This window comes from Monodon monoceros, unplaced genomic scaffold (assembly GCF_005190385.1).
Source record: "Monodon monoceros isolate NGI ecotype Baffin Bay Population unplaced genomic scaffold, NGI_Narwhal_1 Super_Scaffold_7, whole genome shotgun sequence".
Lineage (NCBI taxonomy): Eukaryota > Metazoa > Chordata > Mammalia > Artiodactyla > Monodontidae > Monodon > Monodon monoceros.
Window position 1 is genome coordinate 13,871,022 of NW_021703784.1, and position 141,595 is coordinate 14,012,616.

At 42.1% G+C, this 141,595-nt stretch overlaps 7 protein-coding genes across 13 annotated transcripts in view; 3 read left to right on the plus strand and 4 right to left on the minus strand.

Moving 5' to 3' along the window:
- Positions 1–1,500: 1,500 nt before the first annotated feature.
- ATP5MG (ATP synthase membrane subunit g) lies at positions 1,501–9,021 on the minus strand. The gene is made up of 3 exons (XM_029209570.1): positions 8,904–9,021; positions 2,978–3,138; positions 1,501–1,689 (listed from the first exon to the last, which is right to left on the minus strand). The coding sequence occupies exons 1-3, from the start codon at positions 8,953–8,955 to the stop codon at positions 1,591–1,593; spliced, it is 312 nt and encodes a 103-aa protein (XP_029065403.1). The 5' UTR covers positions 8,956–9,021; the 3' UTR covers positions 1,501–1,590.
- Positions 9,022–10,861: 1,840 nt separating this feature from the next.
- Positions 10,862–46,067, minus strand: UBE4A (ubiquitination factor E4A). Of its 2 annotated transcripts, none has more exons than XM_029208224.1 (20): positions 41,645–41,812; positions 40,727–40,888; positions 35,386–35,559; positions 34,667–34,779; positions 33,307–33,459; positions 32,495–32,654; positions 32,050–32,252; positions 31,656–31,847; positions 30,385–30,718; positions 29,191–29,311; positions 27,176–27,480; positions 25,739–25,871; positions 24,529–24,716; positions 22,901–23,001; positions 22,673–22,786; positions 20,953–21,127; positions 17,136–17,316; positions 16,547–16,694; positions 15,294–15,451; positions 10,862–13,914 (listed from the first exon to the last, which is right to left on the minus strand). In XM_029208224.1, the coding sequence occupies exons 2-20, from the start codon at positions 40,845–40,847 to the stop codon at positions 13,785–13,787; spliced, it is 3,204 nt and encodes a 1,067-aa protein (XP_029064057.1). In that variant the 5' UTR covers positions 40,848–40,888; positions 41,645–41,812; the 3' UTR covers positions 10,862–13,784. The 2 variants fall into 2 exon arrangements, with proteins under 2 accessions (XP_029064057.1, XP_029064056.1); XM_029208223.1 differs by lacking the exon at positions 41,645–41,812 and adding an exon at positions 45,778–46,067 and having other exon boundaries at positions 13,715–13,914.
- A 2,293-nt stretch (positions 46,068–48,360) lies between these two features.
- Positions 48,361–57,554, minus strand: CD3G (CD3g molecule). Of its 2 annotated transcripts, XM_029209689.1 has the most exons (7): positions 57,418–57,554; positions 54,195–54,218; positions 53,501–53,716; positions 52,564–52,695; positions 51,867–51,910; positions 51,033–51,116; positions 48,361–49,295 (listed from the first exon to the last, which is right to left on the minus strand). In XM_029209689.1, exons 1-6 carry the CDS (start codon positions 57,470–57,472, stop codon positions 51,051–51,053), a joined length of 537 nt encoding a protein of 178 aa, XP_029065522.1. In that variant the 5' UTR covers positions 57,473–57,554; the 3' UTR covers positions 48,361–49,295; positions 51,033–51,050. The 2 variants fall into 2 exon arrangements, with proteins under 2 accessions (XP_029065522.1, XP_029065521.1); XM_029209688.1 differs by lacking the exons at positions 48,361–49,295; positions 51,033–51,116 and having other exon boundaries at positions 51,492–51,910.
- Positions 57,555–59,232: 1,678 nt separating this feature from the next.
- On the plus strand, positions 59,233–63,496 carry CD3D (CD3d molecule). 2 transcript variants are annotated; one of them, XM_029209456.1, is made up of 5 exons: positions 59,233–59,403; positions 61,039–61,257; positions 61,711–61,842; positions 62,126–62,169; positions 62,391–63,496. In XM_029209456.1, exons 1-5 carry the CDS (start codon positions 59,349–59,351, stop codon positions 62,454–62,456), a joined length of 516 nt encoding a protein of 171 aa, XP_029065289.1. In that variant the 5' UTR covers positions 59,233–59,348; the 3' UTR covers positions 62,457–63,496. The 2 variants fall into 2 exon arrangements, with proteins under 2 accessions (XP_029065289.1, XP_029065290.1); XM_029209457.1 differs by lacking the exon at positions 61,039–61,257 and having other exon boundaries at positions 59,237–59,403.
- Positions 63,497–68,661: 5,165 nt separating this feature from the next.
- On the minus strand, positions 68,662–79,475 carry CD3E (CD3e molecule). The gene is made up of 9 exons (XM_029209006.1): positions 79,405–79,475; positions 79,184–79,292; positions 76,639–76,659; positions 75,102–75,116; positions 72,365–72,394; positions 71,729–71,935; positions 70,730–70,897; positions 70,152–70,198; positions 68,662–69,320 (listed from the first exon to the last, which is right to left on the minus strand). Exons 2-9 carry the CDS (start codon positions 79,230–79,232, stop codon positions 69,264–69,266), a joined length of 594 nt encoding a protein of 197 aa, XP_029064839.1. The 5' UTR covers positions 79,233–79,292; positions 79,405–79,475; the 3' UTR covers positions 68,662–69,263.
- A 38,387-nt stretch (positions 79,476–117,862) lies between these two features.
- MPZL2 (myelin protein zero like 2) lies at positions 117,863–130,791 on the plus strand. Of its 2 annotated transcripts, XM_029208708.1 has the most exons (6): positions 117,868–118,155; positions 119,136–119,302; positions 119,569–119,779; positions 122,551–122,698; positions 125,946–126,021; positions 128,256–130,791. In XM_029208708.1, the coding sequence occupies exons 1-5, from the start codon at positions 118,098–118,100 to the stop codon at positions 126,007–126,009; spliced, it is 648 nt and encodes a 215-aa protein (XP_029064541.1). In that variant the 5' UTR covers positions 117,868–118,097; the 3' UTR covers positions 126,010–126,021; positions 128,256–130,791. The 2 variants fall into 2 exon arrangements, with proteins under 2 accessions (XP_029064542.1, XP_029064541.1); XM_029208709.1 differs by lacking the exon at positions 125,946–126,021 and having other exon boundaries at positions 117,863–118,155.
- Positions 130,792–130,951: 160 nt separating this feature from the next.
- MPZL3 (myelin protein zero like 3) overlaps positions 130,952–141,595 on the plus strand; it is a 26,482-nt gene continuing 15,838 nt past the window's right edge. For 2 of the 3 annotated variants that reach the window (XR_003791505.1, XM_029208706.1), the window contains exons 1-2: positions 130,952–131,324; positions 141,511–141,595. The exon at positions 141,511–141,595 is cut by the window's right edge and continues 82 nt beyond it. Coding sequence is in view for 2 of the 3 variants with exons in the window: in XM_029208706.1 (XP_029064539.1) it covers positions 131,252–131,324; positions 141,511–141,595 (158 nt within the window). In the remaining variant the exon portion in view is untranslated. Of the gene's footprint in view, positions 131,325–139,479; positions 139,504–141,510 lie in introns of those variants that run through there. The other variant, XM_029208707.1, reaches the window with a different exon arrangement.

Consider the following 141,595-nt stretch of genomic DNA (forward strand, 5'->3'; position numbering starts at 1 on the left):
AAAAGTAACAGGCCTGCAGAAGTCAAGTGGCCGCTTCACAGTCCACTGCTATTTTCACCAAGGAAATTCTGTACATACACTATTAGCCACCCTACACCAGAGGTGTGCCATATGGCAAAGGAGGAGGAAGTAGCAGTGGAATGAGTAGTAAACATTTATTTTGAGGACTTTCTGGTGTGACCATGTAGTTAAAATAAAATCACATTACATATCATGAATCAACTTGGCCTCTGTAGGTTCTTACTAGTGCTAGCTGATCTCGTACCTTTAAATTTTTAAAAAATTAATTGCACTGCTCACTCACATATGCAATAGAAAAATTCATGAAAATCACCATTATTGTAGTAGTGTCTTTTCTGTCTGTTGCTATGCATATTTTAAGTTACTGAATGCCTTCTGAAAAGAGGTAGTTTCAGTTTTGACCACCTGCAGTTAAGTTAGGCATTACTTCACAGTTCAGAGAGTAGCAGTCTCTCCTTGGTGAGTTCTTGCCTATCACAAAGAAAAGCTGTGCCCTTTATTGGCTAAAGCAGCAGTGTTCAAAACCAGTTGGTAAATTTGGGATTGACTGGATAAAGGTTCAATACTATTAAAGGATTAATACTATATTGTGAGCCATGATGCTTTTCCAATATGCAATCATCTTTTGCTTATCATCAGCTGGTATTCCATGTTGTGCAGTGGCTGCAAAGAGAGTTACAACAGATTTAGAAACATACCAACGAGACATTCATAGATGGTAAGAACCCCAGGAAAGGCCAATGAATGATTAAGTCGCTCCCAAATCCCCAATAAAGTGGCTCAAGATGACAGACTGATACCAATCACTTGTATTTATTTCAGGACATAATATATTATTTTGACCCATGGACGATACTAAACTATAATCCTGTTAAATATCTATAGGATATTTTATTTTTGTAAAGGTAGGTCTTAAAAAAAAAAGACAGATTAATAACATATCAAAATTAAATTGAAAACATAGGTCATTGCTTTCATTCTCTGTCCTAGTGTTAAAGATGTTACAAAGACACACAGAATATCACCCAGCTGGTCTCTTTTGGGGAAGCTATATTCAAATTGACAAAAAGTACCCCTACATTTACAGACACAGCTGTTGTCAAAGGGGTCTTTCTCTGATTTTAGCAAAGAAAAACAGTCCAAATTGTATTCTTTATGCTAGGTGATTTAACTAGTATATACCATGTTTGGCACATGGTATTATTTTTCTCCTACTGGAACAAGTTCTTGTTTTCTCAAAGCCTTTCCCCAACTTTTCTAAAATTAAGCTTAAATATCATTTATTTCAAGACTTCAAAGTAAAATGCTATCCTCATATATACATGTACCAGGTTGGTATATTCATATCTATCCTTTCCAATTGCAGGCTAAGCAAAGACATGCATTTAGAGCTGTATTAATGTATTAAAGCAAAAGACAACCCAACTTAATATCAAGAGAAGTTGTGACCTTCCATGTAGTGCTTGACAGAGAAAACACTGATTCTGACACATTGTCTTATTTTATTCAAATAGCAGTCTGCTCACACATGGTCCAAGAACACCCAAATAATAAAGCAAAGACTGGTCTTCAAACATTATAGCCAATGATGCCACGCTTGCCTATGATCTCGCCAACATAAAACCACATCCACACCTCAGTGGCCACCAAACCATTCAGTAGAGCTTCCTGAAAAAAGAAGCACAAATTTTAATGTACATTTTTTTCTTATATATTTAAAACTATTCTTTTCCAGGATTAAGTGACAGAGAATATAAGGATGCTATTCAAATTAAAGGGGAGTTTTAGTCAAAGTCAAGAATTACTGATGTTAACTTTAACTGCTGAGAACCCTTGAACTTTCAATTATGTAAGGTAAGTAGGCCAGAGCTTATAAATTCTTTCAAAGCATTCTTTAAAGACCTGAACTGACTTAACCCTTTCATTATTAGTTTATGAGACACTTTATGAGCCCTAAAACAACCCACATCCTGGAAATAGCTGCCACATTTAGACAGGGCATTCATATGAAAGGATGGCTATAGGAAGGCAAGTCTCTGAACAGACATTTCTGTCTGGCCAAAGAAAATCTGTTGAAAGTTGAAGGGCTCTATCATTCCCTTTAGACATAACTTTTATTCATTTATTATTTGGTTTAATTCTTTCCAAGTATTCAGTAACTAGTTTCACAGATCAATGTTTTATTGCCCTAAAGAGAAAAAGTACACACACACAGTTCCAGAAAATAGCGGTTCACACAAGCACAAATATGGATCTTGAAACTCCAGTTGAAAAAAACACCTTTCCACAACAAAACTGGGCCTTTTCCTTTTAGCACCTGGAAGTGAATTTGTTCCAATTCTTTTTTCTTTTTTTTTTTTTGGATGTGCTGAGCGGCATGTGGGATCTTAGTTCCCTGACCAGGGACAGAGCCTGTGCCCCCTGCACTGGAAGCACAGAGGAGTCTTAACCACTGGACCACCAGGGAAGTCCTCAAGTTCCAATTCTTTAGAATTCTTAAGTCTTTAGATTTTATCTCCACCCTTCACATCATATTATATGCTTCTAGGTTTTGGTATTTTTACCCTCCATGACTGTGATATAGACCAAGAGAGCTTTTGGCCAAATCGGGGATAGTTTTAGGACCACAGACAAACAAAGTACAGAGTCAGCAAAGCAAGCCATTCTATTTAGTACACTAAACAAATAGGAAAGGAAAAAAAAAGCTGCCCGGTAAAAATGATCACTTCTTTGTTATAAGATTAATAGGAAACTAAGACATAAAATAGCCCAATTATTTCAACCCAGATGACAAAATTACAAAGTATCTTTCCCCACAGTCAAAAAAGAGATTATCTCTCATTATGTTGGTTTCAGCCTCACTGAAAAATACATATATTAATCAAAACAATCAGAAAAATCCCAAGGGGAGACATTTTCTTTTATGCACATACGTTTTCATTTAGCCCATAGTTACCTTAACTGTAAGCTGTTTGAAGCTACCAGTTTGAGCACTATTGATAATTTTTTTCAACCTCTGAATAGCTGTAGGGATCTCAGCAGGGGTTGGAGGAACCAGCTCAACCTTGGCATAGTGCCAAAATGTGGCCAATCGAGGCTTCGAGTAAGTCACAGCAGCTGGAAAACAAAACAAAAAACCAGGATGAACTCACTAGAGACCGAAAGAAGCAGATGTGTGGGCTGGACACAAATATTTATTCATGCATCACATTCATTCAATGCTTGTACCAAATGTGCACCCGGTGTGAAAAGTCAAAGCTGCTCCCTGGAAACCAGAGGCTTTTAAAGATGCAGAACACCTGTGTCACAGGGCAGTTCAATCAGGCAGGAAGCTATAAGCACATTCAATTATGCCAGGACTTCACTAGTGGCCAGTACCAGAGTACTAGTACTTCATTTATGAATGGCAAATCTAGTTAACTATAAAGTTACCAGAAATTGTGTTCAAAAACAAGAAAACAGCAGCAATGTAATCACATTGTCTTGTAGAGACCAAAAAATTTGGAGGGAAGAGGTGCAGAAGGGGAGGGAAGGAGCCCTGTAGAATGGCATCCTTAAGATTAAAACTTGTCACTATATTGGCCACAAATCCAGATAGAATTATACCAATTAGCACCCATTTTTGGTATCCTCATCAATATGTGCTGGATTAACAAAAGCACAGCTACTCCTCCTTCAAAATACCACAAATAATAAAAATAAAGCCTACATGTATTGTTAAGAGCAGCCAAAACTTAACTGTTATTAAGCTGAAATTCCTCAAGGTATTTACTATTTCAGGAAAAAAAATTTTTAACGACCAGGGTAGATGTGACACTATGGTAGTGATTTCAGCAAAAGAAAAGGTATTTTATATAAAAAATTACAAGACAGCATGACAAAAACAGCACAAATACATGAACATCCATAAAGTGTCTACTGCTTAAAGATAGATAACCCAAAGCTCCTGGTACTTTCCCTATTATTAACTGCCTGTATTTAGGTATTTCACTACTCTTAAAGTTACTATCTCTATCATCCTCTGGCTTACGGCCATGGGTAAATCTTTAAGGGGACCCAAAGCTCTAACAGATAGTTCTAAATAGAACTGCCAACGCCTGTAAGACGGTGCCATCAAAGAGAACAAACTCTTGTTTAACAGTCAACAGTCTTTAAAATTATCTTCAACATACAGATATGTTATTCTTTATAAACAAACAAATCAGTACAATGTACACAAACACTGTACTTTAGCTGGTAAATTTGTTTCTCAGGGAGTTTAGGTTAAAAAGTTTGAAACTGCTTTACATGTATACGAGGGATGAACAAAATATAAGTAAATGAATGGTGGATGATGGGAGCCAGGTTTCTCACTGTAAGAGAGGGAAGTTATAGATGTGGAAGAAAAGAACAAACCTTGTGGTACTGGATTAGAGTTGGAGACATTCATTATGAACCCATGTTTAGTTTTATATACAGATTGATCAATAAGAAACAACTATAGCTGACCTTTGAACTGCACAGGTCCACTTATATGTGGATGTTTTTCAATAAATATGTACTATGGTACTTCACGATCTGAGGTTGGTTGAATGCATGGACGTGGAACTGTGGATATGGAGGGCCAACTGTAAAGTTATATTTGGATTTTCAACTGCATGGGGGTCAGCGTCCTTAATCCCCACATTGTCCAATGGTCGTGTGTGTGTGTGTGTGTGTGTACACACACCCATGGGTGAATATACAGATGGTCCCCAATTTTTTTTTTTTTTTGGCAGTGCGCGCGCCTCTCACTGTTGTGGCCTCTCCCGTTGCGGAGCACAGGCTCCGGACGCGCAGGCTCAGCGGCCATGGCTCACGGGTCCAGCCGCTCCGCGGCATGTGGGATCTTCCCGGACCAGGGCACGAACCCACGTCCCCTGCATCAGCAGGCAGACTCTCAACCACTGCACCACCAGGGAAGCCCCATGGTCCCCAATTTTTGATGGCTCAACTTATAATTTTTCAACTTTACAGTGTGAAAGTGACATACATTCAATAAAAATGATACTTTGATCTTTTTCCAGGCTAGCGATAGTGGGTACCATACTTTTTTGTAATGCTGGGCAGTGCCAGCAAGCTGCAGTTGGTCTATCATGTGATATGAGGGTAAACAACCAACACACAACCATTCTGTTTTTCACTTTCAGTACAGTACTCAATAAATTACGTGAGATATTCAACACTGTTTTCTAAAATAGGCTTTGTGGTAGGTGATTCTGCCCAACCGTAGGCTAATGTAAGTATTCTGAGCACGATTAAGGTAGGCTAGGCTAAGTTATGATGTTGGTAGGTTAGGTGTAATAAATGCATTTTCGACTTACAATATTCTCAACTTGTGATAGGTTTACTGGTACGTAATTTTATTCTAAGTAGAGGAATACCTATACGCACACACCTCCTTGTCCACTGCGAGGGCCTAGAGGCAATGACATTCTAGTACAACAGTCTCCCCATATCTGATTTTGCTTTCCATAGTTTCAGTTACCTGCAGTCAACCACTGTCCGAAAATATTAAATGGAAAATTCCAGAATAAACAATCCGTAAGTTTTAAATTGTGTGCCTTTCTGAGTAGTGTGATGAAATTTCGTGCTGCCCCTGTTCCATCCTAATGCTGTGTCACAATGCCTCCATCATCTGCCCCGCCGTGCCCTATCGTGTAGGCATTATAACATCTCACTCATCAGAAGGGTGAGTACAGCACAGTAAGATATTCTGAGAGAGCCCCCCTCACATAACTATTACTGCAGTATTTTAATTGTTCTGTTCTATTATTGTTGTTAATCTTTTACTGTGCCTATTTTTTTTTTTTTGCGGTACGCGGGCCTCTCACTGTTGTGGCCTCTCCCGTTCCGGAGCACAGGCTCCGGACGCGCAGGCTCAGCGGCCATGGCTCACGGGCCCAGCCGCTGCACGGCACGTGGGATCTTCCCGGACCGGGGCACGAACCCGGGTCCCCTGCATCGGCAGGCGGATTCTCAACCACTGCGCCACCAGGGAAGCCCACTGTGCCTAATCTATAGATTAAACTTTATCATAGGTATGTATGTATAGGAAAAAAACAGCATATATAGGATTCAGTACTATCTGTGGTTTCAGGCATCCACTGGAGGTCTTGGAACTTACGTTCCATGAATAAGGGGTGACTAGCATAGTCTAGTGGCAAGGAACATATCCAGTACCTAGATCTTAGTTTCAAAATACAACTGTCCAATAAAAGGAAGTAGGGTTCCTTGGAGAAATGGCTAATTCTAAGGCTGGGGCAGAGGATACGTAAGATGAATCTGAAGAATTCCCTGGCGGTCCAGTGGTTAGGACTCAGCGTTTTCGCTGCCGGGGCCCGGGTTCAATCCCTGGTCAGGGAACTAAGATCCTGCAAGCCATGTGGCATGGCAGGGGAAGAAAAAAAAAAAAGTCTGAAGAATCTTGTAGTACCAGAAAGTAAAGGGGAATGTCAAAGGGACAGAGGTGCCAAAGTGACAGTTCTCAATGACCAAAGCTGGAACAATGTGAGCAACAAAATAACATACTACTGTACTACTGGAGGTACAAAGTTTGAAATGAATGTACGTGAGTCCATACAATAAATGACTGAATAAAAAAATGGGGTTAGAAGAGACAAATCTTTCTCACAGAAGAATTCTATTTAAATATATGTAAATATTCCCTCTTACAGGAGATAGAATCCTGCCCCTGCCTCCCCCAATTTAGTTACTTGCTTCTAAAGAATACAGTATGGAAAGGAAAAAACAGTAACTTTAGGAGAAACCTAGTGAAACTACCTTAACCAAGTGATGAAAGCTAACTTCACTAGTGATGTTATATGGATATCACTTACATCATGATATGCGATTAGGGGACTTCACTTTTGTGGTATTCTTTCTCAAAATCCATAGCTCCTGGCGGTCCAGTGGTTAAGACCCTGCACTTGCACTGCAGGGGGCACGGGTTCAAACCCGCATGCCGCGAGGTGCGGCCAAAGAAAAAAAAAAGAAAAAAACAACAACAACAGCCCCATAGCTCCAGACTAATCATGACAAAGACACCAGACAAATCCAAAATGGGGAACATCTAAAGGATACCTAGACAGATACCTACACAGACATCTTGAGACTGTCAAGGTCATGAAAGGTAAGGAAAGGTTGGGAAACTGTCACACAGGAGACTAGAGAGATAGACAACTCATTGCACTGTGGTACCCTGGATTGGTTCCTGGAACAGACAGAGATTAACTCAAAAAGCTGGTGAAATCCAAATAAAGTCTCAAGTTTAGTTAATAGGAAAAAAAACAAAAACCAAAAAAAACCCCCAGACTCTATGACCTTTCCGGGGAAGTTTGATGAATTAAAATTACTTATTTCTGTAAGTGTCTTTGTCCTCCAGGAGAATTAACAGATACAGTTAGCAATATTTTAGATATTTAACATTAACATTTAATACACTGAGTTAAGCTATGAAGCAAAATACAGCTCCATTTTAACATTCTGGCCCCAGTTGAGTTCTCCTTTCTGAGTACTTCTGGAAGAATAACAACCTGTATCTTTTAATTATTCATAGTAACAGAGGAAATGGTTGATATATTTCATAATTATTTTCACATTACTTTTCTTTTTGTAAATTATCATTAAAATTAGTTTGCAATTCCCCAAGATGCACCACCGAAAAGATGTGAAAGCCCTGGTAGGAGAAAAAAAATCCACCTGAAATTTTAAAAAATTTGCCTCAAATCATCCACAAAGTCCAAATAATCAAGCCACTATTCCTTCTCCTTGCATATGTAAAAATGTAGAGCTTTATCTTAGTCAAGTTGTAAACTTAAGTTCTTTGGTAAAGTGTGTAAACTTATAATAGTAGTGGACTGTGGGGTTCTGTAGGAGAAGAGGATCAAGTATTTAAAGTATGTGACACTGTCAGGCATTCAGTAACTCATTGTTCGACTGCTGATGGAGAAAAGGGAGGAGACAACGAAGAAAATTTGAGCGAAAGCCGTTCAGAGATCTGCGCTTCAACCACTTACTAGAATATAGCACATCTAGCGAAGAAGCTTCCGTCTACTTAACTGATCTCACTATGGGGATAAAATGAATAGCTTGCTACAGGAGACAAATGAAATATTTACTGACATAAGATTACTACCCTGGGCTATGACTACTCAGGGTTGTTTTGAAACACAGCGTTCTACCAGTAAGGATATATCCAGCTTTTTCGAACAGAAAATCCCCACGAACGCTAACCTATGGTAATAAACATTGCTGCTTACCAATATCCCTTCCTATGCTTACCGGGGCAGGAATATTCGTTCGTAAAGCTCAATTTCACCTAAAAATTCCCTTAGACTAAAGGCGAAGTATCTCAGGATCTGGCCAGGACAAAATACAAAGGCAACGTTCCAAAGATCACCCATCCTTAAAAATTCTGCAGACTTCCACATACTCCACTGAGAAGCAGACAAGCTGATGCGGCCGCATTTCTGTGCTTTCATGTACCTCTGCCTGCCGTCTCCCACGCTCTCCTAGCGGAGCCATCCCCTCTCTATTCCTCCTCCTGGAGGTCGAAGGGCGTCATGGCGGCGGCTGCTGGGCAACCCCGGCTGCCCACACACTCCCTCCGCTCGCTGTTGCGGTCAGAATTCAGAATCTCTAGGTTGTAGACAGAACTCAAACCGCAGGCCTGGCCAGCGAAAAGCTAGAGAAGAGCCGCCAATCCGCCTCCTGCCCACCCCCCCAGCCTCCACGTTCAGGCCGTGCCCGCCGCGGCTCCCGCCGGCCGCTCGGGTGACCGCCTCCCGCGTCCTCCCCTCGGGCCCTCGGAGGCCTCTCCGCCCGCCCGGCTACCCGCGTAGGCGGGCTGATGCCGCGCTCACCGCTGACCAGCGCCGGGGCCTTCTCCGCGAGGTTACGGACAAACTGGGCCATGGTTCTAGGACGGAAAGCCCGTCGCGCCGACCGGCCGGCTGAATGTCACCCTCCCGGAAGGACCTGCCGCAGGACCCCGTTCCGCTTCCAAGGTCAGGCCTCCCCTTTCCGCGCCGGTCCAAGATATTTAGGTGTCCTAGTATTTTTCCGGAATTCAGTGGGCCAATTCATTTTCTTCAGTCACAGATGAGAAAGTGGGTACGAGAAGATGAGGCCAGAGATCACGTAAAAAACAACGGAATTCCGCAGAGAAACAGGCATTTCTTGGGGCAGCCGCTCAGGGAAGTCCGAAAGGCCGGCGCGAGAGGGATGGCGCATGCGCCCTGCGGCGGCGCAGACCTCCCCTTTTTTTTTGCGCAGGGTGATTTTGCAGCTTTTCAGAGAGAACGAGGCAAGTTAGGGCTGGAAGGCACCGCTGCGACTTTTCTAGGCCAACATGATCGCCTTACAAAGGCAGAGAGGGTGGGTCCTAGGCCAAACACGGACAGTTAGGTGTAATCCTGGTCTCCCCCGCATCCTGTATTAGGATTGGAATCCAATTCCCCTAATTCCCTAACCAGCCGCAAGGAACTATGGGGATATGAGGAACAAAATCACATTTACTGAGGGCCTTCAGTCTGTCAGGCATTTTGGAATTTAAAGAAAGCCTGTGTGTTAGGTAGTGTGCCCATTTAAGACTGGCATTGGTAAATGGCCACAGTAGCTAGTGAGTGGCAGAGTTGGGATCTGATGAGGTTGCAATGTAAACAGAGAAGAGGCATTAGTATCGGATTGGGCGTGCTGCTGATCTGGGAAGACTTCCTAGAGAAGGAGATCCTTGGGTTGATGCGTAACAGAACAGCTGTGTCCTACGGAGTTGAACTTTATAGTTAATATGACTGGAAGGAAAGATGTACGTAGGGATGTGGCATTTGATGAGAAAAACAATAAGTAATGGACCCGGGGAAGCCTGAGTAGAAGTAAAACTCTGATTGATGGAATGGTTAGAGGTGGAATGAAAAATTAGGAGTGATATCAAGGAGTCAATAACAGCGCTTCAGTGAAGGAGCGATTCAGTTGCCTGATACTCCAGAGAAGTAAAATTAAGGATGAGGAAGTTAATGTAGCAATGTAGAAACATTAGCTAGAGCAGTTTCAATTAGGATAGAAGCCAGAGTGAAGAAATATGGCTATAAAGGAAGACCAGCCAGAAAACCAAATGTGAGATACGAAACTCAAGGGGAAGACTGAAGATCGAGAAGCGGGATTGACAAGATTCCTGATGAGGCTGGAAATAAGGTTGGAGGGATTAGCCTTGAAACTGTGGGGCCTTTACCACAGATGCGATGATGGAAGAGAAGTTTGAAAGTGGAAATTCTGAAATCTATGAAGTAGAAGGCAAGGTCATCTCAGTGTGAGGGTTAAGTGGGAGGGTGGGAGAAAACCTAAGGAAAGAAGTTAAAGTTTGGAATAGCTGTTGTAGTTAAGGACACACAGAAGGGTTGTTGGTCACACCACTCTAAAGTTTGTGTCATTTTTCTCCAACAGTAGCCTGTAGCTGGGATATTGGAGCAGAGGGAAATGGTTGGGTTAATCTGGGCTGAGGTTTTACATAGCAGAGGTGCAGAAACAAGGGGCAAGAAAGGGGAACTTGATAGTGAATGATTAAAATGAAAGACCTGGGGTTTAGGCCAGATGAAGAAAAGTGAAGCCAAAAGTGAACTGCTTAGGAAGAAACATGCCCTGAGACTCATCTGAAGATAACTCCAGGGTCCAAAAGCCTGGTAAGGCAGGTTAGGTCAGCCAGACCACACATTTGATACGACCTTTAAAAAAAAAGTAAAGTTCAGAGCCCTCTAAGTTTTCAGAGGGATTTCTGGAACTGCCACTAGCTTTTGATACTGTAATAAAGCAGTGATAACAAAGGTTAAGTCAGATGTTCATTTATTAAATACAAGCTTTGAACAAACACCCCCAGGCAAGTATGACAAGAAGTAACCTTCCTGGAATGTTCCAAAATACAGTTACGTTGATCAAGTTTTATTTCAATCAAACTTTTTGTCGTTTTGTTCTTCATTTTGTTTCTAGGTTCTTTTTCTTTTCCAAGCAGTTAGCACATGTGCATTATTTCCTCACATGACATCAACAGTGCAGCATCAGCCTCTGGCTTGTAAAGGCACCCAGTAGACTTATGCTCTGTGCAATGGCTGCTTAGTAACCAGCATCAAATAAAGTAAAGAAGCTTTTGTAGAGTGTGATACCAAATAGCAACTGGCACCTTCACCTGCACCATTAAAAAACCTTTGACATTTCTTTCAGTTTTCACATATCCATTAAAAACTATATTAAAAACAAACAAACCCAGATTGCTTGATAAAACCTACTTAATTTTCCAAGTTTAGTATTACCTTCTTAGTAAGCAATACTAGAGCTGATTAGAGTCTTCACTTTCCTATCAAACGCTAGCAAAGCCAACACATAAAACTAGGTATGTCAGAAAGTCTGCTCTGATAGATTTAGAGCTTGCTGAGTTCCAGAAAACACAAGCCCTCTTTAAGCTTCTGAGTGCACATATGCACCATGTTGTACCACGATCATAATTTTTTAGTCGCATTTTTGGGATGTCTTAAATTACTTCAAGGAAAGGAAAAAGGCACAGAGGACACTTGGTTTCCTTACCAATAGTGGCCTTAAGCTACGCACTTGCCTTTGTGATGAGTTTATAGATATTCAGCAGCATTAATGGTGCCACAGCCATTCATAAAAAGTTTCAGGAAAAGAGATTTTTAAAAAACAAAAACAAAAAACCTTGCCAGAAAAGGCTTACAATCTGAAGACTTAATACAGAAGTAGAATACAGACACAGATACAAGAGGCAGCATAGAGGTTGTTAACTAGAAAGCTGCTGGGAACAGCTGCCTTCTGAGGTTTTGTGCCCGTTTTTTCCTCCAATTTTCTCCTATAAAACTCTGGTCTTTTCCCCACTTCTTTTAAAAATGAAAATATCCTTCTACATTGGGTTTGGAAGATAAATGCAAATAAATTGAAGCTTATTTTATACAGTTCATTCTCAGAGAAGTAAAGGAGGATAATAAATATGAAAAGAAGCTCATTTTAAGAAAATAAACAAATCCTGTCAACCCATGCCTTAAAGACCCAGGGAGCATACTGAATTACTATCTTACATTCTGGCATTTGCGAGAGTCCTAGACTGCCTTTTTCATTTATAAGCACAGCAATAGGCAACATCTACTTTATATCTAGTGTGGGATGCCCTCTGACTTGAGGGTTTCCAGCTGATACCATCAAAAACACATCAAGGACTGCTTATAACAACTTGTGTTGGATTACCATAAAACTACCATCTTATTTGAAAGAGGTCGTGGTTAACAATAATATCCTCTAAATGAAGCAATGACCCCTGTTTCTAGATCATACCACTTTTCTTGTTAGTTATATTTTTGGGCTTAGAGGGACAGTGATGTAGACAGTCCATAGGGGAATGTGCCTCACTCAGCATGTTAAGCTGCACAACTGAGTAGGGAACTCAAGCTCAACCTGTAAAAGTGGGGCCCATCCATCTACTAACTACATAGGCCTAAGTGGGTATTTAAAATGGTTTGTGGACAAGGTTGTGCTCAAATTCCTGCTCTGTTAATTGATGACCTAAGGCTGAGTTAGAAGCAGCTCTTAGAAGTCAGGTCATAAGCCCAAACAAACGTTAACTATATACATTTTACAGTCTCAGAATTTTGTCTAGAATAAGTGTTAGTAAACATGGCCACACACTGCATACATCTTACCATGGAAGAGACAATATAAAGTGGTACTCTGTTTACACTAGACCAATATAAAAATGTACATGGTGTGTGTATGTAGGTGTGTGTGTATATATATATATATATATATATATATATATATATATATATATATATACACTGAGATATACTGCTGATATTAGTGTCTTAAAATGACATCTTTCATAGTTACAATATTTGTTGCCTAACTTTTCTACTCAAGCCTAGTCCTTGATTTCCAGCAGATGAAAAGGGCCCAACAGCCTTCTTTTTTCACCTCAGAATTTTCTGAATAAAGTGTCAAAACTGCAAATTTGTTCTACCAATCCTCCTAAAAATATTATAGGGCTAAATTTTCTGTGGTAATGACAACTCCATGGGGGAGTGTTTGGCCTCCAAGGTGTCTCTGAGTTACAATGTAACACAAAACTAAGAGCTACCAACTGAAGTTGCATAAGATTCCTTTTTTCATGTCATCTTTCATCTTATTCAAAAATCTACTCAAACATCAAGGTATCTGCTTTTATACAAAATGTTATTCTGTAACATTGCAGAGCTGTAACAAGGAAAAGGGCTGAAGTCTGGGTCATAAAGTCTAGTAAATACCTTGATAACACAGGACTTTCTGATATCAGCTGTCAATACGTGACATCATATACTTAAAAGCAGTGCTCACCAAAGATGTCTGAGCAGTTCTTGGAAGAGAAATAGTAGGGTGGCAGGAGGTTTTAGCAGTTGAAGTTAATGTAATTTAAGGTAAGAAAAGGAAGAAGAAAGAACAGGAAGAGATATAACAAAGGGTAAAAATTAGTGATGATTTCCAAACGTGGTGATGCTATAAGTATAATTTCCTGCAAGCCAGGAGCACTGTAAAGTTCTTAGGAATTTTAATTATCATAATTTGAGAAAGAACAGTTCTCTAATTTAGTAAAGGGTGAAGAAAAAAAAAGAAAGCAAGAAAAAGGAAAGGAACAGAACCAGAAAGAGAGAAACCACAAACAACTGTTTATCTACACTCTGGGGTTGGTTTTTGGTTTGTTTAGGTCACAGTATTTATTCAAGTTGCTCCTTTTGTTGTTGTTTCCTCTCTGCAAGCCACCGTTGGATTTTTTCTTTTAGTTCTGTGTTTGGCCGGATCTGGTCCATGGTGAGGGGACTACGGTTAAAGGGATCTGTTTGGTCACTGAGACAAAGAGAAAAAGAGAAATGGGGTTATTTCCGTAAGTTCTAACATCTTCAGCCAAAAAGAGAATACCTAGGCATCCCACCTTGAGACTGAAGCTAGAGTGTATTATGATTCTGAATCAAGTGCTGACTTGAGGTTAGAAAGAATGGGATGACAGAGAGTGATTTGGGAGGTTTTTTTGTTGGTTTTTTTTTTGCAGATTTTTTAGCTACTTTGTCTCTCCGCTTAACAAACTTTATCTCAACATTGCTCTTCAGATGGTATATGATTCCATTTCCCCAAGACAGAGACCCTATAACAATCATGTCGGCATAAAGAGCTGTTTGTAGTTTTAGTGACAGACTCTTGAAACAGTATAAGGTGTTAGGGGATAAAGCTTTGTAGGCTGACACTCGATTTAGCTAGCTGATTGCTCTTCAAGTAAATGCAGATTATGGCTTCCTCATAGGTAAGATGATATACCTTCTCTCTGTATTCTCAAGCCACGATAAAAATATAAACTCTCACTGACACTTTGGAAAAAACATACTACCCAGCACAGCATCATGCATATAGCGAGTGCTTAATACCAAATACCATCAAGTAGAACATCCTTTTTTCCAATATTTAAAAAACATTATTTCCCTAGATCTGGGTCAACTTATATAACTTCATTTTAAATAGGCAGAGTCTCTCAGTACCCATTTCTTTCTAACGCTGCACTTAGAGTAGGCAGGCTGGGGAAAACTTGCAGTCACCATGGCTGAGTCCAACAGATGCAGCACAATGTGGGTAAACCCATACGATGAGTGTAAAACCTGAATTTTTTTTTTCAATCTGTCTTTTATATTTTTACAACTAAAGTAAAATTAAAACAATTTCAAGTCAACTTATACTCCAGGTTGACTTTTTCTTTTTTTTTTTTTTTGCGGTACGCGGGCCTCTCACAGTCGTGGCCTCTCCCGTTGAGGAGCACAGGCTCTGGACGCGCAGGCTCAGCGGCCATGGCTCACGGGCCCAGCCGCCTCGCGGCATGTGGGATCTTCCCGGACCGGGGCACGAACCCGTGTCCCCTGCATCGGCAGGCAGACTCTCAACCACTACGCCACCAGGGAAGCCCAAGGTTGACATATTTTATAATTGATAGAAATTATTTCCTTGAGGAAGGAAGAGGTAAAGTTAGCTCCAGCATTTCTCAACAGGTGTCTTGTTTTGGATGTTGAAATCCTTAACAATCAAGTGATACACTTCTACCAAAATGCCTCCTCAACACAATACGTTAATAAATCAACAACGTGGAGTACCTATTAGGTGCACAGTACTGTACTGGGAGAAAAAGATGATAGCAGACAAATGTACACCTGTACTCTTGAGGCTGCTTTCGGGGGCTGGCTTACCTGAGCAAATGTCTGGCAATGGTGGATCTATCCACAGTGACTCTGGAAGACGGCAGCACCACAGGGTCAGACATCAGTGTGCTCATGATGGGATCCAGAAACTCATCACAGGCATCTGCATAGGTCTCCTCTTCCTGTTGCTGGAGGTCTGCTAGAGACTGAGCACAAATACCGGGCAGTTACGGGGAAATCACACAAGCAGCTGAACTCAAAATGCTCAATGACTATACCTTAATCTTCAAGGGTTATTGTTAGTAACCCTTTATGGCGACAGTAACAATTCTCAGCTTTATGTTCTAAACAAGCCAATATGGATACTATAGGAGCAAATTTAACATTCAGCCCCAACTCTGAATCTTCAGTTTGGCTCAGCTGCTAGCAACCATGACCAGAAATGGATCTAAATGTTAACAGGGAAAAAAACCACACCACGCTCAACATCCATCCTTCTGACAACAACCCGGCTGTAAGGGGTGGGGGTTGGAGGGGGTTATCAGTTGTATAATTACAGAGTTACCCATGCAGTCTGTGTATGAAAAGCAGTTTCCGGTTTTAGGTACAAACAGGTATGGGAATTTAAAAGTGGCTTCAACATCTGCTTGAACTTTAGTTCCTCAGCGATCCATCTGCCTAAGCTCTAGGCAAAGATGAAGCCCAATTCAATAAATAAGTAACTCAATGAAGGGAAGACTGCTGTCAATTAGGAAGGTTTTCCATTAGACTCCGTGCCATAATTTTTCCTTCTTCATAAATGCAAATGAAGCTGCTCCAACGAAAGGGATTAGCTGAGTACAATACAGTATTTTAATCTTTAAAATGTATGGCCATTCCTATATAAGCCAACTACCAACTACAAATAGAGAGAACAGAGAAAAATCAATAAAAATCAATGACTAAAAGCTACTAATCTTGAATTGTATTCTAAAAAGTTCTGTATAAATATCGTAGATTTTCAAGTCTATTGGTAACACTGTACAGAGAAGTTTTCATAAAAACAGCCTATTAAAAATCTGTAAATTCTTTTCAGTAGAAGCTTCTTAAATTATTTTTCTGTTCTCACCCTCATATTGAAAAGAGTAGTACTATTAAAGAATATGGTAGTTTTAGCTATTGACTAATCAGGAAGAATCAGCTATTTATATTTTCTCAACCCAATACTCTTTTCCCCCCTCAAATTGGGTAAAAAAGCAGAACGGCTGAATTGACATAGTTTTTATTGAACATGTTAATAAGCAAATTATCCTCCTCCTTACCTTGATTCTCTCTGCTAAGTTGCTGAAAGCCACAATCATATTCCCAGGCTTATTTATTTTCTTCAGGACTCGGACTGTCTGTGCAAAGAGAGTTGGGGAATAGGAACGTCCATCCTTGGGCACAGTGGCACAGAAATTCTCCTCATCCCTAGAAGGTCAGCATCAGAAAGAAACTGAGCATCAGAGGATAGGTCAAAGAGGGCAAAAACGGATGGGTTGAGGAACAAAGTTCCCCATCACTTATATACCATGAATGTTCTTTTGATATAGAATGATTTCTTCTAATTTTTAGGAAGGAAGTCTTATCAAGTATCCCATGACCTTAAAAATATACTGCTTTTCCAAACAATGGATCAGTAAAGTTTATCTTTGCACAGATCAAGGCAGAATGTTGGAAATTCCAAATAACGTCCCACAGGTCGTACAAAATCTCATTATTTAAAACTATAGAAGACTCCTTCATCAGCCAACTAGAAACAAACCATTTCCTTTCTATTTCCACATAATTACCAGCTAGTCATTCCATTGTCAAAACCCCCAGTTAAAACATGAGCAAGGCCTCTGGCCTGCCCAATTAAATCTCAGGTACCCAAGATTTAAGTAGATGGTGCAGATATCTGAAACGAGCTGCTGGGGTTTGAAGTCAAATTCACTGAAGTCCTTGACTTTTAAGGCCCCCATCTTGGGGCCAACCAGGTGCTGCAGGAAGTAGTTCAGCATGGAGATGATGCGCTCAGCCAGGAAAGGATGCACAAAGAGGGATTTGATCTCTGGAAAAAAAGCCAAAGTCTGTGAAAACTCAATCCATTAGCAATCTTCAACTTACAATGTCTTAGAGTTTTACTTGGAGACCTCTGGGGACTGCTATTTTTTAAAATACATTTTCATTGCATTTTCTAATATTAGAAAATATTAGACAAGGAACAGCAAACAAACAAAATATAAAAACTACTACTCAGATGTAAACACTGTTAACATTTTGCTAATATATCCTTCTAGTTTTCCTGTCCTTATTTACATACATATACATTTATAAAACAAAATGATTATCATGTTGTATATATTCTGTAACTTACTTTTTTCATTAATGATATCGTAAATACCTTACCATTTCAGTAAATATAGGTTCCTGTGCTGTTCAACATGGTAGCCACTGGCCACATGTGACTATTTAATTAAAATTAAGTAAAAAATTCAGTTTTTCAGATACACTACCCACATTTCAAGTGTTCAATGGCCACATGTGGCTAGTATCTATAGTATTGGACAGTTCAGATTTATAGAACATTTCCATCACATAAAGTTCTATAGGATGGTGACGATTCATACCTTTTTTTTTTTTTTTTTTTGCGGTACGCGGGCCTCTCACTGTTGTGGCCTCTCCCGTTGCGGAGCACAGGCTCCGGACGCGCAGGCTCAGCGCCCATGGCTCACGGGCCCAGCCGCTCCACGGCATGTAGGATCCTCCTGGACCGGGGCACGAACCCGTGTCCCCTGCATCAGCAGGCGGACTCTCAACCACTGTGCCACCAGGGAAGCCCTCATACCCTTTTTAATGGCCACATAGTTTTCTAATGTGTGACTGCACCATGAGTTATTTATTTACTTTATCTTTATTGCTGGACATTACTATTGTTTTCAATTTTTTCTTATTATAAGCATTTCACTAACTGATGAACTTCACTGTGTACATATCTTGTAGACATTACTCCTTCCAACAAATTTGTAGGTCACGGCATGAATGAATGAATGAATAAATAAATAAATACCAAGTGCAACAAGCCAAGTAGTATAAGGCTTACTTAGTACTGCTGGCTCTTAATTTTTCAATTTTAGTCATTATCTGTTGACTCTACTACTGATGAGAGTTTAGCTCTCATTGCTGTCCCTCTTCCCCAAATACAAATTCCCCTAATATATAAACAAATCTTTGGTGAAATAATTTAGACTTTGTCATTAAGATTATATAAATATCATATACAGCAGAGCCACATGGTATTCTAATGATTATATATATAAAGTAATATATACTTTTTATTTTTATTTATTTTTAAAATAATATACATTTTAATTAAAAATTTTTTTTTAATTTATTACTATTTTTGGCTGCATGGGTCTTTGTTGCTGCACACGGGCTTTCTCTAGTTGCAGCAAGCAGGGGCTTCTCTTCGTTGTGATGCACGGGCTTCTTATTGCAGTGGCTTCTCTTGCTGCGGAGCATGGGCTCTACGTGTGCGGGCTTCAGTAGTTGTGGCACGTGAGCTCAGTAGTTGTGGCTCGCGGGCTCTACAGCGCCGGCTTAGTAGTTGCGGTGCACGGGCTTAGCTGCTCCACAGCATGTGGGATCTTCCCGGACCGGGGCACGAACCCATGTCCCCTGCATTGGCAGCCAGACTCTCAACCACTATGCCACCAGGGAAGCCCCTATACTTTTTTTTTTTTTGCGGTACGTGGGCCTCTCACTGTTGTGGCCTCTCCCGTTGCGGAGCACAGGCTCTGGACGTGCAGGCTCAGTGGCCATGGCTCACGGGCTTAGCTGCTCCGTGGCATGTGGGATCTTCCCGGACCGGGGCACGAACCCACATCCCCTGCATCGGCAGGCGGACTCTCAACCACTGTGCCACCAGGGAAGCCCCTATATATACTTTTTAATACTTTTTTTTCCCGCTTATTTTCAGAGTACCTATCATTAAATCTTTCTAAACTCTCCACCAGAAATGTAAAACTCTCAAAAATAGTTTTTGGAGATGTTCTTTCTGGAAGCTTCCATTCCTCACTCCAATCTGGACTCCTTGTTTTATAGGCCTATGGTGTGGTGGTCATACAAGCTACCTCTATCATCAGCCTGGGAACTTCCTTTGCATCTCTCTTACAGGATTCCACTTTCCTCCTTCATTTTGATGGAGTATATTTATCCTTTTGTACCTTCTCAAAAAAGGGTACACCGGAAGTAAATCTGATACCTTCACGTCTGAAGATGTCCTTACATTTTACCCTCAAACAGGGTAAAGTGGTTTGGTGGGCAATAAGATTCTAGGCTGAAAAGATATTTTCCATCAGGACTGTGTTCCAGCTTCAAACGTCAGTGCTGTGAAATTCAAAGATGTTTAAACCATTGTACATGACCTGATTTTTCTCTGGAAACTTTTAGGTACCCTGATTTTCTGAAATGCCGCAATGATATACCTTAGTGTGGGGGTTTAAAAATTCCCTGCACTGGGTACTTGGTGGCTCCTTTTAATTTAGACTTAGTTTTGGGGAATTTGGGGGGTATTATTTCTTTGATAACGTCCTTTCATTTTTCTCTTTTGACACTTCCTAGATTGATCCTTTATTTTCTTGTTTCCTCTTCTAATTTCCATCTCTTTTTCTGTTCTACTTTCATGGAAGAGTTCCTTGAATTTATCTTCTAACCCTTCTGCTGACTTTTCAAAATTTCTGAAGTTATATTTTCAATATCCAAGAGCTCCTTCTTGTTCTTCGCATAATCCCTTGTGTTGCCTCTTTGTTTCTGTTTTATGTATGCTGTATCTTCTCTCATACCTGAGATTATAAAGATATTTTAAAGCAGCAGTCCCCAACCTTTTTGGCACTAGGGACCAGTTTCGTGTAAGACAATTTTTCCACGGACCGGGGGTGGGGGTGGGGTGATGGTTCAGGCGGTAATGCGAGTGATGGGGAGCAATGGGGAGCAGCAGATGACGCTTCGCTCACTCGCCCGCCGCTCACCTCCTGCTGTGCGGCCCTGTTCCTAACAGGCTGTGGACCGATACTGGTCCGCGGCCTGGGGGTTGGGGACCCCTGTTTTAAAGAGTTTTCATCTATTATCTGTGTTTCACATTAGAGGATTTCCTCAAATGTCTGGTGATCCTTGGTTGTCATTTCATATATAATCAATATAAAAATTATTAATAAAAGGTTTTACTTTGTTTTTAAATACCAAGTCTTGCAGTGTGTATTTTCTACTTATATCACATCTCAATTCCGACTAGCCAAAGTTTAAATGCTTGAGAGCCACATGTGGCGAGTGACTACTGAACTGGACAGTGCAGCTCTAGAGGGAGTAGAGATAAATATCTCTGTTTGATCTACCACATTTAACCAGAGCTCAAGAATATTTTTTTCAGGTAACACAAACACCCCCAGCTATACTGATATGGGTAAGTTGTGTCCTCAAGAAAAATGACACTAACTTATGCTTTCTGGCAGCCGTGTGAGGATGACCATTTCCTCATTCCCATGTCAACAATGGACAACATCATTCTTTTTGAAGCTTTTCTAGTGATTCACTTCCTCTCAGACTGTGGAGGAGGATACTGTCACCAGAGTCTCAGTGGGCTGATCCCTCAAATGAAGCAGATCTTAACCACTGCATGTTTTGGGAAAGCAGTGTGTTGTATCCTTACCTGATGTCAGAAAGGCAAGGGTACCAATTGTTTCATTGGACATGATGTTATGGAAACGTGCCAGCTGTCCAAACATCTGTAGGCCAGCCTCCTTCTCTCGGCGGGCGTCTGGAGTCAGACTGTCCCATTCACCTCGGTCCTTCTCAATTTGTTGAATTTTTATCTTGCTCAAATACTACAGAAACCAGAGGTGGAAGGTATCAGGGAACAAAGTGTATTGAAGGGAAGATGATATTTAAGAGGTCCTATTTAAAATCTAGTCTACTAAGCTGGGAAAACCACAGATTACCTAAGAGACATGAGGCTTTATTTCTCAGCACAGGGCTGAAGTTTAAAAAGAAATCGTGGGGAGACTTCCCTGGTGGTCCAGTGGCTAAGACTCCACGCTCCCAAAGCAGGGGACGTGGGTTCGATCCCTGGTCGGGGAACTAAGAATCCTGCATGCCGCAAGGCACAGACTTAAAAAAAAAAAAAAAAAAGAAAAAGACGAAAAAAAGATAAAAAAGAAATTGTGGGAAAAATTGTTTCAGCCTGGGTAGACTTATGGGTAATTCCCCTGGAAATATTATAGTCTATGAAATAGAAACGAGGATAAATAGTATATGAAATATTGGTAAAAGCCAACAGGCTACAGGGAAAAAAAAGATGAAAGATGAAAAAAAACCCACCCCCCAAAACTGCTTATCAAAAAACAAAGCTCTATCAAATATGCAAAATGTCTGGAAGGAGAACCATAAATATTTAAAACCCTCTACCTCTCACCATTCTTGCTGTTGTAGCAAGCATGTTAAACTTACAGTCCCATGAAAACGCTGTCTGTGTCATTCTGTCACATAGCTGTTCCTTAGAAACGTCTGTTTATTACAGGACTTGTTTTCTAAGGCAACAGATCTAAAATCTTCAAGTATGGGATTATGAACAAAGCAGGAACATTTGCTCACAAATTAAATACAAGTTACTGGGAGATTGCTAATCAATACGAGGAGTGTGTGGGTTATCCAACAGGCTACCCTCATGATTTACCTGCTTTGTCTCCCTTTGGGTCACTGCCCTATCTTACACCTGTCGCAGATAAGGGAAGTTTTTATAGGAGCAATAAGCAGCTCCACAAGGGAGGGTTAAGCTGAAGGAACTGAGAGACCCCCAGGTGTATACTTTGTAAAACTCATGTTTCAGATATAGCTAAAGATTTGGGAGGCAGTGGACAGATGAAGAGTACTGATGACTTGGGAGTCTTTATGTGAAAAAATAACCCAAACCAGAGATTTTTTTCCAAATAGTGGTATAAAAGTCAGAATCTTTTAGGAAAGAGGGCTAAGAATCATTGCCTTGGTCAGTCACTGTTACTGATGTCTTGGGATGGAAGAAAGCTGAAAGTCACTAACTGAACGAAGATCCTCTGATTTCTTTCTGTAGTGCTAGACTGATTAGTTCTGCCAGTGTACCTTAGTTTGGCCTTTCACACTTTCTTTTCCACTGTCTGCCAGAATATCATCCTAGCTCATAAGGCCCTTGGTCTTGGTCTCTAATGGAACAATACCTATCAAACTCTACAAGGGCAAGGTTGGTGGTACATTACTACTCGCAAATTTTTGGTGTCCAAGACTGGTACTAGGGGACTGCTAGCATAAGGATTGTTCTATTATGACTAAGAGGTAAAAAGTATGTATGATGGTATAAGGGCAGTTAAATCTGTTTTTTTTTTTTTTTTTTTTTTTACCTGTATGGCTTCATCCAAAAGGAAGATGGCATCGTTCATTAGCAGGTTAAGAAAGCGGAGGAAAAGTGGGGGATTCATGGCTTCTAAATTCTTAGAGGCATAGTCAGCCAAATCCTGTAAGTCCCAGCCCAAAAAAAAAACATTTTAGTAATGAATCACAACCCATTGGGGCTTATGTGGAGCAAAACTCAGATAACTCAATTTTGGTTTCACCAAAAACATTCTCACCTTAATGCTCTCTCGATAGGTATCTGTTCCCCACATGTACCTGAGGATGGGATACATGGGGCGGCGGTAATTAAACTTCTGCTCAAACTGATGGGGGTCTCCTGGAGTAAGGCAAGAGCAAAACATCAACAAAGGTGGTGCTATCAGAGAAAAGGCAAGAGCTTATGTTTATGTGTAGCCATTTTATAAAAATTCTGAATGTGTCAAGGCTACCGGCAAGGCCTGCCGCGGGAGTTTATGAAGGCCTAGAGTCATAATCAAGTGTTTGCTTATCTCCTTACCGACAGAACAAGAGGGGGACATATAAACGATATAGTACTCAGAAAAGGACAAGGACTGAGCTGCAAAATAAAAGCCAAGGGAAACAAATGCTTCCACATCCAAACGTAGATTACTTATCAGACTTTGAATGAGGCCTCTGAGCTGGCCATTGTGGCAGTGCCAGCCACATGCAGGATGGGCTACTAAAAGTCATCCCCACATTCTTCATGGATAACATCCCAACTGTGTGGCCAACTGGTTCTTGATTACTCTGAAAAATCAGGCCAGGAGCTAAAAATCTGAGGCTTATACTGCTTTTGACATGCCAGAGGTACCACCAGAGCTCTACAGGTTGGGTCATATAATAAAGGAGGGGCATGGGATTTGGAGTCAGGAGACTTAGGTTTTCCTTCTGGCTCCACTTAATGCAAGTCTCTTACTCTTTCTCAACTCCCACTTCCTCAGAAAATAAAACAGGAATTATAATACGCCCTCTAATATTACAACCAAAGGGTCATAGTGGCTGTATAATGAGATAACTGCAATGATTTATTGTGCAACTTCTTATATGTTATAAAGATTTACATACACTGCCTCAACCATCACTTCAACCCCTTTTACAAATGAGGAAACTAAGTCTCAGAGGTAAGCAAGTAACAAAGTCAAAATTCAAATATGGAAAAACAGTCAGTAAAGTGTTAAATGTCTCTTTAATGTTAATTGTATTTATCACTGGCTGGTAGGACATCCCCTTTAAAAGGGGTCTTAAGTAACTGATTTGCATATCTTGTTTACTGGTTGAGAGGGGGCACTGTTTACTCAGACATAGCATCTCAGGGTTACAGCTCAAAAGGGCATGAGAGAAAGGGAATGTTGCCTGCTGTTATTCTTAATCTAACAATTAAACTGTACAAGGGTTAGACTGTCTGGATAAGACAAAAGAATATCTCAATCAGCACACTGTCTCATTATCCACCATTCTGTAATTTTGAGGCAGAGAAAAATAAAGACCTGGGGTTTTAACTGGACAGCCTAATTTATTTGAATATGATTCTATCAAAAATTATAGTAAAGTTGTTAACAGTATGCGTTTTTCTTTTTTAAGGTGAGAGAGACCTGATTCTACCACTTAATTGTATGACATAAACAAATAATTTAATCTTTTTGAGCATCCATGTCTTCATAGGTAAATGGGGATAATAGAGTAAAACTTTCCAGATGGTGACATATTAAGGAAACAATGTGAAAAAAGCACTTAGTGTCAAGGGTAGCACACGGTAGGTATTCAATAAATAATGACTTATGATTATTTTCCTGACATTTAAAAACTGATCAGCGATCAGTTTCTTGGTTCTAGACTGCTTTACCTGTAAACTCAATGTCCACAAAGACCTTGATTAGAGCTTCTGCAAGGTGGGATGCATAGGGAAAGTTGCAGAACACACGTTTCCGGTGGAACACACTGGATACCAAGGGATTTGGGGTCTGATCCATGTGGGGCATCACTGCTTCCAACACCTCAGCGAGTTTGGCCCTTAGGTGGGGATTCTTCATCCTATGAATAGGGCAGAAAGCAAACTGAGCAGGCAGAAAATTTAACTCCCAAATTTATAACTATTCTCTCCATACGAGGAGTCAAAACATCATATATCATCTGTACAGAGAGTTACAGGAGAAAACACGACTCCGCAGTTTTAAGTCGGTCAATTTCTGGGGGATATGCAGAGTGTACCATTCAGCTCTTTAAGATCACAGATTATCAATTACGAGGATGAGTACTTAAGTTTCTATTTAATGCTCTGCCATTCTGTTTACTTCTCTATAACAATGCACGACTTACTATTCTCTGACAGCTTCATCTGGGATAAACTTGCCTTTCCAAGCTTTGTGAGGCTAAGGGCCAGGATATAATTATTCCACGTTACTTATAATGCATACCATGTGTGCCTGATACTTGTTGACTTACGATTTTTCATTAGGTCTGCTCAGTTCAGTGAAGGACTGGCTTCTACCTATGTCTCACTGACACGGCTCAGGGGATTGTGGATCTCTTCTTTGTGCAGCAAATTCTCACTTACATACATACTGTTTCCTTTGGCCTACCACCAAAAAATCAGAGAAGCAACTCTACAGGTCAATGAGCACCTTCCTTTGGGAAGGAGGACTAGAAGCTATGAATGCTAAGACTTGAGATCAGAGAGCATTTACCCAAGTTTACTGCTCATCCAACTTAGAATTTTAAGAGCAAACTTTGTTATCATACATTAGGAGATCATTAGCACCTGGCAAGGTCTCTGGCATTAAGGTAACTATTTTAACCAGGGACTAGCAGTGAAATTCCCATCAGGTACCTTATATGCAGGTTCAAATTCTCTGTGGGCAAAGTCCTTTGTTTATTATGCCTCTCAAGTGTGGGATTTTGGGCTACCCATAAGGATAGTCAGGTGATTCATTAATGTTAACACAACTTCTGAAGGCAACCCCTTATGATTCAGGCTCGTTTATTTCTTGGTTTAGAAGTCTTCTGAATGTTTTGCAGCTCTAAACTGTGACAGAGCCACGCTTTCAGCACTTCACCTTTCTATGCTTCCAGTGAAAATGGTGATAAAATGAAGGACATGTTCCAGGGAATCTGCTGATGTCTCCAAGATGTCATCGGCAAAGCGGCGGAGAAAAATGAGGAAATCACCCAAGTTATCTGCAAAAAATTCTGAGAAAGAAAATATTCACTGGAATTAGCCAAACATCTGACTCTTCGTATTATGCAATATTTAAATTCCTCCCTTTTACTCTACTTAGTGAAGGTTAAAAAAACCCCAAATGTCTTGTAGGTACTAGAAATGATGATAAATTAATATAGAATCTCCTTTGAATGTAAGTCAATTTTTATTTTTATCCAAGTAAACAGAATAGTAGAGACATAAAATGTTAACACACCAGTGCAGTTTAAGAAAGTATACTGATAGACATATACTTCCACACTCAAGGTTAACTGTGTGTTAAAATAACCCTTTAGATGAAAAAGAATCTTGAATAGAAATGAATACATTAGATGACTACGGTATTCACTCTCTGGGGTCCTCCACTGGTCTTTGCCTTCTAGTATTTATGCCCTTGTATATCTCCTCCTACACTATTCCAGGGTAGAAGACACACTATGGGGCACATAGAAGTGATGGCATGTCATTTCCATAATTAGGTTATAGAAGCCTACAGCTTCCATTTTGGTTCCCTGCTCTGAGGGAAGCCACCTGCCATACCATTAGCAGTACTAAGGAGAGTCCTGTGTGGCCTGGAAAAGAAGCCAGCAAGCAACTGAGGTTTGCCACAACCACACGACTAGGCTTGTAAGCAGATCCTCCAGCTCTGATCGAGTCTTCAGATTCCCATGGCACTGGTGGACAGTCTGGCTGCAACCTCACGAAGGACCAGAGTCGGAACCATGCAGCTAAGCTACTCCTGGATCACTGACCCATGGAAACTGTGTGTGATAAGTCTGTTGTGTTAAGTTGCTATGTTTCGGGGTAATTTGTGACTCAGCAATAGATGACCAGTACAGTGATCAAGAACATGTAACTTGATTTTGACGGACAGTTTCTGCCGGCCCCTCACCAACATACATACATACACAATCTCACTTCTCGGTTAACCAAGAGGAGATGATTTTATTTTTCTAAAGAATAACACAGGGGGGTGGGTTAGACAAATAAATTTATAAGTTGAATGACAAACAACAGTAATGATAGAAACTAACAGCTCTGAAAACCCTGACTGCACTTCGTCCTTTGAAGACTATTTTCTTATCTGCACAGCAGTGGCGACACAATGCTGAGGAACAAGCTATCAGTTCCCCCAGGCTTCAGCCAACAGACATTACCTACAAGTTTGAGTTGTTTCTCCAAAAACAGCTGAATGATAACTAAGGAAGGATATTTTGAGGATTAAACTTCCAACGTGACCCAGTTAAACTTAGATGGCTATAAATAGGAAGCTCCCAAGGGAGAGCCTGCTTACCTGGCACGTAAGCCAAAGAACTGTAGCCATCTGGCAAAGGAAAAGTTAGCTCTATCGGCTGTGAGCCTTCATTGCCTATGGCCAGTTGAACTAGAAGAACAGCCATGGACACCTGCAAATTTAGGCAGTTTTGCAGCATTTGCGGCTCAGTCATGGCAGTCTTAGTAGAAAGATAGATGGTCATCAGTCGTTCAAACTGCTCACGGAGGTTGTCAGCAGCCGGGCTAGAACTTTGCTGAGCATCCCGCCAGGCTACCTGCAGCCGATGCAGATTTTGGTTGATTTTTACCATCTGATCATGCAACCTGCCCCCAGGAAAGCAGAAAAGACTGGGTCAGGAGGCTCATATAGGGACAGTTGAGTACAGACCATTTTTTTTTTTTATTTTAACATCTTTATTGGAGTATAATTGCTTTACAATGTTAATTTCTGCTGTATAGCAAAGTGAATCAGCTATACGTATACATATATCCCCATATCCCCTCCCTCTTGCACCTCCCTCCCAACCTCCCTTACAGACCATTTTTGAAAACCAAATCCTCACTTATTTATTCTATTATTCCCTTTTAGGATGTAGGGAGCTGCAGTTGTGATGACACAGAAGGCAATCACAAAAGTTATTGACAGGACATAGGTGGGGGCATAGCACCGGGAAAATGTTACCAAGTATTCAAGAATTGAATCTAATTACACAGATTAGTTGTCTTCGGCTGAAATGCACCATCCATAGAATGGCTCGGTTGAGCAGGGTGTAGATTGGGCTTTTATTATGTACAATATATAACGATCAGGCAAAGTACAAGAAGCTCAGCAGGGTAGTTTGACACCACACAAGTGCAATGATTGTACCTGGATGTGGTTATATGGACAGTCTTTCCATGGTTAGTAGAGAACTAAAGCTGGTGAGAAAGGAGTCTGGATTACTAATGACCACATATCAACCAGTAGCCACCTATGATGCAGCCTAAGAGCAGCTTCCAGTCCTCTGATGCTCAATATAAAATTAAATGATTCTTCAAAAAGGGTCAGCTAAATGTTCTCTAATGAAAGGAAGACCCATAATTCAATGTTATAGATGGTTGTGTCTATGTGTACAGTCCAAAGTCATTCTCGGCCTTGTGGATAACGTCTAGGGTTAGCTAGCCAATACTGGGAAACTAGATGACGTTCATTTTTGTGTTTAAATCTAGGTGGTTGAACAGGTTAAACACATGCTAAATGTCTCACTTAAAATGTCAATGATAGGGATAGAAAATGTCTCTAATAAAGATATAATTTCATTTTTCCAAAAATCTGCTGAGTTTTGAAAAATGCTGCATCAGTTTAAGTATCCTGAAAAGGCATTAAAAACTGCTGTCCTCAATATACCTTCCTATAGACTGTGAGTAGCTATTTTCTCCCCTTATTTATACTTGTCACAGTCAGCTAAATCAGAGGGAAAAAAAAATCATAGAATGACATACGGTTAGCCAGAACCAGACAATTTTTGGAAGTCATACACTTTAGCTCTCAGATCTTTACACTTCCAGAATCCTCCTTATCTTTGATACATAGATTTTTATGTCCCTACTGATCTTATTGAAATACCTTATAAACATTTAATTTTGTCAATTTTGTCTCTATACCATAGAATAAAGCTTTCTCTTTTTTCATCAGGAGTAATAAGTAATGAAAATTCAAGAGCAGAATGTGAAATGTTAAATGAAAACAATTCCACTTTAGCAGAGATGACAAAAGGAAGATAGTGATTTAAAAATTTGCAAGTTTAGAGAAAAATACTAGTGTATCTTTAATTTTAAAAAGTTTAACAGGTCAAAAATTAAAAATAAATTCAGGTTATATGGATAAAGCCACTTCATGTAGACACAAATAAATGCATATAATGCCCTTTTCCTACTAGATCCTAATGTCAGCCTTCAGAATAAAGTGAGATTGTTATCTGTAAGACGCACTTTCAACCTTCTGGTTATCAACACAACCAAGCAGTTCTTTCCTAATGACATCAGAGGAGTTACCTGTGAAATCCCAAGTACAAGGTGTACTCTGTCAGGACAAGGTTTTCTGTTACAAGGTTGTAGTTCTGGGGAAACTTTGGCTCCTGCACAGCTGGGATCAAACAGGTTTCTTTGTCCAAACCTCAAAGAAATTAAAAGGAAGAGTAAATGGCTTGCCAGAGACATCTATCTTGGCTCCAGTGTCCCCTTATTCTAGTTCAACTTCCATCCTATTAGTGAATTAAGTAATATCTTCTTAAAAACACATCTTCTCACATTCCTACTGTCTTCTCTAAAAATGTAATTTGGCTTCTCAGTCTATAGAAATGCAGTTAAATCTCTTTAGCTTGATCATGAAATCACCAACAATTAAAAGGAATGATAGCACTGTAGATTCTTCCGGGGATAGATAATAGATCATTTGTATCTATTCTGTGATTTTCTGTATTTAAGATTATTTGCTTTTGAGCATGTTACTTTTATAATTAGAAGAGTTATACAACTGGGAGGAAATACATTAAGATTGAGTGATTCGTTTTGAGTGGTAGAATTAAGAGTGATTTATCTTCTTCTTTTTTTCACTTCTCTGTATTATTTGAGTTTTCCCTAATATTCTTCCTCCCTAGGCTAATATTTCCTGCCAATTCCCATACCCCTTCCCCCATCTACCCCTTGTTCCAGCCACATTGAGCTTCTCACTGTTCCTTAGTTAAGACATTTCACAGCTGTGTACCTTCATACTTGTTTTTCCCTCTACATAAAGGGCCTCCTTTTCTCCTTTGCTTGATAATCCCAACTCATTTTTCAGGACTCAGCTACGAAGACCTCCAGCTTCTGTAGAATTAATCATTTACTCCCTCCTCTGTGCTCCTGTAGATTAGCCCTAGACCATATTATGATGATCTGTTAACATATCTGCCTTCCTGTGGAGACTCTGAGTTCAAAAAGGACAGGGAATGTACTTTATTCATTTTCATAATGAATGAATGAATAAGCGAATATCCAAGTCTGCCAAATTCAGAGAGAAGGTCTCATTAAAGGACAACATCTAAAAAATAAGTTTTAAAAAGCTTGCCTTTTTAAAACTCATAATAGCTTTTCTTTTTGCCTCATCTTCCTTGAGAAAGAGGGACCTCTGTGAAAAAGGATATAGAAGTGAATGGCTTAGATGTTACGCACACACTGTTTTGAGAAGACCAGCTCCCCCTTCCTTACCTCTCATGTGTACATTTTTAATTTTTCGTTCTTCATCATTCAACTCCTTCAGGGCACAGTAAGTGGGATTAAAGGTGAGGAGCCGAGAGGATCTGGGTTTGCAAAATGGCTGGCATAACTTCAGGAGAGCAGCACCCAAATTCAGAAAGAAGGCATCCGAGGCATACATTTGGAAGAAGATTTCTGGCATCTGATTGGCCCAAATCTTGGTGCGGCCTGCATTTGCATGCAAACAGTTTCCAAGCCAGGACAAGATACAGTGTTTGGTTTCTGGAGAGAGCTGGAGTAAGTTCTTCAACATCTGGTAGATCTTTTCATGGAACCGAGCCATGAACTGTTTAACCAGAAAACACAACCACAGAACATTCCAGTTTCACAATCCTAATATTTGTTACTCTCAAATCTTAGCCACTGGCAATTTCCAAAAATACAGGAATCCTAACCTTCTCCCTCACTCTCCCTGTGCCTTACGCCACCATTTCTGATTAAAAAAAAAAATTTTTTTTTTCTGGGAACTTTTAAGAGATTTCCTGATGAGCCGCCAAACTGCAGGTAGCATTTACATAGCTTTAGAGTAGGGGATGGTAAACTTTTTCTGCAGAGGGCCAGATGATAAATATTTTTGGCTTTGCATGCCATATGGTCTCTGTAGCAACTATTCAACTCTACCACTGTGGCATGAAATCAAGCCATGAACAATATATATACACATGGGCATGGCTGGGTTCAATAAAACTATTTAAAAAAACGGGCGGCAGGCTGGATTTGGCCACTGGTATAATTTGCCAACCCCTGCTTTAGAAAGTTGTGATGATGGGAGATTTAAACTGCCCCCAATTCAACCATTTATTGTCATATGTTGGCCAGACTTCTACCATAATTTATGCTAAGCCCAAAAAGAGAGGACATAAGTAGAAGGAGGAAAAGGAAAATAATTTGGCTTTTAAGCTGGAGTTCAGTCAGAAGATTTTAGGAGCTAAAGTTATAAGAAATAGCTTGGTGAGAAAAATGAGGATTGAGAGCAGGTAGCTCTGCTACAGCACAGGGCAAAGAAGAGCAGCAGCTCACTCTTAAACCACACAAAGGTTTGTGCTCTGCTCTTAGCGCCTGCTAAAAAGAGGGCCATTTCCATACATGATTATGGTAGACAGCCAACCAGATTGATCTGCTTTCCCAAAGAGGCTCAAGCAGCCTTATCTGCATCTGCTTTCTGAGGAAACGATACTTAATCTAAGACCAGGGGGCCGGGATACACCGGTAAACAGCTCCACCTGGTGAATGTTGGCCTCTTGTACTTTGATCTCCTGGGGACTGGAACGAGATGGATTCAGGAAGTAGCCATGATTTTCTACTACACCCGGAGTCTTTAATAAGCAGGAGATATTCAGGATTACTCCCAGCAAGGTCTTCTGGTACATCTGCCCATTACTAGGATCCTTGGGCTGAATGTATTCTACAAAAACCTGTAGGAAAAGACAAGCCTAGTTATTTGTCTGTATGATGAGATAAATGATGGGATGAGAGGGCCTCAAAGAGTTAAGATTATACAACAACCAATGTATCTTTCTCTTATTCCATAGGTAATATTACACTGCCCTCAGGATAGGGAAGCATAGAGTATTAAGCTTCCAACTCAACTGAATATATATGAGCTTTCAGACCTACCTTTGCCATATCCTTTTGCCTAGTGAAATACAGAAGAATGTCCAGATATGCGTACAACAGGATCTGGCAGAGTTCTAGATCTTTTATTCGGCCCAATAAAATATCAAACACTGGAATCATGACTTCTGGAAATGTTCGAACTTCCTCATCCAGTATCAAGGCTTCGATGACCTCATCCAGAAACTCAGCTACACCTTCAAAATCTGACAGAAGACAAGAGAGAGAGGAGGCCTTAAGAATTTTTAGACGCCTCTACACACAGCTCTTTACTCTTCTGGTACTTTTGATAATTCTATTGGTATTCAACCTCAAAGGTCAAGGTGTGAGCTCTCTTCCTTAATTTACGCTGGAACCATAGTGGCTCTGAGGCTTTCTAATGCAATTAGAGGAATGTTACACTTGGAAATCAAATGCAGAAGCTCATAGATGTTGCTTATGTACTCACGGCCTCCTAGGATGGCTTCCAACATCAAATCTACCAGTTGCTCGTGGATGTTTTGGTCAACATAGATCTCAGGGGTGAGGAGAACTGTTCGGGTATTGGACACAGTAAGGTTCCTGCACTGCACTGCAAAGGGTAGCAGGTTCTCTGGAACTTTGGTAATCTGGAAACAGCAATGAAGAGAGGGAAGAGTCTAGCTCTGTGACCTGGCACAAGGACAGATATAGCAAATAGAAGGGAAAAGACATTGTGTCCCAAAACAGTAGTGCTTTCCTGTGGATGCTTGAAAAGCCATGAGAGTTCATTCTTTGGTTTAGGGAATCACCTAACTGTTAGAAATTCTAATGCTGGAAGTGATCAAGCTTAATCTACTCTGTTATATATACCTTAGTGGAGATGAATTTATCAGACCTTTTTTTAATAAGGGTGTGATATATTAAGACGTTTGTAGAGGGAATAATAGGAGGCACTTGTTAATTGAGGAAAGGGGTAGACCCCAAGCCACAGAAAGGAGAGACTAAAACTTTAGAAGATAAACTAACAGTGCCTCTGATATCCAGTTCCAGATATAATATGATGTATATAAATTGATATAATAGACACTGATCTTGGGACTTCCCTGGTGGTCCAGTGGTTAAGACTCTGTGCTTCCACTGCAGGGGGTGTGGGTTCAATCCTTGGTTGGGGAAGATCCCGCATGCTGCACAGCACAGCCAAAAAAAAAAAAAAAAAGACATTGGTCCAACTCTCTGGCTTATGTGTTAAAGTCATACCCAAGAGGACAATAGAGTACTCAATACGGATTATTCTTTTACCTCTTCCTTGGCTCTTTGGAAACAGGAATAAAGGTAACAAAAAATGTGCCTCTCCCCTGCATCTCGATCAGCAGAGAGATTCAACGTTGTAGAAGAGGTCATGTTAATCAAGTGGTTGCCTGGATCTTGAAGTAATAAGCGAGTGAAGACGGCCTATTAAGAAAGACAAATAAACAAAAATACTAAATCATTGCAAAGTTAATTTATTTTTAAATTTTTTTGATGTATTTTTTATTGAAGTATAGTTGATTTACAATGTTGTGTTAGTTTCAAGTGTTCAGCAAAGTGATTCAGTTACACACACATATATAGCTATTCTTTTTCAGATTCTTTTCCATTATAGGTTATTATAAGACATTGAATATAGTTCCCTGTGCTATATAGTTGGTCCCTGTTGTTTATCTATTTTATATGTAGCAGTGTGTATCTCTTAATCCCAAACTCCTAGTTTATCTCCCCTGACCACGGCAAAGTTTATTTTAGAACATTAAGATAAAAAAGATAATTTTGACACAGGTTATTATAAGAATCACAGAACGTAGAACAAACGGGGAAAAAAGGGCTCAGTGTACCATTACTTTAGAAAATATTACGTATACAAATTTAATTGTTTATGTAGTTATCCTAAAGCAAGCTTAAGTGTCTAGCATAGCCCCTAGCACAGAGTAAGCATTAAAAGAATATTTGTTGAATGGTGTGGAGAATTGGAGATTAAACTCATATGTGAAATCTACTACTCTGCATCATTGCTGACCTCACTCAGACTTATATAAACACAGTTTAAATGTACTGGGTTGGCCAAAAAGTTCGTTTGGGTTTTCCCACACCACTGTACAGAAAAACCCGAATAAACGTTTTGGCCAACCCAATTATGAAGTTAAACTACAAGTTGTCAAGTCTTCCCTATCAAACTTTTATTCCTTTAATGTTAATTAGGCGCCTGCAAGGTAAAATGCATTGTTTTGATTTTGGAAAAGATATAAAAAAAGAGATGGACCTTGGCCTTGATAAATATTAGTGTCTACGGGAGAGAGAAGACAGGTTCATAAAGAAGCCAAGACATGAGACAGAAAGAGACAATTCCCATAAGAGATGCATGGAGATTACTGCCAGAGCCCAGAGGAGAAAATAACTCCTACTTGGCAAAACTTTGTAAACAGGATGGCATTTTAACTAGGTCTTAAAGGATGGGTAGATTTGGACATGGGACCATGGTAGATGAGAAGATTCCAAAAGAGGAACACCACAAACAATGTAAGAGATGGAGCTAAGCAAAGCCATGGTTGGAGAAAGGTGAGCAGAGTTCAGCTGCAAGGCTAATTTTTCCTGAAGCCACATGTAAGGAATGTAAGAATGGTACCTGCTCTACGTTGTTCATATCAAGCCAGTCTTGATCTTCCAGGTCTACTGCCATTTCTTCCAAATACACACAACGGCTGGGGATGCCATTCCCACTTTTCAGGCTTGGGTCACCTGGCAAATGGTTTTAATCTGGTAAGTTAAGGATAATGCTTCTGTCTTATACAGACAACTGATCTTGATGGCATTTCTCTTGAACCCCAAGTTTGACTCAGGTAATATCAGAATGATCTTGCCACACAGAGCAGTATCTAAAGATTTAAATCATTTTTACCCCTCGAAGAGTATCTGCTTTGTTATAAACCTAACACCATGACATTTAAAGAGTAAATCCCAGACATCAGCACTAATTCTGGGGTTTAACTACAGATAGGGCACAGAGGGGAAACACTATCTGACCCTTCTTGGGGCTTTCATCTAAATGTTTAGGTCACCTCTGCGAAGAAAATGGATTTAGCTACCATTCCCATTTCCCTTTTAAGGTAGTAAAGGCAGTAGCTACATGGCCCAGTCAGTATCAAAACAGAAATGAAAGTTGTAGCTGTGTCAAAATTCTGCTTTAGGTCACATTAAAAGCTTCCTTGAAATATAAACCCTTTGTTCCAGGGAGTATGATGGGCTTGTTTAGCCATCAGATACAATAAGTTTCTAGGAGCAAGTCCCTAGCCCAAGCAGGAAGGGCAGAGTAATAAATACACTAGCTGCAAAGATGTAACTCACTGTTGTCCAGAGTGATGAGGAAGATCCTTTGGATCATGTGATTGATGTTGAGTTGCTCACATATTTCCTGCTGTGAACGGAATGAGCGGCTAATCTCAGCCACAGAGTAATCAAATTCATCCAGGCTCTCTGACACACTATTATCTGAGTCATCTGGGCTGGCTGGGAGTTCATCTGCCAGAAGATGTAAGTTGTTAACAGTTACAATGCTCTCTTTAAGAGAAAACCAAATACACATGATAAATGTAACCAAGAGGAGGATAATTTGGGATGTTAAACAAGTTAACTATCTAATTAGTGAACATCTCAAATCAGGCAACATCTTTTTTTTTTAAATTAAGGTATCATTGACATATTAGTTTCAGGTGCACAACATAATGATTCGATATTTATATATATATATATATATATTGTTATTGTTATATAACAATATATATAGAATATATATAATATATATATTATATATTGTCATTGTTATATGATCACCACAATAAATCTAGTTAACGTCTGTCACCATACATAGCTACAAATTTTTTTCTTGTGATAAGAATTATTACGATCGACTTTCTTAACAACTTTGAAATACACAATACAGTACTGTTAACTACAGTCACCATGCTGTTCATTGCATCCCCATGGATTCTTTATTTTATAACTGGAAATTTGTACCTTTTGAAACCTTTCACCTATTTTGTCCATCCCCCCCACCCCCTGCCTCTGGCAACCACCAATCTATTCTCTGTATCAGCTTGTTTTTTGTTTTTTTTTAAAAATATTCCACATAAGTGAGATCATATGGTATTCGTCTTTCTGACTTATATCCCTCAGCATAACGCCCTCAAGGTCCAACCACTGTCCACCTGTTGTTGCAAATGGCAATATTTCTTTTTTATTTATGGCTGAATAATATTCGTGTGTGTGTGCATGTATGTGCGTGCCTGTGTGTAATTACATCGTTTTCTTTATTCATCCGTTGATGGACATTTAGGATGTTTTCACATCTTGGTTATTGTATACTGATGCAATGAACATGGGGGTGCATATATCTTCTTGAATTAGTGTTTTTGTTTTCTTTGGATAAATACCCAGAAGTGGAATTGCTGAATCATATGGTAGTTCTATATTTATTTTTTTTAGGAATCTCCATTCTAGTTTCCATAGTGCCTGCACCAATTTACAATCCCAGCAACAGTGCACAAGAATTCCCTTTTCTCCACATCCTTGCCAACACTTGTTATTTCTTGTCTTTTTGATAATAGCCATTCTAAGAGGTGTGAGGTGGTTTTGATTTACATTTCCCCAATTAGTGATGGGGTTTTTTTCATAGATTAGGGCACCTTTTAATGTACCTGTTGGCCATCTGTATGTTGTCTTTGGAAAAATGTTTATTCAGATCCTGTGCCCATTTTTAAATTGGACTGTTTATATTTTTTGCTATTGAGTTATATCAGGAAACATTTTAAATACAGAATTCTGAAATCCCTGGCTATAAAATCTACCACATTTTAAAAACCAAAAGTTTTATTCTTTGTACTCATAATTAATTGTATTCCAAAATGCCAATAGTAGCAACACTATCTTCCCTACAGAATCCTAGTGGGCAAAGAATTACCCAATAGATCAGTATGCCTTTAATTATATTAAATATGGCTTGGGGCTTCCCTGGTGGTGCAGTGGTTAAGAATCCACCTGCCAATGCAGGGGACATGGATTCAAGCCCTGGTCTGGGAAGATCCCACGTGCTGCGAAGCAACTAAGTCCGTGCGCCACAACTACTGAGCCTGCGCTCTACAGCCCACAAGCCACAACTAATGAGCCCGTGTGCCACAGCTACTGAAGCCTGTGCGCCTAGAGCCCGTGCTCTACAACAAGAGAAGCCACCGTGATGAGAAGCCCACGCACTGCAATGAAGAGTAGTCCCCGCTCACTGCAACTAAAGAAAGACTGCGCACAGCAATGAAGAAGACCCAACGCAGCCAAAAAAACAAAAAACAAAACTTCATAGACTAAAAACTATCCTAATTGTTCTTTTAATGAGCATTTCTCTAATTATTAGTGAGACTGGATTTATTTTTTTTTGGCTGCATTGGGTCTTGTTGCTGCATGCAGGCTTTTCTCTAGTTGAGGCGAGCGGGGGCTACTCTTCGTTGCGGTGCACAGGCTTCTCACTGTGGTGGCTTCTCCTGTTGTGGAGCACAGGCTCTAGGCGCATGGGCTTTAGTAGCTGTGGCTCAAGGGCTCTAGAGCGCAGGCTCAGTAGTTGTGGCACACAGGCTTAGTTGCTCTGCAGCATGTGGGATCTTCCCAGACAAGGGCTCGAACCCGTGTCCCCTGCATTGGCAGGCCGGTTCTTAACCACTGTACCACCTGAGAAACCCGAGACTGGATTTTTAAAGTAACTTGATTATCATATATAAATCATTTCTAACTTATTTTTGGTTGTACTGTGTGGCATGGCATGCGGGATCTTAGTTCCCCAACCAGGCATTGAACCCATGCCCCCTGCACTGGGAGCATGTGGAGTCTTAACCACTGGACCACTAGGGAAGTCCCTGTTCCTAACTTTTGTTGTTTTTCCAATGAGTTACTTTTTTCTTATTGATTGTATCCTTTTATTTTTTACAAAGCAACTTACAAGAGCTTCTCAGAATGGCACTCATGTTAAAGGGGTATATAAGTAGGTTGTTCATTAAGAGCTACACACAAGTCTGCATCTGCTTTTCTCCTCTACTGACAAAACAGTTAACTCTAAAAGTCCAGGCAAAACTCGCAGAAGCAAGAGTTGTGGGACTTCCCTGGTGGTCCAGTGGTTAAGAATCTGCCTTCGAGGGGCTTCCCTGGTGGCGCAGTGGTTGAGAATCTGCCTGCCAATGAAGGGGACACAGGTTCGAACCCTGGTCCGGGAAGATCCCACATGCCGTGGAGAACTAAGCCCGTGAGCCACAACTACTGAGCCTGTGCTCTAGAGTCCGTGAGCCACAACTACTGAGCCCACGTGCTGCAACTACTGAAGCTCAAGGGCCTAGAGCCCATGCTCCACAACAAGGGAAGCCACTGCAATGAGAAGCCTGCGCACCACAATGAAGAGTAGCCCCCGCTTGCCACAACTAGAGAAAGACTGTGCGCAGCAACAGAGACCCAACGCAGCCAAAAATAAATAAATAAAATAAATTTAAATTTATTTAAAAAAAAAAAAAAAGAATCCTCCTTTGAATGCAGGGGACACTGGTTCGATCCCTGTTCAGGGAACTAAGATCCCACATGCTACGGGGCAACTAAGCCCGTGCTCTAGAGCCTGTGCCCCACAACTAGAGAGCCTGTGTGCCGCAACTACTGAGGCCTGTGCACTCTGGAGCCTGTGTACCACAACTAGAGAGAAGCCCTCACACTGCAATGAAGATCCTGTATGCTGCAACTAAGACCCGATGCAGCCAAATAAATTATTTTTAAAAAATAATAATAAATAAAAAATAAAATATCTTAAAAACAAAAAGAAGCACGAGTTGCTTCACTGTGGTGACTTTTGTAAAAGTGAAGCTCAATAAAGGAGGCCAAAGGTTTTGGTAGAGTACTAACTGCTGGTGGAAAACAGGTTAGATCAGGTGGCCTGACAAATTCACTGTAAACAAAGATGATGAGGTGCCAAAATAGTAACAGAAGGGCATGCACCTGATTTGTCCCCACTGCTTGGTGGCTGCAATGCTCCCAACCCTAGCCAGCCTTATGTCTGTTTATAGCCAGAAGGATGAGCGTTCTGTCACTCTATTCCTATACCACTCTATTCCCTTTTGAATTCCAAGAGTAATGGGTGCTGATTAGCAAAATTTCCCTCAACCACATACTTAAAAACTTTATTTTCTCATTTCCTATTTTTCCAACTCCTCACTCTCCATTCTCTCCTACAATCTCTTAATCCAAGGTTTCCCATTCTCATCCTGTATTTTAGAAATCTGGGAAAGTTTTCAGAGATGGAGACTCAGAGCTGCCTATTTCTATCACATTAAAAAAGTCAGCATTACATGTATTTCTCCCTTGTTTCATCCATCACTTTGTCTATTACTCATGTGTCTTCCCCTGACCTCCTTTTTCTTTTTCTTCTTTTTTAAAAAATTTATTTTTGTCTGTGTTGGGTCTTCGTTGCTGTGCGTGGGCTTTCTCTACCTGTGGTGAGCAGGGGCTACTCTTGGTTGTGGTGCGTGGGCTTCTCATCGCGGTGGCGTCTCTTGTTGCAGAGCATGGGCTCTAGGCGTGCAGTTTTCAGTAGTTGCAGCACGCAGGCTCAGTAGTTGTGGCTCACAGACTCCAGAGCACAGGCTCAGTAGTTGTGGTGCATGGGCTTAGTTGTTCCGCGACATGTGGGATCTTCCTGGACCAGGGCTTGAACCTGTGTCCCCTGCATTGGCAGGCAGATTCTTAACCACTGTGCCACCAGGGAAGTCCCCTGACCTCCTTTTTATCCAATCCTAATCAAAGAGTAAGGCCACAACTTAGCTACATATCTGAATACTTCTGAAATAAACAAAATAAAGGGAAAATATAAACATTTCTCCTTTCCTAAAAACAATAACACTGTTATTCTTTTTGGAGGAAGGAGAAGGGGAGCAATTTCTGGCTTGTAAGATTGTGAATACCCTCAGAAGACTAATATATTTGAGAAACAGCATCCTACTTCTTCTAGTCCATATGTTACCTTATAGGAGGGAGGTAGACTTGATGTTAATTTTGGTCCCAGATGAGGAAAATCATTTTTCTGATTAATAAGATATTATCCTAATTTTTTTCACATTAAGGTTAAGGATCAGATTTTCCTAGATGTCTGTTCTGAAAGCAGTAAGTTATGAAAGTTGGCCACTCTATGGAGTGAAAGAAGCGTTCTGCTTGAGATAGACTCTGAAGCACTTGGCTTAAGAACAAATCTCATTTATTTCTCTACAGGCCAAAAAGCTTTTATAATTCTTCCTTCAACAAATCTGCTTTCTACAGCTGCATGTGACTTGGTTTCCACACCTTCGCCTATAACCTCAGTTTCCTATGTTAAAACAAATTAGTATCCTGGTTAAGTATCTTTCACTAGGTGATGTTTAAAATAAAAGAGCTTCACAGCTTTGGGATCCTGACTGGCATCTGTTACTCTGGAACCACCTGTCATCTGGTCTCTTCTTTATGCAGGAGATAGGACAGGGAGAAGAACCCAAAACAAAACAAACAATAAATATGAACAAAAAAAACCCTTCTGCCCTAAACTTAAATTCTAGTTGCAATTAAGGACCCAAAGAATACTTAAGTTGGGAAGACCCCATTCTAGGTCATCTCACCTGCTGCTACTGGCTCGTCCACTTACCAGATTGCTGCTTCAGCTGCTCTTTTTGGATTGCTGCAAACTGCTTGGCATCAGCCAGGGAGCCAAAAAGAGCAGCAAAGGGGTTACTTGAGATGTTGTTGTTATTCTCCTGGTCTGTCATTTCACTTTAAAGTATCCTCCATCCAGACCTAGGGGGAGGGGCTATAGAAAGGACAGGTATTAGACGCCAAAGGGCAGATAACACAACAGTTATAATATTATCATAGTTGTTTCTTCTCTCATTTCTTGAATACATTTTAAAAGGGTTTGGGTAAGACTTGCCAACTCCTATTCCAAGATTCAAGACAATTTTTGGCGAAATGGTTAAAAACCTACCAACTGGACAAGTTGACTTGATTTGGGGGTGGCTAAAACCAAAAAGCTTAAAAAATGTTCAGCTGGAATGCATTTATCTATTGACATGTTTCTATTTACTATACCTTTAAAAAATAGATTAAATAGAAAGAATTATTGAAGTCAAAGAGGAAACTCAGCTACTAATTGTAACAACAATGTGGCACTTAAAAATAATATGACAAAAACTATGGATCTCCCATAAATCCCTAGGCTGGTCGACTAGTTCTCATTCACCACGAGCATAAGGTGGTGCTTGCACAGGCTTCTGTGACTTAAGAGTTGGAGCTGGGAATTCCTCAGCTACACAGAAACTAAATGTAAGTCTGTATGTCAGATGTGGAATTGCAAACCAGGACAGGAATCAGATTAGCAGCATATCGTGGGTTTTAAATCTATATTAAGCAATCTATCTCTACTTCTAGGCTTATGACTACTGATATTTTTTCCTCTAAAAACTAAATGGTCTTTGCTTAATTCTATATTTAACTTTCCCTACTTATCTGACTTTACAATACTGAAGAAACACAAATTCCTAATGTATAATATGAAATAGATATATACCTCAAAGGTATCTAAAGGAGCTGACTGAGCCTGCATTTGCACTCTTCTGATTACATTTCCTCATCCAAGCGCCAAGGGGACTCCGTGGCACAACGGGATGAGCAGAGTTCCCTGAAAGGCTTTCTCCCCTTTCTGAAATTTTAAGGCCAAAGCACAGACATACAGCCCTGAAAAGGGTGAGAAGAGACAAAGGGTATGAATATTCTGTTTACAAGGATACTGAACTGCTACAAGGACAGAGGCCTTAGAAGGAGTTGGGGTCAGGAACACAAATGTGGGAGAAAAAAAGAACGTTCGGTCTACCTTTAATTAATTGAGTTAAGACTCCTTACAGAATCCTATTAACAAAAGCTAATGCAAGTCAGAAAAGTTACCCTTATTTTTTGGAGGAAGAGAGACTATCACTTTTTGACACTTCTGAGGCATCTCTACCAGTTGCTTCATGCTCCTCTGTTGTGCTTTCTGCATAAGAGCTAATGGCTACTGAGCTGTAATGACTCAGGCAGACAGTCTAATCTCGTCTCAGCATGGTGCTGGGCTTTACTGCTTCAAGGAACTGAACTGTTAGATGTTGCTCTATGATTTTACTTTCTACTATGTATAGTTTAGTTGAGCTTAATAATGCAGAAAAGAAAGACAGCATATTTAGTGCTGGAATTAACAATCCTTGAGCGGTCTTTCCTCCCATTTAAACATTGCATAAGCTTAATGATTACCCCTAATTCATGTAGAGGCACCAAGAATTGTGTCACTGTTAGCTGACCACCACCCTACCTCTATTCTGAGGTACCCAGAGGAATGCAAAAAGTGTAGTGAGTTCTAGTTATTTTTCTGTCTGCAAAATATCAACCTCTTTCTTCAACATGACACCCACATTTTTCTTTTGGGGATCCAACCCATTCCTGGTCCATGTGTACAGAAGGGGATGACCTTACCCATTAGCTCTAGAAATGGGCATATGAATCTGGCCTGGCCCAGAAGAATACAGTATTCTCTGCCCAAAGTGACTGATGCAGGAGTAGGCACAAGACGCTAGCAAGGCCTAACAGAATCAATGAACACCAGCTACAGGCCTTTGGCTAAATCTACAGAAAAGGGGACTCTTTTTTCCTGCTTGGGTTGTTAGGCTAGTAAGATAGGAAACTGGAGTTGCCATCTTTCTACCATCTAGAGAAGGCCTAGCCTAAAACTAAGCCAACATGTAGGAAGAGAGATGTGAGACGGAAAGAGTCTTCTCAGTTATAAAAACGCCAGTCGATTTCCCTACATTGTGGAAGCCAATACAACTGAAAAGAGTGCAGATTAGTACAAAGGAAATGCATCACCTGTACCATCAATGCAGAAAGGAAGTGAGGTGAAAGCTGAGAATCAGAACATAGGACACAGGCTCTTAAGACTACCAAGAGAGATAAAGAGGATTTATCATCACAAACGGCATTATTTCCTCCTTTCAATAATATACTGTTGCAGTATATAAAGCTAGCTTCCCACTACGTTTTACCTATATTAACAGGATTTATAACTTTCTACACTGTATTCCTAACGTAGATCTTCTATCTTACTAGAAGGTAAGCAATTTGAACACAGGTTCATATCTGATTATTTTTTTCTTCTGTACCTGGCATAGTCCGTAATCACAAAATCCCAAACAAATATGTACTGAATGATTCAATCTTACATGTAATTACTCCTGACCTTCTTGTAATCAATAGCAGCACCCATAATCCTACTTCAAGGTAAGGGTTTTACTGTTTGTCCTGGGTTGCAGTGGAAGGTCAAACTATTGGGCCAGACACTTGTGGCTCTTTGATATCTCAGAACGTGTAGAATAGAGAATGGAAATAAATCTCTGTTGTCATCTATGCTGTCTTTTTGAAAAACAAAAAGGGCTTTGCCGACCTCACTAAGCTCAACTTTCTCATATGTACTTAAAATCTATTTGAAGTAATAGTGCAAAAACTATTTTCATAGAAAAATAGCTAACACTGTGCAACCAGGAAAATTTTACAGGAAAAAGGAGGACTGATCACTTGATGGGAACCTTTGTGGAGATGTCAGTTTAGATTTGTTCAATGATCACACAAATGTAAAAAGAGTACCCACTCCAAAAGAAAGGTCTGATAAAATGGAACCTTGAGATTTTGTTTAGTATTCAATGTCATCAGGAATTTATAATCTCCTACTTTCAACTGCCATACAAAGATAAAGTACTATCCTGTTGTCAGCCTTTGGCAAATAACCAATCAATATAACCACCAATCCTCAGATGTTTTTGGATTTGATTTTTAAAAGACGTCCTCTTTATTTATTTATTTACTTTTGGCTGCACGGCTTGCAGGATCTTAGTTCCTCGACCAGCGATTGAACCTGAGCCCTCTGCAGTGAAAGCACCGTGGTCCTAACCACTGGACCGCCAGGGAATTCCCCAAATATGTCCCCTTTAAAAACACGTTTGCCTCTTTTTTTTTTTTTTGCGGTACGCGGACCTCTCACTGCCGTGGCCTCTTCCGCCGCGGAGCACAGGCTCCGGACGCGCAGGCTCAGTGGCCATGGCTCATGGGCCCAGCCACTCTGCGGCATGTGGGATCTTCCCGGACCGGGGCATGAACCCGTGTCCCCTGCATCGGCAGGCGGACTCTCAACCACTGCGCCACCAGGGAAGCCCCATGTTTCCCTCCTATACGTATGCTGCAAGACTCTACATTTATAAATGCTGTCTGTCTCCAGTCCTACAAAATCCTCTCACCCTCCCCTGATTCACTCTTTTGTTTATAAAGAGTACTGCTAATCCCTTAAGGGGCACTGTCAGCTTTTAAAGAGGTGAGCACATAAACGTTTTAACATCAGATTTGGTATTCCTTTTAAACAGAAATACTTGGAATACTTCACAAAACTAGGATTGTCAAAATCAAGCTTTAGGGTTTCCCTGGTGGCGCAGTGGTTGAGAATCTGCCTGTCAATGCAGGGGACATGGGTTCGAGCCCTGGTCTGGGAGGATCCCACATGTCACGGAGCAACTAAGCCCGTGCGCTTCAACTACTGAGTTTGTATTCTAGAGCCCGTGAGCCACAACTACTGAGCCCGTGCACCTAGAGCCCGTGCTCCACAACAGGGGAGGCCACTGCAATGAGAGGCCCGCGCACTGCAGCGAAGAGTAGCCACCACTCGCCACAACTAGAGGAAGCCCACGTGCAGCAACGAGGACCCAATGCAGCCCAAAATGAAATAAATAAATCTATTTAAAAATCAAGCTTTATTAAATTATACTCCATAAGGTCTCTTTCCTGGTGAGTAATACATAGATCAAACCAAAAAAAGGAATTTAAAAAATGTTTTCATTGTTACACGTTCAGGCCTTTGTTGTGGCAACAGATCCTTCCAACACATCAGCAAGCTAGAAGGATCTCATCAAGTCGCAAAGCACACAGCATTCCTTCCTGGGCCCCATTTTATCTCAGGACGGCTCCCATGTGAGACCAAAACAGATCAAGGCAGTGAGACTAAACATATCCTTGTTCTGGGAGTGAAAAACTGAATCCAAAGAGAAGACCCATCAAGTATAAGCTCCTGAGCTCTGGTTACTCAATTTTAGAAATGTCTTCTAAACCCAACTGCTGTGGGAGCAAGAAACAGAGTGCCAGGAGAGTTTTGAGTGGTGAACTGATCACTTGCCTTTAGAAATATCAACACCTTGCCATACGGATTCGACTGGTTTGACTACTGCGACTCGTGCTTAATTTTCTCTTCTTTTGCACCTAGCTATTTGTTGTCTACTCTTTATATTTTGTCCCTCCAGGTTCCATAAGGGATTCGCGGCACAGAGGGAGACCCACCCACTCGGGGCACGTTCTAGAGAAAGAAAACCAAAGATAATGCAAGGCCAGGATTCGGCCTCTTCCAGGAGGGAAATGGCAAAGAGGGGCAGAGATGCCAGTAGCTGGAGCACTGTAAGGGGTTCCCAAAGCAGACAGGGTCGAAGTTCATGAAGGAGAGAGACAGTGTTTAGGAAAGCACAGGAGAAGGCATTTGGAGGAGGTAAGAGTGCAGACGTTTGGACTGGCATTCGACTAGGAGAAAAAAAATCCCATTGGAGACTCAACGATCCCCTCCCCTCCAGCTATATCCTCTCTTACCAGAGCCTGAGGGCCAGCAGCGACGAGACGACAGAATCTCAGCGGCCGAAGGGTTCCCACTTCCGACTCAGCACGGCAACCGGAGCTAACGTCATGACAAGGCGCCGGGCCTTGTGGAATCTCATCTGGGCGCCGGAAGCTGGGTGTGTCGCCCTGCTCTGGAAGCGGGCGCGCAAACATCCCCACTGCGCATGCGCTAACTGGCTTGGGCGGGGCGGAAGTGGCCGGAAGTGGATTTGGGGTTGGATTGGGGGCGGGTCAGGTTGAGTTGGGAGCGGATTGTCGTGGAGCTCAATGGCGTATGCGGCTCTCGGAAACCCATGTATCAGCAGCACGTATGACTTGGTGAACCCTGGCCTCTGTGGACTTACGCTGATTGTCCCACCGATCTTAGGCCTTTTTGAAACAGCTTCTGTAACTCTTCATAGATAATTATTATCTATGAAGCAATAACAGTAGCATTAACAATAACTGAAACTTGTGAACTGTTATTAGGTACCCGGAAATGTGTTAAGCTTTGCTTTGATTGGAGTGCAGTTTTCTTATTTGTAAAGTGAAGACGAGTACATCCTAAAGGTTACTTTGAGGTACACAAAGGCAAAGGAAGCAGCATACTTTTCAAGCATGCAAGTGAAAAGACAATTCATAGAGTGACAGAAAAAATTTGTAACTCACATATCTGATAAAAAGTTAATATCCAGTTATATAAAAAGCCTATAACTCAACAACAAAAAACCTAAACAACTTGATTAAAGAATGGACAATGGGCTTAAATAAGCATTTCTCTATAGAAGATATACAAATGGCCAATAAGCACATGAAAAGAAGCTCAATGTCACTAATCATTAGGGAAGTGCAAATTAAGACCACAGTGAAATACCACCTCATACCCATTAGGAAGGTGATTATGAAAAAAATAGAAGATAAGTCTTGGTGAGGATGTGGAGAGATAGGAACCCTTGTGCATTGCTCATGGGAATGTAAAACAGTGGAGCACTTTGGGAAAACAGTTTGGTGGTTCCTCAAAAAGTTAAACGGAATTATCATATGATGCAGCAATTCCACTTCTGGGTAAATACTCCGAAGAATTGAAAGCAGGGACTCAAACAGATACTTGTGCACCACTGTTCATAGCAGTATCGTTTGTAATAGGTGAAAGGTGGAAACAACCCAGAATGTCTATTGACGGGTAAATGGACAAACAAAATGTGGCATATACATACACATCATTATTAAGCCTTAAAAAGGAAGGAAATTTTGATACTTGCTATGAACCCTGAAAACATTATGCCAAGTGAAATAAGCCAGACACAAAAGGACAAATATTGTATGACTTCACTTATATGTGGTACCCAGAGTAGGCAAATTCAGAGACAGAAAGTAAAAAAGAGGTTACCAGGGGTGGGGTGAGGGAGGAATGGGGAGTTATTGTTTAATGGGTAAAGTGTTTCTTCAGGATAATAAAAAATTCTGAAAATGAGAGTGGTGATGGTTGCACAACACTGTGAATGTACTTAATGCCACAGAATAGTATACTGTAACACACACAGACACACACCAAATGTTGAGCAATCTTAGAGCGCCTATCATGTTCCAGCATTGTTCTAGCTCCTGAAGCTACAGTAGTAGAAAAAAAATACAACTTTTCCTGGAGCTTACAATCTGGTGAGAGTGGAGTGGTAATGTAGCATTTAAAATTAATGTGCACAAGGTGGATTATTCAATAAATACTTCCAGAATAAGTGGGTAGCTATGGATTTAAACGTTAGTCAATATATTAGACCTTTACACTAAAATTAATTCAAGGTGGATCAAAGATTTAAATATATAAAGTGAAACCAGGAAAATGCTATAGGAATTAATGGGAGAAGTTTTGTAAAAGAATAATCTAAGCCATAAAAGAACAGTGAATTCTACTACAGTCAAATATTTGTAAAATGTGTATAGAAAACCAACCATAAGTAAAGTCAAAATCTAAATAACAACACTGGAAAAATATTTGCAACTAATGCCACAAACAAAAGATCTATTTTCCCAAATATGTAAAGGGTTGTTGCAAGTCAATAAGAAGAAGATCAGGGGCTTCCCTGGTGGCGCAGTGGTTAAGAATCTGCCTGCCAATGCAGGGGACCTGGGTTCAATCCCTGGTCTGGGAAGATCCCACATGCCACGGAGCAACTAAGTCCGTGTGCCACAACTACTGAGACTGTGCACCACAACTACTGAAGCCCGTGCACCCTAGAGCCTGTGCGCTACAATTACTGAGTCCACTCGCCACAACTACTGAAGCCCGCACGCTCTAGGGCCCGCATGCTGCAACTACTGAAGCCCGTGCACCTAGAGTCTGTGCTCCGCAACAAGAGAAGCCACTGCAATGAGAAACACGTGCACCGCAACGAAGACCCAACGCAGTAAATAAATAAATAAATAAATAAATAAATAACACTAAGAGAAGGGGTTATATTCTAAACGCCAAGAGCAACAGTAAAAAAAAAATATATATCAAAGGATATGAGCCTGTATTTCATGAGAAGGAAAAACAAATGTTAGGAAAATGCAGATTAAAATTAAGCTGAGATGCCATTTTTAACTTATCAGATTGGCAAAGTTCAAAAAATTTAATAGTACACTGTTAGATTGTGTATGGAACAGTAGACACTCTTGTTAGGATTATGTATTGGTCCAACCTCAATGAAGTGCAATTTGGCAATATTTAATTAAATTACAGGTGCAAATACATTACGGTCCTACAATTCCATTTATTTGTATTTGTTACAAATAGTCTTAATGTTCAAAATGACATTTATTGTTAGAAATAAAACTGTAAAAACAAGACATATGAGAAATCTTTGTGACCTTGGGTTTGGCAAGGATTTCTTAGACATGACACCAAAAGCACAATCCATTTCAAAAAATGGATAAAACAGACTTCAGCAAAATTAAAAACTCTTGCACTTCAAAAGACACCACTAAGAAAATGGAAAGACAAGTCACAGACTGGTAGATATATTTGCAAATCATGTAGCTGATTAAAAGACTTGTATTCAAAAATATATAAGAACTTTTACAGTTCAATAGTAAGAAGAAAAACAACTCAATTAAAAAAAAGAGCTTTGAACACACGCTTCACTAAAGATATGATAAGAATAGCTAATGAGCACATGAAAAGATGTTCAACATCGTTAGTCGTTAGGGAATGCAAATTAAAGCCACAATAAGACACTATTTTACATCTACTAGAATGGCTATACTAAAAAAGATAGTAACAAATATTTGTGAAGATGTGGAGAAACAGGAACCTCATTCATCCATTGCTGGTGGGAATGTAAAATGGAACCGCCAGTTTGGCAAACTGGCAGTTTCTTAAAATGTTATACATAAATTTACCATACAACCCAGCAATTCTTCACTCCTGGATATCAACCCAGACAAATGAAGACATACGTCTACACGAAGACTTGTATGAGAATGTCCAGAACAGCATATTGTATGACTCCATTTATCCAGAAAAGGCAAATCTAAAGAGATAGAAAAGAGATTAGTGATTGCCTGGCACTGAGGGTGAGAACAAGGAGTGACTGCAAAGAGCACAAGAGATCTTAAGAGACTGATGGAAATATTCTAAATCTGGATTATGGTGATGGTTGTACAACTGGGTAAATTTGCTAAAAATTACCGAGAACAGGTGAAATCACTTAAAATGAGTGAATTATATGTAAATTATACCTCAATACAATTTTAAAAAATGACATTTATACAGTCATTGTGGCATTGTAAGAGCAAAAGAACAAACTTAAATTTCCATCAATAGAGGACTGGTTAAATAAATTATAGGGGATCTGTACAAAGTGGCTGCATAAAAAAAAGAGCTCCTTTATATATTGGTATGAAGTAATCTTCAGGTTTTATTAGGTGAGAAGTGCAAGATGTATAGTATGATAACATTTGTGTGAAAAATAGGGCAAGGAAGAATAATGTGTACTTAAGAGTTTGCTTGGGGACCTCCCTGGTGGCACAGTGGTTAAGAATCTGCCTGCCAATGCAGGGGACATGGGTTCCATCCCTGGTCCGGGAAGATTCCACATGCCGCGGAACAACTAAGCCCGTGTGCCACAACTGCTGAGCCCATGTGCCACAACTACTGAAGCCCGTGCGCCTAGAGCCCATGCTCCACAACAAGAGAAGCTACTGCAGTGAGAAGCCAGCGCACTGCAGTGAAGAGTAGCCCCCACTTGCTGCAACTAGAGAAAGCCCACGCGCAGCAATGAAGACCCAACGCAGCTAAAACCAAACCAAACAAAAAATCACGATGCATTTATCATCCATAAAAAAAAAGAATTTGCTTATGTATGCCTAGAATACCTCCGATATATAATACTTTAAATATCTTGTAAAGCTATGTAAGAAACTAGTATTATTGTTTGCCTCTGTAGAAGGTAACTGGGTAGCTGGAGATGGAGGTGGAGGGCGACCTTTCACTGCATATTAGAACCATGTGAATTATGACTTATAAAGAAAGTAAATAAAAATGCAAACTTAAAAAAATGGTATTCAAATAAAGGAGGTTATTTGACCTTTTCGTTTTTCTTTTACAGAAAAATTACTTCCAATAGATGGCGCTCCTGAAACACCATACAAGTTTTACTTTACTTTTTTTTTTTTTTTTTTTGAGGAAAAACCCGAATTTGCTCTGATGGCCTTTCTTCTCCATTTGTCACCTTTGGGAATCTTGAGTCTAGATTTAGGGTTGAAAATCTCTACTAGGATTGCTCCAAAATGTATTGCTCTGTTTCTGAGAACTGGATAGAAGGGAAAACACCTGGATTAAAAAAGAAAAATTGCAACTGGTTCAGAAAACCAAATAATGCTTGGGCCCTGTTTTCCTGACTGAAATTTCTGGTTGATTGAATTAGAACTTCTGATTGATTGCTTGGGTGATTAGAAGGTTAATATAGGTTCAGTGATTCTTAACTAAGGGCGACTTTGCATCCCGTGGGGATACTTGCAATATCTGGAGATATTTTTGTTGTCACAGCTGGGGAGTACTACTGGCATCTGGTGGACAGAGGTGAGGGATGCTGCTAAAAATCCTACAATGCACAGGAGAGTCATCCCCCTCCCCCCAAGGAATTATCAATCAATCCTCCCTACCCCCCATCCTTATAGCTGCTTGGGGAAAGGAGATAAACTTGGCAGTAGTTGGGAAGGCAGGTAGTGCAAAGGCACTTTCTTAGAATTGGTGTAGAGAGACACACCTACTCTGAGTTCTGGGCTCAATTCTTCCTCAAATGGTTTCCTTGAAGGTGGCTGTATTGGTCATCTTCCCGTTCCTTAAGGGGCTAAAAAGGATAGTACAGTCATAATCATTTTCCATCATCCTCTATGAATTAATTTGATGCATATTTATTTTCTAATTAAAAAAATTTTTAGCTTTCACTCTAAATGTCTTTATTTTTTTCACCTTTCTTCATATATATATACTTAAAAATTTTTTTATTGGAGTATAGTTGATTTACAATGTTGTGTTAGTTTCAGGTATACAGCAAAGTGAATCTATTATACATATACATATATCCACTCTTTTTTAAAAAAAACTTTTTTTAAGATTCTTTTCCCATATAGATCATTACAGAGTATTGAGTAGAATTCCCTGTGCTATACAGCAGGTTCTTATTAGTTATCTACTTTATATATAGTAGTGTGTATATGTCAATCCCAATCTTCCTATTTATCCCTCCCTGCCCTTACCCCCTGGTAACCATAAGTCTGTTTTCTATTGATGCATACTTATTGAGTGCTTTTTATGTTCAAGGCTTTGGAGTGGGGTTTCTTCATGGTCCTGGGGGTGGGAGAGGACAAGAATGGAGGCTCTGTATCTAGTTTCTCTGTGTGTTCTTCAACTTTTTGTCACTAGACCCTGACCTCAGTCTCCCTCAACCCTTCTCTTTATTTCGTCCATTCTACCCAAAGGGATAACGATGCCATCGTCTGGTATGTCCTAAGCAGTTTCTTCCAAATAACTTGCCCCCCCATTCCAAAATTTTACCACTACTAGCTAGCAATGTCTCTTTCACTTCACATTCCCTTACCTGATAGAGCTGGTCATTGGACAACAGTGTCTGCTTGTCTGAAGCTGCACAAAAAATAAACAAAATGTACACATACACAAGATAGAATAAATAATATACTGGGATATATTCACCCAATGGAGTACTGAATAGCAATAAGAATTAGTGAAATACATCTACATATAACACTATGGATAGATGTCACAAGCATACTGTTGAGTAAAAGAAGCCACACACAAGAGTACTTACTGTATGAGTCTATTTACGTAAGCAACAAAAACAGGCAAAATGAATCAATGTTGTTAGAAGTCAGGATAGTGGTCGCTTTTGGGACTAAGTGGAGGCTGGAAGTGACCACAAGTGTTAATTCTCTTTCTTAAACTGGGTGCTGGATTCATATGTGTGTTTGCTTTGTTAGAAAAGTTTTTTGAGCTGTGTGTATGTGATTCATGAACTTTTCTGTATGTAGGTTTTACTTCAAGAAAGAGTTTTTTAAAAAGCACAGAGGACAAATCAGAGAGAGTTGGATCTTGAGATAGGCAAATATGCTGTGAAAACACCAAGTGTCCTTTTCTCCTGCCTACAGAACCAGAGCCCCACCCAGTCATGCTCATCAGTGACACGTGCCAACCCAGTCTTTTCCATTGGTTCTATTTTGGTAGGAAGAAGGCTAAGGGTCCCAGGTGGTCTCACCTCTCAGCTAAGAGCATTCTTTTACCTCTTGACTGGCGAACTCCTTCCTGTCCAGCAATGTAGTAGACCCCAACAGCAAGGAGGAAAATGCTAACGATTTCAGCGAAGATAAAGCCAGACACAGTGGCTAAATTCAGCTCAATGCAGTTCTGACACACTGTGGGGAAAGGGAACGATAAGCCTCCTTCGAGGTGTGAAAGTTGTTCTGGAATTTTTTCTCCTGAGATAATACCTCTGTCTAGGGCAGAAGACTGTTCTCTCTGTGGGTGGTATGGCAAGGGAATTGCCTGGGAAGATCCTTGGGCTGAGAACTCAATGCTTTTTGATGTTCCTCTGTCTCCCAGGAGTCCTGGGGGAGCCCATGTAGTATTACTCCCAGCAAATATTGAAATATAAGGAAGACCAGATCCCATTCTCCATGCTCAACTGCCTTCTACATTCCTGTTACTTACCTTGTAGTCTCCCCTGTCTCCCTTACCTGCCCTAACTCACTTTATATAAACTGCTGACTGCTCCAATCTGTGGGGCCTACCCAAAAGTGAGTCAGGCTTTACAACACAGGCTATGCTTTTTCAAGAATTTGGGGGAACTGCTTTGTTAAATTCAAAAAGAAGTAAGTTGAGGGACTTCCCTGGTGGTCCAGTGGTTAAGTCTCCATGCTCCCAATTCAGGGGGCCAGAGTTTGATCCCTGGTCAGGGAATTAGATCCTGCATGCTGCAACTAAAAGATGCTACATGCCGCAACTAAAGATCCCCCATGCCTCAATGAAAATCCCGCGTGCCGCAACTAAGACCCGGCGCAGCCAAATAAATAAATTAAAAAAAAAATTATGTTGAGATTAAGAAAACTGGCTCTTACTTCACTGTTTAGCATCTATTTCCACACTCACCCCAGACAAGAAGCTCACCAGAACAGCAAGTACTGTTTAATTTCACACAAGCAAACCAAAGGGGATACGTACTTCTATAATATACTTGGAGTGGTTTTGAACGGCTCTTTGATCCTTGACACCAATATATCCCTCGAGGGTCCTTGGCACTACTTCCAAGATTCCAAGTCTTTTTACTTGTGTTTACAGGACTTATTTCCACCTCATCTTTAAACCATCTGATAACTTTTTCATTCATGTCACAAGTCAGACGTACTGAACCATCTTCTTGATTGTCATCCACTTTTACTGAAAAAGGAAATGTCTGTTAAGATCTTGCCTCTGAAATTCTCCCTGTCCCAGGGCATCAGGAGAAGACCATGACAGTACTGCTTCTTAAGCTTTAATGTGCACATGAATCACATGGGGTCTAGTTAGAATTTCAGGTTTTATTCAATAGTTCTGGAGAGGGACTGAGATTCTGCATTTCTAACATGCTCCCAGGTGATGCCAATGCTGTTGATTCATAGGTTGTGCTTTGAGTAGTGCCTAGCTGCTAGGGTCCTCTTTCTCCTCCAAGAACCAGAAAACTAATTGTTTAGCTACAGGAAAGCTGCCAGGGAGGTCAAGGCTGGCCACTGATTTGGTTGACACTGGAGAGGTTTGCTGTCTATCCTTCATCATCCCATCCCTTCTTCACTTTCTCCTATAGGACTACGGTTGTGGGAAGCCATATTTCCATGAATTTCCTCAGAGGCTGATGGTAGAAAGAAGCCATTTCCCCTACCTTCATTCAACTGTGCCATAGTACCTGTAGAGACAGAAGAGAGACAGAGGATCAGCTGGGCATGAAGTCATTCAGAGCCCCTGATGTATCATTTCCATGGTCATTTGAGGCCAACATGGAGAGCAAGAGCCTAATTCATGCGAGTGACAGTATCTATACCTATTTCTTTGGATTGTTGCCTAAATCACCAAACCGAATTTAGGGTGGCGTATAGCAAAGAGTTTGTCTGGTCTCTCTCCTGGGTTGCTGGGAGGGAGTTTCTCAACCCGTGGAATTTCATGAATGACAGGATTGCCTTTGTGATTCTTCGTGGGCCCTTGGATCACACATGAGTTTATGCTAATGAGATGACTCAGGATGGGACCCGTCAAGACCAAACATGTGATTGGAGAATTGGGGCTTTGAGCTCTAGGAGGGGGAGGAGGACTGGAGATTGAGTTCAGTCACACGACCAATGATTCAATCAATCATGCCTATGTAATGAAACCCCAATAAAAACTCATTCATACTTCCTAGTTGGTGAATATATCAATGTGCCAGGAGGGTGATCTATTTTAATTCCTGAAGGAGAGGGCATGGAAGCTCTGTGTTCAGGACCCTCCCAGACCTCACCCTATGTGTCTCTTCATTTGGATAGATCTGATTTTATTTTTTGTAAGAAAACTAGTAGTAAGGATAGGGGTTTCCAGAGTTCTGTGAGTTGTTCTAGCAAATTCTGAGGGGGTTCTTGGGAACCCTCCAGATTTGTAGGCAGTTCGTTAGAAGTGTGGGTAGTCTGAGGATCCCTGAATTTGTGCCTAGCTTTTAAAGTGAGGGCAGTCGTTTTGGGGACTGAGCCCTTAACCTTTGAGGTCTGACACTAACTCTGGACGGTTAGCATTGCAGAACTGTATTGCAGTATCCGTAAGGGTATTGCCTGTACAGTGTGGAATGCTCTTCTCCTTTAGCAGCTAAAGCCCTGGCAAAGACTGGGTGTGCACTAGCTAAAGCCTTTTAGAGCTGAGTTACTTCTAAAACCTTCACCCTTGGTGATCCAGTTTTTGTGGAAACCCTGAATGTCCCCAAAGAGTTAGCTATTAAATAGCCCTCAAATCTGTCTCAAAACTCAGAGCAGTAGAGTTGCATGGTAGACATACTATAGAGAAACAACACTGGAGTTCAGTTCAATTGGATTTAATCCAAACGCTTACCACTATTATGTGTCTGAGTAACGAGTGTGGAAGAAAAGGGTGGTGATACAAATAACTAGTTGCAGCTTCTGAAGAGTTTACAATGAAGTGGGAAAAAAATAATCACAAATGTAATAAATGTAATAGTACTTATAAATTATCATTTAGTATTTGTATAAATGCATATGGAAAGGGGTAGAAACTATTGATTTTGACCAAGGGTGAGGGGACAGGGAAAGCTTGACAGAGAAGATGGCATTTGGTTCTGCCTTGAAGAATGAGTGAGAATTCACCAGACAAAGAGTTTCCAGGTAGAAAGAATAGCTGAACAAAGATACAGACTTGGAAAAGGACAAAAGAGGCAGTTTGGCTAGAGGTAGAGTTTGTTATGGGGAGAGATGGGGGCATAGATCAAAGTGTGATGCAAACAGTTGGAAGGAGTCAACAGTCTTAGAACTTCATATAGGGGTGAACTGTTTATGAATAGTTCACCCAGCACAGTGCCTGGAACGTGGTAGGAACTTTATATATTTCGAATGAATGTATGAGTGAATAAATGGGTAAATGAAGATAAAGAAAAGCAAGACAAAGAGTTAAGCAGATTTCTAACTAGCTCTTCTCCCCATCCACCTGATCACCATGGGAGGAAAAAAGAGTCCCCTCATTCTAACTCTGATTCAAAACTCTCCATATCTCCTCCCTCTTGCGTCTCCCTCCCACCCTCCCTATCCCACCCCTCTAGGTGGTCCCCAAAGCACCGAGCTGATATCCCTGTGCTATGTGGCTGCTTCCCACTAGCGATCTATTTTACATTTGGTAGTATGTATACAGACTTAAACTTTTGAATATATTCTTTTTTTTTTTTAATGTTTTATTTATTTAATTTTGGATCTGTTGGGTCTTCGTTGCTGCGCATGGGCTTTCTCTAGTTGCGTCGAGCGGGGGCCACTCTTTGTTGAGGTGTGCGGGCTTCTCATTGCAGTGGCTTCTCTTGTTGGGGAGCACGGGCTCTAGGCACGTGGGCCTCAGTAGTTGTGGCATATGGATTCAGTAGTTGTGGCACGCGGGCTTAGTTACTCCGCGGCATATGGGATCTTCCCGGAGCAGGGATCGAACCCGTGTCCCCTGCATTGGCAGGCAGGCTCCCAACCACTGCGCCACCAGGGAAGCCCCTGAATATATTCTTATATCAGTGGACGTCTCTTTAGCATTTCATACTCATGGTGATTTTCTCCTTCTGGAAGCTCTCTACTCCCTTGGTTTCTATGGAATAGCACTCATCCGATTATTTCAGCTCTTGGATCATTCCCTTATCTCTTTACTGACATGTTTGTTCTCTAACTATTCCTTAAAGGTGGTATCCTCACAGTTCTATCCTCAGCCTCCTCTTCCTCACATCTCTCATACTTCTTGCTTGATTTCAACGACTTTCAATGTGGAGAGGATCACCTCTAGTCCAGATTCCAGGCATCGGCCCAGTTCATCCACTTCCTATTGTATTTCCAACTGAATATTCGTTCAGGCAACCTATATTGAACCTTACACTCAATCTGGCAACGTTGAAACTTATCTCTTCAATTAGACTATGAGCTAATTGGAGCAGAAGGTTTTTATTCACCTTTATACCCTTCTAGCCTAACACGTAATAGGATCTCGCACGTATTTGTTGACCAGCTGACCAACAGAGTGAGTGAATGCTTCATAGGTCTACTCCTAACCCCAGCTCTGAGTTAAGGAACACATACCTTTTCTCTTCAGATTCCTGGCCTGTGCCCTTTGGGCTACATTCAAACCTAAGATGGTGGCATCGGGGTTCTCTCTCAAGCCAGTAAAGTCATCTGTTTTGACTTCTTAGGAGACAAGGACTCCATCTCTCCCATGGAACACGGCTTCTCTTTAGCAGAGAGCAGTGAGAAGCTTCATTTTTGCCCTTCCTTCTCTGAACTTTAGGATTACAACTTGAGGTTAGGAGATCCAAATATTCTTGCCCCCCTGTTATGGCTTCTTCCCTTGAGCCCTTCTCCAGACTGTCAGACCCCCTAGCGGGCCCTTACCTTGAAGAAGAGTGACAGCCAGGATGAGGCCGGCCAGACGCTTCCCCTGCTCCATAGCAGCCTCTGTTCTTCTCCCGCAGAAGCACTGAGCAGCCCCTAGCAGCCAGCCAGCCAGCCTGTGCTAGCGCATAGCCTGGCTCCGCCCAGCATCCTTAAGGCTGGGGCCCCTGTGAGAAGGCAAGAACCCGGAGCCTCCACCCTCTGCTTCAAGTGTGGGCGGTGGGTGGGGGCAGGGCTCAGGAGGGCGGCAGGTGCAGATACCTCTGGCTTTTCAGTTAAGGAGAGGAGCGTGGGTGGTGGAGGGGAGGGAGCGTGAGGGAGTGCTGGATTCCCATCTCAGAGACTCAGCTTGTACGGAAAGCCACCTTGGGTGCTGGGCAGGAGGTGGCCTGGGCCGCTTTCTTTTTATGAGGGGGAAGATAAACGTTTCTGCCACCACTTGTTACTTGGATCTCGGCCAGCTGTTGCCTGTTGCTAGCTGTTGTTGTTAGAACTAGTGAATTTAGGTGGGAACTCTTAGGTGCTTGGGGCTGGAACTCTGAACAGAAAGCCACCTCAGTCCAGGGATTTTTTTTCACTGCTCTCTTGAGATGATATCATCAAAGTGGTTCCTGCCTGGAAAGGAATAGGTAGGACAATTCCACCAAGACAGACCATACATTTCCAAGGACTAGGGTCAGCTGTGTTTCCAGGATCTCAGGCCCCTCAGCCGGTCAGCCAGTGAATTGAGAAAAATGTACAGAGCTCTCATCACGTGCCACGCACAGGCCAGGTGCTGGTGATACAGAAGTGAGCAAGACACGTACGCTCTCTACCCTCGGGTAAATTACAGTCTAACTGCGACAGTGTAGACAGTTTGGGCTTTCCATAGCCCAGAGGAAAAAAGTCCATTTGTCTCCTGGGGAGACTCAACTGTGCTGTGAATTAATCATACTGTCATTAATAACTCTCTCTCTTATTGAGAACATATGAAGTGTCAGGTACCATGGAAACATTCCATTCGAGCTCTTCTCATGGTACTGAGGGAATCAGGCTCTGAAGAATTCTGTGACTGGCTCAAACCCAGCAGGTAGGCAGTATTGGAGCTAGGATGTAAATCTCTCATTAGGGGGCTCCCAAAGCTCAAACTCCCACTGGTAAGAAGCTACTTAGGGGCTTCCCTGGTGGCGCAGTGGTTGAGAGTCCGCCTGCCGATGCAGGGGACGTGGATTCGTGCCCCTGTCTGGGAGGATCCCACATGGCGCGGAGCGGCTGGGCCCGTGAGCCATGGCCGCTGAGCCTGTGCGTCCGGAGCCTGTGCTCCGCAACGGGAGAGGCCACAGCAGTGAGAGGCCCGCGTACTGCAAAAAAAAAAAAAAAAAAGAAGAAGAAGAAAAAAAAAAGAATCTACTTAGTGTGGTGTCCCAGGCGGCCCAAGGAGGACCTCGGGTAGGGTCCCAAGAAAGACCAGGAAAGGGAGGAACCTAGCTGATATGGCTTCTGGGATGGGGTTCACAGCTTGTCTCAAGGGTTTTGAGAGGTGGCAGTTTTTAGGTGGTGAGTAAATGTAGTGATGTTGCTGACAGGAACTCAGAATTTCTTGTTTTTCATCAGTGACTCAAGAAAGGACACCCTGAATCTCCTTTTACTTCCTAGAAGTCCAGGCAACCTTTTCCATATCCTCTGCTTCCCCCTTCTACCCCTCCCCCACCCTCCATGCTCTGAGAAAGAGCGATTTGCACCTCCTTCCTTCCTACCCCACCCCCAGCCTACCTCTACCCTGGCAGCCTCCCATCGCCAACAGCAGAGAGCAGAGAAATAGGCGTCTTCTAGTGCCTCCACCACGCTTTACTTTTTCCGGGTACGCATGAGTCAGTTGGGGGAAGGCAGCTTTCACCTTGGCTGATAGTTCTGTGACTTGGGTCTGTCTTCTGGATGAATTCTGCTGGAAGATGGAACACAGAAGTTTTCTGTCTGGCCTGATACTGGCTGCCCTTCTCTCCCAAGGTAAGGCTTCTCTGGGTGGATGGGGGCATCTTGGAGAAGGGACCTAAGAGCGACATTACCACCTGGAATGTGGTCCACTCGAAAGTCCTTCTCAATGCTAGCTTCAATTCACCAGGCAGCGTTGTCAAGGAGGGCCATGTTGGGACGTAGCACAGGGTGTGGGAAGCACAGGCTCTTGGCTTTGACTGAATCCAGCTAGGGGTGCATCTTTGCCTTGAATGTCTCTCTGAAGACCTTAGGCCAGAGATCTGTAGGAAGTGTTGCAGTATCTGTGTGCCTTAGCCTAGGGCTGGTAATGGGAGCACTGTTCCTTCTAGGGCAGAGAGCCTTTGGGATCCAGGACTCTTGGTCATTTGGCCATCATGATGTCACCACCTGGGGCCATGGCCCAGCACTCAGGGGAATGCTTTAAGAGAAAAGTGAAATTGAGGCTGAGCAGGAGGGAGGGCAGATTTGGGGTAGTAGAATGACCCACTCATCCACGTTTGTCTGGTTTTAAAACTGATACTCTCATGTCCCAGGTATTCTCTCAATCCCAGGCAAACTGGGATGAATGGTTACCCTAGTAGTCAGCTTCTTTGGGACATCCAGGATTTCCATTGGAAACGGATCCCCAAGGAATACATGACTCTGTGATGTGGAGCATCTGATGTACATGTATCTCCCTGAGAATACATGCATTTTCTCCTGACCTGCTACAGAGGCACGAGAAATGGCTCTTCGGGGGGTTTTCTAGAGGATGCTCTTCTATCCAAATTGGTTACTGACCATGAATCTCAGGAAGAATGTAGATTCCACTTTTTCCTGGGATTAGAGATATAGATTCCAGTGCCTCTGTGGGCTGTGGAGATGCTCTCAGTCACAGCAGTTCAGTGGATCTAGAAAGGTGCTGTTCGTACCTCCAACCCTTAAACTCCCCACAAGACTTGACCTGTGTGGAGCCCCAAGAACAGATTCAATAAAAATTTTTTTTCCTGTCCCTCTCCTCCTAAGCAAGGGTGGAACAACTAAAAATCTTTACATGGGATTTGCCCTAGGTCCCCTTTTGGACCACTGGGATGGTAATTCATATTAACTTCTCTCCTACCCCCAGCCATCATTGGCCATAGGAAAGGCTTTAGTAGTACCATTCCCTTGGTAGTGGTTGGGGCAAGGGTGGGGCGAGGGGGCAGAAGATGAGAAGTTGACGTGGGAGTGTTGCAGGTGGCTGGGAAGTAGAATCAGAAGGTTTCTTGGAGAAAAAAATGTAGACATCTCCAATCGAGGACCATTCTTCTGCCTTTCCATATCTGTTGGGTGTTTTAGCAGTCTGGGCTCCCCTCCTACTTCTAATCAGTGGTCTGAACACATTTCCAGGAAGGTTCTTGGATCGACCCAATTCCATGTTTTCCTCTTTTGCTCCATGTCCATCAGGGCCTGTCCTCTGTTTGGATTGTGTCCTCCTGTCCTTCTTGGTCCCCGCAGTTTGTGGGGAGCCTATTGAAGCACTTCTCTTGTGACTTCTGTATCTCTCACTAGAAACCATGAACTATTCTAGACTTGGAAAGTGGTCCTTCTTAAGTATGAGCCTCAGCAGAACAAGCAGTCTGGTGCAGACCAAAGAGCTGGCTCCAATCATGGTATTTTTTCCCTTAGTGAGCCCCTTAAGTATCTCTGTGGAGGAACTTGAGGACAGAGTGTTTTTGAGATGCAATGCCAGTATCATGTGGCTAGAAGGAACAGTAGGACAACTGGCCTTAGGCAATAAAACTATGGACTTGGGAAGACGCAACCTGGACCCACGAGGAGTGTATGTGTGCAATGAGGCAGATGGACAAACCAGCAGAACAACTACTCTGCAAGTATACTATCGAAGTATGTGCTTCCAAGACCCTTTGGGTTGGAATGGATGGGGCCTCTGGATATGAGAACTTTCTAGGTGTAGGGAGCTCTGGTGTACCATTCTGTGCTCTCAACAAACTGGGTTGCTCTCGTAATGGTATGAGCCAGATTTTGGAGCCCTGAGTGGGAAATAGCTTAATGGCAAAAGAACAATAGGGACCTTGTGACCCAAGCAGTAGGGGCTTGGTTGGGAGAGTGGTTGGCCTACTGCCTTGTTTAAGTTCCTACAAAGCTGAGACAACTTCTTGGCTCTCCTCAGGGATTTCTTGGGTTGAAGGTTAGAAGTAGATGTATCAAGGCTCTCAGCAGGACTTTTTCCAAGTTTGGGTCTTGGCATGAGAGATCCTGGGGCTGACCTAAGAGGCAGAGATGGTTCCCTGATCTTGAAGACCCTCCACCTCTCCTTCGGCCTCCCTTCCCCCACAGTGTGCCAGAACTGTGTGGAGCTGGACTCAGCCACCCTGGCAGGCATCGTCATCACTGACATCATTGCCACTGTGCTCCTTGCTTTGGGTGTCTACTGCTTTGCTGGACACGAGACTGGAAGGCTCTCCAGGGGTAAGTGGAAGGGACAGAACATGTGTGTGTTGTGGCTGTGAATGTGGGCATGAGTGTGTACCTGCTAAGGAATGGGGCTGGAGGTGGGTTGTGTCTCATCTGGGAGTCACTATTGCAATCTCCTAAGGACTCCTACAACTGGTTGCTGACAGAACTTAGGTGCCCATATAGCTCATGCAGACTTCCAAGGGTGTGACCAGCTGAAGTCCCCCTGCAGCATTCATGGGGTCTCACTGTCCCATCTCCTAGGCCCTTGTTGACTCTCTTTCCCTGGTTCTTCTAGTTGCTGACACTCAAGTTTTGTTGGGGAATGACCAGCTCTATCAGGTGAGCCCTGAGGGGAAAAAGATGAGAATGGGGGGAGGAGTGAGTGGGGATGGAGAGCCTGATACTAGGTTTAATGTGTATGTGTGTGAAGGTCCTAGTGGGGAATCCATCACTGGGGGGTCTGGAATGGCCAGGAATGAGCTCTCATCTTTGGGGTCTGCTGGGGTTCTCCCTGGGACAGTTCTGGCACTGCCTCACTGTTTCTCCTTCTCATCTCTTAGCCCCTTCGAGATTGGAATGATGCTCAGTACAGCCGTCTTGGTGAGAACTGGGCTCGGAACAAGTGAACCTGAGGCTGGTGGCTTCTAGGCTCATTGGTTATCGACTGGACCTTCTCTCCTTGCTCAGCCAAGAAAGCTGTCCTCCTTCACTCAGCAGGCGCCTGGACTTTTGAAGGCTCCTGGACAAGGCATGGGAGTGGCCCTGACCTGACTGGGCCCTTGCCCTCCCTGCCCATCTGTGTCCTTCTTTCATCACTTCCCTCCTCTGCCCCACATGGACCGTGTGATGGGCCGTCTCCCACCATATCTTGACCCACTGGTGTTTCTGTCCTGGTGGGCTCCCTGGGTGCAGGATCGGCCCCAGCACACTCTCTTGGCTCCAGTCCCCTATTACAACCCTTCTACGGCTTTGATTTCCTCACCACAGTGGAGGGCGGGCTGCTGTGTTTAGGGACGCAGCCACTCAGAAGTTTCCATGACATCATGAGCGGAGGTGGCAGAGACATCAAAGGCCCTGAGGACCACTTCTTATCAAGGCTCCGAGAGTGTGTATGACAAAGTCCCATTTCTGCTAAGGGGCTGGCCTTGGCTTTATGACTCCTGTGGAGTGGTAGCCACTACCTACAAGGAGGTCTCAGCCAAGGCCCCTTCAGTACCCTTTTCCCCTGTATAGAAGGTACCATTCTATTTTCTTTCCTCAGAACCTGTCCCTGCCCCACCCCTGCCTTCTGCATAGTAAACTGGCATCAGAAACTCTTCATCAATTAAAACATACTATCCTTCTCCACACACTTGGAAAGCTGGAGTCTGAGACTGGGTGGGGAATTAGGATATTTTCAATAGATGGCATCTTTAGCCATTGGGTTAGTGGTGGTTCTGAAACTTCGGGATTTATTTTAAAAATACACACTTGGGTCCCACTTGGGGACACTCTTGGGTCCCCAGGTGATTCTGAAGCAGCCTCAATTCAGAGAATCTCTGGTTTAGAGGAAGAATTGAGGCCACTTACTCTTTTGTGTCCTTTACGCCCATGCCTGTCTACCATGTGTGGGAACCCCTCTTTTTTTTCTCTGCATAAGAGTAATTCAATAAACTTCAGAACAGTTTAATGAGAGATGGGCGTTTTTTTTTAAAAGATTTTTTTGATGTGAACCATTTTTAAAGTCTTTATTGAATTTGTTATAATATTGCTTCTGTTTCATGTTTTGGTTTTTTGGCTGCGAGGCATGTGGGGTCTTACCTCCCCGACCAGGGATCGAACCCACACCCCCTGCATTGGAAGGCAAAGTTTTAACCACTGGACCACCAGGAAAGTCCCCAAGAGTGGGAGTTTCTTAGACCAGGGTTCCCAAAGGAGAAAATTATTAGCAACCACATAGCCAGAGGTCTGGATGATTCTGCCCACTATCTCCTCAAGATACACACAGACCCTAACTTTGTTAGAGACAGAATGAACTTCCAATTTACACATGCTTCATTCATGGTTATGATTCATTCCTACCCTTTATACCCTACTGCTGCAGTCCTCCTAGCCCTAGATCCAATTTTCACACTGGATCCCTCCACCTTGGGCAACTCTTCCACGGCTTGCATTGCAGCAATACTTGTGTCCTTCCCATGCCCTGCACACTTCCTTTGACCCTGTGCTCCTCATATACCCTTATGTCCCCCTCTACAGCTCACCAGTTCTCAAAATTCACTGCACATTGGAATCTCCTGGGGAGCTTTCAAAGTACTGATGCCTGGGTGACACCCCTAGAGATGCTGGTTATACTGGGTTGGAACATCAGGACTTTTCAAACTGCCTAAGCTGATTCTAGTGTGAAGCCAAGGATGAGAAACACTGACCTTCACCTGAGCCCTTCTAGAAACTTGGGTCCCTTCAGCTCTCTTTTCTTTTGTGCTTTTAAAACACAGCTTTACTGAAGTAAACTGACATGAATAAACTGCATATATTTAACGTGTAAAATTTGATAAGTTTTGGCATATGTATACACTTGTGAAACATCACCAAGATTGATAAGTATGAACTTACCCAATACCCTGGACAGTTTCCTTGTGCCCCTTTGCATGCAATCTTTTCCTTATCCTCTCATCCTCTAGGCAACCACTGATCGGCTTTCTGTCATTATAGATTAGTTTCCATTTATCTAGAGTTTTAAATAAGTGAAATAATATAATATGTACCCTTTTCTGGTCTGGCTCCTTACACTCAGCATAATTATTTTGAGATTCATCCATCTCTTTGCATCTATGAATAGTTCATTCCTTTCTAATGTTCCGTAGTACTCCATTGTATGGATATACCACAAGTTGTTTATCCATTCACCCCTTGATTGTCTTTTGAGTGTTTCCTGGTTTTGACTATTACAAATTAAGTTGCTATGAACATTCATACATAAATCATTATACAAGTCATACACTAATATACAAGAACATACACTCTTATCTCTATTGGATAAATACTCAGGAGTGGAATGGCTGGGATACAACTTTTAAAGAAAGTAGTCTGGCTATTCTAGGTTCTTTGCAGTCCCATATGAATTGCCTTCTCAGTTACTACAAAATGCCTGCTGAGATTTTGATCAGAATTGCATTGAATTTATAGGTCAGTTTGGAGAGAACTGACATCCTAATGATATTGAGTCTTCCGGTCCTTGAACATGTCTTTTGTCAGATTTATCCCCAGGTGCTTTACTGTATTTTTGATGATATTGTTTATGTTATTTAAAATTTTTTGATTTCCAGTAGTTCCTTGAAATTGTATAGGAATACAATTACTTTTTGTATATTGATCTTCTATCCTGAAAACTTCCTAAACCCATTTATTAATTCTGGTAGCTTTTTTTTTGTAGATCCCATTGGATACTCCATTTATTTGATCATGTTGTTTGTGAATAAAGACAGTTTTTTATTTCCAGCTTTTCCATTTCCAATCTGGATCTGTTTTACTTCTGTTTCTTGGCTCATTGCACTACTAGAAGCTCCAGTACAATGTTGAGTAGAAGTGGAGAGAGGACAGCCTTGCCTTATTTGTGTTTTTTTTGTTTGTTTTTAAGTTTTGGGTCCATTCTAAATATTTATTTATTTGGCTGTGCCAGCTCTTAGTTGCAGCACGTGGGATCTTTAGTTGCGGCATGTGAACTCTTAGTTGCGGCATGTGGGATCTAGTTCCCTGACCAGGGATTGAACCCAGGTCCCCTGCACTGGGAGCGTGGAGTCTTAACCACTGGACCGCCAGGGAGGTCCTGCCTTATTAGTGATCTTAGGGGGAAAGCATTGTTTTTCATCATTAAATATGATGTAGGCTGTACGTTTTTCTTAGATGCCCTCTAACAGGTTGAGGTCATTCCCTTCTCTGTCCAGTTTGCTGAGAATTTTAAACAAAAATAGTTGTTGAGGATTGTCAAGTGCTTCTTCTGTATCCATTGAGATGATTATATGGTTTTACTTTTTTTGTCTGTTAATATGGTAAATTACATTGATGGCATGATCTGTTAACCCAATCCTGCATTCCTGAAAAAAACTGTACTTGGTCATTATGTATTTTTTTTGTGTGTGTATATTATTAGATTAAATTTGCTAAAGTTCTGTGAAGCTTATTTTTTTTTTTTTTGGCTGTGTTGGGTCTTCGTTGCTGTGCACGGGCTTTCTCTAGTTGCGGCGAGCGGGGGCCACTCTTCGTTGCGGTGCGCGGGCTTCTCATTGCGGTGGCTTCTCTTGTTGCGGAGCATGGGTTCTAGGCACACAGGCTCAGTAGTTGTGGCTCGCGGGTTCTGGAGCGCAGGCTCAGTAGTTGTGGTGCACGGGCTTAGTTGCTCCGCGGCATGTGGGATCTTCCACGACCAGGGCTCGAACCCGTGTCCCCTGCATTGGCAGGCGGATTCTTAACCACTGCGCCACCAGGGGAGCCCGTGAGGCATTTTTGCGTCTATTCATATGGGATATTGGTCTGCAGCTTTCTTTTCTTGTAATGTCTTTGTCTGGTTTTTTGATATCAGGGTATGTTAGTCAGGGTTCTTCAGGGCAACAGAGTTGCAGTTGATGTTGCATGTTGAGCCCAAAGGAAGGTCTGGAGACAGAGAGAGCGCCCTCTTCCTCAGACGACCTCAGTCTGCTTTTTCTTAAGGCCTTCACTGATTCGATGAAGCTCTCCCATGTTATAGAAGGTAATCTGCTTTACTCAAAGTCGACTGATACAAATGTTAATCTCAGCTAAAGAGTACCTTCACAACACAATGAGATGCGTTTGACCAAATATCTGGGTACTGTGGCTCAGCCAATCTGACACATAATATTAAGCATTGCGCGTGATAAGTTTGGTCTTCATAGAATGAGTTGGAAGTATTCTCTCTTCAATTTTCTGAAAGGGTTTGTATAGAATTGGCATTATTTCTTCCTTAAATGTTTGATAGATTTCACCAAGGAAGCCATCTTGGTCTAGAGTTTTCTTTGTGGAAAGGTTTTCAACTCTGAATTCAGTTTATTTAATAGCTAAAGGGCTATTTTGGTTACCTAGTTCATCTTCAGTGAGTGGAGTGCCTTCTCCTTTGACTTCAAATTCTCTCCATCCTTCCCTTCAGGGCCCAGATCAAGTCTCTCCTCCTCCATGGAGCTTTTGCCCACAACCTCAGCTCTCCCAGTTCCTCCTGGGAACACTGACAACACCGTCTATAGCACTTCTATGCTTACTCACATTGGTTCTGTCGCTGTTTAACTTTTTGCATACTTGACCACTCATATAATTATAAGCTCCTTGAAGACAGGAGGAACTGTTTGTATCCTTTTGGTACTTAGCACAGTGCTGGTCTGTCACACGAGTGATTAGAAAAGCACTCATGGAAGGAATACCTCAGCAATTCCATACAGAGTTTTTAAGTCAGGAAAATGGAGGGCATTTCTAATGATCACAGTCAGCACTGGGTAGCTGTTCAGAGCATTGGAGTTGGACAGCCTTGGCGGCTAATTCCAGCTCTGTCCCTGACTAACTGTGCACCTTGAGTGAATGACTTCACCTCTTTGAGCCCCCTATTCTCATCTGTAAAATAAGGACATCTACCTTGTCGGTCGGTCGTCATAGGATGAAATGAGATAACGCTTGTATAGTGCTAAACACAATTTCTAGAGCAGAGTAAATGCTTCCTAAGTGTTAGCTATTATTGCTTTCATTACGCCGAGCCATACCTCCCTTGCCTGAGCAGCATCAAATATACCTGGGGCAGAACTGCCACCCCTGGGCCAGCCTGCTGATCATCAACTAGTGATGGTCAACGTCACAGAGAGTCCTTTTGAGCCTGAGTGCTGAGTGCTTACAGGGAGAGAAGCAGCTTCAGCAGGGGCCAACAAGTAGAAACTGTAACCACAAGACCCAGGCTGAGTGTGTCCAGTATGTGGAGGCTGCTGACCACAAAGGGCTTTTGTGAGTCGTGGTCACACTCTTAAATAGTCCTGGGGTCAGCAGAGAGGTTTCTGAGTGCAGAGAGGGAGCAAGGAGAGCCCACTGGTTTGAGCTGGGCTGAGAGGTCCTCAGTGCTCTGGCGTCTTCTCTCTGCAAGCTGAGTGTGTGCCCTGGGAGAGTGGAAAGAAACCCTCCCACAGCATCAGTCTCTGCTGCGCTGCACCCGTGTCCCTCGCTCAGAGTGCAGCCCACATCCTGGCCGCTAAACCACAGCCCGCCTCGGGCTGCAGGCTGCTGCCTCTCACAGTGGAGGGAGAGGGGCCTGCCCGGCAGCACCTCCTCTCCTCCCCTCCCCTCCCCTCCCCAGCCCCAGCTCCGCGGAGGCGCTTCCTTTTCGAGGCAGCGAGGAAATATGTGTCCGCTGCCTCCCCTTCACTTCCTCTCTTCTGCCTGCTGCCTTCAGCTACCTTTTAAGGCCTCTGTTTCTGTCTCACCCATTTTCTGAGCTGACCACTCCATCAGGGACCCATCAGGCACTCTCTGCCATCCTTGATGTTTTTCTCCAAAAGACGTTAGGCAAACGATCATTTTTCTTTCTCTTTCTTTCTCTCTCTCTCCTTTCTTTCTTTTCCTTCCTTCCTCCTTCCCTCCCTCCCTCCCTCCCTTTCACTCGCTCTCTCTCTTTTGATTTATTCCCTGATGCCCTTTCCAAAGAGAGCTTCAGGTAATGTCTGCTTCAGCTGTGAAAACAGGTAGTACTGGCATTTGGGGTCATAGCTAGGAATATAGTCAGAGGAAGGGAGGACCTGTGTTGTCTTAGGAAACGAGGCAGCCTCTGAGGGCCTCCCAGAAAAGAGGGACAGCAACTCTTTCAGCCAAATACACTTTATTTCTTTTCTCTCTCAGCTGAAAAGGCGCCTAGCACATTCATGGAGCTGCAAATGACCGTCTAGGGGCCTGCTGTGGAGACAGGGAGGGAAGGGGCACAGGACTAGCTCTGGGCCAGGGTCTGTGAACAGGGCAGGACCTCTGCCAGCATTTACCCAGTCCATTCCCACAGAGGGTCACCAAAGAGAGAGCTAGAAATAGGGAAATGTAGATGGAATAGTTAGGGATGGGGCAACTTCTATGCAGGAGGAGGAGGGAGCCAAAGGGAGAAGTAACAGCCATCAGGGCAGGAAGGAATGGGGGTGTGTGAAGAACAGAAATAAATATCCTGATAAGAGGGCAGGCGGGGTGCGAGGGGTGAGTAGTGATGATGTTTCAAAGGATAATGAGGCAGCAATATCCTTGGATGGGGGCCAGCAGAGAAGGCAGGAAGGAGGTCGCTGGGGACAAGGCTGAGCGTGTGAGCTCCCCACAAGGCAGAGGAACAGTTCTCCTGTGTGGTCCAAGGTTTGCCCAGGGAACAGGGAGTAGCAGGCCTGGAGAGGAGCCAGACCTGGGTCAGTGGGAGACAGTGTCTTCAGGAGCTGTCAGATGCCTCTCTGATTTAGGCCAGCATACAGGTCCCGCTGGCCTTTCCGGATGGGCTAGGGGTGGAATAGAGAGGGGGTGGTCAGCAGGGTGGGAGGAGGTCACTCCTGAGAAAGAAGGGCCTCTGAAGAAACTTAGACCAGGGGTCAGGAGGCAGGCTCAACTGGTAAGAGATTTGATCTGGTCACCTCCTGTGAGCCTCAGTTTTCCCATCTCAAAAATGGGAAACTAAAGACTCAACTCTCAGGCCTTTTCTCAGAATTAAATGAAGTCACTCGTGCGAAAGTGAACAGCACGCTCTTGACTGGTGCTCAATAAATATTTGTTGAGTTTGTCCAGGTGTGATATTCAAAATATTTAACAATTGGTAGTGCACATACACCGAGCAATCAGAACAATCCTGGTGGTTCTCTGCTATGCCAGGCAGTAACTCTTCAGTTGCCCAATCTAGAGGTGGTCCAGTGGGGAGGGACTGTGATGTCTGGCAGTGTGTGTGCTGGGGATGGAGGATGGAGGAAGCTTGGGGCTATTCACCAGTGAAATATTTTCATGTTCCAACAACTGGTAGGTGCATGCCGGTGGAACATCAGCCATGAGTTTATCATGTTAGAGTCTGGGTGCACGGTATTCCCCATGGCTGTCGCCCAGCTAATGAATAAGCCAGAGGAATAGGGGCAGCACCTCACCCCTACCACCCGTGGTTGTGGAAGCCCTGCAGCCTTTGAGATGGCCCCGTTCTACCATGATGGATGCAGAGGCGGGCACATGGTGGGTTGTCCTGGAGCCCTGAGGGAGGGGATTTGAAGTATCTGATGGGCCAGATGGACAGTCCCACCTGTCCCCTTCTCTCCTAGAAAGACCCCTCACCCCACTTTATCCCTTGTTACCTCATAGTCTGGGTTGGGTACAGGTGGTGGCCTCTCCCTGTTTTGTCCTGCAGAGGAGGGAAGGGAAAAGGATTCATTTCCATGAGGAAACACCAATCTTGTGAGAATGAGACCCAGATCAAGGAGGGCAAACTCCCGTCTACTTCTTTTTTCTATTTCAGCTGCCCTTTCTCTTTGCTTTCTTTCATCCCATCTCTAATGACCCCACACTGTCCTTATCATTTGTGACCTCAGCTAAAGGTCCTTCCACTGTTTCTTTTCCCACAGGTTGGAGTCGGGAGGGCAAGGAAAAGGCAGGAACTAATGTCCCAAAGTCTCCACAAAGATTGAGGGGTGGAGTCTGATTACTCCAGAACACTGACAGGCACTTGAAGAAGCCCATCCTGGTAGTAAACGTTTTTGCATTTTTCAAGGGTGGAGAGGACAGGAGTGATCTGAAATGGGACACTCTGTGTCAAGATCTTGGCCACACTGTGAATGTTCCAGAGAAGCTGTCTTGACCTAGCCCTGGACTTGCCAGCCCATCCTGGCCTGGGCTGGGCATCCCCCCTTGGCGGGAATCTCCTCCATGGTCTTACCCCTGGGCCTGCTGCCAGCACCCGCTCCTCTCGTCACAGGCACGGTCCTGGCCTTTCTGCTCTTGCTGCAGTAATACACCAGCAGCAGCAAGCCCAAAGTGACACAGATGTCCACTACGATGATTGTGGCCACCACCCTCAGATCCGCCTCCACGCAGTTCTCACACACTGTGGGGTGGGGAGTGTGGAGAGAAGAAGAGAAATCACCCAGAAAGGAAGACACAGGACACTGGAGATGAGGAAGGCAAAAATGAAGGTCGTTCTGCCTTTAATACTCACATGCCTGCCATGGTCAGACACCCCCTGCCCCCTTTCAACACGTTTATAACAACAAGCAAACTGTGGTGTTCATGGGTAGAGGCTCTGCAGTCAGACAGTCCTGGGGTCAAGTCCCAGCCATGCTACTCACTAGCTGTGAAAGCTGTGGAATGTGTGTTCAACCCACAAAACCTCTGTTTCCTCATCTATAAAATGGGAGTAAGACAGCACTCAACCCATATGGTGGTTAAGAGGATTGTGTGAAAAGCCCTGGCAAGTATTTGGTATAGTGCTTAAAACTTAATAAGCTCTCAATGATTGTTAGCTCTCATTATTGCTTCTTAATATGCCTTAGTTTATGACACTTTAGTAGAGTGGCTTTGAGTCCTTTTTGTAAATCCTGGAGAATTCCTCTCTGGATAAAGCATCAGATAAACTAATATTGGTGTCCCGTAATTCTGGACATGATATAATGCAAAGGACCCAATCTTGTCTCTTGGGACATTGTAGTTTTAGATCTAGAGCTGACTGAGGTTACCCAGACAGCCCCATATTGGTGTTTAATCTATATTTCAGAAAACACTGATGCTGTGCGGCCCCAGACAGTCCCGGATTGAGTGTCGCAGAAGCACAAAGATGCCAGGGGACTGTGAGTTGGGTTAGGGGAAATGTTGAGAATGCCCTTTTGAAATGGTCCTCCCTAAAGGGTCTAATAGTGCTTGCTCTGAAGATCTATATTACCTCTTGCTTTCAGGTAGAGCTTACGCTTCTCGTCCTTTGAGCAGGTATAATAACCGCTGTTCTCTATTTCTGAAAAATCCTTCAGTAACAGTGGCTTGTCAAAATGGGGCACTGGTTTATCATCTTTTTTCCAAGTTATTTCCTCAGGTACAGTATCCTCAGGGCATGTCAGCTCTACACTCTTTCCAGAGATGGAGACTTTATATGCTGGGGAATTGGAGAAAAGAGAAGGGAAATTAAAGGGAGAACCCAGTAAGATTTAAGGCAAATTAGTAGCAGAAGAACCAACCAAATGCAGAAAGTCCTCTGACATCCTAGATCTTAGATTTTCTTGTCAAAAGGGAACTCTGCTGGCTAGGGGGTATGAAAGAGGAGATATGTAGGAGAAGGGGCCCTAGAGAACCTTTTGAAGATGACTTCAGAGTTTAGGCATGGACATGGGGACTTGGAAGGGGAGGAGGGAAGTAAAGAAAATCTATAGCAGTCCTTATTTGTAATGTTTCTAAAATGGGAATTAGAAATATGAGGTTGGGAGGACCTCAGTTCCTGGGGTTAATCTCTCTCAATCAATTCCTTCTTCCCAACCACGGACTTGCATCATCAGATAGGGCAGATATAAAAGACTGATAAACTTACTTTTCAGTGTTTGTGTTTGTGTAACTTCATCTGAAAATGAAAAAAGGAAGGAATGGTAAGAAAATAACCTTGGTTTAAGTTTAAATTGTAGGTGAAAAATTTCAAGTGGAACTAGATACTATCCCCAAGAATTCCCAAAGAGGGCCTGTTCTTTAGGGAGCTCCAAGTCTTGAAGGTGAGGTATGTACTTGTCCTATGAGATATGCTCATAGACACAACTCAGATACATCAAACTGAGAATATACCAGCATGTGCTTCTAGATTTAGATCCACTAGAGCTCAGTCTTAAAATCCTCAAGCTGAAAAATTCCAGTCATCTTCAAGCTTATTCTCTTGCATTAGCAAGAACCATATTCCAGATAGATATGAAAGGGTCTTCTCAGAGATAAAGACCTTCATATGTTTGAATCACTGATCCTTGGGCTTCCGTGTTTTTCGTTATTCAGAAGTTCTTACTTATAACTAACAGAAACCCTCATAGTAGAGATCAAATATCTTTCTTCTTATTCCATGCCACTTTTCTGTTATTGCCCTTAAGTTATGTGAAGCACTATGCACATTTTAAGGAAATAGTTCTTCTAATAAAATGTGACTTTATTTTAAATTATATCTGAGTGCAATCAACTCTCAATTATTTTTGTTAGAACTATTGGTGTGGACAACTGAAATCCACTAGTATAATTTGGAGATCCAGCCAAATTCCCCACAGTAGGCAATTTTGCCCTGGGAAGTGGGCTGGGGAGCACCCTCATTTCCTGGAAAACTTGTGGCTGGGACACTGGGTGGCACTAGGCTATGCTTGAGCCTGTATATGACAGCTGGAAGGGTGGAGAGTGGTGCTCAGAGACAGCCCTCTCTCTGTTGGGGGCGTTCTGCTACAGTGTGCTATTGGGGACAGAGCACTAGGCTGAGTCAGTAGCGCTGTGTTTGACTCCAAGATCTGCTTTAGGCTGTGTGACCAAGGGAAAATCATTTAACTTCTCAGAGCTTCAGTTTCTTCATCTGGGAAATGGAGATAAAACATCCACTTCGCAGGGTATTCGTGAGAATTAAATGGATTAGGAAGGTGAAAATGGATGGTGCATAGCAGATGCTCAAGAAAAGTGTTAGTTACTTTCTTCCTTTCCTTCTGGGGGTCCTGCTAATGGAGAGCAGAACAGAGTTCTGCCCCAGTTGCTCAGTCAGCCCTCCCGCTGAGATCATACAGAATATAAACAAGTCATTCTCCAGGTGTATCTATCTGTTAATAATTGCGAGTTGAGTATAATGACAATAGTCTATAATATTTTGATTTGGGAATAATTTTTCAGCACTGATATTTCTTAGAAATATTAAACTAGAAATCATAAATAAAATAATTTAGAAGTAAATAGAAGTTTCACTCTGATTGGTGTGTTTGTTTGGAAAAGCAATGTAAAGGAAATTGCTCACAACTCCTTTTGGCACAAATGCAGTAGTAGAGCTCAGACCAACACATTCTCATACAAGGGCCTAGATGTCTACGCTCACAAAAATGTTGTACACATTCATAATGATTAAAAAAATGAGCTTCAGCATCAGCTAAATCTGCATTTATATTTCTCTCTCTGATTGGACTATATATTTATTTTCTAAGCCTTGGTTTTCTTACCTGTAGAATAGGGATGTTAGGAGAATTATATGAGGAAATTCAGGTAAAATATTAAGGGCGATACATAGAACACACATGCTCAATAAACTTTAATGCATATTAATTAGCCTGCATACTTCCCATATAATGATAGCTAAAATCCACCCCCTGCTTTCTATACGTCAGATAATGTTCTAAGTAAATTACTCATTCAGTCCTCATAACAACCCTATCACCTAGGTATCATTATTATTTCCATTTTGCATGTAATGATGCTATGGCACAGAGAAGTTAACTAAATTATTCAAAGACACTCAGCAAATAAGAAGTTGAGCCAGGATTCAGATATGACTGTCTAGATTCAGAGTTAGACTCTTAACCACACACTACATGGCCTTCTCCTCTGCCTGAGATATTCTTCCTTAAAATATAAGCTCACCTTTTAAAATTCAGCTCAAGAATCACCTCCTCTGGGGAGCTTTCCCCAACCATCCTCTGTAGAGTTGACCACTCTTCTCTTTATATTTTATTCTGTATCTACCCATAACATGCAAAAGACTATATTATCAATTATTTGTCTTTCAAATAAGACCATCAGCTTTTTTTTGATTTTTTTTACGACATACCACCTGTCTTGAGGGATCTTAGTTCCCCAACCAGGGATCGAAACTGGGCCCTCTGCAGTGAAAGCGTGCAGTCCTAACCACTGGACTGCCAGGGAATTCCCAAGATCATCAGCTTCTTGAGGGGAAGGAACTAGTGATGCATTCACGTGTATGATCATTTATTCATTCAAAAAATATTCATTGAGCACCTACTATGTGCCAGGCACTGGGCCAGGTAAATAAGACGCCATCTCTGCTTTCAATGAATTCATGATTTACACAAAAACTTGTGGTGGCTCCAACACCCACATGTGTATTCTTTCCTGAATGGTTGCTCAGGGATACACATCACGCTCAGCTATAATCAGACCTGACAGCAACAAACATAGGCACATATCATTGAAAGATAATTGTATTTTCCCTCTAATAGTTCTGGTTCTTAGTATTTATTACTATGATTGTCTTCTATGACCATTCTGTTCCACATTTGAAAGGATGTCGTACAGAGTGAAAATCCTCTTACCAGTTTCTTCAAAATCTGAAAAAGAAATGATAAGAAACTATTAGCAATACTCCTATCAGCTACTAAGATCAGACCCTGCTGCCATGGGTTAGGACTCTTCCCTCAACCTTTAGAAACAATGGATACGTTTGGTAGTGTATATATGTCCATGCCACTCTCTCACTTTGTTACAACTTACCCTTCCCCCTCCCCATATCCTCAAGTCCGTTCTCTAGTAGGTCTGTATCTTTATTCCCATCTTACCCCTAGGTTCTTCATGACTTTTTTTTTTTTTCTTAGATTCCATATATATGTGTTAGCTAGTGGGAAGCAGCCGCATAGCACAGGGAGATCAGCTAGGTTGTTTGTGACCAGCTAGAGGGGTGGGATAGGGAGGGTTGGAGGGAGGGAGACGCAAGAGGGAGGAGATATGGGAACATATGTATATGTATAACTGATTCACCTTGTTATAAAGCAGAAACTAACACCCCATTGTAAAGCAATTATACTCCAATAAAGATGTTAAAAAAAAAAAAGAAAACGATGGATATTCAAATTCCCCATGGCTGTATACGAAAAGCTGTTTAGGATCCTACATTAAACAACTGGTAACTAATTATAAAAAAGGGTTCTAAGTAATCATTTTGAATATAATATATATATTTGGTATATAAATATAAAAAATATATTTATGAAATCATTACATTGTACGCCTTAAACTCACCCCATGTTATATGTCAACTATGTTCCAATAAAGCTGGGGAAAGAAGAAGATCTGTATTGGGCATCAATTAAATGATAAACAAAATCAACCCTAAATGGCCAGTAACATGTGGAAGAGGTGAGTTATTCTGAAGCATATCAGTGCTTTTGACATATCCCATCTGTCAATAATGTAACATTAACACATTCTCCATGATATATTAAAAAGAGTATCCAAAGGACACTACAAATTAGGCAGTGTAATGCAATGGAATGGAGACTGGCCCAGTGGCTGCCTTTAAACACAAAACTGGTTCACTCAATTTGGAGGAGCTGACTGAATAGAAAGCCTTCCAATATTGGGACATTCTTGACTCTCTGCAATGACTGAGAAAGTAAGTCCAGGGCAGGCACACTCACATGCGTGTGCACACATGAACACATATGCACATACATTCAAAGTATTTGGACATGTAATTCTGAAAGTGTACTCCAATGCTGCCCCCGAGGCTTTTTCAGTGCATCTCCATGCAGGCATTCAAGCCACAAACCCTCTACAAAAATCTCCCATCAAATACAAAATGCAAACAAATGAAAATTGTTTGCATTTTTTTTAGTTATCTCAATTTTTTTCTTTTGAATAGTTAAGACTCATTATTTCCTATGATCTCTGTTTCATTCCTCTTCTTGGCTAGAACTCTCTCTAGACTTATGAAGAAAAGGCAAAGGAGACGATGATAGAAACCTCTTTTATTGGTATCTGTGGGAGCTCTGTGGGAGGTCTAGTGAAAACTCCACTCATAAATACAAAACACACTGGGCTGATTTCATAACAAGGAAAGAAAGCATATCTCACCTTCTTCCGCCCAAGCACCAACTAGAAAATAAATAAGAAAAAAAGAGTTAGTAAATGTTGTGAGCGCCTGAGATTCCAAGCAGAAAAAGTTCTATGGCCTAGTCTGCCCATTTCTGAAGATCTAAGGTCCTTTCCACCCACTGCTGGATCACAGTTATTCCTATACCCCAGATACGTGACAAAGACTGCTGCGTACTGATCACGGGTTCCTGGTCAATTCGGGATGAAACAGAAGAAGAAAGCATGAACACACAACATTAAACATGAGCACACAACACTTGGGAAACAGAAGTTAGAAAATGTTGAGGGTACATCTGGGGAGATTGGAGAAACAGCAAAAGAAGTGTGCAGCCCAGCCACAATTTTGAAAAGAAATCTCTGACTGTGGAAGAAAAACAAGCTCTGGGTTAGGTACAAAGACGGAGATTCTTGTTCCATCTCTGACTCCTGCTTGTCTGATGGTTCGGTTTTTCAATTTGTTTCCTACTTGAGAAAGAGATGGAAATATTTGAAACCAATTATTCATCAACTAGAGCCTGTGCATTGAAGAGTCCCATCATATTTCCACTGGGCCCTCCAGAGTCCCCGCATTTAACAGTAATTTGGATTCTTTATAAAAATCAGTTTCCCTGACATTGCCTTAAAGTTTTTGTTTTTTTAAAAAAATTAACTAATTTTATTTTTGGCTGCATTGGGTCTTCGTTGCTGTGCGTGGGAGTGCTCTAGTTGCGGTGAGCGGGGGCTACCCTCCGTTGCGGTGGGTGGGCTTCTCACTGCGGTGCCTTCTCTTGTTGCGGAGCACGGGCTCTAGGTAAGCGGGCTTCAGTAGTTGTGGCACGCAGGCTCAGTAGTTGTGGCTCGCGGGCTCTAGAGTACAGGCTCAGTAGTTGTGGCACACGGGCTTAGTTGCTCCTCTGAATGTGGGATCCTCCCAGACCAGGGATCGAACCCATGTCCCCTGCATTGGCAGGCGGATTCTTTTCTTTTCTTTTCTTTTCTTTTTTTTTGCGGTATGCGGGCCTCTCACTGTTGTGGCCTCTCCCGTTGCATAGCACAGGCTCCGGACGCGCAGGCTCAGCGGCCATGGCTCACGGGCCCAGCCGCTCCGCGGCATGTGGGATCTTCCCATACCGGGGCACGAACCCGTGTCCCCTGCATCGGCAGGCAGACTCTCAACCACTGCGCCACCAGGGAAGCCCTGCAGGCAGATTCTTAACCACTGCACCACCAGGGATGTCCTGCCTTAAAGTTTTATGTGTACCTCTTTTATCAACAGCCTCTATATTGGGTGAGACACCCCTCCCAACTGCCTCCTGCCCGCACCTGCCTAACCAGAGCAGACTGGGCACATTCTCATGATGCCAAATCTCTAGAGGTGCTTGGGTCTTTGGTATTCTCTCTCTCTCTCTCTCTCCCTCTGCAGAGCATAGTTTATACTATAGGCCTCTAAGCCAATTCCTTGAAGGAGTCACACTCTGCCCCTTGACACTCCAAATGTGTTTCCTGGATCAGTAGCAGACGAATAAGCCAGAGAGCTTATTAGAAAGGCAGAATCGCAGTCCCACTCCAGACCCACTGAAGCAGAAGTTGCAATTTAACAAGATCCCCCCGTGATTTGTGTGCACATTGAAGCTTGAGAAACCCAAGATGAAGCAGGAAGTAGAGAAGCCATGGCTGTAGCTCTGAGATGGGAGCCCCAGCTGTGATAGCAGTTTCTAGGTCTCTGAAATAAAACCCTTGTGAGCTGTCTGGCCTCATGTCGTGCTGTCATTAAGAGCACAGGCCCGTAGGCAGTCCTGAATTCCCAGATCAGCTTCAGCACTTACTAACTGTGTGGTTCTAAACAAGTTATTGAGCTTCTTTGAGTATTAGTTTCTTTATCTGTAAAATAGGGGATCCATATAACGTTTACCTTCCAAGGTGGAGGTAAGGATTAAATTAGTAAACATGTGTAAAGACTTTTTTAACACGGTATCTGACACTCAATAAACGGCAACCTTTAAAAGAATCTTCTTTGTCTGTTATGAGATATGGAAATGCTCTTGGTTATTTATCAATTTATATTCCACCTTGCTTCAAAAAGGACTAAAGTAATTGAAAGCTCTTGGTCAACTGAAGAAGACTGAAAATTATGAGGTGTTTCATTGTCTCAGATACTAAGCTTGCTGTATACCCTGTGCAGAGCTTGGGTTCAACTATCTAGTCTCCTCACAACAAAGAGTGAAGGTTAACTCTTCTAATCTCTTCTGTGTTAGTTCTTAAGGGCTCGGTTGTTCATTGACAGAATGAGCTTGTTCTCAGAGGCACAAAGACCGCCTTGCTTTCAATAGATATGATCATCCCAACTACTTTCCTTTGGCTGTTCTCTGAAAGGTCTCCTGGGCACACACTAGCCTCCAGCCCTGGTTCCCTATGCTAACATTGCACAAACACTTTATATTTTCTAGTAAATGAGGTTCCTTGGTACCACTGGGCAGCACCAGGTTAGGCTGTGAGCCTTCCATGGTCTGGAGAAACACCCCCCTTTTCATTCCATCCTACTCACCTGATAAGAGGCAGAGTCCCAGAACTCTCCAGAGATTCCCCGACTGCATCCTTCCCTCACCAGACACTCACTCTACCTAAGATGGCGGAGGCCGGTTGGCTTATAACTTCTGAAAAAGAAGCCAGAGGACTTTTTCAAAACCCCTGATGGAGATGAGGACCCTGGGGCCATTGCTCCCAACGCTGGGATGAAGAAGGGGGCTTTGTAAGAGGGAGACTCACCATTTTCCGAAGCAGGCACCTAAGGCTGGGAGGGGAGGCGGGTTTCTGAACCCTACACAGGAAGTGTGGAGGGGCCTCTGGGCCTGCAGGGTTCTACGTCACTGGGAAACGTTCGAGGCAGAGGCAGCCACCTGGGTTGGCTGGGGAGAGTTGGGCCCCACGTCCTCCCATTGGACGAGCGAGACCTGAAGGTACTGTGAAAAATGCCTGCAGTTTAGTTGTCTGGGCCTTGCACAATGCAACCCCCATGTCGGGGGCTCCCTTCTCAGAAACCCCTGCCCGCCAAACAGGCTGTGACAGGAAGAGAGAGGAGCACCAAAGAGCTGCTTTCTTTATGGCGTATGTGGCATGGGGCAGCAAGACACAGCCATTTTATTAGCAAAACTGCTGGCTTGAAAAGACATGTTGGCTTAAAACCATAAGATGCCATTCTTTTTTGTCTATAATATTTGCAAAAATATTTAAAAACACAATATTCAATGTTGGAAAGGGTAAAGAGTGAGTCTCAGAATCTGCTGCTGCGAATGCAAATGGTTTGAGCATATGCATCGATCAAACGCTTACCGGGTGCCGGGTACCGTGCTGAGGGCTTCACCAACAGATCTCACTTAATCCTCAAAACAACCCTCTAAGGTAGGTATTATTTTCGTCCCCATTTTATACTTGAGTAAACTGAGGTTCAGACAGGTTATTTAAGTTGTCACAGATTACAGAGCTGGAACCCTGGAAAACATTTTGGCGAAATTCATTGATCCAGTAAATATTTGATATCTACTATGCTGTAGTATGTGCCGGGTGCTAGTAAAAGAGCAGTCACAAGATAGTCCTTGTGGAGGATGAAAGGAAATGTGGATATTACACTGATTATTTCAGGAGATTGATGCTGAGAAAGAGGAAATACAGGGGCTGTGGGAGTGATAGAGGGGGGCCTAATATAGTCTGGGGGTAGAGAAATTCACCCTTCTCAGGGTGACATCTAAGCTGAAACCTGATGGAGGAATAGGGGGGACCCAGGTGCGGGGCAGGGCGGGAGAGCAAGTAAAGTATTCCAGACAAAGGGAGCATCACGTTTGGAGCCTGGAGATGAGGAAGAGAGGCATTCAAGAAACTGGAAGTCCAGAAAGGCAGGTAACAGAGTGAGAAGGAAGGTAAGAAATGGGACCAGAAATTCAGCAGGTTCCAGATGGGGAGGGATTTGCAAGCCTTGTTAAAGATTCCTAAGGATTATCTTAAGGGCAATGGGAAGTGATGGAAGGGTTTAAAACAGGAGGATGACGGCATCAAATTCTTTAAACGTTTAAAAATTTTTAAATGAAAACATTAATTATGGAAGTAATACATGCACGTTACAAACAAAGAAGAGCACAGAAGGGTACATACAACAGTCTCTCACCTCACCTCAACTCAGCCCTATCCCTCTCCGTAGAGAAAACCACTTTCAACTTTGTAAACTGTTTTCTTTCTGGTGGTTACCTTCTTATCTCTAAATGTGCCTTGTCATCATTCGGGTTCTCTGGGAAACAAACTTTGCAATGGAGATTTATGTGCAGGTGGCTCATGGAGGGAAGCACAGGAACAGCACCTGTCAGGGAAGGAAGCGGGATTGGCAGAGGGAGAAGGGGAGTTACAACGAGAGCTCAGCCAATCCCAAGGGGAGTTCCCAGGCTAGGATTATAATAGGGAAGAACCTTGTATTCTATTACAAGTTAATCACTAAAGTGATGTTACCTATAAGCTTAAATTTTACATAATGGCCCATCTGTGGGAGCCCTGCCTCCGAGGTAATGAGTGTTAAGCTAAAATACCTTTGTTTAGCCCACAGGGAGCATCCTGACCAGGCCCACCTGTGAATGACTGCAGGAAGGAAGAAATTAATACAACCCCTCTGGAGTCTGGCTGGAACCAGGACTTTATACCTTCCCTTTTCAGTATAAAAGAAGCCTGAATTCTAAATCTGGGAAGATGGTTCTTTGGAACACTAGTCCACCATCTTTTCCATCTGCTGGCTTTTCGAATAAAGTGGCCACTCCTTTCCCCAATAACTCTTCTCTCTATTTACTGGCCTGTTGTGCAGCAAGCAGCATGAGCTTGGACTCGATAACAGGAGGACCGGTCAGAGTGGTCCTGAGTTGAGGCCACAGGTATATCATTTAGTTTTGCTTATGAGCTGGTTCCAGAGAGGGGTGAACTTGGGTGTTACAGCTGCTTCCACTGAGAACGATGTCTGTGAAAGGGCTCAGCTGTGGGCTTTCAGAGGATACCCTCCCAGCAGCCACGGCAGTAAGCAGTCCTCAAAGGGGAACCTGGGCAGTACCCATGCAGTTCACCCCTTGCACTGCTCAGATCCACTTGCTGTATAAAAATTTCACGCCATTTTTATTTTTATTTTTTCCGGTACGCGGGCCTCCCACTGCTGTGGCCTCTCCCGTTGCAGAGCACAGGCTCCGGACGCGTAGGCCCAGCGGCCATGGCTCACGGGCCCAGCCGTTCTGCGGCGTGTGGGATCTTCCTGGACCAGGGCACGAACCCGCGTCCCCTGCATCGGCAGGCGGACCCTCAACCACTGCGCCACCAGGGAAGCCCATCACGCCATTTTTAAAACAGCCTTTTCAGGGTTCTGGTTGATCTCTTTTCCTGGAGAAGTTTGTGAAAGGAAAATTACAGTCCCACTACACAGCTCTTCTGGGGGTCCCATCTAATAGTCATCATCTCCCTCCTTTATTACTCTTCTAGATTGCTCCCGGCCTCAGCTAGCCCTTCTGCTGACCTAAGAGAAGACATAGCTTGGGGAGCCTGAGCTCCTGGTCGGCATGGCCTTCTCAGGCCGTGAACCCTTGGGTTCTATATGTATTCTCCCTGCCCCCTGTCAACCCTGACTCTTCCTGATGATAAGGAGAGATTCATCCTGCTGGGAGAGCGAATTGTTTTTTTGCCTACTGGTCTCTTGGCAGGGGAGACAGCAGGTGTAGCTTAGTTTAATAGGACTCTTAGTGTGTACTATGGTGGAAGCATTCTGCCTCTGGAAACCATGGCCTCTAGAAACTCAGTCTAGAGCTACAGGGACAGCAAACACAAATTTCCTAAGTGCTTCACTGGGTAATGGTAAATATGGATGCTCCTACTTCCAGCCCTTGCTTCCTGAATGCATATATTCTGTGTCTTGGGGACGCAGTATCATATGATAGTCACTGATTTAAGACGTATGTCACATCCTGAAGGATAGTGCCCCAGGCTGCAGGGTGTCATCTTTAAGTTGATACCTTAGCTATGTCTTCAAAAGGCTATTCCGTTGGTCCATTGGCTGGCAGCTTTAGGACGGTGTGGTGTATGATAGGCCCAGTGGATCCCATTGTCGTACGTCTATATACCTTTGTTATAAAGTGGGTCCCATGGTCTGTTGTGATGCTATGCAAGATTCAGTGCTTATGGATCAGGCAGTATGTGAAATCTTGGATAGTAGGACTAGCTGAGGCCTTACAGGCAAGAAAGTCAAACCCGTACCGTTCATTTGATAGAACTGAATATCTATCAATTCCTATCAAATGAATTGAGTCCAGGTTTGGTTTGGAAGGGTCCAATGTAGTCATCTTGGCAGGAAGTGGCTGGTTGGTTTCCCCCAAGGATGCTCCCAAATTGCAGGCTCAGCACTGAACTCTGTTTCGGGAGCAGCAGTAGCTAGATCAGCCTTGGTGAGTGGAAGCTCACATTACTGTACCCAGGTATAGCCTCCATCACTGCCACCAATAGTTACTGCATTCATAAGCCCATTGTCCTTGTGTTGGGATGGCTGAGGACAGAGGCTAGTTGACATTAACTGGCCAAGTCATTTTCTTCTACTTTGTCTTGTAGTGCCTCTTCCATGATAGATGTTCTCTGGTGGGTGTTAACTCGTGACACAAAGACCTACTCACTTTATAATGATGCACGTTGGTCCATACACATGCCTCTTCTCCATACTTTCTTCTTCCCAATCTTCTAATCTTATTTAAAAGCGCTGATCAATAAATTAAGCCACCCACCACTGTGCATGAATCTCTATATATTCAAACATCCATAAAGTGGATGACCAGGTACGATGCCAGAAGCTCTGCCCTTTGGGAGAATCTCCCCTCACTACTGGCTTTCAAGGCTAGTTTTTAAAATTTTATTTTAATTTTTTGGCTGCGTTGGGTCTTCGTTGCTGTGCATGGGCTTTTCTCTAGTTGCAGTGAGTGGGGGCTACTCTTCATTGAGATGCACGGGCTTCTCATTGCGATGGCTTCTCTTACTACAGAGCACGGGCTCTAGGCCTGTGGGCTTCAGTAATTGCAGTGTGCAGGCTCAGTAGTTGTGGCGCACGGACTTAGTTGCTCCACGGCATGTGGGATCTACCCGGACCAGGGACTGAACCCGTGTCCCCTGCATTGACAGGCAGATTCTTAAGCACTGCACCACCAGGGAAGTCCTCAAGGCCACTTCTGAGTGGCCTGCAGGGCTACAGCAGTCCATTTTGACTTGTATCCACATACTGAGCTGACATCTGTCAACAAAGATCAGGCTTTATTCTCCACTATCAGTGGTGGAGGACTTAGGAGTATGGGCTAGGTACTCCTGGAGCTTGTATCCTCTGTAGCTACTCATGCCTGAATCAGACTGTATTCCTTACATATTATGATGGATTGTTGCTATATCCACCCAACTTTACAACTTGGTGGATCTGACAAGTGCCTAACTTATAATGGGCAGTTCTTTTTTTTTTTGCGGTATGCAGGACTCTCACTGTTGTGGCCTCTCCCGTTGCGGAGCACAGGCTCTGGACGTGCAGGCTCAGCGGCCATGGCTCACGGGCCCAGCCGCTCCGCGGCATGTGGGATCTTCCCAGACTGGGGCACGAGCCCGTGTCCCCTGCGTCGGCAGGCGGACTCTCAACCACTGCGCCACCTATAATGGGCAGTTCTGATTTAATGGCCAGTTGATGTCCCATAGTCAGTCACTCAGCTCTTCCAGTGTGTCTGTTCTAGTAGTTTGCCTTGAGCTGTTTCTCCGATGGTATACAATTCTCTGCTGAAGATGGAATGGCCTTGCTTCAGAACCCTATGTGTCAACATTGTGATCCTCCTACTGGAACTTGCCATAGGGACTTCCCTGGTGGTTCAGTGGTTAAGACTCCGAGCTTCCACAGCAGGGGGTGTGGGTTTGATCCTTGGTCAGGGAACTAAGATCCCACATGCCATGCAACGTGACCAAAAATAAATAGATTTAAAAAAAAAAAGAACTTGCCATAAACTCCAAAAGGCAACTTTTCTCACCGCAGATATTTCTAATTACCATCAGGTGTGCCAAAATATGGCCCAGGTTGCAGAACTGCTTGCACTGCAACCTGGACTTGATGCAGAGCCCTTTACTGCTCTTGGCTCCACCCAAACCTGGAAGAGTTCCAGGTCACATGGTAAATAATCAAGGGTGGAGTATGTTCCTCCAAAACATGAGGTGCTGTGTTTCCTTCTTAAAGTTAGGATCGGTGCAAGGTGTAATAACATGTCTTCTACATTGGAAGGCATGGCCTGGCTGGCCCAAGACCCTGGACTCCTAAGAAGGCCACTTAGGTGGCAGTCCCCTGAATCCTCATAAGGTTTATCTCCCATTCCCCAAAGCCTCAAAGTACTTGCCATTTCTTGCTTATTCGATTTGGCTACCGTTGATGTTATTGATACAGTAGACTGCTATAATGTTCTCAAGAATGTCCAGATCATCCAGGTCCCTTCAGAATATGTTATGACAGAGAGTGGAAAAATTAACATAGCCCCAGGCAAGACAAGGAAAGTATATGTCTGTTATGTCTGTTTCCTGTTTTCCTCTAACAAAGGTATTACATTTGGCACAGCTGCTGCTGTTGGGGTTACTATTTGGTTTTCAGTAATTCACTCCCAGGTACAATGATTCCTCATTTTTTGCAAAAGCCAAATTAGTGAATTAAATGGGGATATGATAGAATCATTGTTCCAGCATCCTTTAAGTCCTTCAAAGTGACACTAATCTCTACCATTCCCTTTACGGTGCCATATTATTTTTTATTTATAATCTTGGCTGGGAGTCATGGACAGTTTCAAGGGTTTCTGTTGGCTTTTCCTAACACAACAGCTCTTACAGGTTGAGGAAGCTAGGGGAGGGTTCTGCCACCTGCTATGTCCATAAATGTCCCTTGGGCCATTTGCAAGTCATATGGGGTGTAGGATAATTTTTTGTTTTGCTGACCTATTCTGTGCATGGCCTTTAGCATCCCACACAAACAACACCACACCCCTTTAGAGAACAGTGCCATCTTATTTGAGAATTACTATTCAAGAGCTTTCCTCCATCCTGGGTTTATAGAACCCATTCTCCAGTTCCCTCTCAAAATGAACAGAAGGAAGCAACAACGGACTAGGAAATCAGCAACATGGGCACATAAATGCTTGGTATGAGATGTCTCTACTCCTCTGAACTTTGCCCTCACTCAACCTGCTCCACAGCCACTAGACCAGCCCAGAAGCCCACTCTGTTCACTGGGAGTCTATTAGGTATGTTCTCCCCTCTGGCTTCCCAAATGGTCCCCACCTCTCAGTTCCTAGCAAACTTGCAGTCCCCAAGCAGTGGATTTTTTTTTTTTTTTTGAGGATCGATTAAAAGAGAAAATTGTGGTAAAATACACATAACAAAATTTACCATCTTAACCATTTTTAAGTATACAGTTGAGTAGTGTTAAATACATTTGTATTGTGTAGCCAATCCCCAGAAGTCTTTTCATCTTGCAAAACAGGAGCTGTATATTCATTGAAAAACAACTCCCCATTTCCCCCTCCCTTCAGCCCCTGGCAGCCATCATTCTATTCTCTGTCTCTATGAATTTGACTCTCTCATTTAAGTGGAATCATATGGTATTTGTCTTTTTGGAACTAGCTTATTTCATTAGCATAGTGTCCTCAAGATTCAGACTGAATAATATTTTATCCTCATCTGCTGATGGACTCTTGGGTTGCTTTCACCTTTTGGCTACTATGAATAATGCTGCTATGAGCATGGGTGCACACATATCTCTTCAAGACCCTTCAGTCCTTTTGTGTATATATCTGGAAGTAGAATTGCTGGATCATATGGTAATTCTATGTTTAATGTTTTGAAGAACTCGTACACTATTTCCCACAGCAGCCGCACCATTTTACATTCCCCTGAACAGTGCACAAGTTTCCGACTTATCCACATCTTTATCAACACTCTTCTGTTCTTTTGATAATAGTCATCCTAATGGGTGTGATGTGGTATCTCATGGTAGTTTTGATTTACATTTCCCTGATAATTAGTGATGTTGAGTGTCTTCTCATGTGCTTGTTGGCCCTTTTATATCTTATTGGGAGAAATGTCCATTCAAGTCCTTTGCTCATTTTTTAATTGGGCTTTTTTTTTTTTTAAAGCTGTCATACTTTATATATTCTAGGTATTAACCCCTTATCAGATATACGATTTGCAAATATTTTCTCCCATTCCATAGGTCGCCTTTTCATGCTGGTGATTGTGAAACTTGATGCACAGCTTTAAATTTTGATGTAGTCCAGTTTATCTAGTTTTACTTTTATTACCTATGCTTTTGGTGTCATGCAGTGGCCCCATTTTATTGCCAGCCTAGAGAACCCTTCAGGCTGTGGAAGAGGAGGAGGAGGAGGATTGGATTAATCCTTTGTGTCACACTTAGCTATTGCAATGATGGTCTTTTCGCCTCCATGTTTGGTCCCACCGACCCATTCTCCATAAGACAGGGAGAGTGAACTTAAAACACACCAAAAATGTGATTTTGTCACTCTACTGCTTGAAGCTTAAAACACTCACGCATCATCCTCAGGATGATTATAAAGCCCAGGGATGGTGGTGGGGGTGGGGAAGGAGTCTTGTTGCTGATTTTCTTTCCAAATTTATCTAGCCTTATATTCCTTCCTCCCCCTCTCCCACGCTTCTGCTATACTAAATTATTAGTAGATGGCTAACCACTTCATGCTTTTTCCTTTTCTTACTTCTAAGAAACACTTGGTTTTTCTGCCTAGAAGGTTCACCCTCATCTAGTCAACTCATACTAAGGCTTCAGGTTTTAACTAGATGTATCAGCCTCTGAGAAGCCTGCCCTAGACGCCAAACAAAAAGTTAGGTTAGGGGCTTCCCTGGTGGCGCAGTGATTGAGAGTCCGCCTGCCGATGCAGGGGACATGGGTTCGTGCCCCGATCTGGGAAGATCCCACATGCCGCAGAGCGGCTGGGCCCGTGGGCCCGTGGGCCATGGCCGCTGAGCCTGCGCGTCCGGAGCCTGTGCTCTGCAACGCGAGAGGCCACAATAGCGGCAGGCCACAACAGTGAGAGGCCCGTTGCGAGAGGCCACAATAGCGGCAGGCCACAACAGTGAGAGGCCCGCGTACCGCAAAAAAAAAAAAAAAAAAAAAAAGTTAGGTTAGGCAACACTCCTCCACACAGCACTTGTTATAACTGCCATTCACTTGCCTTCCCCCACCTAGATCACCGTGTCCTGTAAAATATTGTTTCTCCGTCCAGCACTTTGCTGAAGGAATACGTAGGTGGCTGTGTATAACAAAGGTCTTAGCGTTACTGAACCAAACTTGGGTCTACTTGCCGGTGCACAGTAAAGCCAATCTATTGACACTGGGTTGTGGTGCAGGAAAGTGCAGTGTTCATTGCACGGAGCCAAGCAAGGAATCCAGGCAGCTAGTGCTTAAAAGACCTCAACTCCCTGATGGCTTTCAGGGAAAGGTTTTAAAGGACAGGGTGAGGGAGGGAGATTGTGGGGTATGTGATAAGCTCGTGGATATTCTTCTGGTTGGTTGGTGGTGAGGTAAGCGGGAGTCAACATCATCAACCTTTTGGTTTCAACCAGTCTGTGGTCTACGTGCTGTGGGTGGCATACGGTTAACTTCTTCCACCTGGTGGGGGTTTCAGTATCTGCAAAACAGCTCAAAGGACATGGCTCAGAATTTTATCTACAGTCCTTGAGGAGGAACTAAAAGTCCTTGACTTTGTTTAATGGCTAAACTATTATTAGTTTGTCTTGCTTGACTATTTTCCTTTATTTCCTTTTTTGTTGAATTTTATTTTATTTATTTTGAATTTTATTTTATTTATTTTTTTATACAGCAGGTTCTTATTTGTTATCTATTTTATACATATTAGTGTATATGTGTCAATTCCAATCTCCACCACCACCACGCCCCTCCCCGCCCGCCACTTTCCCCACTTGGTGTCCGTACGTTTGTTCTCTACATCTGTGTCTCTATTTCTGCCCTGCAAACTGGTTCATCTCTACCATTTTTCTAGGTTCCACATGTATGCATTAATATACAATATTTGTTTTTTTCTTTCTGACTTACTTCACCCTGTATGACAGTCTCTAGATCATCCACGTCTCTACATTTGACCCAATTTCGTTCCTTTTTATGGCTGAGTAATATTCCATTGTATATATGTACCACATCTTCTTTATCCATTCGTCTGTCGATGGGCAGTTAGGTGGCTTCCATGACCTGGCTATTGTAAATAGTGCTGCAATGAACATTGGGGTGCATGTGTCTTTTTGAATTATGGTTTTCTCTGGGTATATGCCCAGTAGTGGGATTGCTGGGTCATATGGTAATTCTATTTTTAGTTTTTTAAGGAACCTCCATACTGTTCTCCATAGTGGCCCTATCAATTTACATTCCCACCAACAGTGCAAGAGGGTTCCCTTTTCTCCACACCCGCCCCAGTATTTGTTGTTTGTAGATTTTCTGATGATGCCCATTCTAACTGCTGTGAGGTGATACCTCATTGTAGTTTTAATTTGCATTTCTCTAATAATTAGTGATGTTGAGCAGCTTTTCATGTGCTTCTTGGCCATCTGTATGTCCTCTTTGGAGAAACGTCTATTTAGGTCTTCTGCCCGTTTTTTGATTGGGTTGTTTTTTTTAATACTGAGCTGCATGAGCTGTTTATATATTTTGGAGATTAATCCTTTGTCTGTTGATTCATTTGCAAATATTTTCTCCCACTCTGAGGGTTGTCTTTTCGTCTTGTTTGTAGTTTCCTTTGCTTTGCAAAAGCTTTTAAGTTTCATTAGGTCCCATTTGTTTATTTTTGTTTTTATTTCCATTTCTCTAGGAGGTGGATCAAAAAAAGTCTTGCTGGGCTTCCCTGGTGGTGCAGTGGTTCGGAATCCGCCTGCCAATTCAGGAGACACGGGTTCGAGCCCTGGTCCGGGAAGATCCCACATGCCACGGAGCAACAAAGTCCGTGTGCCACAGCGGCTGAGCCTGCGCCCTAGAGCTGGCACTCCGCAACAAGGGAGGCCACTGCAATGAGAAGCCAGTGCACCGTGGCAAAGAGTAGCCCTCGCTCGCCTCAACTAGAGAAAAGCCCGGGTGCAGCAACAGAGACCCAGTGCAGCCAAAGATAAAAAATAAATAAAATAAAAAAGAAATCTCGCTGTGATTTATGTCAAAGACTCTTCTTCCTATGTTTTCCTCTAAGAGTTTTATAGTGTCTGGTCTTACATTTAGGTCTCTAATCCATTTTGAGTTTATTTTTGTGTATGGTGTTAGGGAGTGTTCTGATTTCATTCTTTTACATGTAGCTGTCCAGTTTTCCCAGCACCACTTATTGAAGAGACTGTCTTTTCTCCATTGTATATCCTTGCCTCGTTTGTCATAGATTAGTTGACCATAGGTGCGTGGGTTTATCTCTGGGTTTTCTATCCTGTTCCATTGATCTATATGTCTGTTTTTGTGCCAGTATCATATTGTCTTGATTCCTGTAGCTTTGTGGTATAGTCTGAAGTCAGAGAGTTTGATTCCTCCAGCTCCGTTTTTTTCCCTCGAGCCTGCTTTTGCTATTCAGAGTCTTTTGTGTCTCCATACAAATTTTAAGATTTTTTGTTCTAGTTCTGTGAAAAATGCCACTGGTAATTTGATAGGGATTGCATTGAATCTGTAGATTGCTTTGGGTAGTATAGTCATTTTCACAATACTGATTCTTCCAATCCAAGAACATGGTATATCTCTCCATCTGTTTGTGTCATCTTTGATTTCTTTCATCAGTGTCTTATAGTTTTCTGAGTACAAGTCTTTTACCTCCTTAGGTAGGTTTATTCCTAGGTATTTTATTCTTTTTGTTGCAGTGGTGAATGGGATTGTTTCCTTAATTTCTCCTTCTGATCTTTTGTTGTTAGTGTGTAGAAATGCAAGAGATTTCTGTGCATTAATTTTGTATCCTGCAACTTTACCAAATTCATTGATTAGCTCTAGTAGTTTTCGGGTGGCATCTTTAGGATTCTCTAGGTATAGTATCATGTCATCTGCAAACAGTGACAGTTTTACTTCTTCTTTTCTAATTTGTATTCCTCTTATTTCTTTTTCTTCTCTGATTGTTGTAGCTAGGACTTCCAAAACTATGTTGAGTAATAGTGGTGAGAGTGGACATCCTTGTCTTGTTCCTGATCTTAGAGGAAATATTTTCAGGTTTTCATCATTGAGAATGATGTTTGCTGTGGGTTTGTCATATATGGCCTTTATTATGTTGAGGTAGGTTCCCTCTATGCCCACATTCTGGAGGGCTGTTATCATAAATGGGTGTTAAATTTTGTCAAAAGCTTTTTCTGCATCTATTGAGATAATCATATGGTTTTTATTCTTCAGTTTTTTAATATGGTGTATCACATTGATTGATTTGCGTATATTGAAGAATCCTTGCATCCCTGGGATAAATCCCACTTGATCATGGTGTATGATCCTTTTAATGGGTTGTTGGATTCTGTTTGCTAGTATTTTGTTGAGGATTTTTGCATCTATATTCATCAGTGATATTGGTCTTTAATTTTCTTTTTTTGTAGTATCTTTGTCTGGGTTTGGTATCAGGGTGATGGTGGCCTCATAGAATGAATTTGAGAGTGTTCCTTCCTCTGCCATTTTTTGCAAGAGTTTGAGAAGGATGGGTGTTAGCTTTTCTCTAAATGTTTGATAGAATTTACCTGTGAAACCATCTGGTCCTGGACTTTTGTTTGCTGGAAGATTTTTAATCACAGTTTCAATTTCATTACTTGTGATCGGTCTGTTCATATTTTCTGTTTCTTCCTGGTTCAATCTTGGAAGGTTATACCTTGCTAAGAATTTGTCCATTTCTTCCAGGTTGTCCTTTTTTTTTTTTTTTTTTTTTGCGGTACGCGGGCCTCTCACTGTTGTGGCCTCTCCCGTTGCGGAGCACAGGCTCCGGACGCGCAGGCTCAGCGGCCATGGCTCTCAGGCCCAGCCGCTCCGCGGCACGCGGGATCCTCCCGGACCGGGGCACGAACCCATGTCCCCTGCATTGGCAGACAGACTCTCAACCACTGCGCCACCAGGGAAGCCCCAGGTTGTCCATTTTATTGGCATAATGTTGCTTGTAGTAGTCTCTTATGATGCTTTGTATTTCCGCGGGATCCATTGTAACTTCTCTTTTTTCATTTCTAATTTTACTGATTTGAGTCCTCTCCCTCTTTTTCTTGATGAGTCTGGCTAAAGGTTTATAAATTTTGTTTATCTTCTCAAAGAACCAGCTTTTAGTTTTATTGATCTTTGCTATTGTTTTCTTTGTTTCTATTTCATTTATTTCTGCTCTGATCTTTATGATTTCTTTCCTTCTACTAACTTTTTTTTTTAAGGATCCTATCATTTATTTATTTATTTATTTATTTTTTTTGCTGTACGTGGGCCTCTCACTGTTGTGGCCTCTCCCATTGCGGAGCACAGGCTCCGGACGCACAGGCTCAGCGGCCATGGCTCATGGGCCCAGCCGTTCTGCAGCATGTGGGATCTTCCCAGACCGGGGCACGAACCCATGTCCCCTGCATCGGCAGGTGGACTCTCAACCACTGCGCCACCAGGGAAGCCCCTAACTTTGGGTTTTATTTTTCTTTCTCTATTTCCTTTAGGTGTAATCTAACCTTACATCAAAAGGTTTATTTGAGATTTTTCTTCTTTCTTGAGGTAGGCTTGTATTGCTATAAACTTCTGTCTTAGAACTGTTTTTGCTGCATTCCATAGGTTTTGGGTCATCGTGTTTTTGTTGTAATTTGTCTCTAGGTATTTTTTGATTTCCTCTTTGGTTCTTTCAGTGATCTCTTGGTTATTTAGTAACGTATTGTTTAGCCTCCATGTGTTTGTGTTTTTTATGTTTTTTTCCTTGTAATTGATCTCTAATCTCATAGTGCTGTGGTAGGAAAAGATGCTTGATATGATTTCAATTTTCTTAAATTTACTGAGGCTTGATTTGTGACCCAAGATGTGATCTATCCTGGAGAAAGTTCTGTGTGCACTTGAGAAGAAAGTGTAATCTGCTGTTTTTGGATGGAATGTCCTATAAATATCAATTAAATCTATCTGGTCTGTTGTGTCATTTAAAGCTTGTGTTTCCTTATTAATTTTCTGTCTGGATGATCTGTCCATTGGTGTAATTGAGGTGTTAAAGTCCCCCACTATTATTGTGTTACTGTTCACTTCCTCTTTTATAGCTGTTAGCAATTACCTTATGTATTGAAGGGCTCCTATGTTGGGTGCATATATATTTATAATTGTTACATCTTCTCCTTGGATTGGTCCCTTGATCATTATGTAGTGTACTTCCTTGTTTCTTGTAACGTTCTTTATTTTAAAGTCTATTTTATCTGATACGAGTATTACTACTCCAGCTTTCTTTTGATTTCCATTTGCATGGAATATCTTTTTCCATTCCCCTCAATTTCAGTATGTATGTGTCCCTAGGTCTGAAGTAGGTCTCTTGTAGACAGCGTATACATGGGTCTTGTTTTTGTGTCCATTCAGCAAGCCTGTGGCTTTTGGTTGGAGCATTTAATCCATTCATATTTAAGGTAATTATTGATATGTATGTTCCTATTATCATTTTCTTAATTGTTATGGGTTTGTTTTTGTAGGTCCTTTTGTTCTCTTGTGTTCCCCACTTAGAGAAGTTCCTTTAGCATTTGTTGTAGAGCTGGTTTGATGGTGCTGAATTCTCTTAGCTTTTGCTTGTCTGTAAAGTTTTCGACTTCTGCGTCAAATCTGAATGAGATACTTGCAGGGTAGAGTAATCTTGGTTGTAGGTTCTTCCCTTTCATCACTTTAAATTTATCATGCCACTCCCTTCTGGCTTGTAGAGTTTCTGTTGAGAAATCAGCTGTTAACCTTATGGGAGCTCCCTTGTATGTTATTTGTCATTTTTACCTTGTTGCTTTCAATAATTTTTCTTTGTCTTTAATTTTTGTCAGTTTGATTACTATGAGTCTTGGCATGTTTCTCCTTGGGTTTATCCTGCCTGGGACTCTCTGCGCTTCCTGGACTTGGGTGGCTATTTCCTTTCCCATGTTAGGGAAGTTTTCGACCATAATCTCTTCAAATATTTTCTTGGGTCCTTTCTCTCTCTCTTCTACTTCTGGGACCCCTATAATGTGAATGTTTTTGTGTTTAATGTTGTCCCAGAGGTCTCTTAGGCTGTCTTCATTTCTTTTCATTCTTTTTTCTTTATTCTGTTCCGCAGCAGTGAATCCCACCCTTCTGTCTTCCAGGTCACTTATCCATTCTTCTGCCCCAGTTATTCTGCTATTGATTCCTTCTAGTGTATATTTCATTTCAGTTATTGTATTGTTCATCTCTGTTTGTTTGTTCTTTAATTCTTCTAGGTGTTTGTTCTTTAATTCTTCTATGTCTTTGTTAAACATTTCTTGCATCTTCTTGATCTTTGCCTCTGTTCTTTTTCTGAGTTCCTGGATCATCTTCACTATCATTATTCAGAATTCTTTTTCTGGAAGGTTGCCTATCTCCACTTCCTTTACTCATTTTTCTGGGGTTTTATCTTGTTCCTTCATCTGGTGCAAAGTCCTCTGACTTTTCATTTTCTCTATCTTTCTGTGAATGTGGTTTTCCTTCCACAGCCTGCAGGATTGTAGTTCTTCTTGCTTCTGCTGTCTGCCCTCTGATGGATGAGGCTATCTAAAAGGCTTGTGCAAGCTTCCTGATGGGAGGGACTGGTGGTGGGTAGAGTTCGGTGTTGCTCTGGTGGGCAGAGCTCAGTAAAACTTTAATCCATTTGTCTGCTGATGGATGGGGCTGGGTTCCCTCCCTGTTGGTTGTTTGGCCTGAGGTGACCCGGCACTGGAGCCTACCCAGCTCTTTGGTGGGGCTAATAGCGGACTATGGGAGGGCTCAGGCCAAGGAGTACTTCCCAGAACTTCTGCCGCCAGTGTCCTTGTCCCCATGGTGAGCCACAGCCACCCCCCGCCTCTGCAGGAGAGCATCCAGTACTAGCACATAGGTCTGGTTCAGTCTCCTATGGGGTCACTAATCCTTCCCCTGGGTCCCAATGTGCACACTACTTTGTGTGTGCCCTCCAAGAGTGGAGTCTCTGCATGGATGGATCTAGAGACTGTCATACAGAGTGAAGTAAGTCAGAAAGAGAAAAACAAATATCATATATTAATGCATATATGTGGAACCTAGAAAAATGGTACAGATGAACTGGTTTGCAGGGCAGAAATAGAGACACAGATGTAGAGAACAAACGTATGGACACTGAGGGGGGAAAGTGGTGGCAGGGAGGGTGGTGGTGGGATGAACTGGGAGATTGAGATTGACATATATACACTAATATATATAAAATATATAACTAATAAGAATCTGATATATAAAAAAAAATAAAATTTAAAAAAAGTATTCAAAAAAAAAAAAAAAAGTGGAGTTTCTGTTTCCCCAGGTCCTGCTGAAGTCCTGCAATCACATCCTGCTAGCCTTCAAAGTCTGATTCTCTGGAAATTCCTCCTTCCATTGCCGGACTCCCAGGTTGGGAAGCCTAACGTGGGGCTCAGAACCTTCACTCCAGTGGGTGGACTTCCGTGGTATGAGTGTTCTCCAGTTTGTGAGTTACCCACTTAGCAGTTACGGGATTTGATTTTATTGTGATTGTGCCCCTCCTACCATCTCATTGCAGCTTCACCTTTGTCTTTGGATGTGAGGTATCTTTTTTGATGAGTTCCGGTGTCTTCCTGTCGATGATTGTTCAGCAGTTAGTTGTGATTCTGGTGCTCTCACAAGAAGAAGTGAGCACACGTCCTTCTACTCTGACATCTTGAACCAATCTCCTATTTTCCTTTATTTCTAAATATTCTGACTTCTCTAGTTAACTTTATTCTTTGGGACTTGGGGAAGGCCTAGGAGGTTAAAGTTTTTCTACAAACAAGAAGTGGGTGGAGGACATGGGTCTGTCCTGGGAGGGCCCCCCTGGGTCCTGCCTGGTTACATTAGTCAAACTGGAGGCTGGATGCTGCTTTCTTCTCACCACTGGACACATCCCGAGGTGAAGATTTTATTCCGCTCATGACAAAGTACCACTTGTAGGGGACTGGGCTTATCACACATTTCTGGCCCCAAAGTAAGTTTATGCCTAAACTGGGAACCTTGAGACCTGTCAATTCTGTCCAAGAGTCTTAGCTCTATAGTTTTCCTGAGGCCACTTAGCTGGCTTCATGCTCTTATCCCATAACTGCTCTACCTTCTGCCCTACCCCGTGGCTCCTCTCTCAGCCCTTTCCCTTGTGCCATTTGAAATTCCAAAGTAAAGAGATTGCCTGAAATCCTCTACCCCGCACACAGGAAACTTGGCTCCTCTTCTCCCTCCCTTCTCAAGACACTGCTTTTCTTGCTCTTTCTTCAAATGCCCCTATCCCCTTATAGGACAAGAATCAAGAGAAAAAGTTTGAGGGACTTCCCTGTGGTCCACTGGCTAAGACTCCACACTCCCAGCGCAGGGGACCCAGTTCGACCCCTGGTCAGGGAACTAGATCGCACATGCTGCAACTAAAGACCCTGCATGCCGCAACTAAATATTCTGTGTGCTGCAACTAAGAGCCGGCACAGCCAAATAAATAATTTTTAAAAAAGAGAGAGAGAGAAAGTTTGAATATTTTCCTTGTTCCTCACTGCCTTTTCCAGCCTGTTATGTTTCCACTCTCCTGCACGAAACCTTTGTGGAGATGCTGTTGTCATCTTATGTTGCATCCCCTTGGTCCACCTATGGCTTCAGCTGCAGCTGTGTGGTCACTTCTGATGCACACTGATGCCATCCCACATCAAAAACCTGCTGCTGAAGCCTTTTCTGCTTCAGTTTGCAGACGGGAACAACTTTGAATGGGTAGGAGAGGGTAGAGAGTGAATGTTCCCAGAGGCAGCCCTCTACTAATGGGAGAGGAGTTAGTGGATCATGGCCCAGCCTTCTGTCAGTCAGAGGATTCATTTCTGAAATGCATTCTACATGGTTCCTCAGAGGGCCTCCAAAGAGATTGACCCAGGTGCCCAGAGCAGTTACTCACTTAACACTACACTCTTCACTGGCTCTCTCCTTCCCTCTCTTACTCCCCCAGCTCCCTCATTTTGGCTTGATAGGATCGATTCCCCAATAAGCTGCCAGTTCCTAGGTCCTCTCCTCTGGCTTTCTCCCCTTCTTCTTTTGAGGTTTTGTGTATGATGTAAACAAGAGATTCAATTTCATTTTTCTATATGACATTTTTTCCAAGCTCCACATTTTTAACAGTCTTTCCCTTTCCTCACTCTTCTGACATGCCCCCTGTATTATATACCAAAGTTTCATATGTGTAAAGGTCTAACTAATGGGGTATGATTGTTTCACCAGTTAATTTTTGCATCCCTACATCAATACCACATCATCTTTATTTTTTTCTCTCTTTTTTAAAATTGAGGTATAGTTAATTAACAATATTATATAAATTTCAGGTGTGCAACATAGTGATTCACAATTTTTAAAGATTATACTCCATTTATAGTTATTATAAAATATTGGCTGGGGCTTCCCTGGTGGCGCAGTGGTTAAGAATCCGTCTGCCAATGCAGGGGAAACGGGTTCGAGCCCTGGTCCGGGAAGATCCCATATGCGGCAGAGCAACAAAGCCCATATGCCACAACTACTGAAGCCTGAATGCCACAACTACTGAAGCCCATGCACCTAGAGCCTGTGCTCTGCAACAAGAGAAGCCACCGCAGTGAGAAACCTGCACACCGCAACAAAGAGTAGCTCCCGTTTGCTGCAACTAGAGAAAGCCCACGTGCAACAAAGACCCAACTCAACCAAAAATAAATAAATAAATAAATACATTTACAAAGAAAAAATAAAATATTGGCTATCGTCCCTTGAATTCCTTTTTTAAAAAAATATTTATTTATTTTGGTTGCTCCAGGTCTTAGTTGTGGCATGTGGGATCTTTAGTTGCGGCATCTGGACTCTTAGTTGCGGGATGCATGTGGGATCTAGTTTCCCGATCAGGGATCCAACCCAGGCCCCCTGCATTGGGAACATGGAGTCTTACCCACTGCACCACCAGGGAAGTCCCAGCTCTCCATTTATTTATTTTTAAATATCTCAATGTTTTATAATTTCCTCTATGTAGGTTACATTTTCTTTGGGTTAGATTTTTGTTGAATATACTCTGATACTATGTTAGGTGGTATCTTTTTTTTAAATTGAGATATAGTTGATTTGCAATAATATGTTAGCTTCAGGTGTACAACATAGTAATTCAATATTTTTATAGATTATACTCTAAAGTCTTTTTTAAGCTATGTTTTTAGTTAATTGTTGGGGATACAAATGTTTGTTTATTAATATTATCTGTTTATATATATATACACAGCTTATATATATATTAATATATATTTATATATATTAATCTTATATATTTCATTGCTAAATTCTCCTATTATTCTTTTTTTTTTTTTTTTTGTGGTATGCGGCCTCTCACTGTTGTGGCCTCTCCCGTTGCAGAGCACAGGCTCCGGACGCGCAGGCTCAGTGGCCAAGGCTCACGGGCCCAGCCGCTCTGCGGCATGTGGGATCTTCCCGGACCGGGGCACGAACCCGTGTCCCCTGCATCGGCAGGCGGACTCTCAACCACTGCGCCACCGGGGAAGCCCTCTCCTATTATTCTTAATCATTTGTTTATATTCTTTTGTTATGGTATTGTGAAAAATCATGTCATCTGCCAACAATTACAGCTTTAGTTCCTCTTTTTTTCTTCTGTAATCCTCTAATTTGTTTTCCTTATTGGACTGCACTGGACAAGGCTCTGTATGATACAACATGGAATAGAAGTGGGGATATTGGGTGTTCCTCTCAATTCTTAATTTGGAAATGAATCTGCTATTTCCTCATTTAGGATAATATTTGCTGAAGGATTTTAATAGTTAATATTTATCAGGTTAAAGAATTCCCTTCTAATTCCAATTTACAAAGAATTTTTATCCTAAATAGGTATGGGATTTTATTCATGCTTTTTCTGCTTCTATTGAGTTGTTCATGTAGTTTTTCTCTGAATCTGTTTATGTGGTAAATTACATTTGTAGATTTTCTAATATTAAACCATTGTTATATAACTGGTGTTGGGCTGCACCCTGCAGGCCTGAACACCTTGTAGTTGCCCAGTTAGTGACCAAAGAAAGAGCCTGGAGACAGGGACAGAGACATCAATGGTTTATTGGACAGGGGATCTTCCACAAAGTGTCCTGGAGCGACACCCCACTGTGTGTGGCAGATGGCCTGGAAAGACATAGTGGCTGTTGCTCTGGGGGGCGTGGTGGTGGGAATTGATGTCAGTTGGGCTCAGTTACCAGGGGCTAATTAAGCCTTATGATTAATTGGATAGTAATGTGAGTGAAGCAGCGACTGGTTGAGCAGGAGATGTACAGAGAGCAAGAGAACAACCATCTTGAATGGCCTGACCATACAACTGGATAAATCCTGTTTGGTAGTGGTCCCTTCCATCCTCCTTCCCTCCGTATTTTCTTTCTTCCTTCCTTCCTTCCTTTCTTTCCTTCTTTCTTTCTAATTTTTCCCTCTATTTTCATTAGTGAAATAGGCTTGAAATTTCTTTGTTACAGTATCTTTGATTTTTGTATTGGTGTTATGCTGACCTCAATGAATGAGTTAAGTAGCATTTTACTTCTTCAATACTCTGGAAGAATTTAACTTTTTCTGGTATGGTAAGTCATTTGCCACTCATTCACTGGTTTTTCAGCTTCTAAACTTTTGTTCTATTTCCTATCTGCTGTTATGTTCACATTCTCCTTGTCTTTTATGGGTATATGCCATTTTAGTAGGGTTTCAGGAGTGAAAGGGGATAAATAACATGTGTGTGTTCAGTTTGTCATACCAAATCTGGTATCTCTATTTCCTTTCTCATTTATGCATTTATCTGTAAAGTTGGACTAGCTGAGAGTTGATTGTATAAAGAGTAGATTCAGATCTGAGCTTGCATATTTAACTTTAAATTATTCATTTAAAATTTTTTATTTATTTATTTTTTTTGCGGTACGTGGGCCTTTCACTGTTGTGGCCTCTCCCGTTGCGGAGCACAGGCTCTGGACGCGCAGGCTCAGTGGCCACGGCTCACGGGCCCAGCCACTCCACAGCATGTGGGATCTTCCCGGACTGGGGCACGAACCCATGTCCCCTGCATCGGCAGGTGGACTCTCAACCACTGCGCCACCAGGGAAGCCCTAAATTATTCATTTTAACGGAAGAACTAAGAAGCCTATATAACATAAAACAGTACCTAGTTAAAAAAATAATTTACCAATTCAGTAGCAATGAGCACCCCCAAAGCCCAGATAAGTAGGCCTCAAATACTATTTCCCATTAAAAGTAATCAAGGAGGGCTTCCCTGGTGGCGCAGTGGTTAAGAATCCACTTGCCAATGCAGGGGACACGGGTTCGAGTCCTGGCCCAGGAAGATCCCACTTGACATGGAGCAACTAAGCCCGTGTGCCACAACTACTGAGCCTGCGCTCTAGAGCTCGCATGCCACAACTACTCGGCCCGCGTGCCACAACTGCTGAAGCCCGCATGCCTAGAGCCTGTGCTCTGCAACAAGAGAAGCCACCACAATCAGAAGCCCGTGCACCGCAACGAAGAGTAGCCCCCACTCGCCGCAACCAGAGAAAGCCCGCGCACAGCAACAAAGACCCAACGCAGCCCAAAATAAAAAAAAAAAATAAAAAAATTTATTAAAAAAAAAAGTAATCAAGGATACCTGAAGAATTGTGGATGATTTCAGACATGGGGCAAGAAGTAGACAAGATGAAGCTGCAACATCTTGTCACATGTGTCAAAAAGACTGTCATGTGAGAAATTACCTTGATGTTATGATGGCCTCTTAATATACTATATAACAAACAATCCCAGAGATCACAGAGCAGAATGGTTCACAGACAAAATTAATACCCTTGATTCATTTGGTTTATTAAATCAATTAAAACATTTAGTGAGTAGCAATGGGAAAGAGGTGTGGAAGGTTAATCCCTCTGGGATAGGGTATAAACCGGTGGAAGACCCGCTGGGTGTGAATCCTGTCTACGTAATGTTCATCAGCCCTACCTTTCTCTCTGCTGCAAGGACTGGGATTGTGGATGAACAGGGAGGCTCTGCAGATGACGGTGGCTGGATTGCCTCTTGCTCCCATCAAGGGGCTCAGGACACACTACCCCAAAAGATGGCACCTTGGCATATTGAATATTTTAAGCTGAAGGACTTTGAGAAAACAGCAGCAGCAGGAAGCTCACTCTCACCTTCCCCCCTTGCCCTTCTACCCTGAAACATGTAGGTCATAAATCCTCATGTGATAGGTGCCCTACCTATGCCTGGAGGAAAAGAACATTCTTATCTCCAAAGACAGAGGAACTCGGAGAAGAATCTGTCCTTGTTAAATTTCCCCCAGTGTAGTACAATGACCTCATACTCCTCAAACTATTATTCCACCACAATGGTCCACTCTTCAGCAAGCCCAGCAGAAAATACTCAGGTGTGTTTCTCTGAGTCTTCATTTCCTTATGAAGTCTCCCATGTCCTGCAAAATTACATTAAATCAATGTGTAGGTTTTCCTCCTGTTAACCTTTCTTTGTCAGTTTAATTTTCAGACCCAGCCAGGGACCCTAAGAGGGTCAAGGAAGACTTTCCCCTCTCCTATACTCTGTTGTAGGAACACAAGGGCAACAATTCCAGGCTACAGCTGTAGCTTGTCAATTACTGTGATAGGCAGTTACGGGTTTTACCTGCATACGTCGGGCAGAGTACACAGAGTGCCACAATACGTGTCACAAGCAAATGACTGATTTAAGAGTTTACAAGTATTGAGTGTGTCAGAAATATCTGGTGTTTCATGTGCCTTGTGTAGAATCGTATTCACCTACTTAGTCTGTCCACTGCTTCCCATATCAACAGATATATGCTTTATTCATCAAGGCTACTCACATCTACACTTAATTTCTTCTATCCTCTTTATTTGTTTCCTTCTCTTATTTTCCATAGCAGACCCGAATATTCTTTTTTCTTTTTTTTGGCTGCACTGTGCAGCTTGCGGAAGCTTAGTTCCCGGGTCAGGGATTGAACCCGGGCTGGGCCCCGGCAGTGAGACAGTGAAAGCACCAAGTCCTAACCACTGGGCCACCAGGGAATTCCCAGACCTGAATATTCCTAAATAACATAGCAAACACACCTTACAAGGATTCAAGAGCCAATCTGAAGAGGCTCCCACCAGCTAATGATGGGATCATTTGAGAATCAATAAGTATATTATCTGTAATGTTTGCAATGCATCAAATATGTTTAATGCCATGAGTTTATAACGACACCACAAACAAACAAACACACAAAGAAAATCTTTAAATGGTAACAATTGGACGATACTAGTGAACCAGGTTGTTGTGTTCAAAACTAGTCTTTCCTGTATGAACTATCCCACTGGGTAACCATTTAGCAGATGAGGGAGTTTCTCTTCCTAGAAGTAGCCTAGCTAGTAAATGAAGCAGGAATGATAGAATTAGAACATCATAGTTTATAATGCTTAATGAATGAATGAATGGTTCTAGGCACTGAGCATTGAAGACTGCTAACAGAACCAAAAAAGATGACATTCTGTACCTCTTGAAGGAAGAATACGGTACCACATGTGAGGTAGTCTTACAAAAAATCAACTCTGATTCTGACTGAGGCTCAGTCAAGTCTACAGCATGACTCTCAGGTGTGGTCAATCATCACCTGACAACTTGTTAGAAATGCAAAATTTCAGGACTTGCCTCGGACCAGAAACAGAAACTCTTGAAAGTGGGGCCCCGCAATCTGTTTCAACAAACCATTCAGAAGAGACTCTGATGCCCACTAAAGATTGAGAACCATTGTTCTAAATCCAATTTATAGGAAATACAGAGGAACATATTACACGACATAATAATGTAGGCAAGAAGTCCAGACTGTGGAAATATCCAGAGACAAATGACTCAGTTTCTTTAAATGTAAATTTGAAGGAAATGAAAAAGTGATGAAGAGGAAGCTATAGATTAAAAGAGACTTAGGAAACATATGGACCAATTGCAAATTTTGCACCTTATTTGGACCCTAATTCAAATATGTAAACTGTATCTTTTTGAATTATGGTTTTCTCAGGACACATGTACCCCAATGTGTACTGCAGCACTATTTATAATAGCCAAGACATGGAAACAACCTAAGTGTCCAACAACAGATGAATGGATAAAGAAGATGTGGTACATATATACAACATGGCTGAATATTACTCAGCTATAAAGAGGAACGAAATTGGGTCATTTGTAGAGATGTGGATGGACTTAGAGTCTGTCGCACAGAGTGAAGTAAGCCAGAAAGAGAAAAACAAATATCGTATATTAACACATATACGTGGAATCTAGGAAAATGGTACAGATGAACCTATTTGTAGGGCAGGAATAGAGACGTAGACGTAGAGAATGGACATGTGGGCACAGGGAGGGAAGAGGAGGGTTGGACGAATTGGGAGATTAGGTTTGACAAAAATACACTACCATGTGTAAAATACATAGCTAGTGGGAACCTGCTGTATAGCACAGGGAGCTCAGCTCAGTGCTCTGTGATGACCTAGATGGGTGGGATGGGGGGGTGGGAGGGAGGTCCAAGAGGGAGGGGATATATGTATACATATAGCTGATTCACTTCATTGTACAGCAGAAACTAGCACAACATTGTAAAGCAACTTTACTCCAATTAAAAAAAATAAGACAATAATAAAACACAAATATGTAAACTGTAAAGAACATAACATTTATGAGATAAGTGGAAATTTTAACACTGGATATTTGATATTTAGGAAATGTTAATTCTTTTTTTTTTTTTTTTTTTTTTTTTTTACGCGGGCCTCTCACTTTTTTGGCCTCTCCCGTTGTGGAGCACAGGCTCCAGACGCGCAGGCTCAGCGGCCATGGCTCACGGGCCCAGCCGCTCCGCGGCATGTGGGATCCTCCCGGACCGGGGCACGAACCCGTGTCCCTTGCATCGGCAGGCGGACTCTCAACCACTGCGCCACCAGGGAAGCCCTAGGAAATGTTAATTCTTTTTAGGTGTGACAATGGCATTGAAGTTATATTTATGGGTGAAATGATTTTTTTCCATTTGTTCAAAATAAGATTGGATGGATAGGTGAAGGTATAAGTGGAAAAAAGTTGACCGTGAGTTGCTGATAATCGGGGCTGAGTGATAGGTCCCTAGGGGTCATTATACCATTTTGTATACTTTTGTATATGTTTGAAATTCTCTATAGTAAGATGGTAAAAAAAAAAAATTGCCTTTGACTTTGTGGGGCTTTGTGAGAACCCATGGGAAGAGCTTTGGTTTTAAATACAGAACCCCCAGAATGGGCCATAGTTCTTCCATTTATTTTGTAGTGGGAGTGAGCTGGATAGCTGGGCAAATCACTTCACATTATCCTCCTCATTTTCTTCATCTTTAAAAAAGAATAGTCATAATTAAAGGAGGTAATGTCTTCAAATGCTTTGCAAAGAGCTTTGCAGATGGAAGCTTCTAGTATCAAGTATCTGTGAATCCCTTAAAGCCCAATATGGCATCTTCTAATATTTCTTCAGCACAGTGTGGGGCATATATCAATTGCTCCTTAAGTGTTTAGTCTCAGTTTTCTTATTCAATCAAATCATTATTTATTAAATAAATGAATGGATGAGTACATTCCAAATTCTAGGTTTCAGACCTCTAGGTTGAATCATCCATTCAGTAATTAAGACCTAGAATAAATGAATAAAAGTAGGAGACACATCCTGACAATTATGATTTAATACATTACATTGTACATATTCAAATAGAATCTATTATATATATTATAGATTATATTTGCTCCCCTCCTTTCATGATGGCTACTAGGCTGAAAAAAGTGGAAGGTGGAAAACGCTTGTTAAGTGTAGATTTTTCAATTATGGAGAGGATCTTTACTGAGATATAAAAATAATCAAAGTTAAAGCTGGGACTTGGTTTTAGGTCTTCACCCTTGGAGCTTTTTTGGGTTCCGCCAGAGGGCGCTCCATACCTCATGGCTTCGCTGACGTGTGGGAGCCCAGCATGGAGCCCACAGGAGCCTATCTGGTAGGTATGCAGTCACTCCTTTAGCAAATGTACATTGAGCCTCTACTATGTGCCTAGCATGTTTAGGTGCTGAGGACACAGAGGTGAAAAGACCTGGACACTGCCCTCAAAGGACTCAGTCTAGAGTGGAGACAGACGTGTAAACAAGTAATGATGGCATAGTGCAGCAAGGGCCATAATAAAGGTGTCACAAGGTGTAAGGAACTATTAACTCTGGCTCCAGGGCTCAGGGAAGCCTTCATAGAATGTGAGCTTAATTTTGAAAAGCAAATAAGAATTCATCAGATGGACAAAGTAGACAGAATAGCATGTACAGATATATATGTGAAGGTAAGAACACACATGTGGTTAGTTTGACATGGCCAAGAGTGAGTTTCAAGGAGCCTGGAAAACATGGAAGTGGGGCTGGATAGTTGGTGGGGCCGGATCATGAAGGGCCTTATTCCGTGAAAAGAGAAGAGCCTCTGAGTGTTTTTTTTTCCTTCTTTCTTTTGGCCCTGCCACTCGGCATGTGGGATCCTAGTTCCCAGATCAGGGATCAAACCCTCACCCCCTGCATTTAAAGGGTGGAACCTTACCCACTGGACCTGCAGGGAAGCTCCCCTGTTCGTGTCTACATCCAACTCAGTAACCACAGGAGCGATCTTAAGCTCTAGGAGGGATTATCCTCTCATCATAGTTACGCACAAAAGAGTTCTTTAGTTTTTTTGTCTTTGAAAGGCTCCTCAGGGAGCATGTACACACTACACAAGATCTTCATTCTCCTGATTTTATAATCAGTGGTGTTTGGTTACTCACTTTCTCACACTTTTTGGATTTGATCTATGTGACTTTTAGATGTGTCAGAGAATCAAACTAGCTCTCAAAAGCGTGAAGATTTGTCATCGTTAAGGATCTCAAAAAAAATTTTTTTTTGGTTCAAGATACTAAGGCCGTTCCAGAAGAGTCATTCTAGAAACGTTTGGAATAATGTCAGCATCATTAGAGTAAGAGCTTGTACTCAGGGTGACAGCTTTAAATGATCATTTTTTGCTCTGTCTTTGAAAGCCTCATTTCCTCTGCTTACTGCTTGTGTAGCCCAGCAGACACCGACACTCAGAGGGTGTATAACATGGGGGCAGGCTGGAAGAAAACAGCAACGTTGCTGAGAATTTTTCCCTGTCTTCCCCTTTCAGGAGCTGGAAGCTGGGGAGGGGGAGGGGAACCCCCCAGGGGGCTGGGCAGGCGTGCTTTCTCTATCTGGCTCTGACTCACCAGGGAAGACACATCCTGTTTGCCTGGACAAGCAGCCGGGCTGCCCTTTCCACCCAGAAATGCTTCTGAGCCGACAAGTCCAACTTGCTTGTTCCCTTGCAGGCAACAGGCCTCGATGGGAAATGGAGGGGAGTGCAGAGAGGCTGAAATGCCTTAGCTAACTCAGCACCTTTGCTGCTTCTCAGCATTCAATGGACCTGTGATGAAAAAGAGTGGTTCTGAGGCCTTGCGACGTCTGAGGTTTTCTGAGTAAGACTGAATTTTGAGGATGAAGCACGTTAAATCAGAATAATAGACTCTTCGATGGTTAAGACTAGAAAGGTCCTTAGAAGTCAGTTGGTCCAACCCCCTCACTTTATTAATGTGGAAACTGAGGACCCGAGAGTTTAAAGTAGGGTGACCCTACATCCCAGTGTCCCTGGGAAAGCCCTGTTTTATTTTGCCAGTGTAAATATCAATAATGCCACTTTCAGTCTCAAAACAGTTCCAGTTTGAAGTGAACTAAGTCAGACAGAAAAAGAAAAATATCATATGATATTATTGCTTATATGCAGAATCTAAAAAAAAAATGATACAGATGAACTTAATTTACAAAACAGAAACAGACCCACAGACTTAGAGAATGAATTTATGGTTGTGGGGGTTGGGGGGAGGGATGAATTGGGAGTTTGGGATTGACTTGTACACACTGCTATATTTAATATAAAATGTCTTTCCATGAAAAACAAAAACAAAACCAAAAATAAACTGTTCCGGTTTGGACAGTAAATTATATGGTCACCCACCCCCACCCTAAGAGAAAAAGAAGGCTGTGAATAGGTGGGGAGCAGTAAAGAATGTTAAAGGAAAGAAACAGTTTGAGAAAGGTATAGAGATGAAAATAAGAATGAACTTAGGATGGTAGAACTCTTTTTCAATGATTCTGCTAAATTACATTTTCTTTCATAAAGGTTTTGCTTCTCAAGATAAAATAGAGAGGAATAAATATTAAAGTTTTGGTAATCTGCTGTTTATTACTAGTACCATGGTTAAATTCTCTTTGTCTGTTACAAACAAATTACTACAAATCATTCATATAAAAATACCAAAGAAATAAACTAGATTAGGGGAAAAACTCAAAATGGTAGACTTTTTTTTGGTGAAAGAACACCTTGAGTTGACTTTGGTTTTATGAAGAAGAAAGAATTTTTAGTTAAAACTTATGCTTTCCCCATTATCCCAAAAGTACTTATTTCTCAGTAGAACTCAGTTATCACTTTTTGTGAACAAGTTGGAATTGTCATGTTACTGTGTATTTGATTTGCTTTAAGATGAACAATAAATTTAATTTGAAAAAAAAAATGCTTGTTACTGCTAACCCGAGATCAGCTTTACTCAATCACCAGTGTTTACTGAACACCTACAGTGTGCTAAGTACTGTGTCTGATCAATGAGACAGAGCATTTTTTCCAAGGAACAGGTAAACTTTTTTTTTATTGAAGTGTATTTGATTTACAATATTGTTTTAGTTTTAGGTGTATAGCATAGTGATTTGTTTTTTGTTTTTGCAGATTATATTCCATTATAGGAATAATTATTCCTATTATTATTATTATATACTATTATATATATATATTATATATATTATATATAATAATAATATATATTATATATATATTATATACTATTATTATTATTAACTTATTATATTAATAAGTTAATAATATTAACTTATTAAGTTATTATTAAGTTATTAATAATTATTAATTATTATATATATAATTAATAATATTAATTATTATTAACTTATTAAGATATTGGGTATAACTCCCTGTTCTGTACAGTAAATCCTTGTTGCTTATCTATTTTATGTATAGTAGTTTGTGTCTGTTAATCCCATACTCCTAATTTGTCTCTCCCCACCTCCGTGTCCCATTTGGTAACCATCAGTTTGTTTTCTATGGCTGTGAGTCTGTTTCTGTTTTGTATATAGATTCATTTGTATTAATTTTTAGATTCCACATAAAAGTGATATCATATGATACTTGTCTTTCTCTGAGTTACTTCACTTAGTATGATAACCTCTAGGTTCATCCACGTTGATGCAAATGACAATAGTTGACTTTTTTATAGTTGAGTAATATTCATATATATATATATATATATACACCCCACATCTTTATCCATTCATCTTTTTTTTTTTTTTTTTTTTTGCGGTACGCGGCCCTCTCACTGTTGTGGCCTCTCCTGTTGCGGAGCACAGGCTCCGGACGCGCGGGCTCAGCGGCCATGGCTCACGGGCCCAGCCGCTCCACGGCATGTGGGATCTTCCCAGACTGGGACACGAACCCGTGTCCCCTGCATCGGCAGGCGGACTCTCAACCACTGCGCCACCAGGGAAGCCCCCATCAAATCTTTTCTTTTAGGAGAGATGCAGAGAAGAGGATGCCTAATGTTTATTTCATTTACTTGTGCTTCAGAAGTCTCAGAATGGTGGCAGTGGTAGTGATGGGGAGGGAAGGAAGGCACCACTGGTCAGAGAGTGGCCTGAACATACAATGGAGGGCTGACTGTAGACATACTTGATACATTCTTTTTTTTTTATTTTGGCCGTGCTGCGCAGCTTGCGGGATCTTGGTTCCCCAACCAGGGATTGAACCCGGGCTCTGACAGTAGAAGCACCGAGTCCTAACCTCTGGACCACCAGGGAAGTCCCATTTGATACATTGTAATGAGAAGGGGCAACTGGTATTGTAGGAAGAGTTCAAATTGGCTCTGGAGTTGACTTGAGAGCTGGGCAGGCCTGGTTTTGAATTCTGACCATGTCACTAGGTAGGTGACCTTGGGAATGCTACTTGACTTTGGCCAATTTCTCCTCTCATTCCTGTCACCAACTGTGTCAGACCTCCTCTCCCTTTCCGACTTCTGTTCCTCTGTCTCCTTGCCTCATCCTAGGACAGTGACCTTTCTTCCCTAGTACACAAATGAAGTAGGAACCACTAGATGAGAATTCTTTCAGGAGGTGAAAAAAACTTTATAAACACACACACACACACACACACACACACACACACACACACACGGATGAAAACTTCAATTTTTGGTCCCAACAATTTCACTTTCAAAGTTAGCCAAGTCTGTGCACAGCCTGGGCTTCCCCCTTATCTAGGTTGACCATATAAATTATCTTCCACACTGTCACAGTGTGAAAGGGGTACTATTTTTTAATTTTAATTTTTTATGTTTTGGATACCCTGCACGGCATGTGGGATCCTAGTTTCCCACCCAGGGAGCGAAACTGTGTCCCCTGCATTGGAAGCGTGGAGTCTTAACCACTGGACCACCAGGGAAGTCCTCCGAAAGGGGTACTATTAACAATTACAGGAGGACAACAGGTATAAAGCAGGACTGTCCTAAGCATCCCCTGAGCATTTTTTAAAAAATATTTATTTATTTATTTTTACTTGTTTTTTGCTGCGTTGGGTCTCCGTTGTTGTGTGCAGTCTTTCTCTAGTTGCAGCGAGCAGGGGCTAGTCTTCATTGCGATGCATGGGCTTCTCATTGTGGTGGCTTCTCTTGTTGCAGAGCACGGGCTCTAGGCACGCGGGCTTCAGTAGCTGTGGCACGTGGGCTCAGTAGTTGTGGCTCATGGGCCCTAGAGAGCAGGCTCAGTAGTTGTGGCGCACGGGCTTAGTTGCTCCGAGGCATGTGGGATCTTCTCAGACCAGGGCTTGAACCCGTGTCCCCTGCATTGGCAGGCAGATTCTTAACTACCAGGGAGGTCTCTGAACATTCTTAACCTCTTGTTAACAATGAGGGAGGTACACTTCCTCCTGTTTGCTGGCTCATTCCAGGAAGCATTTTAACATGCTAATACTTTCCTTTCTTAAAACCAACAAATGAGCCAAAAGCTAAAAAACTTCTTTCTACCACATTGCCTTCCAGCTACCGCCTCTTCTGCTCTTCTTCATAAGCTCTGACCATAAGTAAACCCCTTCATCACTCCCATTTACCCCTCCATCGACTGCAAAACGACCTCCACCTTTACTACTTTTCAGGTGAAAGTGCTTCCACCAAGGTCTCCAGTTGGGTGATCTAGTGAATACTTTCAGTCCTTATTTTACTTGACTCTCAGTAGCATTTGATATTTTGTATCAAAATACAAATTTTTTTTTGGAAACCCCCCCCTTTTTTTTTGGAAACCCCCCTCTTCCTTTAGCTTTGGGACACCACTCCAGTTATTTTCTTCTCTCTCTCTTGCGTTTACCCACTCTCTTCAGAGATTCTCCTTTTCTCTTGTTCCTTAGGTGATGTTCAGCCTGTAGATTCTGTCCTAGGACCGCGTCCTTTCTCACTATACAGTGGCCCCACAATTGCCTTCTGGAAGGGCTGGAGACCTCAGTCTGGCATCTCTAGCCTGGAGCTCTCTTTGGAGCTCGGATCCATTTATCCCATTTTGTACTGAACATCTCTGCTTGGCTGTCCCACAGGAACAGCAAACTTGACAACTCCTCATCCTCTCCATTTCAGAGAAGGGCAGCCACTGTCCACCAAGTTACCAATGCTAAAAATTTGAGAATTATCCTCCAACACTTTCCCTCACTTCCACTTCCAATCATGTACGAATCTCCATCCATTCTGCCTACTTCTCTCCATTCCCTCTGCCATTGTTTCAGTTCCTGTCAACTCATCTGCCTGTTGATTACTGTTCCCAGAAGCAGCTTCTTGCTTTTGGTCTTGTTCCTCTCCATTGTCTCTCTCCAAATTGTAGTTGCGTGATCTTTTATTTTTAATTTATTGATTTATTTTTAAAACTTTGGCTGTGCTGGGTCTTCGTTGCAGCACACAGGCTCTTCGTTGTGGTGTGGCGGGCTTAGTTGCTCTGCGGCATGGGGGATCTTAGTTTCCTGACCAGGGATCGAACCTGTGTCCCCCGCATTGGAAGGCAGATTCTTAACCACTGGACCACCAGGGAAGTCCCACGTGATGTTTAAATATACAAATCTGATCAGATCACTTTCTGCTGAAAAGTTTTCAATGTCTCCCCATTGCCCTCCAGATAAAGTCCAAACTCCTTAACCCTTATCAAGGGCCTTTAGGGTCTAGCCCCTGATTAGATTTTCAGCCTCATCTCTGGTCATTCATTCTCCTTTTCCCCCTTTTCTCTCCACCCACAAGGGCTCAATAGGTATTAGAATGAATGAGTCTCTTTGTGCCTCAATTTCCTCATCTATAAAACGGAGACCTCTGCTTATCTTGCTATTATGAGGATCAGACATAATATCTGTGACATGCCTGTGGTGGTTCTGGGAACATAGTAGGCACTTGATAAATTGTAATTTTTAAATTAATGGTAATTTTTATTTGTTAAAATTGACCAATATTCTAAGGAATGATGTCTAAACTAGAATGATGTAAAATAATGACTCTCAAACATTTTATTTCTAAGTTTGGTGTTGTCGTTTACTGAATGCTAAGGAAACTTGGTAAAGGAGGAAGCAGATTTTTGCCAACATTTTATTATGAAAAGCTTCAAACATGCAGAAAAATTGAGAGGATTTTACAGTGAACACCTATATTCCCTGCTTAGGTTCTTCAGCTAACATTTTACTATATATTAACACATGATTTATATCATATAGCTATTCATTTCTCTTTTCATCCCTTTATCCACCTATCCATTAATATCTTATTTTTTGTATGCATTTTACAATTTCAGACATCAGGACACATCCTCCTACATACTTCAGCATTAATGAGAGTTCAATATTCATTTATAATTCCTTTTAAGAATACATTGAAATAAAATTTGCAGACAATGAAACACACAAGACTTAAGCACATACCATTCAAAGAACTTGGCAAATGCCTAAGCCTCTATAACCCAAACCCATATCAAGATGCAGAACATTAATATCACTCCAGAAATGTCCCTCATGCCTCTCCAGTCTATTCCTTCCCCCACTCACTCCCCCAAGGGCAAACACTGTTATGATTTTTTCCCACCAAACATTAGTTTTGCCTGTTCTAGAACTTCAAATAAGTGGAATCAAAGAGTAAGTACTGGGACTTCCCTGGTGACACAGTGGTTAAGAATCCACCTGCCAATGAAGGGGACACGGGTTTGATCCCTGGTCTGGGGAGATCCCACATGCCACGGAGCAACTAAGCCCGTGCGCCACAACTACTGAGCCTGAGCTCTAGAGCCTGTGAGCCATAACTATTGAGCCCACGTGCCACAACTACTGAAGCCCACGCACCTAGAGCCCATGCTCCACAACACGAGAAGCTACTTCAATGAGAAGTCCGTGCATCGCATCGAAGACTAGTCCCTGCTCACCGCAACTAGAGAAAGCCCACACGCAGCAACGAAGACCCAGCGTAGCATAGCCAAAAATAAATAAATAAATAAAAATCTTCAGAAAAGTTGAAAAAAAAAAGAGCAAGTACTACTTTATGTCTGGCTAATTTTGTTCAACATAATATATTTGAGATTCATGCATGTGGTTGTATGTATCAGTAGTTTGTTCCTTTTTATTCCTGAGTAGTAACCCATCATATGAGTATTCTATGGAGTATTTATCTATTTTTCTGTTGATGGACCCCTGGGCTGTTTCCAATTTGGGGTATTATGAATAAAACTTCTCCAAATAGTCTCATACAAGTAATTTTGTGGATATATAACTTCATTTCTCTTGGATAAATACCTAGGAGTGAAATTGCTAAGGTGGTTAGCTTTATATGAAACTTAGCTTTACAAGAAACTGCTAGACCTTTTCCCAGTGGTCATGGGAACAGTTTTCAATATGTTAACTAAGTATAACCACAAACACCTAAATTAACTGAGCGTTTTCTATGGGCACTGCACATAGAGCTTACTTAAATACAGCATTTCACTTGATTCTGATACTAAGTCTATGGGGCAGATAGTATTAATTAATTAATTAATGGCTGTGTTGGGTCTTCGTTGCTGCGCACGGGTTTTCTCCAGTTGCAGTGAGCGGGGGCTACTCTTCGTTGCATTGTGCGGGCTTCTCATTATCGTGGCTTCTCCTGTTGCAGAGCACAGGCTGTAGGCGCACAGGCTTCAGTAGTTGTGGCACGCGGGCTCAGTAGTTGTGGCTTGCAGGCTCTAGAGCACAGGCTCAGTAGTTGTGGTGCACGGGCTTAGTTGCTTTGCGGCATGTGAGATCTTCCCGGGCCAGGACTCGAACCCGTGTCCCCTGCATTGGCAGGCGGATTCTTAACCACTGTGCCACCAGGGGAGGTCTATGGGGCAGATATTATTCTCATTTTACGTGTAAGATAATTGAGGCACAGAGAATTAAATAACTGCCCAAGGTCACACTGCTAACTAAGTGGCCAAGCTTGGATTTGGATCTAAGCAGGTTGGACTCCAGGTCCTATGCCTCATGCTTCCTAATATTTACTAGCAAAAAAAAAAAAAAAAAAGAAGAAGAAGAAGAAAAAGAAGTATAAGAAGAGGCTATTTCTTTTCTCAGGAAATGAAATAATTTCCTAAGAATGAAAATTGGTCATGGTAACCAAAAGGTACCACATTCATCAATAAGCACTAGGTAAATGTAAATTCTCACCCAGTATTTAGATGTAGTGCCTATGGTAAACAGGGAGATAGACAAATGTCTCCATTAAAGTCTCTTTATCCTCCTGGGAGACTCTTCAAGTTTATCTTTAAAGACACCCTATCTCTCCAACCCTGTGCAAATCCATCTAACTTCTCTTTAGAATATGAAGGGTTAAACTTCAGAGTCTCTTCCTTGGGTTGTTTAATAAGATTATGATGCCTCTCCTCTATAATTAAGAAAGGAGTCTGAGGCTTTACGGGAGAAGTGTACATATAAGCTGCCAAGAGGTGGGGAGGTAGAAGAGCATTCCTACCCATGGTTTAACTAAACCATTAGAGCTCAGTCTCAGATCCAGACTTGCCCTGGACTATCTGTAGGAACCTTGAGGCAAGGAGGAGGACCCAAGGGAACACACCTCTTCCTTGGGCTGAGAACCCACCTCTCATCTAGGACTCTGACATTCCCTCTCATCTTTGAAAAGGTCTCTAAATCAGAGGAAGTTAGAAAAAAAACAAAGGAGCTATAGATTGGAATTGTTGGTTAGGGAAGGCTAGGAGTCTGAGTCTTCTGAAAACACATAATAAGTTTATATTTTCATCCTGGTTCCTAGGCCAGGGGCCTTATGAGACAGTTGGTTGAGTGTGTGGTGGTTGACGTCTCAAGGCCTTCCCTCCTTATTTGTTTTTATTTATTTATTTTTGGCTGCGTTGGGTCTTTGTTGCTGTGCGTGGGCTTTCTCCAGTTGCGGCGAGTGGGGGCTACTCTTCATTGTGGTGCACTGGCTTCTCATTGCGGTGGCTTCTCTTGCTGCAGCGCATGGGCTCTAGGCACGTGGGTTTCAGGAGTTGTGGCACGTGGGCTCAGTAGTTGTGGCTCACAGGCTCTAGAGCGCAGGCTCGGTAGTTGCGGTGCACGGGTTTAGCTGCTCTGCGGCATGCGGGATCTTCCTGGACCAGGGCTTGAACCCATGTCCCCTGCACTGGCAGGCGGATTCTTAACCACTGCGCCACCAGGGAAGTCCCTCCTTATTTGTTTTTTAACCATTAAAAAAAAATTCAAGTATAGTTAATTTACATGTTCAAGTGTACAGCAAAGTGATTCAGTTATACCTTGTTATTTTTGATGGTTCTGGGAAATACCAAATTCTCTCCTCTGGTCACATGTTAGCTACTCCCAACGGATATATTTGTCAGGATCAAGTCCATACACCTTCAGATGGCGAATAAGGACCCTCAACAACCTCTCTCCAGTCTCCTGAACTGCCACTCCTCCCTATGCACTAGATTTGAGGAATTGCTTGCAGTTTCCTGTGGATACCACATTCCACCCATCTGTTTCTCTTCTCTCCTCTCTATTCAGCCTTTTAGGACTGGTTCAAAAGTCACAAATACGGTAACTACTTGCTTACATACACACCCCACCTCCCAATCCTCTTTAGACTGATTCTTCCTCCCAGGCAGAAATGTCTTATTCTACTTTTTTTTAAAAAAAATATTTATTTATTTATTTAATTTAAGAAGTCCTTCTTATTCTACTTTGTATTTCTAGCCTAGCATATAACAAAAATTTCATAAAGCTTTTCTAGTAAGAAAGACATATGGACCAAAACTTTTGAGTAACTAAATACTTTTTTGAACCACGCCAAGAGCTAAATTATTTGTTTTCCTTGCTTCACAGAGTGCTATTTTCATCTTGTGGTGGAACAAAACATTTTTGCCTAGGATGCTAAGAAAACAATTTTTACAAATATTGATACAGGCCAGTTGTCCTCTTTGTCTTCTGAGCCCCCAGTGAGTTTCCTACTGACCAAGGTCTCAGTATCCATCAGAAATATTTTTAGGAAATGTGTAGGGGAAGGGACAGATGAGGTGCTTTCAAAACTTAGTATGCCACGAATTTTAATGACAATCAGAATTTTTCTCTGGAAAAGTTTAGAGGAAAAGTAATGTCTCTGAAAACTTCACTTTTCTTCTCTTTAAACTCCAGAACTCCTCTTCATTTTCTCTCATTTGCCCAGATACAAACTGAACTGTAACTTAGGCCTTACCCAGATGCCTCCAGCTCTGGTCAGACTCCTGCTGATTGGCATCCTGGGGACTCTTAGGGACAAACGTCCTTTTTCTTTAGTGTTTTCTCTACTTAGCAAGTCCAGCCCTTGGCCTCTCCCCTCCCCACCCAGGGAGGAGAACCGGGTGACTCTCCTGCTAACTGGAAGGAATTGGGTGTTGCCGGGCACACAGCCAGGAACTTGAACTCTGCTGAGGAATGGGGTCTGGGCAGCGGCTGACTCCCCAGAGCAGTGCTGGCAGCCAGCTCACAGGGCTTCTGGCTACCTGGGAGGGGGGAATCTTCTCCTCCTGACAAAGGAGCAGTTTGTTCAGTCCTTCCCGCCCCGATTCCTCTCATGCTGCTGTTCACTGCATCCCTGAGCCTTTTGGTAACCCTACCTCTGACCAAAGTTTGCAATTTGTGGTAGACTTCAAAACCTCAGGCTTTACGTCTCCAGAGCTGCACTGCCCTGCAATTTGAAAGCCAACAAAGAGGCTCAAGTTTCCTTAACTCCTTTTCTTTCAGGCCCCTGGAGCTGAACTCTTTGGACCTACATACCAGAAAAGCTCTTTTATCCTATCACCATTTGAAATGTTTCCCCAGCATTTCCGACCTAGAAGCTGACAAAGGAGCTAAACATTCTGTGTTCAGAAACACTCTTCCCAGGACACTTACGCTGGGACACCGCTGATCTTCATTTGGGGAGCCCCTGTTTTCTCAGTTCTAATGGGGACTGATTTTTGCTGTTGTTTACCTTTCTTTGCTCCATCATCATGACATCTTTCTCCTGCTGCTTTTCTCTCCTCTTTTGCTTTTCTTCTTCTTCTGTAATCTGCCTCTCTCTTGGTGGAATTTTCTCTTTGCTTCCCTCTTTATGCTGTTTTATTTTTTCTAGTTAGCTTGCCCCTTCCTCCCCGTCCTGGAAACTTCTTTGTTCCAGGGTTTCGCTAGGAGACTTTATGAATCACTAAAGAGTTTCTAGATTGCTAATCCAGGCATAAGGGCAATTTGTTTCTTCTGTTCTAGGTTAGATTCCTGGTCAAGCCTACTTCTTAACTGTGTGTGTAATCTTCATCCCCCTCCTACTGCTGTTTCCACACTGCTTCATTAACCTGTAACAATTACCCATCGTCCTTCCAGACAAGGAGGCACCTTTGCTCATTTAAAGTCCTCAACTCTTTAGATTTCTCAGACAGATGGCTGCCCCCAAAATGGCAGATAAAATCAGAGGTACAAAAAAGTTATTAAGAAAAACTTTTCCTTGAGAGTCCTCTGTCTGATTGTTCACATTAGCTATTATTTTGTGGAAAGAGAACTAGATTTAAGAGTCAAAAAAGGGGACTTAAGACTCTGCATTTCCATTGCAGAGGACATGGGTTGGATCCCTCCCTGGTTGGGGAACTAAGATCCCACATGCCGTGCAGCCAAAAAAAAAAAAAAAAAAAGTCAAAAAAGTTCCAGTTCTGCTACCTGCTGGCTGTGCAAATCACTTCTCTGGGCTCTTAGCGTCTTCACTGGTGAAAAGGGAATGCCTCATGGCAGTGTTGTGTAGATAAAAGCACTTTGCAAACTGTCTTGAGATAGGGTAAATGAGCTAGGATGATGTCCTGATTCCTCTTTAAATCCTTCAAACGTAAAGGGTCATTAAACACTGAGATTTGTTTTGGTCAGTCTATTTTAGGTGGGTCTCAGGGAAAGCTAGCAGCTAGAAAAGGTACGGCAATCCTTGTGGTAACATTTGGTTAAAATTGAGGGTATAAACTGTAGGACTTCTTGAGCACAGAGGGTCCTAAGGAATTCTGATTACTTTGGATTTGGAAACCCAGTTTCCGCTGCTGTGGCCCAAGGGAGGTGCTTTGATAAGTGGAATCACTGCAGGTAGGTTCAGCATTCACTTCTCAGACGAGCCTGAAACCTGTTTTTAAAAAAAGTGTGTGTGTGGGCCAGAACCAAAGCAGCCTGGGACATTTCAGACGGGCACCACCTCCTCTGGCTGTTTTCAAGGCCATCCAGAGGCCAGGGTCCAGATAAACTGAAAAGTTAAGACAGGACTGCATGGGACTTTCTGCAGACGCGCTTGTAGCACAGAGGGTGGGAGGGAGGAAAGGAAGGAGGGAAGGAGGGCGTTGGGAGCTGAGGCCCCACCTTTCATTCCAGCACCGGCAGAGCAGGAATGACTCACAGGCACGGGTGCTCAGGTTCCCATAGGTGAGGGACTGACTCCCCTCTCCGGAAAAACGCCGTGCGCTTTCCTCCTGGAGTGGCCTTGGCGGGGTGCTGGAACGCTCCGTCTGCCCGGTCTGGTCTCTGGGGCCAGGGCTGGGTTTCCCTCATGTATGGCAAGAGCCCTATGCGTGCTGTGCTTTTTCTCCTCGGCATACAGCTCACAGGTAAGAGCTTGCGGGCTTCTCTGAGCCTACCTCCTTCACTGCCTACCCTATAAAGTTAGCTAATTGCTGAAGAAGTTGCAAGAGCTTTGGAGCTCTTTGGAGCCTGAGCCACAGTTGCATTTCATTTTAGTTTTGACTTTAGTGAAACTGAAGTGGTGGGTTGTTTTGGGGGAGTTGCTTTTGGAAAAACAGGTTTAGGTGTGTTCTCAGGTGCCAGTGATTCAGGCACAGAGAGAGTTTTCTAATCTCAGGTTACACACCATTTTTTGTGGCTACTCTCAACCTCCCACTGCTGGCAGAACCTAGCACTTCGATTTCTGTGTGTGGGTCTTGCCTGGGGCTCTCGGCAGCACTGGGAAAGCTGAGATTGTTAAGGAGAGAGACCCACTGGGGCTTTGTAGCTGCCCCAACATGCACATTCTAAATGTAAATATCATGCTAAAAAAATGCCATGTGGTATAAAGGTTCCAGTGGCGCAGGCAAGCTAAACTGTCTGGGATTGATTAACTCAGTTTCTGCAGAAGACTAGGAACAGTGTGAAATTCACACAACAAGGACACTTTCTGGAAAACTTACCTGCTAGGGGACCATCAGACACATAACATACAATGCTTAATCTGAATACATGTCTAATTCATGTTCTGATTAGTTCTGATGTTTTGTTTCTGCTTTCAATTTTATTTGCCGATGTTTGTAGTTTGTTTACAGCAGTGTTGAAGTGGGTACCATGAGGCTAGGGTATCATGCTTTGGAGAAAGTGAGAGCGCTGTGTGGTATTTGTAGGTGTTTAAGGAATGGGAGGGTGAAGGTTGCATGTAGGTAGGAGTATGTAGACTCTGGGTGAAGTGAGTTTGAGTGAGAGCTGAGGCATCTCAGTTCTGTTTGATGCCCTACTCAGACCTTTATTTTGGTAGTGTCAGCAGAAATTCTCTTAATACACATCTCCTGTTAACCCTTCCTTTCCCTTTTTTTCATTGCAGCTCTTTGGCCAATAGCAGCTGTGGAAATTTACACTCCCCGTGTGCTGGAGGCTGTCAATGGGACCGATGTTCGGTTAAAATGCACTTTCTCCAGCTTTGCCCCTGTGGGTGATGCTCTAACAGTGACCTGGAATTTCCGTCCTCGAGATGGGGGCCCTGAGCAGTTTGTAAGTAAGGGTCCCTTGGTTAGGAAAATAAGCCAGTCCATTTCTCCTTGCCCTTCCTGTATTTTTCTTAGCAACAAGCACAGGGTAAAGCTGGGAAACAAATCAACAGACAGAACTGAAAGGCTGGCGAAGGGGAAAGCAAGAGGTTCTTGCAGGAGAGCTGCAGATGGGGCAGTCAGGCTTGCTGGCATTTCTCTTCAGGTCCTGCCATCTCAGCCTCCCTTCCCAGGTACCAAATAAGACCTTTGGCCATTTCTCCTCTCTAGGTTTTCTACTACCATGTGGATCCTTTCAGACCCATGAGTGGGCGTTTCAAGGACCGGGTGGTCTGGGATGGGAACCCTGAGCGGTATGATGTCTCCATCCTCCTCTGGAAGCTACAGTTTGATGACAATGGGACATACACCTGCCAGGTGAAGAACCCACCTGATGTTGATGGGCTGATAGGGGAGATCCAGCTCAGCGTTGTGCAAACTGGTAGGTGATGCAGAGAAAAATCGTTTTGGAAAGCGTGAGAGCTTGTAGAAAAGAGAGGGGCAAACTTTTGTGATGGCTGAAAGAGTAGAGAGAAGGACCAACCCTTTGGATCTGGAAACTGCAGAGGGAGAGTGAAGAGTCCTGGGGTAAAAAAGAGGAAGGCTTTGTTTGGCTGTGGAAAGAAACAGAAAATAAAGGAACCTAAGGAATCTGTTACAAAAATGGCATTGAGATCGTGAAAGGGAGAGGAAGCAACCCTCCGATAAAAGGCTAACACAATAGGTCCATTCATTCACTCATTTATTCACAAGGTACTATTGAGTACCTACTCTACATCAGGCACTGTCCAAAGTTCTTGAATGTACTATCTCATTTAATTCTCGCAACCACTGTTGGAGGCAGATCCCAATAAGCGTAGTTATTGTTTATTGAACACTTCCCATGTGCTAGGGGATTTACATATCATATCTAATCTTTACATATCATATCATTTTATTGTGCTCTTAGTGTGCTCCCCCCCACCCACCCATTTTACTAATGAGGAAACCGATGCTCATAGAGGTTAAGTCACTTGTCTAAAGTCATGGAGCTCATAAATGGAGTCACTCAGAACTCAAACCCAAGCATCTCTGTCTCCAAAATTGTGCTCCAAACTAAGGCACTGTATTGCCTGCAGTTCTATAAAGGACAACCTGGAAAACTGCCAGACAACAAAAAGCAAAGACCATAAAACTTACAAGTTGTAAATTTGTGTTTGAGTCACTGCTACAGTTTACCAGCTGTAAATAACTTTTCTTTTTCTCCTGTAAAGTGAGAATAATATAGCAAAAATTATGGTGAGGATAAAATGAAGTAATGAAAATAAATCCCCCCAAACTCTTGAATTGTACTGAAAATTATAATAATTACCATATATTGAAACTTTATTATGTGCAGGCACAGCGTGGAACAATTTACATGAGCGATTTTATATTTTATAAGAACTCAAGAAAATATTGTTGTCTCTATTTTATACATTGAAGAAACTGAGGCTCAAAGAAGTTAATTACCCCAAATCACACAGGACCCGGTACTTTTTTTTTTTTTTAGGACCTGGTACTTTAACCTAGCTGTCTCTGCTGTATGCTCTTAACCAACACACAACATTACTACCCAAAACGTAAAAGCCTATAAAGTGGTACCATTTCCTCCTTTCATTCCTAGTATCATCCTTCAAGGCCCTATCAGTAGAGAGCTGTATGACCTTGGAGAAGTCATTTGAGTATTGAAAGAAGTAATGTAATGTCTTTGGCTCTCAGTTTCTTATCCTGCAAAATGAACAGGTAGATAAGAACACATGGTTCTTCAACACATTGGGATCACTACTCTTAGAGAACCTAATGAATGCCATAACCCCTGTTTACCACAAACAATGTACACACAAAATATGACATGGATTCTGTGGGCTTGTGCCCTGCCTGCCCCCCATCTTCCTTCATAGACTCCAGGCTGGGAACCCCTGGGCTAGATATTCTCTAATGTCTTTTCTGGCTCTGAGGGTTCATTGAAATTTAAGTCAGAAGTCAAGGTAAAAATTAAGAGACCCAGGCTTCACAGACTCTAGCCTGGGTTAGGGACCCTTCCCTTTGGGTTCTCTCTTGCATCATATATCCACTAGACTATAGTTACTGATTTGCTTGTCTATCTTTCCAGTGGGCATGAGTTCCTTGAAGGTAATGTCTCTTTTGGCTTTGTATTTCCATCAGAGTCCCTGGAACATAATAGGCCCTTAATAAGCCTGAATAAATGACTGACTGCATGACAGAGGAGAGAAGCATTCGGGGAGAAATAGTTTAGACACTGGATTCGATTAGGTCAGCAATAACTTTATCCCACTAGGTAGATCAACTGGCCAAGTGGTTCTCAAACTTTTAGCATGCATCAGAATCATCTGGAGGACAAATTAAAACAGATTGCTGGGTGCCCCCTGTAATTCATTAGGTCTGGGGTGGGGCCTGATAGAACTCGCATTTCAAAGTTTTCAAGTAATTCTGTAGCTGCTACTCCTAGAACCAAAGTTTGAGAACCACTAAAGTAGTCTGTATGCTTTTCCTACTTTTTTTTTTTTGGCCACACCACACAGCATATGGGATCTTAGTTCTCCAACCAGGGATTGAAACTGCGTCCCCTGCATTGGAAACACGGAGTCTTAATCACTGGACTGCTAGGGAAATCCCTGTATGGCTTTTCTACTGCTACTAGACTTTACAAAATTAATATCGTAGAAGAAAGGAAGATTTCATTTAAAGATGAAAATACACCCCTTAAATGATTCCATTTAAGGAGTAATATCTTGGGACTTCCCTGGTGGTGCAGTGGTTAAGAACCCGCCTGCCAATGCAGGGGACACTGGTTTGAGCCCTGGTCCAGGAAGATCCCACATGCCGTGGAGCAACTAAGCCCGTGCGCCACAACTACTGAGCCTGTGCTCTAGAGCCCGTGAGCCACAACTACTGAGCCCGTGTGCCACAACTACTGAAGCCCACGCACCTAGAGCCCGTGCTCCGCAACAAGAGAAGCCACCGCAATGAGAAGTCTGTGCACGGCAACAAAGAACAGGCCCTGCTTGCCGCAACTAGAGAAAGCCCGCACACAGCAACAAAGACGCAATGCAGCCAAAAATAAATAAATAAAATAAATAAATTTATTTTTTAAAAAAAGGATGAATATCTTTAGATTTCATTATAGTCTTCCTCTTTTCAGAACCCCAACTTGATCTTTTCTCCTTACAGTACGCTTCTCTGAGATCCACTTCCTGGCCCTGGCCATTGGCTCCGCCTGTGCACTGATGGTCATAATAGTAATTGTGGTGGTCCTCTTCCAGCATTTCCGGAAAAAGCGACGGGCTGAAAGAGCTCATAAAGTGGTGGAGATAAAATCGTAAGGCTGGGCAGTTCTGGGAAAGTCTTCTTTTAACACTGTTTTATGGCAACTCTTGATATTTTATAGTGGGGCTAAATAATTGTTGGACAGATGTTCTTCCTCTTGAGTTAATCTTACATAAAAGAATTCAAATTCACAGGATGGATAAGTTAGGGTGTGAATTAGTAACTTTAGCTTTTTTTAAATTGAAGTGTAGTTGATTTACAATGTTGTGTTTAAGGTGTACAGTAAAGTGATTTATATATATATATATATATATATGTATTCTTTTTCAGATTCTTTTCCCTTATAGGTTAATACAAAACATTGAATATAGTTCTCTGTGCTATACAGTAGGTCCTTGTTGGTTCTCTATATTATAGCGTGTATATGTTAATCCCAATCTCCTAGTTTATCCCTCCCCACTCTTTCAAACAAACAAACCGTAAGTTTGTTTTCTATGTCTGTGGGTCTAGTAACTTTAGTTTCTTAATTTTACAGAAGATTTTATTATAAGCTTTCTTTACTATGCAGGATTTGATATTATAAAAATTTACTTATATAAAGCTTTTCTAGGATATTCCTCACTTTAAAAAAATTAATTAATTAATTTTTGGCTGCGTTGGGTCTTCGTTGCTGCACACGGGCTTTCTCTAGTTGCGGCAAGGGGGGCTACTCTTCGTTGCGGTGCGCGGGCTTCTCACTGCGGTGGCTCCTCTTTGTTGCGGAGCACGGGCTCTAGGCGCACGGGCTTCAGTAGTTGTGTCAGGTGGGCTCAGTAGTTGTGGCTCTCGGGTTCTAGAGCGCAGGCTCAGTAGTTGTGGCACACTGGCTTAGTTGCTCTGCGGCATGTGGGATCTTCCCGGACCAGGGCTTGAACCCTTGTCCCCTGGCGGATTCTTAACCACTGCGCCACCAGGGAAGTCCTGGATATTCCTCACTTTTAATGTAAAGCGTACATTTCTAAGAACCACTGGGCTGTCAGCAGGGGCTCTATGAATTAGTGCCTAGCAAAGTCAGCCATGCTGATATAAGGTGCATAATATATTTTTTTATTGAGATAAAATTTACATATAATAGAATTCATTATTTAATGTTCACAAAGTTGTGTAACCATCACCACTAATTCCAGAATATTTTCATCACCTCCACAAAAGAAACCCCATACCCTTTAGCCATCACTCCCTATCTTCCTCCCTCACCTGCCCCTGACAACCACTAATCTGCTTTCTGTCTCTATGGATTTGCCTGTTCTGGACATTTCATATAAAGGGGATCATACAATATGTGACCTTTTATGTCTGGCTTCTTATTTATTTATTTATTTATTTATGGCTGCGCTGGGTCTTCGTTGTTGCGCGCGGGCTTTCTCTAGTTGCAGCGAGCAGGGGCTACTCCTCTTTGCGGTGAGTGGGCTTCTCATTGCCGTGGCTCCTCTTTGTAGCAGAGCAGGGGCTCTAGGCGCACGGGCTTCAGTAGTTGTGGCTCACGGGCTCTAGAGCACAGGCTCAGTAGCTGTGGCGCACGGGCTCATTTGCTCCACGGCATGTGGGATCTTCCCGGACCAGGGCTTGAACCCGTGTCCCCTGCATTGGCAGGCGGATTCTTAACCACTTTACCACCAGGGAAGCCCTGTCTGGCTTCTTTGACTTAGTATAATGCTTTCAAAGTTCATCTATGTTATAGTACTTCATTCTTCCTGTGGCTGCATAATATCCCATTGTATGCATAGACCACATTTTGTTTATCCATTCAGTTGATGGACATTTAGGTTTTTCCCACTTTTTGGCTATTTCAATTAATGCTACTATGAACATTCATCTACAAGTTTCATGGGCATATGTTTTCAATTCTCCCGTGTATATAACTAGGAGTGGAATTACTGGGATATGTAGTAACTCTGTGTTACCTTCTTGAGGAATTGCTAGACAGTTTTCCAAAACAGCTGCACCATTTTATATTCCCACCAGCAATGTATGAGGGTTCCAGTTTGTCTACAACCTCAACAGCACTTGTATTGTCTGTCCTTTTGATTACAGTCATCTAGTGGGTGTGAAGTGGTATCTCATTGAAGTTTTCATTTGCATTTTCCTAATGATGCTGAGCATCTTTCCATGTGTTTATTGGCTATTTAAATATCTAATTTGGAGATGCACCTTTTCAAATATTTTGCCCACTTTAAATTTAGGTTACTTGTCTTTTTATTGTTAAGTTTTAAGAGGTTTTTGCGGTATGCGGGCCTCTCACTATTGTGGCCTCTCCCGTTGCGGAGCACAGGCTCCGGACGCGCAGGCTCAGCGGCCATGGCTCACGGGCCCAGCCGCTCCGTGGCATGTGGGATCTTCCCGGACCGGGGCACGAACCCGTGTCCCCTGCATCGGCAGGCGGACTCTCAACCACTGCGCTACCAGGGAAGCCCTACGAGTTTTTTAAAATATATTTTGGAGTATACAAAAGCGTCTTATTAGATATAGGATTTGCAATTATTTTCTCCCCTTCTGTGGGTTGCCTTTACACTATCTTGATTAGTGTTCTTTAAATTTTGAAGAAGTCCAATTTATCTTTTTTTCTTTTGTTGCTTGTTTTGTTGGTGTCATATCTAAGAAACCACTGTCTAATCCAAGGTCAAAAAGATTTATGCCTATGTTTTCTTCTAAGAGTTTTACAGTTTAGTTCTTACATTTAGGTCTTTGATTCATTTTGAATCAATTCTTGTATATGGTGTGAAGTAGTTCAAATTTATTCTTTTGCAGTTGTAATTTTTCAGCTGTCCCAGCACCATTTGTTTCTTTTCCTCAAGAAATATTTACTAAATAGAATTGATTTTTAAGGAGACTAATGAACCCAACTCTGAGTTGGTTTGAATAGAATACGATCAATAAAGTTGACTTCTAGGTCAGTCTTTTTTTGTTTTTGTTTGTTTTATTTTTTATGCTTTTCTTTTTTGAATAGGAAGTAGAATTAGAGGTAGAATAGTAATAGTAAACTAAGGTGTCTGCTTTAAACCTGGAGTTCCAAAATAATATTCTCTTCTAGAAATATTCTGAAAAGTGTCTAAGTTCAGATACCCAGGGTCATGTGGAGGTATGAGTATTATTAGATAGTGCTAATAGGTTTAGTGCTCTGTAAGCTTGGATCTACTCCCAGGTGCATACAATTCTTCCCCAAATTTGGGGGAATATATCACACCTAAACCTTTGTAGGATTTGCCTCCCTTGCTTCTTGTCTTGTTCCCCTGACATTGGTTTCTGCTTCTATGTTACAGAAAAGAAGAAGAAAAGCTCAACCAAGAAAAAAAGGTTTCTGTTTATTTAGAAGACACAGACTAACACTATTATATGGTAAGGTTCACAAATGGGTTCATTTCTTTCCTTAGCTTTTTTTGGCTGCATTGGGTCTTCGTTGCTGTGCGCAGGCTTTCTCTAGTTGCGGTGAGCAGGGCCTACTCTTCCTCGCGGTGCACGGGTTTCTCATTGCAGTGTCTTCTCTTATTGTGGAGCATGGGCTCTAGGGCAAGGGCTTCAGTAGTTGCAGGACGTGGGCCCTAGAGCACATGGGCTTCATACGTTGCAGCACGTGAGCTCAGTAGTTGTGGCTCTCAGGCTGTAGAGCGCAGGCTCAGTAGTTGTGGCTCACAGGCTTAGTTGCTCCGCGGCATGTGGGAATCTTCTTGGACCAGGGATCAAACCCGTGTCCCCTGCATTGGCAGGCAGATTCTTGACCACTGTGCCACCAGGGGAGTCCCTCCTTAGCTTTCTTATATGGCTCATTTCTACTGTGGATCTCCCAGATTATATGATAAGTGTTTCCAGTATGAAATTAGAGGAGTTGGGCAGAGAGATAAAAGGCTTCTCCTGTGTTATCGATGGCTTCCCCTTTGAGTGTGTTTTGTGCAAAGGATAGGAAGCTAGACCCTACTACCAGTAAAGCTGAGAGAATTCTATGATTATTGTGGCTTTGGGGTTATATTTACCACCATAAAGAATAATAAATTAACTTTCAACATGTAAATACATTTTTTTAATGAAAGAATTAATATCTGCTTTTATTCTTTTGTTTTATTGTAAACTAATCATGGCATTTAAGAGAGTGACTCAATAGATATGCTTGACATTTTGACAGGAGAACTTTTGTATTATTTGGAATTGATTTCTACTACTCTCATTTAGTTATTGGGACTATGAATCCAATTTTAGTGGTGTGTAGTTTTGTTTTTCCAGTTTTTAGGTTTATTAGGCTTAAAAGGTAGGATGATTTATTTTTCATATGATCACAATTTCTTCTATTCTCTGAAGTAGGTCCACGATTATTATTTGCAAAAAGAGCCACATTTTTATAGCCTAAAGCTCCAGTGAAAGTTGTCAAGGATTTATAAAATAGAATATGGAGAAAAATGGTTCTATTGTAAACCTAGAAAAAAAATCTGGTGTCAGAGAGATTTTTACCAAGGGCTATATTTAAAATCAAGCAGATTTTCTAATAAGCCAGAGTCATGGAAAATAAAGATGGAGGCTGTTTAAGAGTGAAAAAAATTTAAGGATTCCAAAAAAGAGGGGATATATGTATATATATAGCTGATTCACTTTGCTGTACAGCAGAAACTAACACAATATTGTAAAGCAATTATACCCTAATTTAAAAAAAAAGAAGTTTAAGGGAGTAACACAATCAAGTGCAGTGTACGATCCCTGACTGGATGGATACTAATTTGAATAAACTAGTTATAAAAAAGATTTGGGGAGACATTGGGCAAGTCTTAATATGAAAAATTTCAATCTGGACAATAGGGAATTATTAACTTTTATTAGGTATAATAAGGGTATTGTGGTTACACAGGAAGATATCCCTATTATAAAAATGCATATTGGAGTATTTAGGGTTAAAATGTCAGTAATTTGTTTTAAAAACTTTAGCCCCCACCAATATATGTATTTATAGCAAATAAGGCAAAAAAAAAAAAACTTTAACATTAAGTGATAGTGAATTCCATACACTGCCTTCTTTACTTTTCTGTATATTTGATTTTTTTTTGCGGTACGCGGGCCTCTCCCTGTTGTGGCCTCTCCCGTTGTGGAGCACAGGCTCCGGACGCGCAGGCTCAGCAGCCATGGCTCACGGGCCCAGCCGCTCTGCGGCGCGTGGGATCTTCCCGGACCGGGGCACGAACTCGTGTCCCCTGCATCGGCAGGCAGACTCTCAACTACTGCGCCATCAGGGAAGCCCCTGTATATTTGATTTTGTTTATAATAAAGGGGTTGGGGTGATGGTGGGGGGGAGAGAGAGAGAGAGAGAGAGAGAGAGAGAGGAATGAATGCATGTGAGTGAGCAGCTATGGATCATCCAAGTGTCCATGCAAGGCAGAGACTATGAATTAAGGACACTGACTCAGAGAAATATGTAATAAGGATCAGGAAATTTCTTTTAAAAGTTAAGTTAGAAGAGGACAAATATACTTACGAATATTTTCCTTCACGATGGAGAATAGATCATATATATATGTATTCATAATGCCAGGTACTCCTATTGCACTCTTGCCATATACATTATCCATTTAAACTTTTGTTTTGTATTTCAGGAAGCTGAAGATTTCCAAGAACAAGAACCCTGATATAAGTTGGTGTTAATGGAAGCTTTTCTTTGGCTTTTCCAGTTGTGACCTGTCTTCCAACCAGCTCTGCAGTATATAACCACCTAGACAAGCAACGTTCCTCTGGTGCCAGCATAGGGCCCTTCTTGAGCAGATACCAGCAGACTCACACACAGCCCTGTTACTAAGGTTTTATTTAATTTCAGAGTACAAGTATTGTATTTTTTTCAAATGCTCATTAGCTTTTATATACTAGGAAGCTACATTTTTGCCCTTAAACACTCCTTGTGGATTATGATTTGTATACATATATATTGGCATCAAATGGGATAAAAGTCAACTTGTGTGTCATAACATTTCCTTTAATATATTAGTTTCCTTAGAGCAGCATTCTTGCTACTAAAGTTAACATGTTTAGTCTTTCCTTCTCACACTCTCAATTAAAAGGTGAGCTGATTCTCCCAACTGTTTTTGATTGATTAACAGAAAATCCTAAATTCAACCTGTTAAAGAACAGTTTGATTTTTATGGCTCTCCTTAAGTATGGGACACATCTTATTTTATTGAATTTCTTTCAATACCCTAGATGGCAGGTTTCTGTTTTTGTTTTTGGTCAATTGATCCAAGGTTTACAGTAGTACAAGTCTAAACCACAGAGTAACTAGGGAAGGTTACAGAAATGCTAGTAGATTGACAAAGGCCACCTCAAGATGAATTGCTTGTCACCTTTTTTCTCTGCTGTGACAAGCAATCAACAGCTCAGATCTTTCATGAGCAGTGAATGACTGTTTAGCTTACTATAGTTTTTCCCCCAGTTCAATTATTTATAACAACAGAGCAAAATCTATGCTTATTTGTAGACTGGAATCATTAAGCAGTTAAATGGAGTTTCTGAAGGAGTATATTACAATTAAAAAATTTAGGGCTAGTGAAAAAAATCACCCTAAATGATAATAATTTTGTATGGTGTTATACAAAGCTCTGAGAACTGGAAGACATTAAATTTTTTTCTTTTATTTATTTTTTAATTCAGTTGCTTATTTGGGGGGAGGATTTGGTTTGGGGGCAAAGAAATACCAAAACTAACAGAATGTAACCAACTGTTTTTTTTTTTCTCTTATACTAGTAGATAAAACAAACTTTGTAAGTGGGTCATGGAAACGAGTACTTTTCAAAAAGTGTCTAGTCTCCCAGTGTCTTTCCAAACTTAAGCTACTGCAGCACTTACTTAAAGAATAGAAAACATCTAAATGTTTAGGAACCTCTCCCCCTACCGCCTGCCCCCCATGTTTACAGCTTGATATTTTCAGTTTTCACCAACTAGGCTGAAGATGTTATTTCTTTTAAAACTGGAATTTCCAAATAGTTTATCTGTATTTAAAGATGATGAACTTTGGTATTTTTTCCAATACTAAAAAAAAAAACCTGGTATAATTTACATGTGAACCTTGATTCTGAAATGCATTCCATACCTGTCTCATTTTGCCTTTTATACTGTCTAAAAAAGTAGTTTCAGTACCCAGTTTTGAAAGTAAAAATTAGATTTAAAGTTTATATTACCTTTCACATTTTCTATTTTTCTCTATAATTCAACCTTTGAAAATATAGTAATTGGGTATTTCTTCAAACAGATGGCCTGGGTGATGTTCCATAAGTGTAAAGAGGTAGTTAAAAACTCATGGAAGGTGTTTCCAGCAAAACTTGTAGCTTTTGTGTCTTGGCTAAATATTCAAGGGTTAATATAGCGTGGCTGTTCAGTGTCTTTTACTTGAGGAGAACTTTTGTATTGTAACTTATTTTTTATTGTGCTTTAAACACTATGTAAATAACCTTCAGTAATAAAGCATTACAATTATATAATTTGCTTTTATGCAAATCTAAAATTTTTACACAGCAGGTCACAGAAAACTGATGGGAATACATTTTATCTTCACTGAAAAATTTTCTTAGAGGCAGCCTGGAAGTCAATAATGGATAGAATTAGTTTCTACTGGATAAATAAACCTGTATGAATTTCCACATTGCTTCAAATAAGTGAGAATTGGGCACAACCAACTACTTAGTTTGGGGACTCTTTTGAAGGAACAGTATCATCTCTTCCATTTGATACTCTTACATTACCTTCTTAATAGAGAAAACTACCAGCTTTCAAGTCTAGTAAAGGAATGGGAGTTGAAAAACGGAAAGTTATTAACTTTCCCAAAAGCTGAAGCACATTTTCGTTCCTCTCTTGCTTTCATTAAATATACATAGATTCCAGGAGAATAGGTTGACTAATGATTAGAGCAGGGTACCATCCCATCTCTTTTTCAGAAGAATGTGACACCATCTCTTTATTTCACTTCAAGCACTTCCTCACTGTTCCAACCAAAAGTGGCACAAATCTCAGCTCCTTTTTGTAATGATTTCATCATTGCCACTGTCAACAGCAATTTAATAAACACCCAATTTAGGTAAGTACTGAACTGGATGCTGTAATAGCTACACACACAAGAAATGAACATGAACCAGTCTTGAGGCACAAATTGACAGGAAGGCCTAATACATATTTATCTATTCACTGACTGATCCTGTATGATCTCCTAGGTCCCTCTGAACTCTAAATTTACAGAAATCTATTCTGAGAGCATTCAAATAAAATAATCTGTAGGGAGTAAAAAGGACTTCTGGCTTAGAGTCAAGGGGATCAAGACGATTAAGTCCTGCAGAATTCCGTAAAAATAAATAGTAAGTTCTCCAAAGCCTGTCCGACTTCATTTTCGAGCAAACGGGAATAATGAACTCCTACTTGAGAGTTAAGAATCGCTGACTTGAAGTGAGCAAGTCCAGGTGTGGCTCTGGAAAGAAGCCACGTTACTATGGCAACTTCGAATCGCCATTTTAGGTCTTCTCGCGGCCTCCCGCCCTCGCGTCACTTCCGGTGTTACCTGTGTGGTTACAGGGAGCCGTAAACAAGGTGCGCAAACTTCTGGAGAGCTGTCGGGATGCTGCAGAGCGGGGCGGCTGGAGGCCGTGGCTGTGCTCTGTGCCCACTGCTGGGCGTCCTATTCTTCCAGGGTGAGTGAGTCGGCGGCGGGCTCGGTCGCACTTCCGGCCGGGGGCTTAGGGAAGATGGTCGCTTTTCCGGTTCCGGTGGGGGGTCTCAGGAAAGACCCTACTGCGCTTCTGGGAAGGAAGGAAGCGGGAGGGCGTGGGGAGGATGTTCTCTTCTCGTAATCAACACCCACTGAGGGGTGTCGGTAGCCTGTGCGTACTTTCCTGAGCCCCTGGCAGCTCGAGCACTGTGCGTTGTATTGTGGTGATGGCACGGCTAGATAGAATCACGGAGGGCACTGGGTTTGGGGGCGTCCGGTGTTGTCTTATGAGTTATCAGTGGTTGACTCGGCTGTGGTTTTGTGGGCCGTATATCCTGATTAGGAAAGGACAATTCTAGTCTTCAGTAGTTGCAGTAATTTTGGGAAAGAAAATGATGACTGTTGGTAATTTTTTTTTTTTGTAGGTGATTGTCAGGGCTTATGAAGTAAAACGTTTATGAGTCACAGAAAGGATGTGCTTTGATTTCATTGTAACAGAGATGCATGTGTTGAGGAAAAGAAACTGCTCTGGTATTTTAATAACAGTTGTTTTTTTTTTTTTTAATACAAGGAAGGGAATATCAATTCTGTTAAGATTTTAATCTATTAACCAATATCAGAAGTGTAGTATTCACACTATCACATAATCTTAAAATTTGGATAAGTTTTGCTTTCATGCAATTTTCAAGTTGCATAAATTTCAGTCAACCTAATTACCTTCATTTAGGGTGCAGTTATTCCCTGGATTTGTGTGAGTGTGTGTGTGTGTCTTCCCCAGGAAATCATATGTTAGTAGAGCTAGCATAGTAGTGTATTGTTAACTTCATAAAATTTCCCTGTGGGTAATGGGAATTTCTGAAGGGGATCTTTGATATAAAGGCTTCAGGTGTGCTAAGTTCCAGCAGGTAGGGCTAGGGAGTTTTTTTTTTTTTTTTTTTAGGGAGTTTTAATTTATTTGATGACTAGTATTTATGCTGCCAGCATACTCCCTGATCCCTCCCAGCTGCCTGTGTCATAACAGGTGTCCAGTTTTTCAGCTAAATTATTTTGCAATATACTATTTAGGCAGACCTACTGTCACTCCAAATAATCCTAAATTCTTTTCCAATATACTGTTTAGGCTGAACTACTGTCACTCCAAATCATCCTAGTTTCCTCTCTCTGTCTGTCTGCCTGTCTCTCTCACACACACAGAGAAATGTTCAAATATTGTCCTACTGAAAAAAAATTCTAGAAATGGTGGGTGGTTTCACAAACTTGATGTCATTTCACACTGAAAACTGTCCATCAGTTCAGCAACCAAATAATTCAAATGTTAAAAGTTGAGTCTATGATCTGTATGTACTTGTTCATTTATCTTTTGCCTAACCCCCCCCCCCGCAAACCCCAGCTTTATTGAGATATAGTTCACATGCCGAACAATTTACCCATTTAAAGTGTACCATTCAGGGAATTCCCTGGTGGTCCAGTGGTTAGGACTCCTTGCTTCCACTGCAGGGGGTCATGGTTTCGATCCCTGGTTGGGGAACTAAGATCCCTCATGATGCACAGCATGGCACGGCCAAAAAAAAAAAGGCGTACCATTCAATAGTTTTTAGTATATTCACAGTTGTGCAATTATTATGACAATCAGTTTTAGAACATTTTCTTCATCCCAAAGAAACTCCATAGTCATTAACAGTCACTCCTCATTCTTTCCTCCCCCCCGCCCCTGGCAAACACCAATTTACTTTCTATTGCTGTGGATTTGCCAATTCTGCACATTTCATAGAAATGGAATTGTACAATATGTGTTCTTTTGTGACTAGCTTTTTTCACTTAGCATGTTTTCAAGGTTCATCCATCTTTGAGGGGGTCTTTTGTTTTGAGTCTCTTAGGTAATAGACTTTGGTTTCATACCAGTTTATTTGCCTTTCCTCTGCATATTTAGGACCCATTAAATTATTAACTTGTTTGAATTCTTCCTAAGTTATAAGTATGGTCCTGCGATATCAGTTGTCTAAGTATGTAAAACCAGTAGATTAACAAGCCTAGGGCTCTTACACTTTTCTCTTTTCCACTTGAGTGTGCAATTTTATGAATCAGTTTGACAGATTTGTATTTTGGAAAATTGGGTGTATAAAATTGGGAGTTTTTGTCATTTTTTCCATTTCTTCCATGTATAAAATTACTTATGGTTAAATGTGATTTTCTTGTTTTCCTCCCAGATTAAATTTTTTTTAATTATTATAATTATTTCTATAGTTGGCTGTTTTTACCTGGCAAGAATGCTTTTTCCCTCTGGGGAAGAGATAAATATCCATTAGCACATTAGGCCTAGGATGAAAGTTTCTGAATGAATGTAACATTGGATTGATATTTTTTTCTTCTTATTTTACTTTTTGAGTGGAAGAGGAAAATTATTTTATATTCATTGATTTTAGAATACTTTTAATTTCAGTAAAACAGAGAAAAGTGCTTATAAGTGTACAGCTTAATGAATTTTCAGAAACTGAACACCTCTGGGCAACCAGCACCCAAATCAGCATGTAGATTGTTACTGGCATTCCAGAAACTTTCCCTGTGCCTCCTTTCAGGCATTCTTCCTTCTCCTCCAGGGGGAACCAATATCCTGATGTATAGATTAGTAGTGTAGATTTGTTTAGTTCATCCATGGATGTTATGGTTACTTTTCTGTAACTATATATTTAAGACCTGCTTATCCAGTGTTTAGATTTCAGTGAAGTGACTTTACATATTGATAACTTTGTGGCAAAATTATGTTCATGAATATGGAGTTTATATAAAGAAGGAAGAAGCTGCTAGTAGGTAGTTTGATTAAACGTGTACTTGCTGTAATTCAGTAACCAAAATTTGCTCAGAACTTGTAATTTTTATGCAACAATTTTTGTTTTATAAAAGGAAACTCTTGGTTTGGTTCAGTTGAATAAATATTACTGAGCATCCATAATGTGCTACGTTCTATTTCAATGAGCTTAGGGTCTATCGAAGAAGACAGACAAGTCAGCAGATAATTTTAAAATCTAGTACTAAGAGAGAAATGCACTAGAAACCATGGCATCACAGAGGAAGTGCCCTTAATCTGCCAAGAGGATACAGGGAAGACTTCCTGGAGGTGTCTCCAAAGTTAAATCTGAAAGAAGGATAAGAGTTAGTTAGAGAAAGGGAATGAGGAAAATTCCAGACATAGAGAAGAGCATAAACAAGGCATGGAGGTAACTTGCCAAGAAAATTTTCTGAAACTTACTTTGATTAGATTAACTTAAATCCCGTGTTGACCCCAAATATATCTCTGTGGTCAGGAGAATGGTGTGCTGGAGCTACCTCCTACTGGCTCTCAAGAGTCAATCATGCACATGTCTTCCTAACTCAGCATTCAGAGACTTTTACCTTCATAGCTTGAAATTAGCCATGGTGGGAGTATTTGTACCACAGAAATTGTCAAACCTACATATTTGGGTTTTCTATTTTTTAGCTGTTCACCAGCACACCTCTGGATGTAATGATTAGTTTAGGCCAATCTGAGTTACCTTCCAGAGCTGGGAGTAGGGTCTCATTATTCTTGGTTTGCTCCTCTCTCACCAGATCCATTCACTTCTCTTCTCTGTTTTGCCTACTCCCTGGAAAGCTGACCTACAAACCACATCCTCCAGGCTCCTGTCCTCTGGGTTCCAGTTAGGTTTGGTCAGTGGGAGGCATTGGCAGGAGATTGGGGGGCAGGAGGAGAAAGACATTTTTCTTCCCTGCTCCCTCTCTGTCATGGTGCCATGGTTGATAGTGGCTATGTTCCTCTGTGGCTACAGCTTCTGTCAAATGGCCCACAGATCCACCTCTTACCAGGCTTCAGTAACACCATTTCCTCCCTTTGCCCCTTCAGGCGTGGAGTGGTAAAGGCTTTGTGCCTTTGTTGGCTTCCTTGTTGCTGAGAAAAAGTCCCTTTGAAAAGTGACCCACACGCTTTTCAAAGTTTTAGCTGATTTTGCCTTCTGTTTCCTGCCTGGACCCTGACAGAGGCCTCTACCCCCAAGCTCATGGGCTATGTAGGAAAGGGTGGATATCTAAAGAAAATCTAGGTATTGTTAGGAAAGGAGATGAGGGGAATGGATATTGAGCTGGTAACAAACAAGAGTTCACTACCTTCATTTTGGGTTCCTGTGGTGGTGATAGTCAAGTGGGTATATCCAGTAATATTTGGACACTCAGAGGCAGGTCATGGCTAGCAACATAGTTTGGGGAATCATTAGTCTATTAGTGGTTGTGAAATCTATAAAAGTGGGTAGGATTGTCCAAAGAGAACATGTTGAAAGAAGGACCATGGGCTCAGGGTGGAACTCTGAGGAACACCAGTGTTTAAGGAATGGGTAGGAAAGGAGGAACCTTAGAAAGAGATTTGATAGAAACTAGCAGAGATGTCGAGTGTGTGCGTGTGTGTGTATGTAACACAATCAGTGTGGAGAATTGGTTGGAGGGAGACTAATGAGATTCTGATCTATAACTCTAATCCATTGTTCTTTTTTGCTATGAAGCAGGGTTGGCAAACTTTTGTAAAGGGCCAGATAATATTTTAGGCTTTGTGGGTCACACGATCTCTGTTGCAAGTATTCAACTTTGCTGGAGTAGCACAAAAGGAGCCCTAGACAATATATAAATGAATAAAGTTGGCTGTGTTCTAATAAAACTTTATTTATAAAAAGATGTTGTGGGCTAGATTTGGCCCATGGTCCATAGTTTGCCCATCCCTGCCCAAAACCAACTGCCCCCTTGACATTATCCCTTGGATATCTCACAGGCACCTTAAACTTACCCAAAATCAAACTCATGTTCTTCCCTGCCAAGCCTGGTACTTTTCTAGTCTTTCCTGTGTCAGTGAATGGTATCACCAAGCCAGAAATATGGGAGTCATCCTCAATGCCTCTCTTTCCCAAACATTCCACATATGATCTAACACCAGTTCTTGCTGATTTTACCTTGTATTGTTGTCTTCCTAGTTCTCTCCATGTCCACTGCCACCAACTTAGTTCAATCTTTCCTTATTTCTCACTTGACTATTGTAGTAGCTTCCTAAGTAATCTCTTTATATATACTCTTAGTGCCTCCTAATCGTCTTCCCTAGAGTGAGGTTTTAAAAATGCAAACTTCTTCATGCCCCTTCTCACTCAGTCCCATACCTAAGTATTTTCCATGGCTTCCCATTACTCGAATAAGGACCCAAATCTCTAAGGTCCTGCCTGAACTAGTTTCTGCTTACCTCCTAGCCATGTCTCAGTCTTCTCTCTCATGCTCTTTGTGTTGCTACCATTCTGCCTTTTTTTCAGTTCCTTGACTGACTGTGCTCCTTCCTGACACAGGACCTTTGCATACACAGTATCCTCTGCCTGGAATGCTCCCCCTCTCCTCACCTTGTTATCCTTGCATCAGAACTCAACTCAAAAGTAACTTTCAGGCAAGCTTTCATTAACCACTCACTGCTCCCCTATCATAACTGCTACAGTTCTCATAACCACTCTGTCTTTTCTTCACAGGGCTTATCAGAGTTTGTAATTATACATTTGTCTTTATGACTGTTTGATTAGTGTATTGAACTTCTGCTGCATTTTAAGCTCCAAAACAGGGAGTGTATGTATTTTGCTCACATTTAATCCTGAACTTAGAGGGTGGCACAAAACAGACGCTCAATAAATCTTTGTTTGAAGAATGAGTGAATGAATGAGTGTATCATCCTGGAAGCCTTGAGACAGAGAAGGTGAAGGAGCAAACAGTTACTGCTGCAGAGGGATCCAGTAAAATCAGGAGAGAAAACTGCCTATTGGAGTTTTTGTCCCTTTGATTTTGCTGTTTTAAGACAATAATGCCTTTTACTAGAAGTGGTAGTGGAGTCCAAATTGTGCTGTAGGGGTCCAGAAGTGGATGGGAAGGGAGGAAAGGGAGACGTCAGATATAAACAGCTCTTTCACAAACTTGGCTTAGGGTAGAGAGGGCAGTAGTTGGTAATGAGTAGGATTACAGGGTTAAGGAAAATTTGTTGTTGTTTTGTTTTATTGTTATATATTTGTTTTTACAGATGGGAGAGAATTCTGTGTATTTAGAGGCTGAGGGGAGAAAGCCCCTCTTGAAAGGGAAATGTTGAAGATAGTAGAGAGGGTTTTTTTTTTTTTTTTCTTCTTTCTTCCTGGAGCAAGGCTTGGAAGGGAGGGATCCAGGCAGAGAAGAAGGGCTTGACCTTGCGTAGAAAAAGGGACACCACATCCTTTCAGATTGGAGGTAAGAATGGGTGCAGACGCAGGAAGATATGTGACTAAGCAGTTTGTATGGCTTCAAGTTCCTTGAAGAAGAGAGACATTTTCTTCTGAGAATGAGGGGTTTATAGGTTGCACAGAGGATAAAAGAGAATGGCAAAGTTTGAGGAGTCAGAAAGAGGAGATGACCAAGGCTGGTTAAAGAGTCATCATGCCTCATTAAGGACTTAGCTGTGGATGGAACTGATGAATTTCTTACGGTAACTATGGGTGCAGTGGTGTGATTTTTCTCCTTCAGCGCACACCAGCCATAGTCTAGAAGTGGTCATCTAGGGCTGAGCTTTTCCTGATTCTGTTTAATGGAAAGGTAGGTGTCTGGGGGATTTAAGAATGTTGAAAATACTGTAAGAATGGGGATATGAAGAGAGTGGGTGACTAATAAGCACACTTTGTTCCTACACGAGAACTTTTGGTGACCTGTCCACCTCTTTCTCTTGGTCTCTCTCTGCCTTCTCCCTTCCCTCTGACTTTTGCTCTTAAGGTACTTCAATTTAATGGAGGAAATCGTCTTTACAAATTGAGTGCAAGCAATGGTATATGTGCTTGAGTAGCATTATGTACTAAATGTTATGTGAAAATTGAAAAATAGTAACAAACTGCATCAGAGAATTTGGGAAGGCATCACAAGGGGGGTGATATTTGAGATGGGTTTTGAAGGGCGTGAGTACTGGGGATGTGGTTACCAGGCAGGATTGGTAGGGATGGGGAGAAACTTCCAGATAAAGACATATTCAAAGAAAGTCACAGTGGCATGAAGGACATAGTAAATTTGGGAAATGGCAGGACATTCTGGGCATAGTGAAGGGGATGGGATGGGTAGGTGGGCAGAGTAGCAGAAGTTGGGGGCCAGATTGGCACTATTTAGATTTTATGTTATAGCCCAGTAGAGAATTACTGAAGGTTTTTGAATATTTGTGGTGTTCATTTTAATGATAATAGTTAACATTTATTGAAAGTTTCAATTTCAGGTACTATGCTAAGCATTTTACGTGTTACCTTCTTTAACCTTATTAGATCCTCACAGTGACACAATGAAGTAGGTCTTTTAATTATTCCCACTTACCAAGTGAGGAAATTGAATCCTGAACAGGTTAGGTAACTATGATCAAGGTCTCACAGCCAGAAAGCAGCTGGGCTAGAACTCAAGTTCAGGTCTGTCTAATTCTAAATCTAAACTTTAAAGTCTCTTTGCTATACTTATGTTTTAGGATATATAAAGAGTATATAAGGGATATATATCCTTTATATATAAAGGATATATAAAGAGTATGGGGAGTGTGAAGATTATCCGTTCATTTCTGCCTTCCTTTTTTTTTTTTCCTTTTTTGCAGTACGTGGGCCTCTCACTGTTATGGCCTCTCCCGTTGCGGAGCACAGGCTCCGGACGCGCAGGCTCAGCGGCCTCGGCTCACGGGCCCAGCAGCTCCGCGGCATGTGGGATCTTCCCGGACTGGGGCACGATCCCGTGTCCCCTGCATCGGCAGGCGGACTCCCAACCACTGCGCCACCAGGGAAGCCCTCTGCCTTCTAGTTTTTAGAGCTTTATCTTAAGTCATGAGTAAGGTGGGTCAGGAGTGAGGGCTTAGGAGAGAGTAGGGATTGAGGGATGAAGGCTTTCCAGGCAGAGGAACAGCATTTGCAAAGGCATAGGAGGAATAACAAGTTTAGCAAGGCAAAGTCAGAGAGGATGTCTTGGATGAACCAGAGGTAGTCCTTATCTTTGGGATGGTCAGATTCTTAGTAGAGTTGTGAGCTCAGTCTTGGTCTGCTTTTTTTTTTTTTTTTTTGGTCTCCTGCTTCTAAGAGGAATGTGAACAGACTGGATTGTCTAGAGAGGAGCAAGAAACATGATTCAAAGCAGCAGAGGTAAAGGCAGTGGAAATGATGATTCATAAGTATGTCTCTGCTAGGAAAGTTTGAGAGACTAAGGACAGAACTAAAGAGGTGTCAGTAACAATGATGAAGGTATCTAATGTGCATTGAGCACTTACTCTGGGTTAGGTAGGCTTCTTAGTGTGGTACATGTTTTAATTCATTTATCCTTCACAGTGACCTTCTAAGGTAAATGTTATTATTATCATTCCTACCAGGATGAGAAACTGAAGAAATCAAGTAAACCTACGAAGGCCACAGAGTCAGCAGGTGATAGGGCTGGGATTTGCGTCCTTCCTCAACCAGAGGGACTGCTGTTTTCCAGGATGGTGTGTGGGTTTGCTCTCTTCTGAAACCTTGCTACTCTGGTTGCCTTTGGCCTGCCAGGTGAATCATGGCTCATTGTAGTGGAGAAGGAAGCAGGAAAAACAAAGTGCTGGTGGCTTACTTTCCTAAAAAATGGCTCCCTAATGGAAGAGAAATTTCTACCACTGTTCTGTGAAAGCAGAGGGAATGGTCAGAAGAAAGTGCCAACTCTTTTGGGGGAGATAGGATGTCAAAGTTGGATATACGAGGGGACTTCCCTGGTGGCAAAGTGGTTAAGAATCCGCCTGCCAATGCAGGCGACACGGGTTCGATCCCCGGTCTGGGAAGATCCCACATGCCGCAGAGCAACTAAGCCCGCAAGCCACAACTACTGAGCCTGTGCTCTAGAGCCTGCGAGCCACAACTACTGAGCCCACGTGCTACAACGACTGAAGCCCACGTGCCTAGAGCCCGTGCTCCACAACAAGAGAAGCCACCGCAATGAGAAGCCCGTGCACCACAACGAAGAGTAGCCCCCACTGGCCACAACTAGAGAAAGCCCACGTGCAGCAACAAAGACCCAATGCAGCCAAAAATAAATAAATAAAATAAATAAATTTTTAAAAAGTTGGATATATGAAGTGGTTTTGGAAAGAGGAAGTCTCTAAAGAGTTTAAAAATGATATCTTATTTTTACATTTTAAAATGCATTAAATTGTAAATTTAATAAACTTTTTCCTCCCCATGATTTACTTTTAATGGATGAGTGATTCATTAACGAGCCTTAAGAAAGGGAAAAACAAAACAAAACTAGATAGAACCTTGGGGTAGATTTATAAAAATTATTTTTTCTTTGAAAAAAAATTCCTGTTCTTGTTTTCTACTCTTATTTTGCTGGTGGTTGAGGCAGTGATAGCTTCAGGTTACAGTCGTGCTGTACTTGGGGTAAATCCCTCAGACCACAGCAACTGCCATATTCCTGGAGTATAAGTGTGTCAAGGGAGTGGGTGGTGTTGCCTTTTAGCCTTCTGTGGGCTGACTCGCTTGGTTGTAGTTAATTTATCCACAACTCTGTATTTGGAAAAAGTGCTGATGTGACCAGGTTTTAAATTTTTACCCAAACATTCATTCTATGATTTAATATCGTAAAATGGCAAAAATACCACCCTTGATTAATGCAGATATCTGCTCCTTATCCTTTTGGGTCTGCCTGAGAAGACATTTATTGCTACAGCTTTCTGATGAGAGCCCTAAAAGTGATAAATAGTGTTTCTAGGGCTTCCCTGGTGGCGCAATGATTAAGAATCTGCCTGCCAGCGCAGGGGACACGGGTTCGAGCCCTGGTCCGGGAAGATCCCACATGCTGTGGAGCAACTAAGCCCATGTGCCACAACTACTGAAGCCCTTGCACTCTAGAGCCCTCGAGCCACAACTACTGAGCCCACGTGCCACAACTACTGAAGCCCACGTGCCTAGAGCCCGTGCTCCACAACAAGAGAAGCCACCACAGTGAGAAGCCCGCGCACCTGCTCGCTGCAACTAGAGAAAGCCTGCGCACACAAACGAAGACCCAATGCAGCCAAAACTAAATAAATTAAGAAAGAAATAAAAAAATAGAGTTTCTATATTGTTCACTCACGTCTATATATTCCACCCACTGTACACATTTTAAATGTTTGGGCTTGCTTTGATTAGGTGTTTACATCGTCCTTTCCCTGGAGATTAAAGCAGATGCCCATGTCCGGGGTTATGTTGGAGAAAATATCAAGTTGAAATGCAC

Excerpts from the sequence above, each read along its gene's own strand:
- ATP5MG (XM_029209570.1), bottom strand. The coding sequence starts at position 8,955 with ATGGCCCAGTTTGTCCGTAACCTCGCGGAGAAGGCCCCGGCGCTGGTC. Across the intron at positions 3,139-8,903 it reads GGCCCCGGCGCTGGTCAGCG|CTGCTGTGACTTACTCGAAG; the intron begins GTGAGCGCGGCA and ends TTTGTTTTCCAG. Across the intron at positions 1,690-2,977 it reads TCAAACAGCTTACAGTTAAG|GAAGCTCTACTGAATGGTTT; the intron begins GTAACTATGGGC and ends TTCTTTTTTCAG.
- UBE4A (XM_029208224.1), bottom strand. The coding sequence starts at position 40,847 with ATGACAGACCAGGAGAATAACAACAACATCTCAAGTAACCCCTTTGCT. Across the intron at positions 32,253-32,494 it reads GGAAGCCATCCTAGGAGGCC|ATTTTGAAGGTGTAGCTGAG; the intron begins GTGAGTACATAA and ends GTCTTCTGTCAG. Across the intron at positions 13,915-15,293 it reads ATTGCCAGACATTTGCTCAG|TGACCAAACAGATCCCTTTA; the intron begins GTAAGCCAGCCC and ends TCTTTGTCTCAG.
- CD3G (XM_029209688.1), bottom strand. The coding sequence starts at position 57,472 with ATGGAGCAGGGGAAGCGTCTGGCCGGCCTCATCCTGGCTGTCACTCTT. Across the intron at positions 54,219-57,417 it reads GGCTGTCACTCTTCTTCAAG|GTACTATGGCACAGTTGAAT; the intron begins GTAAGGGCCCGC and ends CTGTCTCTACAG. Across the intron at positions 51,911-52,563 it reads AGGAGTTCGCCAGTCAAGAG|CTTCAGACAAGCAGACACTG; the intron begins GTAAAAGAATGC and ends TTTTTTGTGCAG.
- CD3D (XM_029209456.1), top strand. The coding sequence starts at position 59,349 with ATGGAACACAGAAGTTTTCTGTCTGGCCTGATACTGGCTGCCCTTCTC. Across the intron at positions 61,258-61,710 it reads TCTGCAAGTATACTATCGAA|TGTGCCAGAACTGTGTGGAG; the intron begins GTATGTGCTTCC and ends CTTCCCCCACAG. Across the intron at positions 62,170-62,390 it reads GGAATGACCAGCTCTATCAG|CCCCTTCGAGATTGGAATGA; the intron begins GTGAGCCCTGAG and ends CTCATCTCTTAG.
- CD3E (XM_029209006.1), bottom strand. The coding sequence starts at position 79,232 with ATGCAGTCGGGGAATCTCTGGAGAGTTCTGGGACTCTGCCTCTTATCA. Across the intron at positions 71,936-72,364 it reads ACAAACACAAACACTGAAAA|CATATAAAGTCTCCATCTCT; the intron begins GTAAGTTTATCA and ends CCAATTCCCCAG. Across the intron at positions 70,898-71,728 it reads GCTCTACCTGAAAGCAAGAG|TGTGTGAGAACTGCGTGGAG; the intron begins GTAATATAGATC and ends CCCACCCCACAG.
- MPZL2 (XM_029208708.1), top strand. The coding sequence starts at position 118,098 with ATGTATGGCAAGAGCCCTATGCGTGCTGTGCTTTTTCTCCTCGGCATA. Across the intron at positions 118,156-119,135 it reads CCTCGGCATACAGCTCACAG|CTCTTTGGCCAATAGCAGCT; the intron begins GTAAGAGCTTGC and ends TTTTCATTGCAG. Across the intron at positions 119,780-122,550 it reads GCTCAGCGTTGTGCAAACTG|TACGCTTCTCTGAGATCCAC; the intron begins GTAGGTGATGCA and ends TTCTCCTTACAG.